The 137,278-nt window shown below is 55.2% G+C and overlaps 5 protein-coding genes and 1 non-coding gene across 15 annotated transcripts in view; 2 read left to right on the forward strand and 4 right to left on the reverse strand.

Annotated features, from left to right (window-relative positions):
• Positions 1-2,597: 2,597 nt before the first annotated feature.
• Positions 2,598-48,356, forward strand: ABCA7 (ATP binding cassette subfamily A member 7). Of its 6 annotated transcripts, none has more exons than XM_030540431.1 (51): positions 2,598-2,699; positions 9,008-9,133; positions 9,824-9,917; positions 10,424-10,565; positions 11,325-11,452; positions 12,683-12,804; positions 14,932-15,126; positions 15,588-15,677; positions 17,843-18,080; positions 18,748-18,887; positions 19,148-19,264; positions 19,561-19,743; positions 19,839-20,047; positions 20,174-20,350; positions 20,961-21,183; positions 21,874-22,095; positions 22,465-22,669; positions 23,353-23,469; positions 24,201-24,420; positions 25,380-25,511; positions 25,975-26,114; positions 26,908-27,045; positions 27,712-27,938; positions 28,268-28,340; positions 29,245-29,447; positions 31,151-31,199; positions 32,624-32,731; positions 33,211-33,228; positions 33,649-33,803; positions 34,329-34,453; positions 34,584-34,682; positions 35,141-35,336; positions 35,696-35,790; positions 36,213-36,245; positions 36,660-36,765; positions 37,031-37,105; positions 37,402-37,571; positions 37,662-37,839; positions 38,493-38,608; positions 39,073-39,217; positions 39,467-39,590; positions 39,863-39,992; positions 40,717-40,837; positions 41,746-41,808; positions 42,124-42,230; positions 42,805-42,946; positions 43,039-43,173; positions 43,649-43,752; positions 44,246-44,338; positions 45,071-45,314; positions 46,338-48,356. In XM_030540431.1, exons 2-51 carry the CDS (start codon positions 9,068-9,070, stop codon positions 46,479-46,481), a joined length of 6,876 nt encoding a protein of 2,291 aa, XP_030396291.1. In that variant the 5' UTR covers positions 2,598-2,699; positions 9,008-9,067; the 3' UTR covers positions 46,482-48,356. The 6 variants fall into 6 exon arrangements, with proteins under 6 accessions (XP_030396291.1, XP_030396297.1, XP_030396295.1 ...); XM_030540437.1 differs by having other exon boundaries at positions 37,662-37,758; XM_030540435.1 differs by having other exon boundaries at positions 24,249-24,420.
• Positions 48,357-49,019: 663 nt separating this feature from the next.
• On the reverse strand, positions 49,020-53,168 carry LOC115638615. 2 transcript variants are annotated; one of them, XM_030540439.1, is made up of 5 exons: positions 52,668-53,168; positions 51,506-52,188; positions 51,036-51,211; positions 50,125-50,262; positions 49,020-49,155 (listed from the first exon to the last, which is right to left on the reverse strand). In XM_030540439.1, exons 1-5 carry the CDS (start codon positions 52,771-52,773, stop codon positions 49,104-49,106), a joined length of 1,155 nt encoding a protein of 384 aa, XP_030396299.1. In that variant the 5' UTR covers positions 52,774-53,168; the 3' UTR covers positions 49,020-49,103. The 2 variants fall into 2 exon arrangements, with proteins under 2 accessions (XP_030396299.1, XP_030396298.1); XM_030540438.1 differs by lacking the exon at positions 49,020-49,155 and adding an exon at positions 49,781-50,018.
• Positions 53,169-59,191: 6,023 nt separating this feature from the next.
• LOC115638844 lies at positions 59,192-59,298 on the reverse strand. The gene has a single exon (XR_003997533.1). It is a non-coding gene; the product is annotated as a U6 spliceosomal RNA (small nuclear RNA).
• Positions 59,299-59,843: 545 nt separating this feature from the next.
• Positions 59,844-88,716, forward strand: TMEM259 (transmembrane protein 259). 2 transcript variants are annotated; one of them, XM_030540181.1, is made up of 11 exons: positions 59,844-60,617; positions 70,426-70,692; positions 72,931-73,108; positions 77,673-77,783; positions 79,243-79,365; positions 79,668-79,768; positions 81,714-81,771; positions 82,500-82,583; positions 83,248-83,380; positions 83,828-83,927; positions 85,022-88,716. In XM_030540181.1, the coding sequence occupies exons 1-11, from the start codon at positions 60,381-60,383 to the stop codon at positions 85,880-85,882; spliced, it is 2,253 nt and encodes a 750-aa protein (XP_030396041.1). In that variant the 5' UTR covers positions 59,844-60,380; the 3' UTR covers positions 85,883-88,716. The 2 variants fall into 2 exon arrangements, with proteins under 2 accessions (XP_030396041.1, XP_030396042.1); XM_030540182.1 differs by having other exon boundaries at positions 72,931-73,054.
• A 525-nt stretch (positions 88,717-89,241) lies between these two features.
• Positions 89,242-111,888, reverse strand: GRIN3B (glutamate ionotropic receptor NMDA type subunit 3B). 3 transcript variants are annotated; one of them, XM_030540178.1, is made up of 9 exons: positions 111,738-111,888; positions 100,012-100,610; positions 96,261-97,311; positions 95,374-95,519; positions 93,889-94,004; positions 91,735-91,886; positions 91,426-91,590; positions 90,806-90,873; positions 89,242-90,349 (listed from the first exon to the last, which is right to left on the reverse strand). In XM_030540178.1, the coding sequence occupies exons 2-9, from the start codon at positions 100,590-100,592 to the stop codon at positions 89,983-89,985; spliced, it is 2,646 nt and encodes an 881-aa protein (XP_030396038.1). In that variant the 5' UTR covers positions 100,593-100,610; positions 111,738-111,888; the 3' UTR covers positions 89,242-89,982. The 3 variants fall into 3 exon arrangements, with proteins under 3 accessions (XP_030396038.1, XP_030396037.1, XP_030396039.1); XM_030540177.1 differs by lacking the exon at positions 111,738-111,888 and adding an exon at positions 106,609-107,037; XM_030540179.1 differs by lacking the exon at positions 111,738-111,888 and adding an exon at positions 100,708-100,724.
• Positions 111,889-119,236: 7,348 nt separating this feature from the next.
• The window catches only part of WDR18 (WD repeat domain 18), a 21,750-nt gene continuing 3,708 nt past the window's right edge, over positions 119,237-137,278 (reverse strand). The window contains exons 3-10 of the mRNA XM_030540541.1: positions 134,876-135,009; positions 132,642-132,783; positions 131,487-131,630; positions 130,963-131,027; positions 129,145-129,269; positions 124,132-124,298; positions 120,849-120,917; positions 119,237-120,481 (exon numbers count right to left, since the gene is read on the reverse strand). Of these exons, the coding sequence (XP_030396401.1) occupies positions 120,350-120,481; positions 120,849-120,917; positions 124,132-124,298; positions 129,145-129,269; positions 130,963-131,027; positions 131,487-131,630; positions 132,642-132,783; positions 134,876-135,009 (978 nt within the window). The 3' untranslated portion in view covers positions 119,237-120,349. The remainder of the gene's footprint in view (positions 120,482-120,848; positions 120,918-124,131; positions 124,299-129,144; positions 129,270-130,962; positions 131,028-131,486; positions 131,631-132,641; positions 132,784-134,875; positions 135,010-137,278) is intronic.

Genomic DNA, 137,278 nt, shown 5'->3' on the forward strand with positions numbered 1-137,278 from the left:
AGAGGTTCTCCTCCCCCCCCCACCCCCCATTGGTCAGTTTGCATTCCATTTCTCATGGTCAACTAAACCTGATGCTGGAAGATAACTTACCCCAACACCTGAACTCATGGGAATTCCTTAACTCAACACAATCTTAGGTGGGGATCTAGTTTGAGCATTGGCCTGACAAACCCAGGGTTGTGAGCTCAATCCTTGAGGGGGCGATTTGAGGATTGGTCCTGCTTTGAGCAGGGGGTTGGACTCAATCTCTTGAGGTCCCTTCCAACCCTAATATTCTATGATCTTGCTAGGCTGGGCTGAATCACCTTCTCTCTCCCATCCAGTGCTTTCCCTGCTGTCGTCTCAGTAGGTGGTGCTGTTTCCTTGCTGCTGAAGATGTCTAGAAATAAAATGCTCTTCACCTAACCCGAAGCCAATTTCTTCAGCCCTGTGAAGCAAAGTGAAGACTCACTGTCCAAGCTGAAATGCCAAAAGCAATCAGCACAAACAGTGATCCGTAAACGCAGTAGTGCCAACTCCCAAGTACTCGAACTAGGAGTCTGGCCTCAACATCAGGTATTTTGCTGAATCTTGGGTTTATTTGCTTTTGTGGTTTGAGCTTGTAGGGAATTTTTTTTTTTTTAATGTTTAAATCTACAGCCATGAGATTAGAAACTCCTAAAAAGAAGTGATACTCTCGTATGTAACTGCCTGCCTCTGAGAGCTGGAGCTTCAAGAAACATTAAATCTTGCAAGTCTGGCAATAAAGTAATGTGCCCATGCAGGAATTGGGTTTTTTAAATTCCTTCTGGAAGATGATGTATAATAACGCCCTTCTTAAACAGTTGGGTTCCACACTTGAGGTGGTTCTGTAGCTCATGGGTTGAGGTTTGGTGAACCGATTCAGGGGGAGAGTTTGTCTAACAGGCATGGCTATGTGATTGGTTGGCATTACATGGAAAACCCTGGGGCCCATCATAGCCCTTGTATGTTGGCCTACAGCTATATTGTCCTTGTAATAAACAACTTATTCAAAGTAATCAACGGATCCTTTTCTACAGGAAATAGTGAAAGTCTGCTTGGTTTTGCTGTCCAAAGTAACAGAGGTGCATGTGAGCAGCAGCCTTCAGCCCTGCTTCTGCCCTGCATTTTGCACAGCCCCTGGCCAGAGCTGGTGTGAAATGCTACCCCATCAGAAAAGTGACATTAGTTATGTACATCAGAATCAATCTTTAGAGTAATAGAAGATTCGGCCCCTGAGAGGTGAGATTGGCACAGGTCTCTGAATAAAGCAGTATATCTTTTAAACAGGCTGTGTGTACATGTGGGGGACTCATCCCATGTTCCCATACATCACTTCTAGAACTAAAAGCGTAGATAAACTGTAGTTAGTTTTTTAATTTGAAATGTGTGTGTGTGTGTGAGAGAGAGATCCTTGCACTGACTTCTACCCTCATTGCTTCCTGTAGCAGTTGTGCCTCGGCTTGCAAGACAGCTTATATTTGCAGTAGAAAGTCCTGTGCTTTCAGTAACTGGCTTGCTGTAGTAGAGGAGGAGGGTTGTTTTGTGAGTAGAAGCCTCTACAACTGCCAAACTCCCCAGGCACTGGTGGGGTTTTGCTTATGTGAAATGAGAGTCTCTGAAAACTTGTAAAAGCAGCAAAGAGTCCTGTGACACCGCATAGACTAACAGACGTTTTGGAGCACGAGCTTTCATGGGTGAATACCCACTTCTTCAGATGCATGTAGTGGAAATTTCCAGGGGCAGGGGTGTGTGTGTGTGTGTGTGTGCGTGTATGCAAGCAAGAAGCAGGCTAGAGATAACGAGGTTAGTTCAATCACGGAGGATGAGGCCCTCTTCTAGCAGCTGAGATGTGAAAACTAAGGGAGGAGAAACTGGTTTTGTAGTTGGCAAGCCAGTCACAGTCTTTGTTTAATTCTGAGCTGACAGTGTCAAATTTGCAGATGACCTGCAGCCAGCAGTTTTTTGAAGTCTGGTCCTGAAGTTTTTTTTTACTGCAGGATGGCCACCGTAAGATCTGCTATTGTGTAGCCAAAGAGGTTAAAGTGTTGTCCTACAGGTTTTTGTATATTGCCATATTGAAAACTTGGCTTCAGCTGGGGAAGGGGGCTGCACACAAGCATGGGTGTAGTGAGAGGGTGTTGAGCTCTGCAGAGTCAGTGCTAGGCATAACTAAGCCCTTGCTTAGGGCCCTGAGCAGGGCCCCCCTATTAATTAGTAGTAGGTGTTGTGGGGGGAGGCCCCCTAAAATATTCCTGCTTAGCACCCCTAATGGGCTACCCTAGGCACTGGAGCTCTGCTTGGGGAAGGTGCCTCTGCATCACTCTGCAAAAGGCCAGAGCCCACGTCTGGATTTGAAGGGCCCCTGCGGTGGGAAGGGGCCGTTCAAACGCAGCTTATACTGTCCGCACCCAGTTCTGGCTGCTTCGCTCCATCATCCCTCTAAGAGGCAACGGGCCCTTTAAGGAACCGTGACGTCACCGACTGGCAATAACCCCTCCCCTCGGGCCGCACGCGGCGGCTGTGTAGCTGTAAGGCTGGGGCGTGGGCGGTGCCCGGCGTTCCAAGGCCGAACGCTGGCGGCCAGGAGGCGGGGCTAGTGGAACGCTGAGGCTGCCGCAGCAGCCGGCCGGCCGGCGCGGGGACAGGGAGACTGGGGGCTTCTCTTAAAGGGGCCGCGCTGGCTATGGAGTGAGCAGGTACCGGGGCGAGCAGCAGAGCTGGGTGGGTGGGTCCTAGAGACAGGGGGAGTCCTGGGGGTCCCAGTGGGGCAGGACCCATCTCAGCAGAGGTCACTGGAAGTTGCAGGTGGGCTGAGGGGTAGCAGCTGCTGGCTCGGTAGCTGCAACTTCTGCATCTGGGCCGGGCTTCTCCGACCCGCCTGCTGCCCCGTTTGCCCCTCTCTCCTTTAGGGTGTGATGGCTTCCTTCCTTCCTGGCCTCTGCAGTGCCAGGGCTCGGGCGCTAGCCAAGGGCATCCCGGCGTGTTTCAAGGCGTGGGCTTGCAATCCCTGCTCCTCGGGGGGCTCGGCTGCACTTGGTATGCGGCGGTGGTGGAACTGAAGCCCGTTCTCAGCAGACATCTCAGGGAATCAGCTCGCTGCATCGCAGTGTTTATAAAATCCCGGGAGTCACTTCCAGAGTATGCAGGGAAGGAGGTGACAGTGGATGGCTGGCTTTTATCTGGCATTAGTTTATCAGTGTAAAGCTGGAGGAGGGGTGAGGATGAAGATCGTGCTGGTACCAGCGTGCAAGAGAAACCTAATGAAAAGACACTGGAGAACCCAGGGAGAGGGGAATGCTAGTTTATTATTATTCCACAGAAAGCTGCTCCCCACAGGCTGAGGGCCTGGATCTCCATTGCCTGCAGTTCGTGCAGTTGTTTATACCAGTGCAAATGTGACTGAATGGGAATGGCTGTGGGTTTGCCCTGGGGTCAATGGCAGCATGAGGTGCAGGGTGACAGAGCCAGCCCTGTTGAGGGGTTCTGATTACATCAGGGTGGTAGCTGCACCAGTGAAACTCCAGTGCTTGGCTGTGTAATCAGCACTTCTGGGGAGTAGCGTGTACAGACCTGATCAGAGCTTTCTTGGCTAGGTTATTTCTTCCTGATGATAAAAACCCATTTGTATGAAAATCCTGCATGGAGCATCCTGGGCTTTTCTTTGTGAGATTGATTGTGAGAGAGAGTTTTTCCTCCGGTCTAAATATAAATAGTTGCAGGTTGATTTCCGGGTGGCTACAATCCCCTTGGTGGTTGGGGTGGAGGGATTTGTGCATCAGAGGAAGCCCATTCTAACACAGTTCCGGTTACTACTATTTTTACATTTCGGTAGGTTCAAAAGCTCTCACAGTTCTACGTGGCTCTTTCATTACACTTCAGCTTTTTCCCATGGCTTCAATTTTGATAACCTCCTACCTGACAAATGGCTGGATTTTTTAAAAATTTGTTTTTGGCAAGGTGTCAGCGTAGGTATTTGGCAGGGTAGGTTGATAGTAGCCTGATGCTCACGTGCAAATGCTTTATGGCCAACGAGCAAACCATCAGTATATCAAGGGCTTATGTCAGCTTAACTGGGAATTGCAGTGTTGCCAACTCTTGTGATAACTGGTGTTTTATTTAAAGTCCCAGACATGAAATCCTCTGATTATATGAAAAATCTCATCTTTTTCTTTCTTTTTTAAAGTAAGCTGCTACTCCTCATTGTTGCAGAGAAAAGCTTGAAAATGTGACCCAAGTACAGCTTACGGACTCAGAAAACAGAAGGCAAACAAAAAGAACTCAATGTTTATATTTATATCTACATCTATATCCTGATTTTTAAACCAATTCTGAGAGTTATTTGGGCCTGCCTCATGATTGTTGAACATTTGGGGCTGGCAGTGCTAGAAACTGGAGACTGGGCTGTGCTCCTAGCTGTGCCACTGATCTCCTGGGTGACCTTGGGCAAATCACGTTTCGCCTTCTACCCTTTGTCCATCTCATCTGTTTAGACTGTGAGCTCCTTGGGGTAGGCAGGGGACTGCTTCTTACTGTGTGTGCAGCACCTGACACTGTGGGGCCCTGACCTCGGTTGGGATTGCTGGGCATTATTGGACTATAAAGAATAATAAAGTAATGGATTGTGTTTAAAATGGCCTTGTATATTTTACTGATGGGTGATGTATAAAGTGGGCCTTAAAGCTTTTTCTCCCTTACAGTTCTGCTAGTTTTTAACCTTGGCAATATCAGGTGTTGAAATCAAGCAAACCAACACCCCATCATTTCCTTCCTTGCTACAGCATGAGTGATGCAGAACTGTCCTGCACGCGCTCTGCGCGATCAGGACGGGTCACTCAGAGCAGCTGTATTTGCTGGGCTTTTCAGCACTGACTGACAGTGGGCATTGATCTGGCCATTGTGAGTCACAAGGGCCCTAAACATCAAGGCCCCGGTGGATGGATCAGGCCATGAGCTGCCTGATTCTTAGTGCAGGTGGGGCATGCACGTCTGTATATCTGAGAGTTCTTTCCATCCAAGCCCCATCGCCTGAGGACTCACCTGTGTGCTGCATGTAGTGGACAGGGCATGTAGTCTCCCGGCCTCCATTGTCCGCTCTGCTGTTGCCTCGCTGTGCTCCTTGGCCAAATCAGTTCCCCTCTCTGGGCCTCAGTTTCCCCATCTGTAAAATGGGGGTTAGGGGAAGGTGGGAGCGCAAAGCCCGATTGGAATGTCCTGTGCCCCAGGTGGTGAAATCCTTCAGCCTGGCCCCTCCCTTAGTGCCACTGATGTCAGGCTCTGCAATGTGATTAGAAGGATTTCCTGGCAACATCATAATCCTGCCTTGCTGTGGGAGCTGCTTATCCCCATGGGCAAGGGGGAGAAGCAGACTAAGCCCCAGCAGCAGGGCACTACGGGTTGCCTGCCATGTTGCTCAGCATGGGGAGCATAGACTAGCGCTCACCCAGCCAGACCCCATCCCTGAAGCGGATTCTGAGCTAGGACTGGGGGAGCTGCTCAGAACCAAGAGGTGGGGGAGAAAACTTGACTGTGAAACCAGCAGTCACTTGGATACTGACCAAGCTCCAGGTTTGCCCATGTAGTGCTCCGAGTTGGATGGACATGTCGACATTTTTCCGGTAGGGGAGGAGAGGGGGAAGATAGGTGAGTTTGCAGCTGCTTGGGTTACAAAACCCTTCTGGTGTTGAAATTGACTGGCCCTCGTGTTGAAATGAACCAGATCCAATCACAGGGACTGCAATGGTCATCTCATCTATCCCCCGTTCCATTGTTTTAACCTGCAGATGAGAATCCTTCAAATATGCAGAAAAGAGCTGGTTTTCTTGTGTGGGTCTGTGTCTGTGTCCGTGTCCCCTGGTCCAATTCTGCCTGCCCCCCAGCCCTCTTAAGAAATCCCCCTTGCCGTTTTAATTGAATGCTGCACTTTACTTCCTGATATTAACTGTTGTGGTGGTGTGCTGACTTCCACCCCAGAAGTGACTGCATTTTAATGGTGGATGAAATCATCACTGTGCTCAAAGTGCCTTGGTTTCCTTTGCGAGGGGCCTGGAGGTAGCATTACGGAGCATAGTCTGAGAGAGATCTTTAGGGATGCAAGATGCTATAGATAATGTAGGACAGGGGCTATGTTTTTGTTCTGTTTGTTGCTGCAGCACCTATCTCAAGGGGATCCTGGTCCAGGTACTACAATAATATAAATAATAATCATGAAAATATTATGAAGGGTTTGCTCCCAATACCACTGACGTCAGTGGGCATCTTTTCATTGATTTCAGTGAGAAATGAAATGTTCAATAGTTTGTTTTTTAATAGACACGTCTGAGGAATGTCATCGGTGCATTTTATTCCCCCCAAAGCGCAGGGTAGAACAGAATTGGGCTGAGTTATTAACCGAATAAACTTTTCTGCTGACTCAGCTACAATAATATCTGAGAAAATCGGCTCAACAAACTAAGACTATTTGCACTGGCTCGGAGCTTTGTGTGTCTGAGGGCCGTGTCACAGGCAGGCGCGGCTGCAGTTGTCTCTTGTTGGGCCAGAGTTTTGAAAGCGCTCACCTGCTGGATGTCCAGGCGAGACGGAGCCCGGAACAGTCCAAGGAGCTTGCACATCCCTCTTACCCACTACTAGCTCTGGTTCCTCCAGGTCAGGGTTGAGATGAGGGGGCTGCATGTGTTGGCAGGATTTGGAAACTGTTCTGTGCCTACCCAGCATCTCCTCTGTCTAAAACTCTCAGCAATGAAGCCGAGCAGCATCGACTGTGAAAGCAGCATCAGCAGAGAGGAAATCAGCCTGGGTTTGTGCTGAGTGCCAGGGTGCCGCACTCCCCAAGATTTGCATTCGCTAGCCCTTGGACTTCCAGCTACATGCTGTCAGGGCAGGGTCTGTCCCTGTGATGTAATGCCACCGCCTGGCTAGGCCCACTCCACGCATGGTCCCTGGACAGTTGCCTCAAGACTGGGCCTGTGCAACTGGTTTAGCAGATGGATGATCCCGTTTTAAGACTTCCCAGCTGAGATCGGCTCTGTGGTGAGGATCCTTGAGCTGTGGGATGGGATTTGCTGATGTTCCAGGGCCGGGGAGGACTAGCTCTCTCTGTTCTCTCTGGTTTCCTGTCGAGTTACTGTGTTGCCTTGAAACAATTGCGGCTATTGTTAGCTGGGGTGTGCGTGGACGGGGCGGAGGGTGCCTGGGAAATGCCCTGACTGCTCATCCTTGTTGCTAAGATCAAGGCAGGTTCTAGAGACCTGTCCAGGGCACCTGGCTCTGTGACCCCGGGACAGCGCACTTGGCCTGGTTGGCAGGACCCAGCTGTGATTTTTGCTTGTTTGGTGTTGGGGCATCTATTCCTGGCTGCCACCCTTTGTCCCTGAGTCAGCCTGGGCCAGTCTGAAGATCATGCAGCAGCTTGCTAGGGTCCAGGCACTGAACCATCTTGCCTGTAGACGGTGACATCTGCAGACTTCAAATTCTCTCTTCAAGAAGCTCTGCCTTCGCCAGCTGTGTCAGCCCTGCAGGGGACGGAGACCTGCCGAGCCTGCTGCTTATTGTGTAAAACCATGCTGGGCTCCCTGTTATCTTCCCTCCCACTCCTGTTTGTCTGCTTCAGCGCCTGGTGCATCCCATCACAACCCTGGACAGCGAGCTCTGGGCAGGGCCCGTCTCTGGAGTCCCGTCTGTGCAGCGCCTAGCATAGCGGGGCTTGATTGGGGCTGTGGGCCCTGTTGGGAAATGGGCACTAATGTAACCCTGATAGGGGGGAAGATCAGCTGGAGCCATTTCCTCCATCTCTTTTCTGTTTAAATCCTGCTCCAGTCCAGGCTGGGCCAAGCTGCAAATCCCCAGGCTGCCAGGGCCGGCCAGGTGCATATGGAGTGTGGGAGGCTTGACCCCTGCAGAGCCTTGTGATTGGCCGGCAGTGATGTCTCCGCTTTGGGCTCCCTGCAGAGAGAGATCCTCCCTGTGTTACAACAATTCCTGCTCTGTGTTGGATGGTGGGGCCCTGTCACTGGGGAGCCTAGGATGCCTGATAGCCCTGAAACCTCCGCGCCCTCTCCCCCCCCACCGCCCCTACCCCGGTCTTGCTGCCGAGCTGATGCTTTGTTTGCTTCAGAGTCATTCTTTTAAAACTGGCTGGTTCTTTTCTCCCTTGGCTGAGCGTGCGGTCTCCCAGCTGCTCATGTCCCCAGCACAGCAGGGTGGCAATGGGAGGACCTGGTCTGGTGGCCAGCTGGGTGCTCCCTCACTGGGCATCGAGTTGCACGGGAGTTGTGCTGGGGGCTGTCTGTTCTGCTGGGCTGTGAACAGAGCCACTCCTGGGAGGGTGGGAGCCCGGCAGGTGGGCGGCATGCCAGGGCCCATGGGCAGGGTTCCCACGCCAGCGGGTCATGTTACCAACTAGCTTCCAGGCCGCTTTGTTACTTAATAGTGACTTGGAGTCGCTGAGCCGTCGCCACAGCAACCTCCTCCCCTCTGTAAAAGACGCCTTCTTTGTTCTCCAAAGCTCCCATACAAGTTCGGTGTGCCCTGGGGGTGGGGTGGGAGAGCAGGGGGGGGCAGAGATCTGGCTGTGGGTAGGCAGAGCTGGGTAATGGCAGCAGGGAGACATCAGGATGATGGAACTGGTTCAGGCAGGTTAGACCCAGGGGGCCTCTGAGCAACCCCTGCAGCCAGTGTTCCTGCACCATTCTCTGCAGCGCCCGCTGCTGGGGCTGAAACGGGCACCTGTTCTCCCCAACATGAGCGCCCCCTGCTGGGAGAGCTTGGGACTTGGTTACCCAGGAGTTCCCTCCTCTGCCAGCGCACCTGCCCCACACCCTACAGCGCCCCCTGCTGGGAGAGGCTGCCACTGTCCAGAGTTCTTACTGTTCCCCATAGCTCCTCCTGCAGGAAGAGGATGGGGCAGGTGTGGCTATAAACGCCTCAATGACTCTTGTTGTCCAGAAGCATCTTATGCAGCAGGGGGACTTGCATTTAAGTCGATTCTCCACTGATTTTTGTTCCCCAGCCTTCGTCAGAGAGCCGGCGGTGTTAGCATGGTGGGGGAAGCCCTGCCTCCATCTGCACCATGGGGTTTGGGACCCAGCTGGGGCTGCTGCTGTGGAAGAACTTCACCTGTCGGCGCAGGCAGAAGGTGGGTCGGCTCGGCAGGAATTTGCAGCCAGGAACCAGAGCCCTAAATCCCACTGGGCAGAAGCTGCAGCGGAAAGGGGGAAGCTCTTCCGCTCAAGAGCAGCCCCTGGTGGAGATGGGTGGGAATGAGCCACTGTTTATTGGGCCCAAGTGAGTTTAGATGGAAAAGAGCTGGGTTCCTCCCCTTCATTTCCATGGGGATCCCTCTTCTCCTCCCTCCTCTCATTGCCCGTCTGTCTGCACCAAACCCCCATCTCCTAAACTATCCTGGATCCAGAGGAGGGGGAAGCTGCCTTCTATCACAGCAGCTCCTGGACTTACCCACCTGAGCAGGGTGGCTGAGCCCCAGGGCCGCAGACCGGGAGTTTGACATGGGGTACTGGTGCCTGGGTGGGTCTAATGGCGGGGGTGAGAGATTGGGGGGTGGGGGGACGGGCTCCCATTCAGACTGTGGAGAAGTTAACAGCAAAGGTCTCCTAAAAAGCCATCCATCCGGGCGAGACCCCTGAGAGAAGAGATTGGAACTCGCTTCCCCTTGTGCTTAGGATGACCCCCAGGTTGTTCACTCCACATCCATGTGGCTCACAGCGGAGTGGGCTGACCAGCCTGGTCCCCTCTGCCCCCATTGCTGCCCCTGCGGGTTCCATGTGAATCATCCGACCACTCTGGGCCTGCCTCTGTCTCTCTCCAGATCCAACTCACCACTGAGCTCCTGTGGCCCCTCTTCCTCTTCTTTATCTTGATCTCGGTGCGCCAGTCACATCCCCCTTTCGAGCAGCATGAATGTAAGTGCCGCCCCCTGAGGTGGAGACCCAGCTAAACCAGTTGTCCCAAACCGGTTTCAAACCAGTTCTCGTAATCCCTTTCCCTGTCCTCGGCTGCCTGTGGCCCAGCTCCAGGGCGAGGGGAGGGGCTTCTCCGTGCACCAGGGGATGAAATTCACTCTGTGCCAGGGATTGGGTGGTCTGCCCCGCAGTGGGCATCTCGCAGAGTTTAGCACGATGGGCAGGGCCTGCTCTGAAGAGGACCTAGACTGAGAGGGGGATTCTGTGGCTGGGTCGAGGGGGTGGGTTTGCAGAGCAGCATGGAGGAGATGTATGCATCTGCGGCCTAGCAGTGTCCAGCGCTGTTGGTTTTTTGCTTGCATGGGGCCCCCAGAGGGACGGGGAGTGGAGACACCAGGGTCTCTGCCCAGCAACCCTTACGTAGACCCACGGCTGATGTTCAAGTTGCATTTGACCTTCCTCTGCGGCTTTCTAGCTCCTTCCGGGCTCTCTCCCTCCCTCTGCAGGTCACTTCCCCAACAAGGCCTTGCCCTCAGCTGGGACGCTGTCGTGGATTCAGGGCATCATCTGTAACGTGAACAATCCCTGCTTCCGCTACCCGACGGCCGGCGAGACACCCGGCATGGTGGGGAACTTCAACCAGTCCATGTGAGTCGCTGTCTCACCTGCTCCCCTCTCTGGCTTCTGACGTTGCACGAACAGCTGCCTTCGTTTGTTGCCAGGCAATCTCTGGCTACGTGCAGCGTGGGCTGATCCACCCCCATGTGATGGGAGCTGGCCCCTCGATTGCACCGTGATGGTTGGGTTGGGAACTGGGGGCCACCCACGCTTTGCTCAGCTGAGACATCCCCTCTCCCTCCTGCCCCCCCAGTTGACAACTTGTTGCCAGCCCGAGGGATACCGCCCATTCAGTGTAGACAATTCTAGCTGCCCTTCCCCGAAGGCCTGGAGAGATTGCAGCAACATAGTGCTCCACCTTGATCCAAGCGCAGGTGTATCCTGTGGAAACTACAACTCCCAGCATGCAATGCTCCTTACTGTTTCAAGCATGGGGAAGTGTGGCCCACAATTCCCAGCATGCAATGCTGCTGCTTATTTCAAGGGGGTGGAGGTGCAGCTAGAGGTGAGTATAACTCCCAGCATGCAGTGCTCCTGGAGGAGAGGAGTCTTTTGCCTGGAGGAGGCATGCTGGGGCATGTAGTCTTTTTGGACCACACAGTAGGCTGAAAAGGGAGCATGACGAGGGGTCTCCAGACTGCATTTGGGCAGGGGAACTAACTCCCGGCCCCAGTCACAGGCTGCCTCCCCTGTAGATTCCAGGGGTGTGAAGGGAGCAGGCAGTTCTCGGAGGGGAGCAGATGCTAAGTGATGACTTGGTCTCAGCTACTTGTCTCTCTGTCCCTGCAGCATCTCCCGCCTGTTTGCGGATGCCCAGAAGGTGCTGCTCCATGCCAACAGCAAGCAGACCCTGAGCAGCTTTGGCCAGCTCCTGCCTGCCCTGCGCCGGCTCTGGGGGAACGGAGCTCCCTGGATGGGTAAGGCCTCCAGCCACACAGCCATCGCTGCAAGGAGGGGTTGATCCGATTATCCTGCTGCGACACCATAGCATTTTAACTTTGAATCAGGCCCAAGGGGGGACTGTGCTGCAAAACTTGAAGTGAATCAGCAGTTGGGCTCCTGATTTATGATATTCCCCCACACCCAGGACCCCTAAAGGTCTGAATTGCCCCCCACCCCTTTTGGGTGTGCTCCAACAGGGCTCTTCTCACAGCACCCTGCAGGATCAGGCCCTATAGGTACAGTAACTCCTCACTTAAAGTCATCCCGGTTAACGTTGTTTTGTTGTTACATTGCTGATCAATTAGGGAACATGCTCGTTTAAAATTGTGCAGTGCTCTACTATTACATTGTTTGGCTGCCTGCTTTCTCCACAGCTGGCAGCCTCCCTACCCCCCCCCCCCGCCGCCCCGTACACACACAGCGTTTCCCACCTGCCAGCAGACCCCGTGGGCCAAGTCCTCGCTCCTCCCCCCTCCCTTCTGCCTCCTAAATGCCGCAAGCCATCTCCCCTCTCCCTCCCCTGCCTCCTGCCCCTGGCAATCAGCTGGCTTGCGTTCAGAAGGGAGGGTGGAGCGAGGACACAGCAAAGGGGGAGGAGGTTGGGGGGGAGAAGAGGATGGGTGGGGGCTTTGGGGAGGTGGTGGAGTGAATGGGCTGAGAATTGAGCCCCCCACCCCTGGTGCTTGCAGAGTAGGGGAAGCTGCCGCTGCTGGTGTGCAACATGCTTTTTCTAGCCTACAGCACCTTCAGCCTCCTTGCCTGCCTCATCTCCAATGCTAGTGGGCTGTGCTTGTTTAAAAGTGTTTAAAATGTGTATATAATGCCTTTTGTCTGGCAAAAATTTTTTCCCTGGAACCTAACCCCCCCCCATTTACATTAATTTTTATGGAGAAATTGGATTCGCTTAACATTGTTTCACGTAGTCGCATTTTTCAGGAACAGAACTACAATGTTAAGTGAAGAGTTACTGTACGTCTTCACTGCAGAGCTGATTCAGGTGATTGGCATGTGAGTGTTAGCAGCTACACTCAATTGCGTCCACACTGGGGCTGCACTAGGACTTCTGGGGGCATATCTCATGATACTTGGTGCTGCAGTTAGCTGAACTACTCTGGTTCTTTCCCAGTGACTTTCCCAACCTTGTTGCCGCTGTTTTCTCATTCTCGTCGCTCCTCACTGCCCCATTCTCTCCATGTGTCCCCCAGCCAGGCCGGTCAAGGACTACCTGAAAGAGGGCGAGACCTTTTCTCACTTCCTCCGGACCAACGTCTCCCTCCCACCTGCCCTGGCGGAGGAGTTGTTGGGAGCTCGGTTGGACCTGCGCATTGTGAGTAGGGCTGATCCCCGAGGTCCGTGATAGGGGCAGGGGGCTAAGAGCCCCGTTCTCCTGTTTGTGGTTGTATGGCAGGGCCAGATCCTCCATTACCCATGTGCCTTCTTGGGAGCCAGCCAGTGGCAGTTGGCACGGGGGTCCCAGCTGCCAGCGCTTAGCAGAGTCCAGTAACGTTGGGGCACAGGGGAAGGATTGAGAGGAGAAAGCAGGGAGAGACAGCTTCAGCAGAGAGGGGAGTGTGATGCAGACACACCAGGAGGCTGTTCTGGATGGAGGAGGATGCCAGGCAGAAGGTTCTTGCCCCAGGAGTGAGCAGGGACAGAGAGGAGGCTGGTGCTGACGGGCTGGGGTGTCAGATACATTGTGCAGTACCAGTATCCTGGCCCCACCTTTGAGCCCCCCAAAAAAGTATGTCCCAGCAGTGAGTTTTTAGGGGTGGGGAAGCTCAGTTGTTGTTTGTATTCACAGTGGGACTTAAATGCCCCAAATGAGATCAGGGCCCTTGCGCCAGGTGCTGTACGTGCACTTGGGGGCAGAAGTCCCATGAGTTCTGTGACGCTATGGGGTTCGACCCAGATCACAAGGGATTGTGGTGCCGTCTTCCCTGTAACCTGGGGGGCTTCTGTACTGTGCAGCTCTGGCTCCAGCAGCCTCCTTACAGCACAGTAACCTCACCCTGGCGTTTGCCAGCCTTCCTCCTTGTGGTACGACACCAACACCCATCCCCCCAACCGTCTGCCCCGCAGTGTCCAGCTCTCTCGCCAGGAGTGAATCCGTGCACTGCTCTCTTAAAGAGACCGTACCCCATTGTGGACTACCGTAACTGGTGCTAAGAAACCCTCTGTGGCAATCAAAGCACTGAATTGGCTTATAGTGGAAGGAAAACAAGTCTATTAAGCGAAAAGTCGTAGGTTTAAGTGTTCCCAAGGGTAAGAAGTAAATAGGGGAAGGGTGACGAGTACACACAAGTAACAACACGCTGCCAGGACTAAAACCTGACGTCACAAACGAGAGTCTCTTGTTCCAAGGGGTGTTTCTAAGCATGTCTCTTCTGCAGCCTGGCCAGCCAGGCTGCTTCACAGATCTCAACGTGCCTCTGTCTCCTCCGGTAAAGGAGGCCAGAAGGGCTTGTTCTCTCCGCTAATGGTGTCCCAAATTTCGTTGACACTGCTTCGAGTGGCAGGAAGGCAGCTTCCTGGGGGTGCTGCCTCCACCCCTAGCGAGCCTAAGTGGCCGTCTGCCCCCACTTGTGAAACGTGCTCATCTTTCTTTGGTCTCCCCTGGCTTAATTTACTTACATGGACAGAACCACATTCCTTTGTCTGGAGCAGGCATGGCCCGTTAAGCAGCGGGGAGGGATAGCTCAGTGGTTTGAGCATTGGCCTGCTAAACGCAGGGTTGTGAGTTCTAATTCTTGAGGAGGCCACTTAGGGAGCTGGGGGAAAAATCAGTACTTGGTCCTGCTAGTGAAGGCAGGGACTGGACTCAATGACCTTTCAAGGTCCCTTTCAGTTCTAGGAGATAGGTGTATCTCCAATTATAAAAAAGCACTCCTGTCCAGCATCGATCTATAAAGTCCTTTGTGGGTTTACTGTCCGTACATGACAGCAGAATGTTATATTGGGTTTCCAGTGATAGATCCCATCCGCCTTTGGGGTATGTATTGTGACAACAGGGGGTCGACTGGCACTGGGGCGCTCACACTGTAAACAGACAAAGGAGGTGTCCCCATTTTACAGAAGGGGAACAGGGAGGTTAGGTGACAAGCCCAAGGTCACCCTGGGAATCTGTGTCAGTACTGGAAGACAAACCCAACTCTCCCAGGCTGGTGTGTTGACCACAAGCCCAGCCTGCCTTCCCCAGCCTCTGCCCAACGGGCCGTGTGCACTGGGCTGCTGTTGCTTCTGGAGCTCCTGCTGTGCTGGAGGTTGGAGGTAGGGAAAGATCTGTTGCACTGGCCCGCAGGTTGCCCAGGTCAGGACAGAACATGGCGCGCTGGAGCCTGTGGTCTCCGCTGGCTGCGTGGCCAGACTGAAACTGAGGAAGGTTGCAGGGGTGTCTGAATGGGAGGGCTGTCCACTGCTTCTCTGGCTACCGGGGCGCTGTTGTCTCCCCCTGCAGCTCTCCCTTGCCGCCACTGGCATGCCGCTGAAGGACATCGTCTGCAACGCCTCCGTGCTGGCGGAGTTCCTGGTGGCAGCGGAGGCGAGCTCTGCGGAGCGCCTGCAGGGACAGCTCTGTGCTCTGCCAGGGCCCACCCTCCAGGCCATGGAGCGCGGCTTCTTCTCGCAAGCGGATTTCTCCCAAGTCTTGGTGGTAGGGCACAGGGTGGGGGGGCTTCCAGAGCTCCTTTGGGGGGGCCTCCTCGGGGCTCCTATCACCAGCGCGACCCACCCCCGTCCGCTCCATGCCTGCCCCTGGGAGCCAGTGGGAACTTCAGTGGGGGTGGGGCTAAGCGCTCTGGGTGCGTCTGGGGCTGGGTGCCGGGCGGCTGTGGAAGAAGGAGCTGGCTCTTGGCGCTGAAGTTCGCGCCTTGAGTCGGGGATCGGGGTGTGTGATGGGGGCTCCGTCCCATGCTGCCTGGCTGGTTCATCCTCTCCCCATTACGGAGCTAGATCTGCCCCTGGCTTAGGCTGGGAGTTGGGGGAGGGGGAAGTTCTGTGTCTGAGACGGGGCCACCCAGGCCCATAGCCCCCCACAACCCCAGTGAGCTGTCTCGCTGAGCTGCCAGGAGCCCCTTAGGGAGTCTGACTCTTCTGCCCTCTCCTCTCCCGCAGGAGCGGCTGAGCTCCGAATCGGATGACGTGGCACGTGCCGTGGAGACTCTGGTCACTTTCCTCCAGGGCGCCGAGACGCTAGCGAAGGAGGTAACGGAATCCCTGCTGTCCCCAGGTCTGCACTGCTCCCAGCAGCTCCCCTGCTCTACAGCCCCGCTGGGACTCAGGGCCTGAGGTTTGGGAAACGACGCGTTTCTATAGGCAGACTCCTCCCCTGGCGCCACCGGCAATGCCAATGCCAGGTCTCCTCTCCATGGGCAGGGTTCAAAGCATAGGAGCCTGTCATCCACTTATCACTCTGGTAGGTGTGCCCGCTAGGGTGGGAAGAGAGAGATGCTTCCCTAACATCTTACTACTCCAGGGATGTGCAGCTCAATGTACCGGCCGGGCTTCCACGTTCCCACCACTGGGCCCCCTGTCAGCTTCTTGTACGGGGCTGCGAGGCCAGCCAGACAAGGAGTCTCCCCCGAGCACAGATCCCAGGATTCTCCAAGGCCGGTGGAGCTGCTGGGAAAATCTCTTCTGCTCTTTTCCACCCCCTCATGTCTGCGAACGAAACGAAACCTGAATATTGTGGTGGTTTTTCCCCCACTTTTCTCTCACTTTTTCCCTCCCAATCCTCCTTTCCCACCCCCCACTCGAAAAGAGAGGTGGGGAAAGGAAGAGGGAACCCTTAAAAAAAACCAACCCCCACCCTTGGCAAATTACTCCCGTTCTGAGAACTGAACAATTGGGGGATTTTGTGTGTGTGTAGGGGCGGGGGGAGACATTTTGACTGAAATGAAAATGTTCTTTGTGGTAGACAAAAATACTTTAGCCTCTCCCCCCATGTTTAGGTGATTAGGCAGTGGGTGCCTGTGATCTGCCCCAAACCAGAGGGACCCGCCCCCGGGGCAGTTCTGTCTCCCTGTGCCAGTCAGACGGTGGCCTCCTAACAAAGGGACCCATTTGTGCCAGCTGTGTTGGTGTGGGCGCCCAGGAACTGCGCTGAGACCCACCAACTCATTTCATATAGTGCCATAGGGGCACATACCTCACAACCACCTCCCATCCCCACTCCACTCTCCCCCCAACCCCTGTCTCTGTGTGGCTGCTCCCAGGTGCCCCAGCACAGAGCACCCAGGGTCTCAGCTGTGTGTATGGTGGCCCTAGTTGTGAGTACACAGCGAGCAGGGAAGGAGGGGACCTGGACCCAGGCAGTGCTGGCATGACCCCTAACCCTCTCCGGTGGCGTCGATATCCCTGCTCAGCCGTGGGGCACCTCTCTTGTCCAGAGCTCTCCTAAAACAGCTACATTCTCCTGCTGTAAACCCTCAGAAGCCTCTGGGGCAAGAGCTTGGCTGGGATATTGGTGCTGAGGGTGGGGAAAGTGGCGTTGGGGCGGAGCTGGGCTTCAGATCTCTTTGCTTGGGTTCTGGATCCTGTCCCTGCTTTTACCCAGACCTCGCAAGAGCATTGTTACTAGGGAGACAGCATGGTGTAGTGGCTGGGACTTGGGAGACCTGGGTGCTGCCACTGACCTACCGGTGAAGCCAGGCAAGTCATTGCCCTGCTGTGTGCCTCAGTTTCCCCTCCTGCCCTTTGGTTGTTGACTCTCTGCAGCAGGGATTGTCTCTCATGAGGCCAAAGATATGGGGGCTGACGGGCGCAGGAGGGATCCCTGTGGAACACGATCCTTTCCCCTCCCTGTTATTGCCGGCTTCCCGTGCCCTGCTTTGCCCAGCCCTGCAGGGATGGCCTTAAGTGTCCTCCCTGCTCATGGCCTCTTCGGGCTGCGGGCACATCTCTGCCAATGGCGTTAATGTCCATTAGGCGCTAGCGGGAAGGGGGAGGGATGTTACCCCCGGTTCAGGCTGAGCTCCCCACCCCAATCCCTTGGTTAGCAGCTTACACCAGAGGCTCCTTTGCGGTTCAGGGGCTGTGACAGGGGAGCCCTCCAGCTGGACGGGCACAGTGGGGTGATTGAAGGCATCACGCTGGTCTCCATCCTCCTGCCTGCTCCTGCCCTGGCGGTGGGAAGGACCTGAGAGTGAGAGCGAAGGGCACTGCTGGCAGGTCTGGGCAGGGGTCCCACTCTCTACAGTGGGAGGGGCTTGGCTGGGACTGCAGAGAGGCCTTTCTTTGCCCCTCCTTCTGGCACATGAGTCTGGGGGGCCGCGTACCTGTCCCATGGTCTCAGCCCACTGTGCACAGCACCCAGCCCATGTTGGTTTGGAGGCCTGGTGCCCATGGGCGGCTGGTGTCTCCCACCCCAGGTTGGCACCATGACCAGCTTTGCAGAGTTCCAGCGGGAGCTGCAGGTGCTGTCAGGGTGGGATGCCGGCTCCTCCCTGAAGGGCGCCTTCGAGGCTGTTTCCCGCATCGCCTGCGGGCACCCGGAAGGGGGCGGCCTCAAGATCCCCTCCCTCAACTGGTACGAGGACAACGACATCAAGGCCTTTCTGAACCGCAACAGCTCAGAGCAGGGAGCTGTCCCGCTGGACAATGCCACCAGTGAGTGAGTGGGGAGCCGCCTTTCCCCGCCGGGGCAGGGGAGCTGGGGGATGCAGCAGCTGGATGCCATGCGGGTGGAACCGATCCAGCTTCGGGCGACAACGGAATTTGAACTCGGGCTGTGCTGAGCCGTGAGCACGAGGCTCTAGTGCCTGAGCTAAAGGAACAAGTGCCTAAAGCAACCCAGCCCCTCACTCCTACTGTGCGGGCAGCCACTGGCGTGGGGCAGAGATCCCCCTCCTAGGGTGGGTTAGGCTGGGCTCTGGCAGCCCCAGGTGGGAGGTTTCCTGGCAGGGCTGAAGTTCGGGGGCAAAGAGGAGAGCTGGGTTTGTCTGAGGGGTGTATCCTCTGCCCCAGGAGAAGTTGCAGCCCAGGGAGGTTAGAGGGGAAGGGGCCTTAGCCAACTCCAATGGGGGGTTGTGGGGGGCAGCAGGGAGCCAGGGCTGGGTCTGGAGGGGAGAGGGAGAATCCATGCCCAGCCAGCAGGTTTATTGGGGGTGGGAGGGGCAGCTCTCTAGAGGGGGTCCCCCTTTCCCCAGCCTGTAGGTTTATTGGGGGGTGGGAGGGGCAGATCTCTATAGGAGCTCCCCCCTCTTCCAGTATACAAGTTTATTGTGGAGGAGGAGGGGCAGCGCGACCACTTCTCTCGATCCTTCCCCCGCCGCAGGCCCCTACTGCAAGGAGCTGATCCAGAGCCTAGAGTCGAACCCACTGTCCCGGATCCTGTGGCGGGGGATCAAACCTCTCTTCATCGGAAAAATCCTCTACGCCCCATCCAGCCCCAGCACGCGAAGGATCATGGCTGAGGTGAAGCAGCTGGGAGGTAGGGAGGGGGCAGGGGATGAACCCCAACCATGCAGAGTCAGCCTGGAGCACCCAGGGGGCCCCCTTAGTGCCCGGGGATCTCCCCCCACCACCCCTAGCCTGTGGGCTCTGGCTGGAGTCCCATGGGCCTCCCATCCACTCTACCAGAGGGGCGGTGGGCCGGGGGCAGGCTGGGAGTGGGGCATGACCCCCAGCTGGGCCAGCAGCCTGTCTCGCCAACCCCCTCGCTCCTCTTGGCCCAGGTGAACCGGACGTTCCAGGAGCTGGCCGTGCTGCGGGAGGTGCGGGGCACCTGGCAGGAGCTGGGCCCTCGGGTCTACGCCTTCCTCAACAGCAGCCTGGAGATGCGGGTCCTTCAGGTCTGTGCCAGTCGGGGGCCGGGCAATGGGGGAGCCAGAGGAGTGGGTATAGGGGGAGGGTGTGATGGGACGGGGGGTAATGGGTGTGGGGGCCCAGAGGGAGGGGTGTGGGTGAATGGGTATAGGGCAGAAAGGGAATGAGGTGGGGGACTAGGGGAGAGGGTGCAGTGAAGGGAATGGGGTGGTGGGGCTGGGGAAGGGGCTCAGCCCCACGCTGGCCCCATAGCCGGGCCGTGTGCTGGCTGGGGGACGGTGCCACCCCCTGAGGCAGCCCTGTCCCCATCTCTTTGCCCCAGCAGAGCCTGCTGAGGGCACCTGCCTCCTCCCACCTGGTGGAGCAGCACCTGAACCACACCTCGTGGGACCTGTCGGCCGTGGGCGAGTTCCTGGCGGGGGTGCCAGGGGGTGAGGCCTACACCTGGCGTCAGGCCTACGCGGAGGTGGACCAGGTTGTGGGCACCCTGTCGCAGTTCATCGAGGTGCGGCACATGCGAGTAACACCCCCCGTCCCCCTGGCTACCCGCCTCCGGACCCCCCCGCGCTAAGGGCCCTGCTCTCCCGCTCCTGCCCGCAGTGCGTCTCCCTGGACAAGGTGGAGGCAGTGGCCTCCGAAGAGGAGCTGGTGTCGCGGGCCCTGCAGCTGCTGGAGGGGCGCCAGTTCTGGGCCGGCGTGGTCTTCCTGCCCCCCGACAATGCCACCCACGGGGAGCTGTCCCCCCACGTCCGCTACAAGATCCGCATGGACATTGACGATGTCACCCGCAGCAACAAGATCAAGGACAGGTGCGGGCGCCTGGGGGAGGGCCCTCTAGAAATGCTGCCCCCCCCCGATCTCCTCTCTGCGGGGTCCATGTCTGGGGTGGGGGGTGCTTTGCCCCGGCCTCGCTCACGTTCTCTCCGCTCACTCAGGTTCTGGGACCCGGGCCCGGCCGCTGACCCCTTCAATGACCTGCGCTACGTCTGGGGGGGCTTCGTCTACGTGCAGGACCTGGTGGAACGGGCCGTCACGCGGGTCCTGAGCGGCACGGCCAGACGCACCGGTATCTACCTGCAGCAGATGCCCTACCCCTGCTATGTGGATGACGTGTGAGTGGCCGCGTGCTCCCCGGACGGGATCCAGTCTGTCCACCCCGCAGGCCTGAGCAGGAACAACATAAAATCGGGCGCCGCTTCTAGTCACGAGCTCTGCAGGGCCCCCGCTGGGTAGGGCAGGAATGGGTCTATTTTCCTATGTATCTACCTCCAGGCCCTGCCCCTATTTCTGCAGTGCCCCTAGTGACTGGGGTAGGAATTAGTCTATATCCCTGTGTATTGCCCCACTGCTCCTCCAGCCTATTTCCTGCAGCACCCCCTGCTGACTGGGATAGGAATGGTCTATATCCCTGTGTATTCCTCCATCCCATTCCCTGCAGCACCCCCTGCTGGCCAAGGCTGAGCTCTGCTCCGTTTGCAAGATTCATTCCCCACCCTCTGCAGTCCCTTGCTGAGGTGTCCCTGGGCTTTGCCGTGGCTCTCTGGGACGCAGAGGCGTCCTGTGTGGTGTCTGGCTCATGGAGTGTAGTGGGGCATTGTCTCTCATGTTTGTGGGCACCCGGGAACTGCGCGGAGCCCCCCCAACTCATTTCACAAAGTGCCAGTGGGGCACGGTGTTCAAGGGTTAACCTGTCTGCTCCCCCCTCCACGCACCCTCCCCCAGTTTCCTGCGGGTCTTGAATCGCTCGCTGCCGCTCTTCATGACGCTGGCCTGGATCTACTCGGTGGCCATGATCATCAAAGGGGTGGTGCACGAGAAGGAAGCTCGGCTGAAAGAGACCATGAAGATTATGGGACTCAGCAGCAGCATCCTCTGGCTCAGCTGGTTCATCAGCAGCTTCATCCCCTTTCTCATCAGCTCCTCCTTCCTCGTCCTCATCCTCAAGGTACGTCTGCAGAGCGCTGGTGGGAGGGGGGCAGTTCTGGGGCTGCGGGGAGCCCAGAGCTGGGGTAGCAGGATGGGGCTGCAGGTTGGGTTTGAGGAACATTGTCCGATCTGGGCGTGGGGGAGCCCAGGGCTGGGGTAGCAGTGAGGGGCCTGTGGGTTGGGATTGAGGAGCATCATCTGATCCGGGCGTGGGGGAGCCCAGGGCTGGGGTAGCAGGATGGGGCTGCAGGTTGGGTTTTAGGAGCATCGTCCGATCCGGGCATGGGGGAGCCCAGAGCTGGGGTAGCAGTGAGGGTTCTGTGAGTTGAGATTGAGGAGCAAAATCCAGTCCGGGCATGGGGGAGCCCAGGGCTGGGGTAGCAGGATGGGGCTGCAGGTTGGGTTTTAGGAGCATCGTCCGATCCGGGCATGGGGGAGCCCAGGGCTGGGGTAGCAGTGAGGGGTCTGTGGGTCGGGATTGAGGAGCATCATCTGATCCGGGCGTGGGGGAGCCCAGAGCTGGGGTAGCAGGACGGGGCTGTAGATTAGGATTGACGGGCCACAGCAGAGCTGAGTGTAGTGGGGGGAGCCTGGCACTACAGTAGCAGAGCAGAGAGGGCTGGGACTGACAGGCAACGCGAGATCGCGGTGCCTCTGCCAGCCACAGCTCTAATCCGTCTCCCCCACCTCTCCCCACACACACACGCAGCTGGGAGACATCCTGCCCTACAGTGACCCCGCTGTGGTCTTCCTCTTCTTGGCTGCCTTCGCTGTGGCCACCATCGCCCAGTGCTTCCTCATCAGCACCTTCTTCTCCCGCGCCAACCTGGCCTCGGCCTGCGGCGGCATCATCTACTTCTCCTTCTACCTGCCCTACGTGCTGTGCGTGGCCTGGCGCGACCACATCACCTTCCCGCTGCGCCTCTGTGTGGTAAGATCGCCCCCGCTCCAGCCTGCCTGGAGGTCACACGCCCTGGGTGTTTTCCGGTCCCGCTCCAGGGTGGCCTTTTCAGCCTGGTTCTAATGGGGTCTCCCTATGTGACTGCCGATCAAAGGGGGCACAGGGGTCCCGGTGACCTGCTCAGAATTGTCCCATCCCCACAGTTGCTTACACCAACCACCCCCGGAGGAAGGCTGGACTCGAAATCTCTGCTCCTTAGCATTTCACAGGCTGCCCACTGAATCGGCAGCCCCCTGGCCATGGGGAGGTTGGTGGCTGGTACCAGGGGCTAGTCCCCAGGGAGCTGTGCTTGGTCTAAGGGTTTACTGGCTCTTGCTTCACCTGCCTCTCCCCCGCCAGAGCCTCCTGTCCCCAGTGGCGTTTGGGTTTGGCTGTGAGTACTTCTCCCTGTACGAGGAACAGGGTGTGGGGATCCAGTGGTACAACCTGAACGCCAGCCCCGTGCAGGATGACCCTTACAACTTCGCCACCTCCCTGGCACTGCTGCTCTTGGACGCGTGTCTGTACGGCCTGGCCACGTGGTACATCGAGGCTGTCTTTCCAGGTCAGCGGGTGGGGTTGGGAATGAACATGGGAGTCAGATGCTCCCCTGAGCTCTGCCCATTTATGAGCTGCCACTCTCAGTGAATTGTGCAGATCTTTATAATAAGTCCACACTTCTCCATTCTCACATAGGTAGATCATCAGTGACATAGCTTAGCCTTAATGCACCATCATTAGGTTGCAGAGTTAACAGTCCAATTGAAATGTATAAGAGCAGCGTGTATTTTTCAGAGCTCCTTGCTGCCTGCAGACTCAGGCAGATAGCTCTGGGTCAGCTGAACCCAGATTCTTTTGTACTTGTCAGGACAAGAGACCTAAGGTTGTTTTCCTTAACTGATAGCTGAGATCCTGGAGCGCAGTTTGCACCTGTGCTTTGGAACCCAGGGCGAGCCGAGCCAATGCCAGCTGCTGCCTGGAGGCTGATGCTGCTCGTCTTAGGCATTTGCGTGGCCTGTGGCTGGAATCAGGGCAAACTCCAGTGTGGAAAAGGCCCTAGGCCCATGGTCCCTGGGGGAATGAGAAAAGAAAGGCCCTAGGCCCCCAGGGTGAGAAAAGAAAGACCTGGGATTAAAGCCAGAGCCCCCTTCCCCACAGCTGGGCTGCACCAGACCCCCAATCAGGTGGGGTTGTTTTCCATGCCCCCCCTGCGCTCTCCGATCAGTTTCCTCCTCTATTTGCGTTCAGGCCAGTACGGGATTCCCAAGCCCTGGAATTTTCCCTTCCTGAAGAGCTACTGGTTTGGAGAGTCATCCTCCGATGGCTGCCACCCCTTCCCCACCGACTCCTTGAGCTCTGCGGAAGGTAAAGGGTTCCCCTCCTCTGTGCCCCGATCAGCCACAGAGGCAGTGTGGTCTAGTGGCTGGAGCAACGGAATTAGAGTCAGGAGTGTCATGCTCTGTCCCCAGCTCTGGGAAGGGAGTGGGGCCAGCAGTCAGAGTAAGTGGGCCGAAAATCGGGGCTCTTCCTAGGTTCAATTCCCTGCTCTGCAGGCTGGTTAGAGTGAGGGAGCCGGAATCAGGACTCCTGGGTTCTGTTGCTGGACTAACAAAGCAGCTCCAGCCATGTGCCAGCCAGGCCCAGCAGAGGGCCGGCCACCGGCTGATGGGGTGGGATACGGGAAAAGAAGTGAGACATTGGGTAGGTGGCAGCCCAGAGTCACTGACTAGCCCCAACCCATCCCTAACCCTAGGCTGAGTCTGCTGGTACCACCTAACCCTGGGCCAACAACCAGCCCTGTCCCCAGGCCAGGTCCCTGCCCCATCTGTAACCCTATGCTGAGTCTGCTAACTGGCCCCAAACCCTGGCCAGGGGGGGCGGGAGCCGCAGGGTCCTCCAGAGTGCCCCGACTCTGTGTGGTGACAGGATCCCTGCCGCCTGTGTCTCTGTCCCCATCATTTTGGGGCCCGCTGATTGTTGCAGGGTAATAACCTCCATGCAAGGGGCTGCAGGGGAGCTGGCTGGATTGCTGGCAGCTCAGGGGGCCCCAACCCTAACCTGGGACCCCAGCCCTGCGTTCTTGCTGCCTCTGCTAGGTGTCCGACACTGCGCCCGCCTGCTGACCCTGCCTCCTGGCTTTTCAGTGCTGGTGGAGGAGCCACCCGCGCACCTGCGCCCAGGGGTCTCCATCCGCAACCTGGTGAAGATTTACCGCAGCAGCAGCAAAGTGGCCGTCAACGGGCTGAGCCTCAGCTTCTACGAGGGCCAGATCACCTCCTTCCTGGGCCACAACGGGGCCGGCAAGACCACCACGATGTGAGCCCGAAGGGCATTCCAGGAGGGCGGGGGTGGGGTATCCCTGGGGGTTCTGCGGGCATGGTGGGGGTGTTTCTCATGGTGTTTGAGCCAACGTGGCTCGGCAGCCGTGGCACTGGCATGCTGTGGGGGGGGGATGCTGGGTGCCTCACTTTCCCCTCATCAGTCCAGTGGAGAGAATGGATGATTTTGAGCTGGCTTTGTAACACGCTTTGACCACTGTGGCGAGAGAGGGCTGGATGTTCTCACTTGTATGAAGTGCTGGGGTCCGTGCAGCCCAGATCTAGTCATGGGAAGCCCCCTCCCCCCCCCGGCACTGTTTGATGATGGAAGGTCACAATAGAGGGGATTGGGCCCGGTTAGGCCTGGGTGGGCCAGGCACCGAGCTGCTGTGGCAGGAGAGATCCGGAGTCAGACCAGTTGGAGCAGATGTCTCTCCAGAGCCGTTTGCTCCACCACCAGATAGTCTCTCAGGGTTCTTCAATCCAAGGGGGAGCTGGGCGCATGTCTCAGGCGGTCAGAGTGGCCTATATGCCCACGCCAGCGCCCGATACGTCTCCAGTGCTGGTGGGAGTAACCCCACTGTGGTCACCTGACACCTGCCAGGAGAGGAGATTCTGGGCCAGGGCCTTGGCAGACTAACTGGGTGGCTAGTGAATTTCAGCCATGGCTAGCAGAGCAAAGAAATAGCCTCCCTTCCCCTGGGTGGAGTCACTCGCTCTCTTCGCTGGGTAGGGGTGTGTGCAGCTGCTGGATGAGCCAGTGTCCACATGGTGTTGGGCGCTGGGGCCGTGTGGTCTGAATGCCCAGCAGGGCGGTGCCCCTGCCCGGCAGCCCTGCCGGCCCCTGGAACACCACCCTGCCCTGAGCTCTTAGGCATTGGAGGTGGGCGCTGGAAACACTCCTCTGACTCGTCTTGTTTTGGTTTTAACCCCTGTGTCCTGCTCCCCCGCTCCTAGGTCCATCCTGAGCGGTCTGCTGCCTCCCAGCTCCGGGACGGCCTACATCCTGGGCCAGGACATCCGCTCCGAGATGGACAGCATCCGGAAAACCATGGGGATGTGTCCCCAGCACAATGTCCTCTTTGACATGTAGGTGTGTGTGTGTGGGGGGGGTTTGAACCCCAAGAGTGGGAGGGCGGATGGAGCTGGGGGAGAATTCCCTGGGGCCCTGATGGTTGGAGCACCCAGCCTTCCTGCTGCTTCTAGCCTGGAGGGCCTGTGGCCGGACCTTGCTCCCCGCCAGAGCAGAGCTCAATTGGACCCAGTGGCGCTGGAGAAGCCACCAGCCCCACTGTAGCAGCCTCAGCTCGGGGATCAACCGTGGGGGCACTTGCCTATTGAGTCCTGTTCCCAGTTCTGGGAGGGGAGAGGGGCCTAGTGGTTAGAATCCAGGGGGAGGGGGGCTTGAAGTTGGGACTCCTGGGTTCTGTTCCCAGCTCTGAGAGGAGTGTTCTCTAGTGGTTAGAGCAGGGGGCTGGGCGTCTGTAGGGGCAGCAGTGGGATATTCTCCTTGCCCTGTTGGGAGTCACCTTCTCCCTGCCGCCCCCCACAGCCTGACGGTGGAGGAGCACATCTGGTTTTATGGACGCCTGAAGGGGCTGTCAGGGGAGCAGGTGAAGGAAGAGGTGAAGCAGATCATCCAGGACGTGGGGCTGCCCCACAAGCGCCGGGAGCAGACCAAGAACCTGTCAGGTGCATGCCCTGGGCCCAGCGAGCAGGCGGTATGGGGATACAGGGGGCAGGCTGGGCTAGGGTTGGGAGGTTGGGACCTGATCCTGGCATGTTGCAGGCAGTGCTGCCTTTTAAAGGGAAAAAGAAGCCCCCGTCGGTTTACAAGTGGGTAACATAAGGGGCCCACTCCCAATCTGCAGGCTTCAGGGCCCAAAAGGATGGGTCTGCAGGCTCCCTGCTCTCTCCCATGATCCTTTATTGCTTATATCACGGTAATTCCTAGGAGTCCCAGCCGTGGCCTGTTGCGCTAGGTGCTGTACAGACACGATCTCGGCCTCAGGACTCGCTTGATTAACCCGATGGGGCAGGTGTGTTTTTAGTGGTGTGGTCACGGGGGGGCATTCATGGACTCCTTGGCCCTGAATGGACCATTGTGATCCCTCCTGCGTAACATGGGCCAGAGAGCATCCCCCAAATAATCCCTAGAGCAGTTCTTTCAGAAAAACATCCCGCCCTGATTTAAAAAGCGCCTGTGATGGAGAATCCACCGTGACCTTCGGTAAACTGGTCCAGTGCACGTGGGGTATGGCTGGGGGGATGGGGCATGGGTGGGGGGCAGGGGGTATGCCGTGGGGGTGTGGCATGGAGGAATTTCCCAGGGATCCTGCAGTATTGATCCCTGCCAGAGCCCTGGCAGCCCCGGTGACCCGGGATGACTCGTTCCCTGGAGCAACCTCCTCCCCCACCCAGTGCTGTGTGGCTGGGGGCTGCCTCGGTGCCCCATAACGCTCGCCCCATTCCTCCCCTGGGGCAGGTGGGATGCAGCGGAAGCTCTCCGTGGCCATCGCCTTCGTGGGAGGCTCCCGCGTGGTCATTCTGGATGAGCCCACGGCTGGGATTGACCCCTACTCCCGGCGGGGCATCTGGGAGCTGCTGCTGAAGTATCGCAAAGGTCTGAGTGGGGTGGGGGGGATGGGAACAGCTGGGGGGGGTCTCAGAAATGGGCCAGGGCCTCTGGCTGATGGGCCTAGCCAAGCCACATTAGGCCCTGTGGGGATGAGCCCCCTTTACTGGGCTCCTTACTGGGTTTTCTGGGGAACTGAGGCAGGGATCTGGGCCCCACATTTCAGTGAGGGAGTCCATCAAGGTGTCTATTGGGAGCAGAGAGGGCTGGGGCTGAGTGAGAGAGCTCAAGCATTGTGGTGGAGGGAGGAACTCAACAATTCTGGCAGAGCTGGGCCCCAATGGGTCCTACCCCATGGGGGCAGGAGGGGGGTGGGTGCACACAGGGGAATGGAGCGGTTCAGGGGATCACTTGCCCTGAGGTGACCTGCAGCCATGTGAGGGTGTCTTTGGCTCAGATCCCCCCACATTATGGTCTACGAGCTGCTGTTGGTGCCAGCTTGGTCCCCCCCATGCTGGGGTACGGGCAGCTCCAGTGGGTGCCAGTCTGTGCTGTGGCCTTGCTCCAGGCGCCATTCTGGCTCTGCCCTGCAGGAGGAGCCCTTGGGTATAAGGGGCTATCAAGGCCCTGCCGCACCCTGTTTTCCCCTACCCCCTTCCCTGCTCTGCCCTCAGGCTGGCCCCCTGAACCCCCTCTTCTCTGCCCCCCTCCCAGGCCGCACGGTCATCCTCTCCACCCACTACATGGACGAGGCGGACCTGCTGGGCGACCGCGTGGCCATCATCTCCCAGGGCCGGCTCTGCTGCTGCGGCTCCCCGCTCTTCCTCAAGACCAGGCTGGGCACTGGCTATTACCTGACCCTGGTGAAGCGGGAGGCTGGCGCCCGGGAGCGAGCAGCCCTGGGGGGCAGCGCCAGCAGCGTCACCATCGCCAGCAGAAAGGTAATGCCGGGAGAGGGGGCTCCCCTGCCTGGGGCAGCCGGGCTCCTGCCCGAATGGCTGGGTGGGCACAGGCATAGAACGCCCCACGGGGTGAAAGGTCAGAGGGCAGGGGGAGCCCCTGGAGCTTGGTGAGTTGGGGGATCACTGGGGTCCTAGGGAATCCAGCTCCAGGGTTCCTGGAAGTTTGGCGCTAGGGGGATGGGCTCACCACGGGGATCTCCTCTTTTGTCCTGATCTCCTGACGTGGCATCGGTCATTAGAGGGGGGCCCGAGCCTCAGAGTTTGGGGCCAGCCCAGGGCTGGGATTCTTACCCTCCCCTTCCCCGCAGGACGACAGCGGTTCGGAGCGCAGCTGTGACACCGGCCTGGGCAGCGAGCAATGCAGCGAGTCCAGCACCGTGGGTGAGCGGCTCTGTCGGGGGAAGGGGCTGGCACTGGGAGCCGGTTGGGAAAGAGTTAAGATCCCTCTGCACACACTTGTGTACACACACACACACACATGCACACACACTGCCCCCAATGCACACACTGTGCGCCCCCTTGGAGAGGATCCATTGCACAGGCACATTGCGCCCCCTTGTGGTCAGCGTGGGGCACAGCGAGTCTGAGTTTCTCCCTGGTTCCCAGCCTGGGGCGGACCCCGAGTGGCTGAGTTCCCTGGATGGGGTCTCTGCCTGCATGTCAGGGGCGTGTTCAGAGCCTCGCTGCCTCCCTGACTGCTCCTCCAGTCTCCAAGGCGACATTTCCTCTCCCTGGGAAATCCTTCTCCAGTGACCTGTCCTTCCAGGGCCACCCCGGTACACACACAACCCAAGGGCCGGCTTTTGAAGGTCACTTCACACTGCATCTGTCCTGCATCCTACAATCCTTGACTTTCCCTACCCTGGTCTCGAACCCAACTGTGCACGGGGCAGTGGCAGTCTGAGCTCCTAGGGGCTGGGCTTTGTGAACAATAAAATAAAGTCCAGCTCAAGCATTCTCCCTAGGCTGGAATCCTCCTTCTGCCTGGCTCAGCCCACACCCTAGATCCTCCAGCCCCAGAGAGCCCCTCCCACTTCCCTTATCTCCCAGTGGAGGCTGAGCTCCCCGCCTCACAGCATCAGCAGAACCCTCTTAATCCTTGCCAGGCTGGATCAGCACCTGCAAAGTGGCTGGGACATTAGGGGGACGCAAGGCCAGCTTAACACTGATAGTCCCTTTGGAACGTCCATGTTGGATCAGTCACAGTACAGCTGCTGTGGGTCTTGTGCCCTGTACCAGGCCTTGGCTCCCCCCAGCCATCCCTGCCCCCTTTATGTTTCTGCAGACGTGCCGCAGCTGTCGGCCCTGATCCAGAAGCTGGTCCCTGGCTCCCGGCTGGTGGAGGATATTGGCCATGAGGTGCTGTACGTCTTGCCATACGGCGGCGCCAAGGATGGGGCCTTCGGGGAGCTCTTCCGGGAGCTGGACAGCCGCTTGGGCGAGCTGGGGGTCTCCAGCTATGGGATCTCGGACACCACCTTGGAGGAGGTACTTCAGCCCCCTCCCAAAATCCCATCCTCTGCCACCGACTGTGCACCTATCCACACCCCAGCATCCTACTCCCATGTCACACAGGGGCAGACCATACATGGATCCAGACTGTTATCCCGCCCCTCGTCTCACCAGACCAGACAAGAGGCCCATCAAGATCAGTCTCTCTCCTCCTGCTATATCAGCTGCACCGTTAGTCCATCACATCTGACACCTTGTCTTCTCCAGTGGCCTACACCTGTTGCTTCCGAGAGAGACAATCTGCCCTCCACAACTCACCTGCTTGAGGGCAGAGAGTGTGGACCGGGGAGAGGGACGTAGAGTGGAGGGTGTGATGGGTTTGGGGTGTCACCTGATGTGCTGGGGTGCCACTGAGTCAGCCTATTCTGCCAGCCTGGGTCCCCTTTACCTGGCCTTGCTGGGCTAGGCTCACAAGCATCTTCCAGTCAAGCGCACAGGCAGGGCCACCCACAGCTGCACGGAGAGCCAGAGATCCACTCTGGGAAGATTCAGCCTAGGGGCTCACTCCAATACTCTGGTGCCCGGTCCCTTTAAGGGGGACAAACCCAGAGGTTTTATGAAATTTGCCCCGTCCCTCAATGTGAAGACAGAGATGCACAACTTCTTGCCCCTCCCAGTTAGAAATTGTGTAAATCGGGTTATATTGTCAACAAGCAGTAAGTTTAACAACTACGAAAGGTGAATTTTAAGTGAATATAAGAGATAACAGACACAACCAAGCAGATTACTGATCAAATAAAGCAAAATACGCAAGCTAAGCTCAGTATCCTTAAGAAACAGATCACAAAATGTAAATTCTCACCCTGAATGTTATTTTAGGCAGGTTGCAAAGTTTCTGTAGTCGAAAGTTCTAGTTATATTTCAGACTGGACCCTGGTCTCGGTCTGGACTCCCCGCCCTGCCTTCCCTTCAGGTGGCTTTAGCAGTCTTTTTTCTTGGGCAGACAGGCCATCCAGAGGAGGAGCCCTGTTTGCCTTCCTCCCCACCCTTAAATAGGATTTCCATAAGGCGGGAATCCTTTGGTTCCCAAACTTGACCCCCCTTCCCTTCCAGTGGAAAGTGACAAGGAGTCCCAGGTAATGTTTAGTATCAGGTGACAAGACCACCTGACTCTGTAGCATCACAGCATCCATCAGTCAGTGGCAATATGTTCTGCAGGAAGGCCAGGCCTTTTCACAGTCCATTGTCCTCACTGATGGGTCGTCAGCCCTGCCTGGCTTTTCCATTGTTGTACCTGAAGCGTTAGCAGTGGGCAGCAATTTCAGATACAGAAATGATACAGCCATACAGGTCGGATAATGGCATTCTGTAAATTTTAACCTTTCCAGTGATATCTTACAAGCCCCGCTTGCATAAAGTACATCTCAGTTATGTCATATTCATATCAGGACCATATTTACATAAAAAATATGGAGTGAAATGTCACAGAGGGCTGCAGGGAAAGCCAGCTAGGAAATCAGCTGGATCTGGGTGGATTTTCCAGTGAGGACATGGGGAGAAGAGGGGGGTTAGGGAAATGCCACTGAGGCTTCTTTGCTGGCAGCAGGGCCTGTGGGACCCTCAGCCAGTCCCGTGGGCTCTGGGACGCTCTCTGCCTTTGTGGTGTTGGTTTGCTGAGGGTCCACTGTCATTTTTCCCCCCCCGTAAAACACCTCTCCGTTCCCGTTTACCCTTTGCAGATCTTTCTGAAGGTGGCTGAGGACACAGGAGTGGACGCTGACACCACAGGTAAATGCATTGGCACCCTCTCGGACAAGCTTTGAGCACCTGGGGGTCTAAGTTAATGGTCAGGCGAGTGGAAGGAATGATCATGTTTTCTAGTGCCTGGACTGCAGAGGGGATAAGAGACCTGCTACTGCTGCTAGCTAAGGGAGTTTTCCTTTAGCTCAGGAGGTAGAATCAGGCCATTTTAGAGTTCTAGACCCAGCTCCATAAGCACATGTACTGGAAACTCAGCTCTGTTCTCTGCAGCCCGTGGCTCTAGGGAGAAGAATCTTCATTCAAACTGCAATGAGGCTTAGCGCTGGGAGATGGACCCAGTTATTTTCCCCAAACTGTTCTCACCCCATCTTCCCTGGGGTGCTCGGGGGAGGCATGGGGTGAACCTGGGTAGCCCAGGAAGTTGCAGGGTCAACACGCACTCAGTCAGGCAGCTGGCACAGCACAGCCTCTGGGTGCTTGGCAGGGCCGTACAAAACAGGCCTCCTGGGACTCCAGGCTGCCTGAGCCTGGCTTGCAGGGACTATAAATCCCAACATGGCAGAAGGGCCAGGCTGCCTTGCGTGCTGGATCCTGTAGTCCCTGCAGGCTGCTCCTCTGGATGGACGCTGTGAACGGCTGCCGTTTGTTCCGCTCGCTATGACGAGCTGTCACCAGGGCCATCCGGAAGGGGGGACTAAAGGGGTAGTTTGACCTGGGCCCTTAGGCGCTGACTCCGTGGGTGCTCCGGGGCTGGAGCGCCCACAGGGAAAAATTAGTGGGTGCTCTGCACCCACCAGCAGCCAAGCTCACCGCCCCACCTCCGCCTCCTCCCCTGAGTGCGCCACATCCCAGCTCCTCTGCCTACCTCCCAGCACTTACCGCCGCCAAACAGCTGTAGCAAGCTCTGGGGGGGCGGGAGGGGAGAGGAGCAGGAACATGGCTTGCCCAGGGTAGGAGATGGGGCTGGGGTGGGGATTTGGGGAAGGAGTAGGAATGGGGCTGGGACTTTGGGGAAGGGGTTGGAATGGGGGCAGGGCCGGGGGCAGAGGAGGGTCGAGCACCCACTGGCACCAGTAGAAGTCAGCGTCTATGCCTGGGCCCCCCATTTGTGAGGTCCCCCAAACCTGAAATTTGGCCCATGGCCCCTCCATACGATGGAGAGGCTGTAGGGCAAATGTGAGTGGTGCTGCCAGCCTGCGTGCCAGGTGGCAAGACTCAGAGCGGAAAGCTGGACCCACCCCCATGGGATGAGAGCCATGGCTGTGGAGTGGTGGGGGGCTCACTCTCCATCCCCACCAGGCCTCCCCTCAGTGGTAAGTTTTTGGAAGGATGGGGGGGCACCTCAGTTTCAGATTTTGCCTCAGGAACCTCAAAACCTCTGCACAGTCCTGGGTGCCACATGCTTTTTCTCACCTGCCCGTGGTGTGATGCTCTGGCCCTGTGTCTGGCAGGCTCTGGGGGAGCTCCCCAGCGAGGGAGAACAGCTGCGCCAGCCTCCTCCTACACCCTCCGGACAGTGAGCGAGAACGGGGACGTGGAGGCAGCAGACACTGAGCCGCGTAAGGGAGCACAGCCAGGCTCTATCTCCTGCTGTAGGGGGACGGGGGTAGTGAGCTCTGCAGGGACCGCGAATGGTAGGAAATGGCTGGTTCTCTGCCATCACTGGCACTGGTGGCTTCTGGGTGCTTCTGAAGCACCTGCCTCGCAGTGCCCTATGCCAACGGGAGCCAGGGGCTTACGGGTAACTTCCAGGGCATTGTGTGATGGAATTGGGAGTGTGAAATTGTTGGAGTGTGAAAGGCCCCATCCCAGGAGCCAGTGCAGCTGGTATCAGCTGGCACGGGGGCCGGCGAGTGGCTGGGCGGACATTGCAAGCCCCAGGCGATGGTTCACAGCATGGGCAGAGCCTGCTTCACGCCTCTGCCCTGGGGAATCCAGCTCCACTCTAGTCAGTTCCCCTGCCCCGGCTCTGGTGCCGCGTGGAGGTTCCCTGCACAGCTATGTGAGATCTGTCCTCTTTCTCTTTCTTTGCATTGAGTCAAAGGATCCAAGAAAGGTAGGAGGCCGAGCGGCGGGAGGGAGGGGATCCAGGGCTGGCCTTCTCCCCATGCAGGGGGCAGAAGCTTGGACGGGGTTTGGCCCTGGGTCCCGAGGCATCCTTTTTGAGCCAGACGAGGGACATGTTCCCCTATGTAGAGAGCCCAGCACCCCATCACTGAGAGCAAGGCATGCCCCCCTTTCTCCCCTTTCTCCATGCATTGCCCCTGCCTTTCGCCGCACGTGACTCTGCTCCTAGCACTCTGCCCACAATTCACCCAGCTGCTCCACCGCCTCAGACACGGGTCCCTGGAGACACAAAGTGGCCTGGAGCCCCAGGCTGCCCATGGAGCAGGCCGGTGGCATGGAGGGGGGCTGCCCTGCGGGCATTGAAGCCGCAGGCAGAGCTGACAGGTATCTTTGGCTCTCCTTCTTGCAGCTGAGGAGCCAAAGGAGACCGATTTCCTGCACAGCCTGGATGGCAGGGGTTCCCAGCAGGTGCTGGGCTGGGCCCTGACCCGCCAGCAGCTCCGGGCCCTTTTCACCAAGAGACTCCTGTATGCCCGGCGCAGCACCAGGGGCTTCTTCGCACAAGTACCGCAGGGAGGGGGGGAGGCTCTGATGGGGAGCATGGGAGGGGAGGCCTCTGAGAGCACCGGGTGCCGAGCAGTGGAACATCAGGGGAGGGGTGTGGGGGTGTGTAAATGGAACATGGGGGGCACTATTCCTGTGCGAATGTTCTCCTCCTACCAGTGGGTCAGGCCTTCATCCTGGAGCTATGAACCAGCCCCGTAGAGTCCAGATTCTCTGGCTGTGGGATCCTTGGCTTGACCTAAGGTGTCCTAGCACCCTGGCTGCAGGATTCCCCTCTCCCCAGCCTCAGCTCTGTCCCAGCCCGAGGGGCCCAGCCTGGATCCCCCCTGCCCAGCTCTGACCCTGGGGCTCTGCCCTGGCTGTGGGATCCTCCTGCCCAGCTCTGACCCTGGGGCTCTGCCCTGGCCCGAGGGGCCCAGCCTGGATCCCCCCAGTCCAGCTCTGACCCTGGAGCTGTGTCCCAGCCCGAGGGGCCCTGGCTGTGGGATCCTCCCGCCCAGTTCTGACTCCAGCCCTTGCTCACAGATCGTCCTGCCGGCTGTCTTTGTGTGCATCGCCCTCCTTTTCAGCCTGATTGTGCCGCCCTTCGGGAAGTACCCCCCACTGCACCTGGAGCCCTGGATGTATGGACAGCAGTTCACCTTTTTCAGGTGCGTCGCATCCCAGCTGGAGGGGGTTGTGTGTATGTGGGGGGGGGCAGGGGTTGTCGCCTGGACTGTGTTGGGGCAACTCCGGCTGGGAGGATTCATGGCAGTGGCCCCTCTGCTCTGTCTGTTTCAGTGATGACTCCCCGGGGGACCCCGACTCTGTGCAGCTCCTGGGAGCCCTGCTGGCCGAGCCGGGCTTCGGTACCAAGTGCATGAGGGATGCCCTGGAGGGGTGAGTACCCCCAGTCTGTGCCCCTCCCTCAGGCAGAGGGCTGAGGGGGGCAGCTACTGTCGCTGGGAAGGGACCCTGTGGGGAGGTCGCACCTGCTTCCTTGCCAAGAGCCTCGGAGCGGAGCCCAAGGTGGCTGCAGTTCCCCCTGCTCGCCATAAGGAAGCATCCTCGCACCAGCCTGGCTGGTTCTGTTGGGCCAGACACTTCCCCTCTGCAGCTGCTGCTGTCTGGGCCGTGTTTGTCCCGGGGTCTAGGGTGGTGTCCAAGGGGTTAGCACACTGGGTCTGCCCAGGCCTGTACCCCCTCGCCTGCAGGGGTCTGTTCCCCCCCCGCTGCCCCAATAATACCCCACTCATGCCTGACGCTGGGGCAGGCTCAGAGCTCGCTCCTGCTCGGCTGTGCGGAGAGCAGTAGGCTGGGTGCTAACCAGCAGCCTTCTCCCTGCCTGGGGTGTTCAGGAGCGCACCTTGCCCACCGATGTCTCACGAACGAGGCTTCTGGACCCCTGAAGTGCCCAGGTCCCTGGCCGAGGTCTTCCAGAACACGAACTGGACGCCAGCCAACCCCTCCCCGGCCTGTGAGTGCAGCTCCCGGGGGGCACGGAAGATGCTGCCCGACTGCCCCGAAGCAGCGGGAGGACTTCCTCCTCCACAGGTAGCCGGCCACTCCCTCCTCCCCTGGGGTTGTCGGGGGGTGGGGGCAGCGAGGGAGGCTCATCCCAGAGGGCAGAAAATCGTCTGCGCAGAGTGGCTGGGAACTGTGTCAGGCTGGGCCAGGGAGTGCCCAGCGTGGAGACTGGCCTCTGCCGTCGCCCGGGTCTCACCTTCTTCTAGTCCCCCGAGAGTCACGGCCAGTAGAAGCTGGGTGGGTAGAGGGGGTGGCTCCTAGTGGACTCAGTCGGGGTTAGTACCAGCCCTTGACTCAGCACGGCCCTGGGGACCTACAAAGCCCTGCCTGGGACGACAATGATTCCAGTCCCGTCTCCTGTCTGTCCCCATCTGTCCTCCCGCCAGGTGCAAAGGGGCACCGGCGACATCCTCCAGAACCTCACAGGCAGGAACATCTCCGATTACCTGGTGAAAACCTACCCCAAGATCATCCGCCAGGGGTGAGCACCTGGGGGATCCTGGGATCTGGTCCAGTCTGGGGAGAGCTCCCGTCTCTGCCTCTGACTTGCGGGCGGGGGGTTGGGAGAAGCTGTAACAACCCTCCCACACACACACAGCCCCGATGCGCCTCCTGATGCAGAACTACAGTTATCCCTTCCTGCCCTCTCCAAGGCTTCTGGGACTGACCAGGGGCTGACTGGGCCACCGGAGCCTGAACTGCCCCTCCCCAAGACTGGGCGCAATGTCAGGGCTGGGCAGGGGCATCGCTTGCCCCAGCACTCCTCCGGCTGACCCTGACCTGGGGGTGAATCGAGACCTTGCTCTCTAGGGCTGTCCATCGAGCATTTGGTGGCTGTAACGCAGGGACAGACCCACGAGCAGTGCTAATGGCTCCCTGGGTGTTTCCCTTTTGTTCCTGCAGGTTGAGAACCAAGAAATGGGTCAACGAGCAGAGGTGAAAGGAGTGCGGCGGTGGGGGGGAGCGGGGGGCGCAGCTGGTGTGTGAATTATTTTAGTAAGACTGTTAAGGGCATGGGACTGGGATCCAGGACTCCTGGGTTCTGTTCCCAGCTCTGGGAGGGGACTGTGGGTGAGTGGCTCTGATTGAAGCTCGGGGATCTACTGCTGTGGAAGGGTGATGGCACCCCCAGCATCTCTGTCTATATGCCCATGCATTTAGTGTGCCCATCACCGCAGTATCTGGGCACCAGATTGTCTCCCTGTCATGTGCCGATGCACCTCCCACCGTCACAGCCTGGGGGTGTCTCCCTGCCCTGGTCCCAAGGTGCTGCCCTGAATCGCCCGGGGTGGGGAGAAGCACGAGGGGACACGCCTGGGTCCCTGATCCTCCCTGCACCCACCCTCCCAGGTATGGCGGCATCTCGCTGGGCGCCCATAGCTCTCAGGCCCTGCCCTCAGCAGAAGAGGTGGATGGTGCTGTGCAGGAGATCCGGGCCGTGCTGAACATCCCCAAGGTACAGCCCGATGGGTGGAGTGGGGTGAGGTGGAGTAGGGCAGGGGATGGGGGAAGAGTCAGTTTCCTGCCTCGGGGCTTTGCAGTGAGTCTGAGAGGGTGGCATCCGCCACATGGGACTTTTGGGGGTGGGGGTTGGTAGGTATGGGGCAGGGCTGGGGATGGATGGCATAGGGTGGGACGGAGGGGTGCCATGGGGCAGAGGAGGCACATGTGAACGTCTCATCGATGTGCATCCAGTTCTGATCTCCCTTTCCGGCCCCCAGGGGAGCCCCATAGACAGGCTGCTGGGAAACCTGAGCAACTTCATCGAAGGCCTGGACACCCGCAATAACGTCAAGGTCAGTTTGGGGATGGAACCTGGAGGGGGGGAGCTCAGGGGCCTGTCTCCCTCATGGGCAGCAATCCCCAGATGCCAGTCTGAGAAGGCCCAGAGAGCAGGGATGGGAACTGGGTGTCAGGACTCCTGGGTTCTATTCCTGGCCCTGGGAGGGAGTGTGGTTTGGCAGTTGGAGCCACAGGGCACTGGGCCTCAGGACTCCTGAGTTCTATTCCCAGCTGTGCCGCGAGTCACAAGGGGCCAGCCGGGGGCGAGCTCAGCCCTGAGTGTTGCCGTTGCACTGCCATGCGGCCACAGGTCTGGTTCAACAACAAGGGCTGGCATGCCATGGTGTCCTTCGTCAACGTGGTGAATAACGGGCTGCTGCGGGCCAGCCTGCCCCCGGGCGCGGAGCCCTGGCGCTACGGCATCACGGCCATCAACCACCCCCTGAACCTCACCAAGGAACAGCTCTCGGAGGCTGCTCTGTGAGTACAGGGGAATCTCAGGGTGGGCGGGGATTGGGTGGGGCTCTCGCTGGGTGGCTGGCTCATCTCCCTCTCCCCTCCCCGTGGCAGGATGGCCACCTCGGTGGACGTGCTGGTCTCCATCTGCGTGATGTTCGCCATGTCCTTCATCCCCGCCAGCTTCGTCCTCTTCCTCATCGAGGAGCGGGTCAGCAAGGCCAAGCACCTGCAGTTCGTCAGCGGCATGAAGCCCAGCGTCTACTGGCTGGGCAACTTCGCCTGGGACATGGTGCGGGGCAGGCCGTGGGGCCGGAGATCTGGGGAGTGGCAGATTTACAGAGGAGAGGAGGGATCCCATGGCTCTGGGGGCAGAGGGGTTAGGGGAGTGGGGGACATAGCTCTCCAGCACAGGGTCAGGCTGGCACCTGGTGGGGCTCACAGGCAGGACCCTCATGGAGGGAGGTAGTGTCAGGCCCAACACAGCTGCGCGCCTGGGTAGGTTGTCAGTGGCGGGGATTGAACCTGGGTCCTCTGGATTGAAAGGCCTGAGCCTCTGCTGCCTGAGCTAAAAGGGAAGGTCCTGTTTGCTGAGGCTGCAGCAGGCTCAGCCTGCAGGGGTGGCCCAGTCTGCACGAGCTGAGGACCGTGCACCACACAGAGTGGATGTGGGCTGTGCAGGGAAGCCTGTGCCCCTGAGTGGGACTCACTGCTGGGCCAGTGAGAGGCCCTGAGCTAGGATGGGGTGGGGATGCTGGGTGTGGGGTACATGACAAGCTCAACACGAATGGCCACTGCGTAGTCAGAGGGAGCTCACTCCCTGTCTGGAGGAGAGGGAGTTGGGGGGGCTGGCTTCAGGCCTGCCCTCATTAGAACCCCCCATCCAACCAGCCTCTCCAGGGTCGACTGGGTCACACCCACTGCCTCCTCTGCTTCTCCCCACAGTGTAACTACCTGGTCCCAGCAGGGCTGGTAGTCCTCATCTTCCTCTGCTTCCAGCAGAAGTCCTACGTGTCCTCGGCCAACCTGCCGTCCCTGATGCTGCTGCTGTTCCTTTATGGGTGAGGGCCCTGAGCCGGGGCAGGCGCGGCCCCCATCTGGCCCTGACAACATGGGGAGCAAATTCCCTGCGCAGTCGGGAGCTCGCTTTGTCTCTTGGGGGCAAGGGGGATTCTGTCATATCCTGGGGAGAGGGACCAATGGCTAGCCCAGAAAGCGAAGGGAGTTAGCTGGCCTGGCCCCAGAGGGGCCTGCAGCCTGGACCATTCCTGGGACCAGCCATCTGAGTGAGACTAAAATACACACTCCCTACATTGGACCTCAGGGTGTTTGCCTGGTAGGTCTCTCTCGGGGGTGGATTACAGCTGGCAGCCCTGCCCTGCAGGACCAAGCTGGGAGGAGGTGGGGTTTCGTGGGACATTGGCCCCTTGTCTCCCAGCCCTGGTTTGCCGCATGGGCTTGGGTCCTTGGAGCCAGGCCTGGTGTCTTTCGGGTTTGTTTCAGCTCTGTTCCTCTTTCACCCCAGCTGGTCCATCACGCCGCTGATGTACCCGGCCTCCTTCCTCTTCAGCATCCCTAGCACGGCCTACGTGGTGCTGACCTGTGTCAACCTCTTTATCGGCATCAACGGCAGCGTGGCCACCTTCGTACTGGAGCTCTTCACTGACCAGGTGAGTCCTGCACCCTGAGGGCTTCCCTGGCCCCCTCGGGACAGGCTGTGGGGCAGGGATTTTCCAACCCAAGATTAACTAGCAACCGCCCAGGCCCCCAACCTCAGCCTGGTGCCTGCAATGAGGTGAGTTCAGTTCCCAGGGGAAGGGGACCCCCGGGGCGATGGTGGGAGCCCCCCATGCTGGTGTCGCAGAGCTGGGGCCGTCACCTGAGCCGGACTCTTTTGCTTCCCCCCCCTCCCCGGGCAGAAGCTGAACCACGTCAACCGCATCCTGAAGAAGGTTTTCCTCGTCTTCCCACACTTCTGCCTGGGCCGGGGCCTCATCGACATGGTGAAGAACCAGGCCATGGCCGACGCTTTTGAGCGGTTTGGTGAGTCATCTGAGCCCACAGTGTCGAGGTGACACGTTTCCCCGCCCCCGCTCTGCTAGGACGGGCTAGACTCAGCATGAACGGGTAACGCCTGTGATCCATGCACCGCTCTCCTCAGGAGCATCTGTCTGTCTCTGCCTAGGTTCTTAGGCCACGACCATCACTGTGGTATCTGACCCTCTGCCGGGCATTGACTCTGTCCTGTCCCATGCCTCCCCTGTGCCACTCCTTTCTTCTTTTAAAGCCCTATTTCTCCCCCCCCCCCTCCCCAGGAGACAAGCGTTTCGTGTCTCCGCTGTGCTGGGACCTGGCCGGGAAGAACATGTTCGCCATGGCTGTCGAGGGTGTCGTCTTCTTCCTCTTCACCATCCTGCTGCAGTACAGGTTCTTCGTCAAGCTCCGGTGAGGGGCTGGCGGGGGGTGGCGGGATCGGCAGGTGGGCGTACAGCTGGGGTAGAATCCAGCTCTGGCCAACCCCCTCCCCGAATCGCTCTCCCCTCTCCCTGCCATAGCAGGGTGGGAAAAGCCCCTTGTTTAATCTATCCCTTCGCCCAGCTCCCCACCAGTCATTGGGGTGTGGGGCTGGGCTGGCAGAGTTAACATCTCAGTGACATGACCCGGGGAGGGCTGAGATGCCACCTCTGCTTGCTGCCTCCGTCTGTCCATCGAGGCCTCTGAGCCAAACTTGCATGATTTTACCTCCCCTCTCCCGGCTGCTGTATGGATGTACCCTAAGTGATTTAGGAGCCTAGTTCCCCTTGATTCTCACCCGTGTGCTTACATGGTCACTGTGATATCTGACCTCGCTCACACAGGCCTGTCTCCACAGTTGGGACCAGTCTAGACCAGCAGTTCTCAGCTCGTACCATGAAAATACCCTGTCTCGTCCTGCTGGGGTCTAGCTGGGACCCCTCCCATTTGGCAATCTGGGACCCTCGACACCTGATCGCAGCCCCCTGGGATTCCAGCATCATTTATGGGCTCTCCAAGTTCCCTAGAGCCCGTGCTAGGTCTGGGTGTCATGGCAACCGTGCTGCCCAACTTGCCGTTCCATGCCACTCGCCCTAGTGGGACATCACCCTCTGTTTGCATCCTGGTTTGAACCATTCCCCCTCCTTCCCTTCAGGCCCTTTGCCGTTAAACTTCCCCCTCTGGGCGGGGAGGACGAGGACGTGGCCAGGGAGCGGGAGAAGATCATAAGCGGAGCACGGCAGGGAGACATCCTGGTGCTGCATGACCTGACCAAGGTGCAGAGGGGGCGGGTGGAACTGGGCAGCGACTCCACTCTCGGGGCAGCCTGTTCCTCAGCTGGGGGTTGGGGGGGGGCATCATCATCCACCTTCCACCATCACCCCCAGAGGAGGACTTGGCTTTTCCTAGTGCCACTTTTTTCTGTTTTATAGAAAAATTTAATGAAAATGGAAAAAAAAATCAGTGGAAAATTTATTTTTAAAAATTTTTTTTGGCAGCTGTTCAAATATCAACAAATCTGTTTGGAAATGCTGCCACAGGACCCCATTCTCTGCTGTGGGCCAGGCCCCCCTGATTGGACTACATCTCCCATGAGCCACCACAATCCCCCCTCCCAGTGGAAAGGGCAGGCAGTGCACCTGGGGAGTCCCTGGCCGTGGTGCATCATGGGAGGTGCAGTCCAGCAGGGGCCCCCAACCCATAGAAGAGAGCTGAGAGATGAGGCAATTGAACTACACGTCCCATGAGGCTCTGTGGCGGCAGCGATAGCCAAAAGGGAATATTTCGGTTTGGGGGCATTCATTTTCTCTGATAACCTTCTGAGTTTCCCCATAAACGCAGACCCTTCCTGTGAATATGTTCGGTTCGTCACACACCCAGCATCCTTTAAAAACCAGTTTTGATGACCAAATTTTCAATCCACCCTCGCCTGCGATCCCCCGACTCTCTGGGGGATTCCAAGGGCCATGAACCCTTCCTGCCGGGAATTAGAACACCAGGAGGCGGTGGGGTTTCATTCGATGTTCACCGTGGGTCCACCAGCTCGCTGTGGCAGGTGCTTGGCCTGCATTCGCACGGAGGGGAAGGCTCCCGCACAAATACGTGACTCCACCCTCTCCCCACGTGCTGCAGGTCTCAGGCCTGGGATGCCGCTCTCAGGCTGTTTCCCTGCCCTCTCTCTCAGGTGTACCGGGCGAGGAAGAAGCCGGCTGTGGACCGCCTGTGTGTGGGAATCCCCCCAGGGGAGGTAAGGCCGCCGGTGGGCCAGGTTGGCTGTGGTTGGGATTCAAAGGGCAGGCAGCCCTCATCGGTGGAACGAGAGATTTGAAGCAGGTCAGTGGGGGGAAGCAGCTGGCTCAGGCCCATGTCACATCGGGGATGGAGCAGACAGTCCAGTGAGTGTGTCCTAGGGAGGAAGAGGTGACAGGCCCCCCCAAATCCTGGCCCTGAGCCCCAATCCAAGTGGTGTTCTCCCTTCCGTGCCTCTTGGAAGTGGGGAGCCAGGCAGGGTGGGTGGCTTAGGGGACAGTTTGCCTTTAACCTGTGTTCGATCCCGGCACAGTGTTTCGGTCTCCTGGGCGTGAACGGCGCTGGGAAGACGTCCACCTTCAAAATGCTGACGGGGGACACTGAGGTGACCCTAGGATATGCCTGTCTGAAAGGGCACAGGTGAGTGGGGAGGGGCAGGTGAGTACTGCTGAGGGGGGGTGAAGGCGGCGGGGATGACAGGTAAGTGCGGACGAGTTCTTGGGGGTGGGGCAGGTGCGGGCCCCAGTGAACAGGACAGGTGACTGTTACAGGGAGAAGTGAGGGGGGAGGACAGGGGAGCACCTGGCTGGGGGATGGGTGGGAAACCATATAGAGGGGAGCTCTGTGGGGAACAGGGTGGGATCAGGGCTGTGCAGATGGGAGAGGGGGTCTGTGTGTGTGTGGTGAAGCTACGGGGCGGGCGCGTGTCGCACTAGCACAAGAACTGAGTCACCAACACACACACTCACACACACCCCTTCCTCCTGCCCTCAGGCTGCTCTGCTGGGCTCTGGCAGCCCTGGGCATGCCCCATTCTCCCATCCCATCTCTGGAGCACGGTGGGCTCCGCTGTGGGACGCCCCCTCCTCTCCCTGCGGGTCGGTTTCCCCTGGGCTCTGCTGCGGGACGCCCCCTCCTCTCCCTGCGGGTCGGTTTCCCCTGGGCTCCGCTGCGGGACGCCCCCTCCAGCTGCGCAGTTTCTCTGCCCTTGCAGCGTGCTCAGCGACTTGCAGTTGGTCCATCAGAACATGGGCTACTGCCCCCAGTTCGATGCCATCAACGACCTGCTGACGGGACGGGAGCACCTGGAGTTCTACTGCCGCCTGCGCGGTGTCCCCGAGGAGGAGATGCCCAGGGTAAAAGCTCCCCCTCCTCTTTCTGCCCCCCCCCCCCCAAAGCAGGGGAAACGTCTCCTGGCTCCTCAGCCTCTGTGCTTGTCTCCCTGCAGGTGGCTCAGTGGGGGGTCTCCACGCTGGGCCTGGCTCAGTACGCCGACCTACCCGCCGGGGGATACAGCGGCGGAAACAAACGCAAGCTCTCCACGGCCATCGCCCTCCTCGGTGCCCCACCGGTCATCTTCCTGGTCAGTGCTGCCAGGCAGCAATGGGTGCCTGGGTGGTACTGCCCTGCACTCCAAGTCAGCCTCCTCCAGCCGCTGTCAGATGAGGGGGGAGAAGGCAGCTCATTTGCATGGTTGTCTGAATAGGCAAACCCCGGGCCTGTTGATTTGCCTGGTTATTTAATGTAAGACCATGGGGACGCAGCCTTGATGTAACTGACCTCCCCAGTCAGGCTGTGTTCCTGGGTCCAGGCTGGAGATGGAGCAGTAGAGCCCTCCAGGCTTTCACTCGGGGCTGCGCTGCATTACAGGCCCTGGCTCCAGTCCTCATTTACACCGTTCTGGCCCCGGGCCCTGGGTATTAACACCTGTCCCTTCCTGTGGCCACAGCGGTGCCCAGGGGCCTCGGTGCCAAGCCTGCCATGCTTCCCACCCCGACGCACCCTTGGTACGGACAGGGCCAGAGCTGACCCAAAGCTGCTTTCGGGGCTCGTTGCAGGACGAGCCGACCACGGGGATGGACCCGCGAGCCAGGCGGTTCCTGTGGAACTGTATCCTCGGCGTGATCAAAGAGGGCAGGTCCGTGGTGCTCACCTCCCACAGGTAAGAGAAAGGGCTGAGCTGCTCGTCCATCCCTCAGCCCCCCTGGGGATCAGGAACTAGCCCAGCCTACCCCCACGCAGGCGAGTAGCTGTCAATCTGCTCTTTTGCAGTGATTCACCTTGTGCCATGCACAGGGTTAGGGGGCAGGGAAGCCAGTGCTGCCCCTGATCTGTGTCTGAGCAGTTTGCAGCAGGGGGCGCTGCTGCTCTCCCACTCCCTGGCAGGGATAACGGCGACACCCCCCCACCGCCCCCAGCCAGTATGAGCTAACAGTAGCTGCCCCTCTGGGAGCCATCAGACCTATGACTTGCCCCAGCTGAAGGCCTGGTCCGGCACCCGGGTGGGAAGTATGTTTTCCACTAACCCACACTGCCCTCTCCCCTCGCCAGGGAAGGGCCCAGTGGAAGCAAACATGGGGGGCTGTTGGGCAGGGGAGAAGTGTGGGGGTGCTGAGTCGGGGGTGCTCACGCCATCACCTCTTCCTTCCGGGCAGCATGGAGGAGTGTGAAGCCCTGTGTACCCGCATGGCCATCATGGTGAACGGCCGGTTCCGGTGCCTGGGGAGCGTGCAGCACCTGAAGAACAGGTAACGCAGTGTCATCTCTCCAGGAAACCCGGCATGGAGCGGATGGCTTGCTAGGGACCACGCTGTGCTGGGAACGTCGCAGAGACCTTGACGGGGTGGAGAGGGAATGTACATGTCGGAGTCGCTTTCCATCGGTAGAGAGGCTGAGGCAGGAAAGAAAGGAGCTGAATCCACCCCCTGCTGCCCCTAATGAATCCTCCTCAGGGAGCTGGCAGTCCCAGCACCGGTGTGGGGGGGCTCGCCTCTAGGGCGCCGGTTCGAATCCAGCCCAGGGTGTTAGCATGCGCCAGTTACCACCATCTGGCAGTCCCTGAAAAGTGTCTGGTGGTCTCAGGCCAGTCCCCCAGTGGTCCTGATGGCAAGACACCACCATCGCTATTGGCACTGTTTGCCCCCAGCTCGGTGGCCTTCCGAGTGGAGTGGCCAGGGAACGAATGGGCCATGGGTCAGGGTTGAGGCATGCGCGTGGGGCGGGGAATTCCTTGCTGCTCCTGATCTGTGGCTGAACCAGAGGACTCCAACAGGAGGGCAGTGCAGCTGCCTCTCCTCTCCCAAAGCTCCTGCTCCCCTCCCTGGCTGGAGTAACTCCCCCGGTGGCTGGAGCTCAGATAAATCCCCGCCATGCTAACCCCTGGAGCTGCTCTCCAGAGCCGTCGGTCCCCCTCGTTCTGAGCAGTGGTCAATGTTCACCTGGCGTGTCCACGAACAAACCCGCCTGCCTGTTTGCCATAGGTTCGGTGACGGCTACACAATCACCCTGCGGGTGTCGGGCCCCAGCCCGGACCTGCGGGCTGTGGAGACGTTCATCCAGAACTCCTTCCCCGGCATCGTCCTCAAAGAGAGACACCACTGCATGCTGCAGTACCAGCTTCCCTCTCGGAGCTGCTCCCTGGCCAAGATCTTCAGCATCTTGTCTGCTCACAGGGGCACCTACCGCATCGAGGACTATTCTGTGTCCCAAACCACGCTGGACCAGGTGAGATCAGGGCCGGGTCTCGGCCCCTGTCCTCCAGCCTTGGAGATTGTAGCGCCCCCCTGTGGACCAGGATCAAATAAATGGACGTTTCCCATACCTTGAGTGTAAGGGACTGTCCTCTTAACCATGTAGGTGCCAGCTGGGACACCACCAGGGAGAGCGTCTTCCCAACAGCTGGGATGTTCCCCAGGGGTTCTCAGCGTCGTGAGGCGCCTCACCCCCACCTGCCCTTAGCATGAGGCGTCTTGTCTGTGCCTGCTGTAGGTCAGCACCCCGAAACCACCAACAAGTGGTCACGCCAGTCCTGCCCCCCAGGCTCCTGCCAGCCTCGCTCCCTCTGTATGGCTTAGGCACAGCCGAGCCCGCGGAGCGTTCCCTGCTGGGTCCAGCCCCTCATCCACCGAACCCTGTGGGAATTCCCACAGCTGCCACAAGTCAGCTCACTAGCTACGGCCTAGGATGCAGTTCTGCAAATGCTCCACACATCCATGTATTACAGTGAAAACCAGACCAGTGCATGACCAAAGCGCAGAGATTCGAGTGACGGCGAGTAAGAATATTGGAAACAAAAGTTACATAGAACACGAAATCCTACCCCTCTTTCTAGAGCCTCCGCTTAACTAGCTGGGTCTCCTCCCCTCTAAAGAAGCATCTCTCACCCAAATTTCTCTCCAGCATTTTCAGCCAAGCCTGCTTGAGATCCCTCTGTCATGTAGCAAACTCACTGTGCATTTACCTCCTCAGGGAAGAATACCAGGGTGTCCTCTTCATCCCCCAAATGCACCACAGCAACCTTCCGATGTGCACCTCCAGCTAGTCCCGTCCCGCACCCGACCTGCTGTTTACCTTTTTCTGTTACTTTTCTCTCTCTGAATTCTCACAGTTCTTCATTAGCATTCAGTTCATCCTGGAGAGCGGAGGTCCAGGGTGAACCAGACTCAATTCATGAGTCCCACGCTGTGACCACTAGGCAAGCCTGCCTGTCGTCCTGCCTGACTCTTGCTTTTGTCCCTTCCCCGCCAGGTATTTGTTCATTTCGCCAGGGACCAGAGTGACGATGAGCCCCTGCCGGACTTGGCGCCCCCGTCTAAGCCTGAGCCCCCTGGCCCATGGAAGAGGATCACCCACTTCCTGGAGGACGACAGCTACCAGGAGAGTGCCGTCTGAGACCCTCCCCCACCCAGGAGTGCAGCCAAAATATGTGGGGGGGGCTTCCCTCAGAGCACCAGGGCTCCTCTTGCTTGGAGCAAGGAGGGGTGGAGAGAAAAAGGCCCACCTACCCCTAAACCTGAATCAATAAAACACCCATTGCTCGTAGGGGGCAGAGGCCCCCAGCTGATGGTCCCTGCCCCACGTCCATGGCTGTCTCCCCAGGGGAGCAACGCAGAGCTCCTTAAACCTGAATCAACAGCACAGAGGGAGTAGGGCCTGACTCCATAGTGCCCTTTGGGAGCAGCTCCTGCCAAGCCCCCACCCTAAGGTGCAGGGAGCTTTCCTGTGAGTCACCACCCCCACCCACCCAGAGAGCGGGGGGTGGCGGGCCTGGGCCTCGTTACGCCTTAAGTGGCAACAAGGAGGTTGGATCTGGCTCCCAGGGCTCCAACACCCACCGCTGCCCGGAGTTTGAATCCCAGGCTGGGGCCATCGGACTCTCCTGCTCGGGTACCTGTGGCCTGCAGCTCTCGCTTGGTGTCTGTACTGGGCCCTGCCCCAGTTCTGAGTGGGCTGGGAGGGGATTTCACCCCTTGCCCTGCCCACCCCATGCACTTCCCCCCCAGGCCTAGGGGCCTTTCTCAGAGACCTACCCCCATTAAACCCAGCCGCTTGGACGCACAAAGGGAGGGCTTGGCTGGACCCTGTGGGGTCCTTGGTCACGCCCCCCACCCTTCACTACATTCTGCTATGAGCTGCTGTTTCAACAGGCTCTGGGGCTGCCCCCCATCTCCAGTGACTGCAAGGCCCTTGCCAGCAGTGTGATCTCAGGGATCCCCTCTCTTGTTGGGGAGGGTGCTCCATTTTCCCTCTGTTCCCCATGCTGCAGCTACCATCCCTCCTCCCACGGGGCCTTGGCTGGGAGCCCGTCAGTCACACTCCTTCATCTGCCTAGGCCATGAGCCCCTCCTTTCTGCCCTGCCCCTTAGCATGCTGCCTCTACTGGGGGCCTCCCTTGGGAACACCCCCATTCCCTTGTGTTAATCCTTCCTCGGACCAAGTCACTCTCCCAGCATGAGGCCCCTAGATGCTATGCCCCTGCCCGGACCCTGAGGTGTCCCTAGGCGGGGAGGTCTGTGAGCCCTGAGGCTCCCCAGCTCCCTCCCCTCTTGGCTGTTCTTGGCCTTGGCTTCTGGTGGCATCAGTGGTGAAGGTCTCAATAATCGGGACTTGGTCCCTGATTCCTGGCACCTTCCCTGGAGGGGCAGCTGCCTGCACTCTGCCAGTCTTCCCCTCCTCCCCCTTTGGCGGAGAGAAGAGCTCCTCTCCGAGGCCGCCTGCTTTTCTGTCCATCCGTCCCATCACTAAGGATGCACTGACCTCCCCTCCCCGAGGACGATGTAGCATGCTCCCCTCGCCCCGGGTGCTGTCCTAGCACAGACTCCGCCCACTCTCCATCAGCCCCGCCCACCATCTGAGTATTGTATTATCCCCTTTTAAAATGGCCCATGGACGGGACCATGTTGCCGTGGCAGTGGCCGGCTTCTTCTCCCAACGGTCCAAGAAGTGGGCAGTGGCTGCTGACTATGTACTGTGGCTTTGTACCCCGGGCATTAGGCTGGGCTGGGGCATCGCCGTGCCTCAGCCGACTGTTACAAACACCTGGGCCGATGCCTCTCCACGCCACTCTGGCCCCAAAGAGATGTGACCCTGCCCCTATGCCTGGGCCACTCTGCCCGTGCACTCCTGGGGGCACTGGGGCTGGGCTTTCTCACATAGCTGGTCTGTTTTCTGGTATTTATAGAGCAGAGTCTGGAGATTCGCGTGAAATACGAAGCAAATTAAATATACGCACACAGTAACCCCCAGCCTGTGGGCGGAATGATTCTAGCTGGGCGTTGGGGTTTGTTCTCCAGCTCGTCCTTCATTTCTCTCTTTCCTCCTCTGTTCTGTGGCTCTAGGGCCCTCAGCCAGCCCCATTTCCACCATCTCTGAGTAGCTGCAAAGCTTGAGTGCATTTATCTCCCTTGCGAGGCAGGGCAGGGCTGTAAATCCTGTGGCACAGATGGGGAACCAAGGGCCAGGGTTACAAATCGGGCCCTCGGCCGCTTGTCCAAGGTCACCGGGAGAGCTGGGACTTGCAGTCAAGTCTCCCAGGTGCTAGTCACCCACTAAGAGTTCCTAACCCACCCGCTGCCCTAGTACATAGGGGCCTAATGTAAGGTAGCATCTTCTAGCTGAAGGTTTTCAATACCCTGCAGATAATTAACCCCTCAGGCCCCGTGTTTAATATCCTTTATTGTGCAGAAGGGCAAATTGTGGCACAAGCAGAAGTGATTTGCCTGTGGTTGCTGGGATGGAACCCAGGAGTCCTGACTGCTCCCCACCAACCTCTAATCACTGGATTCTCTTCTCTATACCTGCTCACCTGGAGGGTCCTGTGCTGGGTGAGAAGTGTCCGTCTTGGGGCCAACTGATCCAGCAACCTCTGAATCCTCTTTATTCCCCTTCCCCCGGATCTTCTCTGGCTCTGCTCCTGACTTGCTGGGCTCGCTGTATTCTCTTCCAGCAGGGCGGTCCTGCTCTGACATGGGCCTGAGCAGGTTTGCATGGCTGAAGCTGCTCGGTGTGGGGCTCTCAGCGGTGGATTTGGGGGCAGGCTGCCTCCCTGGTGTTGCCGGCAATGGGGCTGGAAGAGAACAGAAGAGGGGAAGGGGAGGAGATGCCAGGAAGGAGGAAACGGAGCTGGAGGGTTTAATCCAGGTCCTAGTGAGCAAGTGTCTCTGGCACAAAACTCCTCCATCCCCTGGGGCAGTCTGGGGCCATGGGATGGCACCCCACTCCTTAGCCCCAGGGGAGATGCTTTCATGGCAGCACAGACGCAGAGGACAGTGCATGCTGATGGGGCTAGAGGCGCTTTTGGGCTCCATGGGTTTCACCAGCACTCGATTCCCAACTGGATCCGATCCTTAAGAAAAGGGCAGAAGGGCCAGAGGTGTCTGCGGGTACAGCTGGTGGTGTGCTAGCGCTGAGGAACCGCTCCCCTGGCTCGGGGAATGTGATCTGTCTTATTTTGGCCCTATCCTCTGGCTGGACTGGGCTCAGTAGGGGGCAGATCCTGTCACGGCAGGAATGTCCTGTGGTTGCTGGCTCTGCCCCATCTCATTCTCCTGCCCCCTCCATGTCTCCCTGCGACTACAGCCCTGCCTCCACTGCTAAAACCCAAGGCTGGATTGTCCGGTTCCTAGACACCATTATGTTGCCTTGAAAAGGACAATGATCTCGCTGCCAGGGTGGCAGTACGGCTACTGCCCTGGGCTGGCATGTCAGAGGCCTGAGTTCATTGTGCTCTGGATGCACCATGCCCTTGTGGGATTTGGGAAAGTTGGAGTGTGTTGGGACCTGCTGGCACGCACCTGATCTGCCAGCCAGGGTGGTATCCCTCTGCCTCGTCTTACTCTAGGACCTGCAGAAGGCACGTTCCCTGCCCTTATGTTCCTTCTCCAGCTCCCTGGCCCAGTCCAGGGATTCAAAGTCTCAGGCTGCCATGGTCTGCAGGGGTAGGAGGAGGGGTACATGGTGGTGGGGAGCTCTTGTGGATCCCCGCAGAGGGATATGGGGCTGGAAGACACCCCCCGCGGCTGTCCCAGTGGCTCACCTGCCTGTCCTCCAGGTGAGCTTCACCAGTCTCCTCTCTGCAGCCCCAGGATGCAGCCCCACGGCCTTCCTGTTCCTCCTCCTGGCATCATCCTTCCTGTTCAGTGCAGGCTCCCGGAGCAAACGCCACCTCTCCCCTCTGCAAGGAGACAGTGGGGTCACGCTAGCTGGGCTGGCCCCTTGGTGCTGGGATGGGAGCCTGATCCTTGCCTACCACCACCCCCCAGCTGTGTATTATGGGAGCACTTTGGAGCTAAGGCTGAGGGAGCCCCTCTCCATGTGCCCAGGCAGGAGCCCCCACTTAGGACTTGCATGCAGTTCTCTGGGCAATCACAGCGTGGGGACTGGTGACTAGCGCAGGGGAGTGGGAGCCAGGACTCCTGGGTTCTATTCCTGGTCTGGACCTGCTGAGTGAGCTCGGGCAAGTCTCGTCCCCCTCAGTAAACTGGGTCTGGCACTAGCTACCCCTGGGGTGAGGCCTCGCTGAGTGTCTGCAAAGTGATCCCTGGGTGGAAGCTGGGAGAGATGGGCAGGCGCCTGCTGGAGTTTTCCCTGATCCCCAGCCCCCTGCTCTCCGTTTCTCGTCCCCCTTCTGTTCCGCCTCCGAGCCGAGATGCAGGATCGGGGGCGCTGAGTATGTCAAGCTGCAGGGGATTGGCTGAGGGCAGGCGGGGCTGGGTTTGACATCGGCTGAGGCCTTAAAACTCAAGACTGTCATCTCTGCATGTCACCAAAGTCCGCCGGCCCTTCTAGCCGTGTCCCCAAGCGCCCTGCTGCATGTGCAGGGCTACTCCCGGAAGGTGCCCTCGGGGGTAGGGAGGGACCCGGCTTGTCTGTGCTAAAGCTGTTTAGGGGGTGAAGCTGCAAAAGGGTCTCCAAGCAGCCTGGGCGGGCTCTGTGGGGTTCACTTACTCGCTGGGTGAGGCAGGCGCTTCCCCCTGCAGCTCCTTGCGCAGAGCCTGCAGCGCCTGAGCGATCAGCTGGTGGTGCTGGCTGGTCGTGGTCTCCTGGAGGCGCTGCAGGAGCAGCCGGGTGGGGAGCTGGATGTCTGGGGAGCGCTCTGGCCTCAGGAGGCTGCCAGCTCCAGCCTGGTTGAGAGGGAGGAGCCAGACCTGTAAGATGTGCACCCCCACCCCCCTGCATGGACTCACTGCAACCTGAGGCCCCATGGTGGCCACGTTCCAACACCCCTAAGCAGATCCAGTGCGTTGGGGGGGGCACCCCCCACTGCTCCTTCTAAGGCCCCTTCCTTCATCCCATCCTTGTGGAAAATCACATGCCTGGGCTTGGTACAAATTGCTGCAGGGGTTCGTTTGCTGGGCCTGGTCTTCTGGGGCTGGTGGTGACCAGAGGAGAGTGGAAGCAGCAGCAGTGGCACTCACCGTCTCTGCCGAGCTGCTCCGCTCAGGGGGTGGCAGCTGCTCTGCTGGCTCTGGCTGGAGGCTTATCTTCGGGAAGGTCACTGGAGCCGTGGGCTCCTGCCTCGGAGCAGCCCGGCGGGCGAGCGCGCCGTCTCTCGGAGCCTGCGCCTGGCTAAGGGGTGGCTTACATGCCACGGCAGCCTGGCCACTGTCTCTGGGCTGGGCCGCTATGGGAGGCAGAGAGGTGACCCGGTGAGTCTGATCTTCAGCGGCGCTGGCTCCACCTCTGCTGTCGCGGCCTCCCCTGCTGGGCTGTCCACACTCCCGGGGAGAACACCCAGCGCTGCGGACGCTCCTCGTCTCTGAACACCCCTCCCAAGAGTCCCAGGGCTCCATGACGTTCTCCAGGACGGGGCGAAGGTCGACCAAGATCTTCCTGAGCTTGGGCTTCTCCCTGCTGGCTGCATCTCTGGGCGGCTGTGGAGCAGACAGGGCCTCTGCAGGGGTCTTTGAAGTGCTGCAGCTGGGTGGAGAAGACCCTGTTCCTCCTCTCCTGTGTTCAAGGAGGGGGGCCATGGCCCGAGGAGCTAGCTTCTTTCTCTCCTTCCGCCTGCCCGTCCTATGCCCCCTACCAGAGGAGTCTGCCACCTTCCCTGGGGGCCCAGCCGATCTCCAGGCTTCTCTTGCCTTCGCTAGTGGGAGGTCTGGAATTAAAGAGGAACGCTGAACATTGCCCATCTCTGCCCAGAAGCCAGGCTCTCTCTCAGCCATGCCTGCTGCCAGCTCCCCCAGAAGGAAGCAATTTGGGTGGGTTCTTTTTAAATCCCTCTTCTCAGAAGTGCCACGGCCCAGGGAAGGCGGTGCCTGCTCCCTGTTAATCTCAGATGTGTCTGTGCCCGGACATCACACCCAGATGGGAGCAGAGCCTGGCTTCAGCTGGCCCCTCCAGCAGCTTCCCAGGCCCCCCGTCCTCCCCCCTGAACTGCAAGCTTTGAGGTGGCTGCAATGCTTGTCTCTGCTGCCCTGTGCTATACAATAGCTGTGCAGCTGTTAAACAGCTACAGTGTCCCACCCCAGAGGAGGCTGCATTTCGCTATCTATACACACACCCACATGGTTTACCTGCAAGGTCCTTTGGAATCATTCAGGCTTGCCGGGGATGGGGGTTATACCTGAGCCGTACCTTCCAGCGGCGGCTGGCATGGGGGAAGGTGGAACACCAGGTCCGTCCACATGATGGGTGGTAACTTCTGCTGAGCTCTTCCCCTCTTCTGGTGGCCCAAGCCCATTTGTAGCGTGGCTTCGTTCTCCTGCCCCGGAGGAAGGCAGGACTTTCTTTGGCAGAGGTGCTACTGGTGGAGGGGGAACTAAACCAGAGGGAGAAGGAGTTTAGGCCAAAGGAGGGAAGATGCAGAGAGCCACTGCTGGAGGAGGAGGACGTGGCTGGCAGCTCATGGAGGCAGGTCAGAGGTTCCCAGCATGGGTCGTGCCCTGGTGCCTCTCCTCTGGGCAGATCCATCCACCTGCCCCCCGGAATCGGTCTGCACCCTGGAGCGCCCGCGACCCTGTCACCACTGACCTTCCTGCCCCAGCGGCTGGGTGCCAGCCATTGTTCCAGCCCAGCCTGCCCCCTGCTCTGTGCTGACTCAGAGAGTAACCAAGCAATGAACAGAGCCCGAGGACCCAGCCAGCTCATCCGCCAAAGAGCCAGCTTCAGCCCCAGTCCTGGCCTAGCCTGCCTGCTGCAGGGGGTGGGGCGCGGCCCAGGCGGGCACCTCTTAAGGTGGAATTGCTCACATGGGCCAGTGCCAAGGGTTTTACTAGAATGACTCAGTCACGAGGCTTCTACCTCTGGCTCCCTGCTCTCGTTCTGCCGTCTGTAACCACCCTCCCCAACACACCCTGCACCCTACTGAGCACCCCCTGCACCAGGTCCCCTTTCCCGGTTTGCCACTTGGGCTGCACCTGGTGCCCATTCTCTTAGCCCACCCAACCACCCAGCACGGTGCATGCCAGCCTGTCTGGTGAAGAGCTAGGCAGGTCAGTCACATTATCCCCGTTTTACAGATGAGAAAACTGAGGCACCAAGCAGGGGCTGGGACTTACCAGAGGCAGAACTGTGGGAGACTCAAGAACAGAGCCCAAGTCTCCCAACCCAGCGCTTTAACCACTAGGCAACACTGCCTCTCACTTAGAACAGCCTCCATCCCTCTCCCCATGACCCCAAACCTCCCACTCCCTAGCCCTCATTCCGCTATTCTCCCTGCCCCCAGGCTAATGATGTCCTCTTATGCTCCCTCACCTGGAGCATCTTCCCCCCCCCCCCATAGCTGCTGGTATTTATTAGCATTCGATTCTAGAGGCCAGGGCACTGGACTTATGGCCAGCAGGGAGCCGTGCCCCTCCCTGGAAAGCCTGCACTCTGTGTGTGAGCCAGCAGGTGGGTAACACAGATGGGGGGAACCGCTGGACACCAGGAGCTGCTGCTTGCTGGAATCAGCACTGGCTGCAGCAAACCAGCTGCCACAGCAAGGGTGAGGATATTGTTTTTGCAAAGGTCAGGGAGGTATTTGCTTTGCCCCAATACAGCCAATAGGCTTCTGGGCCTCCGGACGACATAATAGTTAAGAGGACTTTGGTGTCCAGGAGTAGCCAGGCTGCTGCTGGTCTGTATCGGTGACAGGCAGGGCAGGGTCTCACCGCCTCCTCAGAAAGGCTGGCCATAGACTTTGTGGCTGCAGCCAGTTTCTCTCTTGCTGGGTGGGGCATGTTCCCACACGGCCGATAGGTTCCTGTGCAGGGGGGCTCTTTGGGGCAGGGCGTGAGGGGTCCTGGAACACCAATCTGGCTTTTGTGGGGGGAGCTGGAGCGGCATCCGGGTGCATCAGCTAATGGTCAAGGCCTGGTGTAGTGTGTGAAGGTGCAGCTGGCCGGCACGTCCCCTTTTGAGGCCTCCAGCACTGCTTTGGGGGTGGGCTCCCCGTGTCTGCAGGCATCTAGATGAACAAACCTTCACCAGGACTTTCTCCCTGCCCTCCGTGGGCTGCTCTGCCCAGGCTCTGCGGGGCGCCACCTTAGCTGAGCACCCCCAGGCTTGACTGGAGCTCAAAGGCTGCAGCACCAGTAGCAACACAAACAGGCTGGATCAACAAAATGTTTTGGCGCGGGCCTCCTACCACGCCCCAGGACAGGGCGACGTGCAGCCACATGCCTTGGCTTCAGCCCGGCCTTGCTTTCAATATGGCAGCCCGCTTCCGCAGTACAGCCACACGGCTATCGCTCCCAGAACGCCCCGGGAGGGTGTCCTCAGTGTAGCCTCTTGAGGCCAACAGGGAGGCAGGGATGTCAGTCCTCGTACAGGGCTTGTGGTGTAATTCCAAAAAGGAATGGCCTAAATGGGCCATTTGGTAAAGACGCATCAGCTGGAATCTGTGTCCGGGCTGATTTCAAGGCAGTAACAGACATTTTACGGGCTCTGCTTTGTTGTAGGTTCAACATTTTAAAATAAGTAAACGATGCCATGATGGGTTTCTTGTGTATTGCAGCTTGATGGGCCTGTTTAATATGTTCTGCGTAAACTAATCCTTCGGTGTTTAAAATAAGGCCTGTATGTATAAAAAAATCCATGTGAAGGCCAGCGCTAAGCCAGATGTACAAGAAAAAACAACAGAAACAGACAAAGGACTCCAGGAGGCTGCAACATGCCCCTATTAAAATGTCAGAAAATGGCAAATGGACAACTCTAAAACTAAAACAGGCACCTAATGCTAGGAACAAAATAGCTGTAATAAAAAATAAAAACAATTTAAAACCCCCAAGCACTCATCAAACAACAATTAATCACAGCATAGCGGCGCAAAACTCATCGGGCCCAAAAATCGCTAGATAAACAGGGGCCTTGCCATGAAATGTTGGGTTTGTCCTGCCAAGACTTCCCCGGGTCGTGATCGATGGGACCTGGGTCCTCCCTACACGTGATCAACTTAGCTGGCCACCACATTGAGCCAGACTCCAGACTGGTAACTGTAAAATCAACGTGTGTGTGTGTGCGCGCGTGCGCGCGCTAATTGTTGTCTCTTCAATAAAAAGCGTATTGCCTTTTCCCCTGGAAAAAAATCCCTTGTGCTTCTTATAAGCATAACATCATGTCAGTGTTTGAACAGTCGCAAGTCAGCACTTAGGCACAGGTACAACCGGAGGAATTCTGGGTTCGTGTATGTCTCCAGGCACCTCTGCTGGGCAAGGTAACCTCACCCAAGGGCCCCCCTTCTTTAGTAAGTTGTGCATCCCAGCACAGGCGCAATAGACAGGCAGCTGCACAGGCTGGATATTGACACTGCAGGGGCCAGGGCTACTGCCCCCTTGCTCCGGACACCATTCAGGTGGCAGTGGGACCATGCTGTGGCCTAAAACTAAAGCTGAAGGGGTTGGGTGGCATTGCACGCAGCAGGAGGGCTGCACAAGTGGGGGCTGCTGTGGGCCAACGGTGCTGTCTGACAGGTGTTTTGGCTTGTGAGCCCAGCCAACCAGCCTCAGCCTTGAGCTCTAGCGCAGGGGGTTAGCGGTGGGTGGGCGTGGAAGCCTGTCAGAACTGGTGCTCCAGTCCTGCCCCGGCCCCTGCGCTAACCTGCAGCTGCATGGTGGCTATTCCTGCTCAGTGCCAGGCAGCCCAGCGCTGCTGCTGGTCAGCTGACAGCCCAGCATTCTTCTCACCTGGGCAAAGGGCAGTGTTCTGAAGAGTGAAATCATCAACTAGAGCCCAGCTAGCTGCTGGCAGGACGTGGCTTATTGCTGTTAAGTCGCCAGCCATCCCTCATTGTTCTCCCTCTGCAGTCCTGTAGTCCCATCCGAACTCTCTAGACCAGGGGGGCTCAACCTTGTTCTTTCTGAGCCCCCACCCCCACAACATGCTATAAAAACTCCAAGGCCCACCAGTGCCACAACAACTGTTTTCTGCATATAAAAGCCAGGGGCAGCATTAGGGGATAGCAAGCAGGGCAGGTGCCCGGTGCCCATGTCACAGGGGGCCCTGTGAAGCTAAGTTGCCCTGGGTGACAGGACTTGGAGCCTCAGGCTTCCACCCCAGGTGGTGGGGGCTTCGGCTTTCTGTTCTGGGCCCCAGCAGGTCTAATGCCAGCCCTGCTTGGTGCCCCCCCCGAAACCTGCTCGTGGCCCCGCAAAGGGGTTTGAGACAATGCCATTTGGGTTCCTGCTTCAGTTCAGTGGCTAGATTTTGCTTTGAAGTAACGAGGCCCAGAAGAGCACTCTGTGGGGTGAACCCGTCAAGCACGATCGCACAGATTGCTTCAAAAGCATGTAGGATTTATTCATGAAAGGGCTGAAACAAGTTACAATTATTTTGCTGAAGGGTTTGAAAGTTATTCCCAGGTCACCTCTCCAAGGACAGTTGGTTCTTCTGGGGCTTGGGACTGAAGGAAGCAGCAAGGCCAGACTTGCAGACTGCATCTTGGGCACAGCTCTCTGACAGGACCCGGTGGGATGTTGAGTTGCAGCAGAGAACCAGCTGGCCCTCACTGGAGCTCGGAAGCGCTCCGTAGTTGCAAGGTGCCAGTGCCGAGCCAAGAGCGCCACGGAGTTCTTTGTCACTTATGTCAAAGGACCAGAAAGAGGGCGTGAGAACCACTGTTTAGTGCACCTAGGTGGGCTGAGGACACGGTGAGAATCAGCTGTGGTGAAGCAGAGAGAGCCACCCGGCCAAGCATGGGAAGGGCCCATATACCAGTGATTTATTCGCAAGCAGAGTCTAATTAAGGGGAGCAAGAGCTTTGAGGTGTCAACAGAGGTGGTGTTTCCTGCTGCCCCACCCCACTCAGCAGGGCACCTCCTGTTTCACAGCTGGGTGGGGGTATTGGCCCTTGTCCAGTTTCCCTTTGCCAGGCCTCTCAGACAGCTGGGGTTAATCATCCCACAGACCACATCCAGCCCGAGGAGCTGCAGTGGCTGATTTAGGGATGGGGGGGGGCGCCCTGGGAACCTCAGGCGTAACGGAATGGTTAATGCACAGCACCCCCATCACATTTAGCTGCTGAAAGGGGGCAGCCTGCCTCCCGGGCAATGCTTGGCTGTAACCTGGTGCTTTGTGAATTGCATCTAGACAGAGCGCTGAAGACAGCTGTGATCCGAGATACAGCTCCCAGGATCAGGGAGTTTAACCAGACGGAGCGGGGAGGAGGGCAGTAGTTTGACCAGACACAGAACTGGGGGAAAGTTCAACAGATGTGGATCCTGGGGGGGGGGGTAGCCAGGTGCAGGGGGGCACGGTCCTAGGTTCTTTAAATGCCTCTGGGGCTACCAGGTATGGGACGATCATGGCAGGGACCCATCTCACTGGGGGTGGGGATTGTGACATTAATCCATTGCTGTGTGTGGTGTGCTGGGGCCCTGGGAAGCCAGTTTTAACAAGGGGCTGGAAGCAGTAGCTAGCCAGCCTGAGTGATTTTTAATTTGTGGGCTGGGCACCAGAGCCCTGCATGGGTTCCAAATACCAAATGAAAAAATAAATACAGGAGTTGCTGCAACTTAAAGCGATAACTCTGCCAGATACCAACAACCACAGCACAAGGGCAGCTGGGCGCTGGTGTGTTTGCCAGTGGGCGCCTCTGCTCCTTGTTGGCTGCTGCTCAGCTCGGGGTAAAGCATTGCTTCCTCCCCGGGCGCCTGTTTTTATACAACATCCTCTTCGCCGCTGCATATGGGCCCAGGGCTCTCCCAGTGCGTTTGTCAACAGTGCCACGTTTTCTGTGTTGGTTCCAGGGCCATGTGGCTGTGCAACTGGTGGGCACCAAGCGCCAGTCGTTTTAGCCACTGGGCCAGCTGAGCGTATGAACGGGCAATAAATACGCAGGCAGCATCTTGGCTAAATTTGGGCTTCCTGACGCCAGCATGAGCAGCCACTGGGGAATGTGTTTGGGAACATTCCCCAGCGTCGGTAAGGCCAGCTGTGGTGTAGGAGTGTGGCGCACCCAATCTGTCTGCAAGCCAACCCCTTGTTCTAACATCAGAGGGGTCGCCGTGTTAGTCTGGATCTGTAAAAGCAGCAAAGAGTCCTGTGGCACCTTATAGACTAACAGACGTTTTGGAGCTTTCAGGGGTGAATACCCACTTCATCACGAAAGCACATGCTCCAAAACGTCTGCTAGTCTATAAGGTGCCACAGGGTTCTTCACTTGTTCTAATACAATCCATGTGCCTCCTACAAGATCCATAAGGCAGAAACACCCACAGGCACAGGCAATCTGTGGAACTCGTTGGCAGGGGATGTTGTGAAGGCCAAAAGTAGAACTGGGGTCACGAATTAGGTGTGTTCCTGGAGGATAGGGCTGTTAGCCAGTCTGGTCAGGGGCACAACCCATGTGCTGGGTGTCCCTAAATCTCTGACTGCCAGAAGCTGGGGCCGGATGGTGTGGGACGGCTCACTTGAATATTGCCCTGTTCGGCTCATTCCCTCTGCAGCATCTGGCACTGACCTCTCAGAGACGGGATACTGGGGTGTCTGCCCCAGTATGGCCCTATAATGGTGGGGTGGCTGGGTGGCCTCTGAACGGTGCCCCTGGTCCGGCTTCCCCAGTGCAGCGCCTGGTCCTCTGTGCTGAGCTCTGGATGGTAAAAGGTTCCCAGAAGGCGGCTACCCACTGCCCCACATGGTGGGGAGTAATGTACCTGGTAGAGTCCAGCCAGAGGTTCACCAAAAATATGGAACGCTTCACGAATTTGCGTGTCATCCTTGCGCAGGGGCCATGCTAATCTTCTCTGTATCGTTCCAATTTTAGTATATGTGCTGCCGAAGCGAGCACAACGTTACCTTTGACCACATTGCTATTTAAACCTCCAGATACATAATTATTTCTATATTAGGGTGAATAGTGTTGTTGCGACAGAAAAATGTATTCATAATTAAAGAAGGCAAAAAACAGCGTCTGACACATTGGGTGGCGCTTTTTTGTGTTTATTCTTGTTAATCGTTTAAATTTTTGTAACAGTCTCATTTCGCGGTGCATGATGGGAACCAGAGCGGCTCTCCTGATGTGAATATTCAAAAGCGGGCGGAAAGGCCCGGCCTCTCTCACCCGCCACCGTCCCAGCGTTCCCTATTAAGCAGCCGCTCTTGGGCCTCGCGCGCTCGTTGTCGCTTTAGTAGCGTCCGGGCCGCGGCAGGAGGAGGAAGAAGATGGCGGCGGCGGCGGCGGCTCTGGCCCTGGGGCAGTGAGAAGCGGCGCGTGGCCGGGCGCGAGGAGGCGGAGCGGGGCCCCCATGGCCGCGGGGCCGGCCCAGGAGCCGCGTCGCCCCACGGGCCTGCCAAGGCCCCGCCGCGGCTGGTAGCGCCCCCCCCCCCCCGGCTGAGCCCCCCCCCCGCGGGCCCCATACCGGGCTGGGCCGCTCCCAACCCCCAGGGGACCGACTGCCCCCCCCGCATCCTGCAGGGCTCCTGCCCCAAGGGGGAGCCTAGTGACCCCCGTCCCGGCCCCCCCTTAGAGGGGGACCCCCGCGTGTCAGCCTCCTGGGGGTAGCCCTCGAGTCCCTCCCCCCCTTAGAGACACGGCAGCGATTCCCCTCTGTCTCATAGCCCCCAGGCCCCTCCCCCTGCAAAGCGGCACTGATCCACCCACCCCAGGGGAAACGGCGTCAGACGTGGGGAGGGTAGAAACTCCCCCTGAGGGGCCCAGCAGCCTCTTTCCTTCCCTGTGCTCCCACCCCTCCAAAAGGGCTAAACTCGGGCGGGCAGAGCCCCACCAAAGCTCTCTTCCCGAGTGCCTTCCTCGCGGGGAGAAAGTGGCCTCTCTCGTTGAAGCTGCTGCAGGGGAGTCAGGCCTTCAAGTTCTTGCCTTTGCAAGTGTGCACGCTAACCGCCTAGCTCCCCCACCCCCAGCGGATCAGGATGTCGGAGAACCAGCCCAATGCGAACAATCACCATCACCCCATGAACAACAACGGGGCTGGTGGGGCCGCCGGTGGAAACAATCGAGGGGTACGGAACCCCAACCTCAACCAGAACCCCCTGATTAATGTGCGCGATCGCCTCTTCCATGCCCTTTTCTTCAAGATGGCTGTAACCTATGCCCGCCTCTTCCCACCCTCCTTCCGCCGCATCTTCGAGTTCTTCGTCCTCCTCAAGGTGAGGGGCAGGGCTACGTATGTATAAAATGGAGCGACTTTCTCCATCCACTCTTCACCCCCGAGTGCAGTTCAATCAAGTTGCTGCCAAACAATTCTTACCCCCAGGAAAGATTTGCTGCTACCCTAGGATCAGCCACCTAACTCCATCTGTACTAGCCAGAGATACTTTCCCACTAGGCAGGTGTATTTTTCTATTCATTAGGAAGGGATGAACCCTTGGGATTGTTGTTATACACTGCAGCTGGGAGCATGCCTCTGAGTCTTGAGCTTGGCCTACACTGGAGGGGAGGGGAGGGGTTGGGTGTCAATGTAAGATACTTGACTTCAGCTACCCTATTCCCATAGCTGAAGTTGCAGATCTTATTTTGACTTACCTCCTGTCCTCATGGTGCGGGATCGATGGCCACGGCTCCCCTGTCAACTCCGCTTCCGCCGCTCGCCCTGGTGGAGTTCAGGAGTTGAGGGAAGCACGTTCGGGGATTGATATATCGCTTCTAGATGAGATGTGATATATCGATCCCCAATAGATTGATCACTACCTGCTCATCCGGCAGGTAGTCTGGATGTACTCTTGGTAGACAGATGCGTTAGCTCTGCTCAAGCTAGGCACAGTGGTGTCTGTTGCATCATAGGCCAGGGCATAGGCTAGCCACCCAAATACAAACCCGCCAAACCCTCTAGATCTGAACTCAGGTGGTTAGTCTCTGTGCAGCAGTATCCACACTATTTTTAGCATGCTAGCTAGAGTAGCGTTAGTGTGCGTCTGTCTACCTGGGCTCAGAGGCTCGCTTTGAGCTGCAATATAGGTGTACCCTTTAGGGTCCCTTTAATAAATTGAAAGGCTTGGTAGGGCATTTTCCTGTGTTCTGACATTCATAGAATCATGGCAGTTAGAAGTGGAGAAGTCCTGTAGATTCAGTCTGCTTCCCTGCTGATGCAGCATTGTCTCTTACAGTCTGTGCTTCTGTGCTTTGTTTTAATTTTTAATGACTTAACACAGTGGCTGCCAACATTCCCCAGGAGAGCTACTGGCTTAACTGTCACAGTCTAACCATGTATGAGGAAAAGGAATAACTCAACAAATCTCAGACTAAATAGTCTCTCTCCCAAAATGCCTCCATATTTCTCTCTCTGGGCAAAAGCTTGAGTGAATAGATTATAAAACCTTATATCAGTTTGGGAATCTTCCCTTGTGCTGCTGAAATTCTATTGTGTCCTCTTGTTAACACTTCCCAGATTTAAACTTTTGACTTATTCTAACAAAGTGGTTTACTGAAGCCAGAGGAATGGGAAACACTGTCTATCATTTTGTCAAAGTTAAATCTGGAAGGAATATTCCTGGATGTATACACATGATCTTTTTTCCCCCTCAGCATAACGCCCACTGGTAAAATTGGCTAGTGCATCTCATTGAGCTCCATGGTACAGGATACAGATTTTTGGGGAGGCCTTTGGTCTGTGAAGACCTCTTAGCAATGGTGCACTGGATAGCCTCTGTGCTTGGTAGTGGGGTAGTACATTCTTCATATCTAGGTCACTGGTTCTAGTCCATCCTAGATTGGTAGGCTATTTCAACCTGGTTTCTGGAAAGACAGTTGTGGATAGAAATAGGTGTTGTCCACATTAGGGAAAAGGTGAGGGGAGATGAGTTTATCATGTGTTAGAAAACACTGCTTACCTGAGCCTGCTGCGTGTGAAAACTACAAACTACTTTATCCTCTTGTCTGCATTTTTTGGTACCTTTACGGAACCACAGCTGGTATTGATTGGTCTCCCTTGTGGGCGGTCTCTGCAGGGAGGCCACAGTTTAAATAGGTCATAGAGGCTGAATTCCTTTCACTCTTTGAAGTTGCAGATCGGAAATGAGCACGTTAGTGAGATCTGGGTAAGGGTGTTCTGTTACTGTCTACGCTTGTGTGTTTCACCAGCACTAATTTTACATAATTTCACAAAAAGTGATTTGTTTCTAAGAGACAACAGTGTAATTACATTATAGTAGCATTAGTCACTTAAAAAGAAGGAAACAAATAGGACAGTGTTCTCAAGTATAAAACAATGTCTATTTCATCATGACAGAATGACCTTGATGTGCTAATAGTACACTTTCACTCAGCATCTTTAGTAGTTGTTCTTGGAAATGGCCAGGCTTTTTAACTCTTCCTTTTCTATAACTAACTGAATGCATGCTTAAAAACATGAAATGGGATGGGACTACCAGACTACGCTGAATGAGTTGTAGTCAAGCTAATAGTGTCTGTTGCAGAGCTCTGGGTAGCTGAATTAGCCATGCATACTTGTGCAGAACAGCCTACTTTTACCTTAGGAGTGAGTTTAAAAAGAAGTCTTAAATAGTCAGGTAGAAAACAGGGACTCTAGGGGAAGTGGCATGCATAAGAGTGTTTTAACTAATTGACCAGATTTCAAGAAGATGTTCTTTTGAAGTAGGGATGTAGTGTGATGCTGGCTGTCTCTATAGTGCTAAACAGTCTGGGTATAGATCTGAGGCATGATCCTGCCATTTATTGTGATGGGGTGAATTCTTGTACAGAGCCCTATTGCCTTAAGTGGGGCTCCTTCAATTGTCGAAATTTACATGCATGTATTGAGTTGCAGAACCAGTGTCTAGGTGAGCTTTGGTATGTATTAACTTCTGCCTTATCTATTGATCCCTCGTAGCTGAAGATGTCTTCATACAGCTTCTTAATCAAATCTGCTGTGTAGCTGCCTAGCTTTGCCAGTCTGTTTACTCCTGCAGAGGAGGTCAAGGATCATGAGTAGCTCAAACTAGTTGTGTTACGCAATGATCAAGCACTTTAAGGAAGTTGAAGAATGAACAGCCCCTAAAACTCAGCCCTGGTGCTGTGTTCTAGATGCTCACCGTTCTTGGTGGAGAGCTGCACTTCAAGCTATTGAATGTATTTGTTAACATCACCCTGGATTGTTCCCCAAAATAAGGTTGTAAAAATCCATTAGTCTGTAGTGGTATCACTTTCTTCTGCTAAGTATCGGGGTAGCCGTGTTAGTCTGGATCCACAAAAATGGTGAGGAGTCCCATGGCACCTTAAAGACAGATTTATTTGGGCATAAGATTTCATGGGTAAAACACCCACTTCTTCAGATGCACCTACAAAAGTGGGGATTTTACCCACAAAAGCTTATGCCCAAATAAATCTGTCAGTCTTTAAGGTGCCTAGTTGTTTCTCGTTGATTAATACTGAGATTAGTCCCCTTGAATGAAAAGTGAAACCCTCTGTAGTTTTCAATATAATGTAGATCACTGAAAAGTACCCTATTGAGAAAAGGTAGTTTAGTATTACTAATCTACAGTGAACATGAGGGGAATAAGAGGAATTTTAGACTGGAGAACTTCTTGCGTCTGTGCTGCATAATGAGGTGTTCAAAGTGCAGGGCATTCATATTAAGACCATGGATCATTTTAGGATCTAGCTATGGATACTATCTGTAAAATCAAGAGCTGAGATTTTCTGATGCTAGCTGTCTAAGGTGTTTGGGGGTGAAAAATTCTGCCTGGGAATCATGGAGGGCAGGAGCTGTGTTTTCTGTTAAGTTGAAAATCTGATTACTGAAGATTGTAGAATATCCAGGGAGATTGCTCAGTACGCTTGCTCACTTGCATGTCAGCCCCAAGAACGCTGCTTCGACTAATTTTCAATCATTTTATTGCCACGTTATGATGTCGAAGCTCATGCAGAATGTTTTGGTTCTGAATATAGGGCTGGTGACATGGTAGTAGCAGGGTTCAATGCTATTGCTCTCCTTTTCTGGTTTAGTGAGAGGTTGCGTGTCTTGAGGCTATTTGTGCCTCTTATGCCTCATAAAGTTATGCAGTCTTTCATGTGTTTTAATGGGAAGTATTTGTTATTCCTAATAGTTTGAGGAAGTATTTTGTATGGTGAAGAGAAAATTCTGTTTCAGTTTCTCCTCCATCAAAATGATGAGCTAGGCCTTTTTTGTGAAATAAAACATCCGTTTCAGCAAACAAGATACGCGAACTATTAAGTCATTCCAGTTATCATGATCCTACTTCAATCCATATGTGATTTTAACAGCTATCTAGAACAGACAGAAACCAAAGCATTATACCAGCGTATTTTGTTCTGTGCTTTCCAGCAGGACACCCATTGTGCTTCACACCAATGTTGGTGTCTGAGGTCTGAGCACAAACTGAAAGGTTTGAGCAGGTCTTGTGGCTGGGTGAAGTTGTGTGCGCTTTCTTTGATGTGTTTTTCCTCTCACTATTAGTTATCTTTACACCCAAAGGCCCCAGTTGGGATTGGGTCCCCATCATGCGGGGTGGAGACAACCTCTGTTCTGGAGACAACCTCTGTTCTGGAGAGTTCAGTCTTATTCTTGATTTAGTAATGTCTCTTTCCAGTCTGATGCTAGTACCTACCTGATTGAACAGAGACTGGGGCCTGGTCTGCACTTAAAATTTAGGTTGGCATACTACTTGTGTAAAATCCAGCCCCCTGTACAACATAGCTATGGTGATTTAACTTTCAGTATAAACATAGCTAAGTCAGTGAAAGATGCTTCTGTTTACCTATCTCCTGTCACTCGGGGAGGTGGTGTTTCTACACTTAATTGAGAAAACCCTGACATAGTGTAGATACAGCCTACACCGACGGGGTTATGCTAGCATAGTTAAGGCTTTGTGATTATGCTGGTATGGTCCCCGCAGCGCAGTCGTAGCTTGCATGTAGGCATCTCTTGACTCTTTCTGACATTTCCTACCTGAGCTCAAGTTGCCTTTCCTGTTTGGTCAGTTAACCTAGTAACAAATCAAAGGAATGCTTGTTTGAAGTGAACTTTGCCAGCCTAGATCTCGGGTTACTAAAGACAATATATTGGCTTTCTAAAATAGAGAGAATTCAGTGGAAAGAAAACTGCAAATGATCTGGAAATACTCTCTAAAGCTGAAGCTGTACCATTTGTCATCTCACTTAGCAGATCTTGTATAAATGAAACCAATAGGTTCATCCTCCTTTAAAGATCATTAAGGCCCTGTCTATGCTAAGATCTGCAACCATGCCCTAACTACTCTAGAAGCCCACTTGTTTTGAACATGACTCTCTAGTTTTGTTCACAGAGAGATTCTACCACACCCTCCAAACCTTTCTAAAGTGACCCCTACCTTTCCCCTTAATTTTGGTTTCCTTCCTACAGTGGACATGTAGGATTAGAGAGACGGTCTTTCATTATCCATGCAGTGAATTCTCCCAGTAGCTAGCAGCCTAGGTGAATGAAGTTCAGGAAGAATCTGGTTAAGCTAGAGAAGATGAGACCTGCCTTTTCATATAGGTCTTAGATGGGACTAAAAAACCTCTGCCTGAAAACCCAGCATGCAGTCCTCGTGACGCCATTGCTGTTGGCAAAGGCTGAAATGATGTCCCGTGACACATTTGCTAACACTGTCACTGATGTTATAGAACGGGGGTAGGCAACCTATGGCACGCATGCCGAAGGCGGCACACGAGCTGATTTTCAGTGTCACTCACACTGCCCAGGTCCTGGCCACCAGTCTGGGGGGGGGAGGGGGCTCTGCATTTTAATTTAATTTCAAATGAAGCTTCTTAAACATTTTTAAAAGCTTATTTACTTTACATACAACAATAGTTTAGTTATATATTATGGACTTATAGAAAGAGACCTTCGAAAAACGTTAAAATGTATTACTGGCATGCAGAACTTTAAATTAGAGTAAATAAATGAAAACTCGGCACACCACTTCTGAAAGGTTGCCTACCCCTGTTATAGAACATAAGGAATATGCAGCCAGCATTTTGGGCCAAATCTTGGTCCCATTGAAGTCCCTAGGAGCAGGATTTATGCCTTGATGCATATGGGTAGAGTCTGCTAACACATGGGAAATTTTAACAAGTTTCTGGTTATTTTTAAAATTAACATTTTACAATTTCAAGTTTTATATAAACCAGTGCACAGATACAGATATACTTGTTTTATCTGGCCAACAGTCAAAAAAATTGCTTATGAAACATGCTTTCCTACCTAATGCCAACCGTAAGGGCTTTATTTAAAAACAGAGATGGGCAAGAAACAATATTCAGGTTCAGAAACCTCAAGGCAATTGTAGAAAGATCAGAAATGACATTAATAATTCAGTTAAATATACATATTTTGTGTGTCTATATATACACACACACACACACACACACACACACACAAAACTTCATCATACAATCATTGCACTTAAATGGCAAAGAAAAAAAAAAAAAAAGAAACATTCTCTACTAGATATAATGTTCCATGATCCAATAACTAGCTGCTCATGAGTGAAATGTCTTCCTAACTCTGAGAGAGTCAGGGTGGGTGAGGTTAATATCTTCTATTGTACCAACTTAGGTTGGTGAAAGAGACATGCTTTCGAGTTCCACAGAGCTCTTCCTTAGGTCATATCCTCGGACCAGCACAGCTACAACTCTGCAAACAACAGTGAAGGATTCATAACTCTGGGGTGTTGGTGATTAGCTTATATCCTATAAAATACGGGTTGAGGTACCTTATATGTTTTCGCTCTAACTAGTGCCATATGTGAGAGAGCCTCTAACCAGTGTAACTGCAGATCTGTTTCTTATCCATATAAATATCTATTCTTTTGGCGGTCTCACTGTGCTTTTTGCCTCAATATCTTGAATTTTCGCAGAAAGTTGCTTAAATCCTCTATTTCCCCCCCCCCACCCCCACCCTTAGCCCTCTAATGATGATCTAGGGTCATAGGAAGGAGTCTTCTGGTCCCCCTTTTTAATGGCTTGTAAGAGTGTATCAGTACCTAGCCCCAAGACCACTCCTTGTTTCCTCCCAATGGTTTGAGTTGCAGTTAGAATAGTGGGAGAACTTTCCTGGATGGTGGGGGTGGGGGTGTATATTTAGTGCCTCTTCTGGATACCTCCTCTCCCTGTCTTTGCATCAGCTGTAGAAGCATAATCCAAGTGAATCTGTCAGTCTCTCCTCAGTTGGCCTGTGTTTTGGAGCTGTAGGGACCTTAAAAATGGAACAAACAACAAAAATATGACCATCAGATGATGTTTACAAAGAAATAGTAAAGGCTTCTAGCTGCAGGCTTCTTCTTCAGTCCTTGTTGGTTTGAAATGCCTGACTTCCCCACCTGGTCACTAATCCTTCCCACAGATCTTAGCGCTCTTTCTCAAATCCTGCTTCCTTCACCTCTGGTGATGTCAGGTGGCAGGGGCAGTGGTAGGAACTGCAGCAGCTGGGGCTGTGGGAAGCCAGATTAAAATAAAAAGCTCTTTAAGCTGGCACTTTTCCTGTAACGAATACAACACCACACATCTTTCGTGTTCAAGGAATGTCCCCAATTGGAGCATATTTTTTTTGGTGTAGTAGCTCTTTTGTGTTACCTGCTTTAATTTGGTACCAGCTCCCTGTTGATGGTCTCAGTGGCACCAAAATACAATCTAAAGGGGTTGGATGCCTTTTTTTTATTTTTTACTTTCACAGAGGAAGTGCCCAGGGAATAGACTCAGCATCGTTTGCCTCGTGCCCTCCCTGTAGAAGGTGATCCCATGATGCAGAATTGCTGTTTAATATTGGGAAGGAACAAGGAACAGCCTTGTGGCTGGGTATAGATGCGTTAATAGATATATTAAAGCTGGATCAGAAATTAGATCTCGTGGTTGCAGAGAAACGCTTGGAAATATATACTGATTTGCACCTTACAGGCTCAAAGCCCAGAAGGCAAATAAGAACCCAATGTATATTGTAACATCATGACTTTGGGGCAGGTCTGACTCATTATTTTTGAGTACCTTTTGCCTTGGCAATAATGGGTACTGTCTGATTTAGACATCAAATAATCCAGATACTTCTACTGTTGAGGCTTTTTTAGCTCCCTTACAATAAAAGCACACAGCTGAACAGCAAGCTAAGGAATAACACCACATTTAAACATCAGCCAAGCACCAAAGAGAGTGTATCCCAGGAAGCCTGAATACAAACTTTAAGCACATCCTGCATATGTAAGATACAGTAAGGGAGTTCTACCAAGCCAGAAATCAGGCAGGCTAGTTGTATCTGGGAAGGTTTGTGTAGTGTGATAGCAATAGTTGGTTCACAGTCATGTTCTTACAGGATTTGATTAATCCTGGGATACCATCCTCATTCCTTTCATTACGTTGTGTGGGGTAATGAAAATGTGCAGCGTTTAGCACTCATCAAAGATGGTTTCTTAGTGAAACATATACCCGTAACCCAATATGTTCCCCCTGGTAGATTCTGGGACTTTGCTGTTAATGGATCATTATTAGATTAAAAATTGTAATTTAAAAAAATGTCCTTGTCTGCTGTAGTCAAAGCCCTGGTTTATTAAGGTCAAAAGTGTCTTTTAAAAAATTTAGCTTATTTTTCACTGTTTGGTATTTTGTTTTGAGCTCCATTCGACATGGGGCATGAAAATGGGCTGGTCAATTTCACTATTTAGTTTTCTTTCACTAGCACAATTCTGCAGTGTTTTCTACAGGTAGAAAGGAAATGGTTTTACATTCAAACTCTGTCCTTGGAAACTTAAAAAAAAATAAAATCACAAGAGGTAACAGGAAAGTTTAAAGAAAGTCTTTGAAATAAGACCTAAAACTATCTGACTCTGTCCCTTTAAAACATTTCCAGTGACTGTCTCATGACTTGTGATATCTCCTGAGCAAAGGTTGCATGTTGGCACCAACCTGAGCAAGGACCTTGTCAATATTAAACTGAATTCTAGAGGCTTGGGAATAAATACATGAGAATTAATTACTAGAGTTACACTTCCTGGAACATTCTGGCCCAGTGGATTCATACAGTCTATTCTCTCCACTGGAAACCAGTTTCTGGGTCAGACTGGAAAGTCTAGTAAGGGATGGCTTGTTTGCCAACAAAGAAGCATTTGAAAATAACACACGAGAGTGGAGTGAGGAGAGCCAAAGGTAAATGGGTGGTGTGCATTTTTTGGAAGATAGGTTACTTTTGGGGAAAACCAGGAAGTTAAACTTTGTGCTTCCCAGAGGTATCCAGGGCAGTTTTTCTCTTCAATGGACCTCTGCTGCCATATTAGATGGCTATTACAACCCGCTATCTGGTAACTATTATTGCCAACTCAGTTGCTAGTAACTGGTATTGTGCCTCCTATTCAGAAAAGATGGGTGCCTGATTATCTACTGCCCTGCCCCTTTGTGCAAGCATTTACACCAGTGCAAAATGAATGTAAAATGCTACTATTTTGGGTCAGAATCTGGCCCTGGTTTTAACATTTTAGATCCCTGCAGCATGTGAACAAACCCAAACAATATACATACAAGGCTGCTGAAATACAGCTGCTTCTGGGGTGGCAACCACTCAGCATACATCACATTGTGCAACAAGTGTGTGAATGGGGAAACTTTGGTCAATGACACCAGGGCCAATCTCTACTCCTGTGAAAGGTATAATGAAGCCTCTTGAATATCCACCCACAGCAGACAGGCCTCAGCTTTACAAGGTGTGACAAGAGGCTGATGCAGGTTCATGGCAAAATACTCCCTGGATCTGCCTTGCTCAGCTGAAGAGGTGAACTGGTTCCAGGAACTTTAGCTGCTAATATTTTGATGCTTAGACTGTCAAGACTGGGATGTTTCAAAGATCTAGGCTATTTCTGTGTCTGATGGCCCAGACACATCCAGGTATCTTACTGGTTAGCAAGAAACCTCTATAAAGCATGTGAGTTTGTAAAAGAAGCAGATTTAGAAGGAGCCAGCCAGTACTCATGATCTCGTCCTTGTTTCCTGCTGTTTCAGGCTCTGTTTGTGCTGTTCATCCTGGCTTACATTCACATCGCCTTCTCCCGTTCACCCATTAACTGCCTGGAGCACGTGCGGGACAAGTGGCCGCGCGATGGAATCCTGCGGGTGGAAATACAACGCAACTCCAGCCGAGCCCCCATCTTCCTGCAGTTCTGTGAGGTGGAGAAATTCCCGGGAATGGTGATTGAGTCTATGCATGAGGAGGAGGAGGAGGAAGAGGAGGAAATGACTGTGGAGATGTTTGAAAACAGCTCTGTCAAGGTAAAGGTTTAGCCATTTGCTGCCTGTGCTCCCTTGTTTCCATGCTCCCTGCAAGAACTTTATTTCACCGGCACCAAGCCAATCTATATTCCTATGCCCCACCCTTAAATTTAAAAAGAACCTCTGACGTCTCCAAATGCCACCTCAAGCAGAAGCTTGTGTGACTAGAGTGGCCTTGGGACATACAGTGGAGGCCAGTAAATTCCATCTCCGTTGACCCAGTGGGAGATGGGATTTATAGAGCTGAAGGCCCATTGTGGAAAATGCCCCGCGCCAGCCAGCCCTTTCCCATTTGTTGCATCACTTCTTTTGCAAGCACTGAAAAGTGCATTTGAAAATGGTGGGCAGGAGCGAGTTTGTTCAGAAGCAGATGGTGCATGAAGTGCCATTAGGCATTCCTGGGGCTGTGCTATTGCATAGCTTGACTCAGATGCACAGGTGTTTGGAATTTTCCTGAGCAGCGGCAATAACATTTTCTGCTTCTCCTTGGATCCCCCCTCACCATGGAGTGATGTGCGCATCTGTTTGCGATAAGTGCTGTCCTCTTCCAGCACATCGTGTGTGTGTGAGGGTAATGTGATCTTCCCAAACTCAGACCAGTAAAGCCTTTATCCCATGTCATCATGTATTCCCCCATGTCATATATTACAGCAAAACTATTTTTAGGTATGTTTTAGAGGTTTTTAAATCACTGCATTGGGATTATTTCTTGTATCTCCCTCCTGTCTGTAAAGCCTGGTAATGTTAAATGCCATGAGTATAGGGTCCAGAAGGGAAAAGAAATGACAAACAAATGGAAAATATCACCTCCAATATAGCCTTTCTGTACCTAAAAATGTCTCTGCTTTAAAGTCTGAAACCATGGTCCCTGTCAGAGCTAGAGAGGAGTGCTTAGTCCCATGGGAAATCTTGTAACTGGGCGGTGGGTCTTTGGGCCCTTTAAACCAGAGAGCTGTATACAGGTCATATGCCCGTTTCTAGTCATGTGTCCAAGGGGAACTTGCATTCTCAGGCAGGGGACCAGAGAGGAGATACTCAGAGTCAGGGGAAGGGCTCTCTGCAGCTGTATGGCAGAAGTCCTGAGAGGAGGACACCTTCAGGAGCTGGTTGAGGGGAAATCTCAACAGGGAGGCTTGTGAAAGGCCTGGAAGAAAAGAGCTGTAGGGCAATGAGAGTGGTTTGGTTGGTGGCAACTTGCTCTGAATCTTTGTTAATAAAGAGAGCCCTGTGAAGAGAACTGGAGCTGTGCCTTTGTTTGCAACGTGACTTTCCCTCCCCCAGCTGATGGGTCAGCTTGCCAGCTTGCGCGTCCCCTTTCCAGTGGTAGAAAGCTCTGTTTTTTTAATCTGCTGGGCTACAACACACCAGACTGAAAAGCTGTGATATTTTTAGGCACAGAAAAGCTGCTGTTAGCCCTGGACTGAATCTTAGCCTTTCCAGGCTAGTGCTATCTTTAGAGGGGGAAATCAACACATAAAGGGATGAGAGAGAAATATTCCCTTTGGTGGGTTCAGATAAAAATATGGAAGCTGTTTGAAGCTCCAAAGGGATTTGGAGTGTTAGAATAAAACTTGAGGTGGTAGATTATGGTGACGCAGCCATAGATTTATAGATAAATTCAATGTACCTGTGCAGTTCATGGCATTTCTCCAATTTAGCAGTTGGCTATCACCTCCACATAGCTGGCTCACATATATGAATGCTAATAACTAAATTCAGGCTCTGTAACTTCACTCCCCTTGCCCTCCTGGCTTTTAAAATCTTTAATCTGTGGGGCCCTTCACTTTGGGATCTCCTAGTCTGCTGTTCTGGTTTACTGGTGCAGTCACCTCAGGTTCAAAAATGTGATAAGCAATGATTTTGTGCTACCCTATCAACAGTTTGTTTGTCTGTGATCAAGCAGGCTGTCAACATTATGCAGCTCGTTCTGTCCTTGAAGTCTACTGGGACTCTGTCAGGGTAATTACCCTGAACACACCAGGCTGGCGTAGTCCCACAAGAACCCTACGTCCAGCTCCAAACGGGACGCATTTCTCCACATGCTTCCACCATTTCTTGTCAGTCCAAAGCTCTGTTTGTTTTAAGGCGTGACTATAAACGCTTGCAAAGGTTGGGTTTTGTGTCTCTTTCCTCCTCATGTTTCAGTGTTTGACTTGTTAACTGGATGGGGTAGGGGCTTAGAAGCCCAGAATTGAAATAAGCACTAATGCTACTTTCATTCCAATGGTTTTTCAACAGTTTGAACTGGACATTGAGCCCAAGGTGTTTCTCAAGCCACCCCGGGCAAGCAGCACTGAGGCACTGACCCAGGTGACCCAGAACGAAAGCCAGGAGTTCTCGTTTAGCGAGGCGACCACTAAAGGTATGCAGCCTCTGAGTGAGACTGTGTCCGAGTTTGAGATGCTAGCCAGAGCAGGTAAAGACAACTTACACTGGTATCCGTGTTCCCTCCTCCCCTTTCACCTGTATATCCTCCCTTTCGCTCCTCTTGGCTTCTCGAGGCACTTGCATAACAACCTTCAGTGTTTTCCAGATGTCCCCCTTGCCTTCGAATGATGTGAAATTGACAAATACTGACTTTGGTTCTGCAGAACTTTGCTCTTTGGCTAGAGGGCTGGGGAGGGAGCAGGCTTGTGCTGTGAAGTCTGCTGAAATCTCTCTTGTTGCCAGTAATATCTGGATTGTTACGCTGATTCTCCAGCTGTGGCAGGCCACACTGATAAAGCATCACAAGAGGGTTATACTAGAACAAACTGTTTGGTCTGGCATCATGTCTTTGACAGTGGCCAATGCCAGATAGGCCAAAAGAAGATGAACCAAACTCCGCTTCATCTTTTCCCTCATAATTCACCTGAGCAACTGTTGTCTTTTTATCCTCTAGGGGAGTGCAAGAAAGTCCCAAGGGAGGAGGTGTAGTGGTGGAATCAGTAAATCTAATTTATAATTCATATTTTTAATAGTACTAGTAGGGATTTTCTGATCCTTTGTCCAGGAATAGCTAACTGCTGCTGAAAGCATTTGTACTGATTCACTGATCTTAACCCTGGCAGACTGCAAGAGATGGAGACGCTAGAATCACATCATTCAGAATACCATCTTGCTTCTATCTTCCCTACTTCAATTGCAACGTGATTTTATCAGCTAATATTGTACATCTTTTAGAAAGAAACCATGGGTGGTTATCCCTTAAACTGCGATTCAAGGCATATCCATGGTATAATGCTTTGGTTTCTGTCTGTACTAGATAGCTGTTAAAATCACATATGGGTTGAAGTAGGATCATGATAACTGGAATGACTTAATAGTTAGCGTATCTTGTTTGCTGAAACGGATGTTTTATTGCACTGGAAAACTGGGATTCTTTGCTTTCCAGCAGTCTAAACCTTTCCTTCTAGCTATGAAGGATTATGAGTGCTAACGTTAAAATGTTCACTGTTCCCTTGATCTTGCAGTATTTTATTTGGTGCTGGTCCAGGATTGATTTAGTCCTGAATTTGAGTTGGTGATTAGGGGTCATGACACTACTTAGACTTGGGAATGAAATATATATTGTATCTATCACAGAGGGTTTTTGTTTTATTTTTGTTTTTTTGGGTGCAATATCATCATTGAGGCCTGTGCAAAACTCCCCCAAATTATCTGTAGTGTACACTGAATAGGCTCTTCTGCTTTTGCTGAGTTCTCAATGGAAATGATCCGACAGGAGGGAGAGGAGAGAGAAATTAATAGGTGGTGCGGTCACACTTGGTTATTACACTGTAGAGAAGTGATCTTGTCAAAAAGGTTTGTGGGAATGGAAATAGGACTCATTTCCCTCATCTTCTTCTTGCCTTCTCCAATTAAAGGGACACGGTTTAGTTCCCAACTTTTAATCTTTGTGTGAGATGCATTAAAATAAATGGATATGGATGCTTTCATGATCTAAATGAAAGCAGTTCTTGTGATGAGATTTAAACCCTTTCTGTGTTTGCAAACTGGTAGCAATTGTGCTGCCAGTGAAAACGGAAAAGTAAAACTGACCAGTCTGCTTTCATTACCTACTGGGTAGGTAACAAGTGGGAAGCTGCAAATCTCTTCCATAATGTATTGCTGGTAACTCAGGAAAGGAAGTTGCATTTCTTTTTTAATTTATGTTCCTTAAAAATATTTTCATCATGGGAAGCCTGACTCTCTTTTGGCCTGCCTCCTTTAGGAAGGAAGGAAGGAATACTCTGACACTGTTTGGAAAAATCCTCTTTTAATGGATTGGCTGCTCCTTAGCGGGATTTTTCTGGTCTTGGGGCTGTCACAGCAGACAGTGTCTACTTCAAACTCCCATTAAAGCAGGCAGTCATAACAATCATCATAAAGTGATGTGAAAAGGCTTTTTTCTTTCTATTTTTTTTTTTTTTAAATCTGCTTATTGCTCCTGCCTCTGGTTTTGGCCTTTCTGGAAGCAGCAGCAGTTCCCGTCTCCTCAGACGTTCTAACTCTAGAGAAGTTCGTTGACTGTGGTTAGAACCAGCAGGCCCACTGCAGCTGTGAGACCTAGGGAAGCTTCAGAGCAGGAAAATGTACTTTTGAAGAAGACAGTTTTGAACAGCGCATTTAAGCTTCTTTTTGCCTCCGAAATATATGTTTATAATTAATGTAACGGAGGCACGTGGTGTTGATCTTAAAGCACCGAGTTGGCATACGCTGTTGAGTTGATTCAAGTTTGCATGAGTTAACCTTTGGGACAAGCAAATGTGACAGCTATATGTATACCTTGTCCTTCCAAGAAAGCAGAGTAGTTTTGTCCCATGTGGGGTGTCTTCTTTGGTGTCTACAAACCATTTGTTTGACCAGAAGATAAAAGTTCTTGTCCCAAATCAGGCTCCACAGAATTTACAAATTTTTGCCAAAAAACATCTTATATGGATTAATGTATTTTTGTTATCTGTTCTTTGGGATGAGTCATTTAGCTGTAGAACACAGGATACAGCCAGATCCACTTATATTAGCTGCCTCTGAATGCTTGAAACATTCAAGTGATCGATTTTTGACAAAAATATTCTGTTAATATAATAAGGCTGTAGCATCTAGCACAAAAAACTTCAACCTGGGCAGCACTTTGCAGGGCCAAACAAATCCATATTTTCTGGCGTGAAGCCCTGTTAGGCCTGTTGTAATCACAGGTTTATGTTCACAGTCTGCTGGGAAATCTTCAACAGCTGAAGGGGGCCTGCATCAAGAAGTCACTTGAGGACAGAGTAAGATTTGAGAGGCTTCCGTTCCTGCAGGCGCAGTGCCAGGAGCGCAGGCGTTCTGGAGCCAACCTGTATATCACAGCAGATGTCTGCCATTGCAAATTGTTCCGCTTCTCACGCTAAACACTGATTTGTCCTCTACCAGAAATCTGTTCTGTTCCAGGTCCCAGGCCTCCCCTGGGCCCAGCCTCACTCTTGATAGGAAACCTTCACAACTCTTAACGATCAGCTCTTGAAAACCTTGCTGTCTTATCTGTGGAAGGCAATTCTCTAAGTAGACTTGTTTCTAAATGGGATAGCTTTCAAAGCTTTTCCTTAAGGCACTAGTGACCCTGGAGAGGGTAATGCTCATCTGTCACTTATGAGAGAATGTGAATAAAAACAGGATCTTTGGTTTTTTGAAGAGTTTGCTCCTTGTCTGTAGCTGAAGTTATAAGCTGGTTGCTTTGGAAACTGAAGTCATAGAGTATATTGTGACTTTGTCTTTCTGTAGTATTTTCAATTCATTGCTTTTAAAGCCCTTGCCAGAAATAATCAGATCCAGCCTCACAGCCCCTCTGCGAGATGGGTGGTATTATCCTGCCTTCACAGATAGGGTAACAGAGGCCCAGAAGTGAAGGTCACAAAGCCAAGTCAGCAAAAAGAACAAGGAGTACTTGTGGCACCTTAACATGGCTACCACTCTGAAACCAAAGCCAAGTCAGTGGCAGAACTGGGATTACCATTTGAGAAATGATTCCTCTTGGATGGGGAATTGAATAAGGGGCAGAAGCATGTTTCAGCACAGGTCCAACAAGTGTCCTGTATCTGGGGGCCAGAGTGGGGAAGGAGAAAGACAGAACATGTTCTCATTAGGGCCTATAACATCCTCTCAAGTCCATTATTATATGTGGTGTATAGTTTCCTGATTCCCTTTGCTGTGCCTTCCTGTTTTATTGTGCTCTGCTTCAGAGGAGGATTCAAATCTGTGGTCTTCAGAGACAGTGAGCTGGAGTTCTTCCATCTGCTTTACCATCTGTGGCTGAAGCCTGATTACTGAAGGTTTTGTTAAATTGGCCCCTACTTTAGGGATTGAGAATGGGATTGGGAGAGTCTCATGAGCTGAATCGTAGTGACCTGCTGCTGTTACCATTTGATGACCTGTGTGAAATGAGTTGATGGGGAGATAGTCACTTTCAAAAGACTCATACTAGCCCAACTGATGGGGCAGTTTGCATAGAGACCACTAGGCATGAAGACGTCTACCTCCAGGTTGGAGTTGCTGATAGAATAACATGGGGAAACCTTGTGCTGTTGCTGATCTTGCTTAGTTATCAAGGTAGCGGATGGGCTCCTTTTAAAAACCCCAGGCCTTGTAGGTAGGATTCCAGTAACCCATGCCATAAACATGGCACCTTTCAATGCCCTAAGTCCAAAGTGAGTGACAGTTCTTTAGTGATCCTCCTGCTGAAGCGGTTGAAGGGATTCCCCCAAAGCCAACTGCTGATATCTACCCAGTGCATCTCCTGGGGTGAACGCGGTTGGGAAATGCATCAAAGGGCTCACTCCTATCCATGTTAATGGGGTGGGATTACTGTGGGGGGGGAGAAGAGTGATGTAAAAAGTGCAACCAAAGCTTTAACATGACGAAAGGCCGCTTGTGCTTGTGTCTTGGCAAACCTGCTTTTCAGGAGGGGATAGGGTAAAGAGGAGTGTATCCACGGTAGTTTGCAAACCCTGCTGTTGAGTCTCCTTTGCCTTCCTCTCTTGCAGTGTGGCCGCAGGAAGAGTACATTGTGGAGTATTCTTTGGAGTATGGGTTTTTACGCCTGTCTCAGAGCACTCGTCAGCGTCTCAGCATCCCAGTCATGGTGGTGACACTAGGTAAGTAAGGGACATGACCAGGGCTTATGCATTAGTTGACAAGACTCTTCTAAAATGCCTGCATGTTATTTGCCAACACCCCAATTTTAGCCATGCCCCCACATACCTACCTTTGCTTCAATCGCACAGAAACCTTTTATAACAGTGGAGGGGGCCCTCGTTCAGAGAAGGACAGTCTTTACAGGCAGTGTCTTTCCAATACAATACCCAGGCATCCATTACAGAGTCCGAATCTAAGCAATCGGTTTCAATATCTGAGGCCTAGTGTTATTTTCTAGAGCAGTTGTCCCTCCCAGGAAGGAATCTCAAGAGACCAAACCTAAACACTGCCCAATTCGTATTGTTTTGTTGCTTTTCCTCCTTTGCTTTAAACTTTCGAGGCTAGAAACAAAATAGCCTGCAGCCCTCAGAGACTTAACACTTGTGATGCACAACATTGATACTTATTGTCAGGAACGATTATCCCTATCAGAGCCAATGCTGAGCATGTCTCCTTAGCATTGGTGTTTATCTCTAATCATCTTGGCATCCTGCATAGCCACAGGGACCATTAGCCTGTGACAGGGTTCTATTCCACTGATATTCTCTTAATTAACAAGTTTCCAAGGAATAAGTATAGCCTTACACCTTCTAGTGCCAAAAATCCTAATTAATCAGATGCCAAAATATGTGCAGCAATCAGATTAGATTCATTAGACATAAGTAGTGCAAGCAGTGGTATGTTCTGCTGTATTAAACAGTGATTACGGGGCAGATAACAAATGGGTCTCTGTTAAAGGTAGGTGGTGTTTTTATTTGGTCTGATCTTTCAAATTCTTACATAAGCACCCTACCTGCCTTACTAAAAATTGCTTGCATTTATATTCCACCTTTCATCTAGATGGATCCCAGCCGCATTGTGAGCTATTACATGTGTATATAAAACTCATTTGAATGTATGTAGCACTTTCATGTCACTATATTGACCTAATCACTGCAGCCACCTCTGTGGTGGAATACTGAAACTTTTTTCCATCAGTGCCTGGAATTACCTGGAGATGCTGAGTCGCTTTGATTCAACATTTTAAGATCCTTTTGCTTTAATTCTGAATCTCATTGCAAATAACTGTAACCATCCATCTCCCTGTCCTTACACTTCCTGATTGTTTTTGCCATGTGAAGAACTTCTGTCCATATTGGCCGTTCTCATCCCACTGCAAAAGCCAATGTTTCTACAGTACGATGGCTACTGTCCTGCTAAAAGGCTCAGACAGGGGAGCGCCATGCTTCGCTGGGGCAAGTGCGCCACTTCTGCTGGCTTAAGGAGGGAGAGTCTAAGCCTGGAAATCAAATTCTGTTTGCTCACATAGCACCACAGAGCATCTGATGGGTCTTGAGGTAAATAGTAACAGGTAGAGTTTCCCGCTCTGCAGTTTCACCTCTGATTGAACAGAGTGAATCTTCTTTACCTTTCATGCAGATCCCACCAGGGACCAGTGCTTTGGGGACCGATTTAGTCGCCTGCTGCTGGACGAGTTCCTGGGTTACGATGACATTCTAATGTCCAGTGTGAAAGCTTTAGCTGAAAACGAAGAGAACAAAGGTAAAGGCACCAGGAAACAATGTTGTGGCGGAATATTTAGAGAGGTGCATGGAGTCTGTGGGTGCATGAATGGTGTGCCCTGCCTGTTGACCATACCCTAGTACTGAGAACGGTTACCCGGCTCCATGGGGAGATGATCACCAGGGAAGTTAAATGAAATAAGTGTGAGGAGAGAGAGGATAATGGCCACAAGGAAGATTTTTCTCCTGCCCTATGCTGAATAAGAATGAAGGATGCACCAGTACGGGAAGCTCAGCCTATTATTTATTGTTTAATCAGACCAGGCTCCTCTCTTTCTCCAGGTTTCCTCCGCAACGTGGTGTCTGGGGAGCACTATCGCTTTGTCAGCATGTGGATGGCTAGGACTTCGTATCTAGCAGCCTTTGTTATCATGGTCATATTTGTAAGTAAAACTGTTTCAGGGCTGCCTGGATTTCTGGACTAGGGCTTGCCAGGTGCTATTTAAGACTTGATTTTGGTAACATTCGTATGTGCCCTACATCTGTATTAACACAAGAGGCCACTGCTACTTTTACTAAATAGACTTAAAATCTTTTGCAAATGCAGAATTGACCCAGATGAAACCAATAAGCAAAGGAGGCTGAGATATCATAGATGCCAAACCACTATGCATAGAGTTCGGGCAGTGATCCTCCTTCCTTTGATGCAAGACCATGTAAAACAATAATCTAATGGCTGGTGAGAGGAGGTGTTTAAATATCTCTCGCATGAAGATTCATCAGTCTTCTGTGATCTTTCTCGGAGACAGATTGTAGCCTAGCTGGAGATGCACAGGACTGGGACAGAGCTGGAACTTTGGATTCTGGTCTCAACTCTGTTACAGATTTTTGCTTTGATTTTTGGGCATCACTTAACTTGTCAGAACTAGACTCCTCCTACAGCTAAACTACTTGCCTATCTCTTTCACAGGGACAGCATGTGGTTTAATTACCGTTTGTAACGTGCCAAAGAAACGCTACTTAAAACTAAGAGTGAAATGTGCTGTACAATCTTGGGCTTTGTTACGGTGCTAAGAAAAATCCCCACAAGCCGTCAAATTCTTAGTTAACATAGATTCTAAGGTCAGAAGGGTCTGTTATGATCATCTAATCCAGGGGTTGGCAACTTTTCAGAAGTGGTGTGCCAAGTCTTCATTTATTCACTCTAATTTAAGGTTTCACGTGCCAGTCATACATTGTAATGTTTTTAGAAGGTCTCTTTCTATAAGTCTGTAATATAGAACTAAACTATTGTTGTATGCAAAGTAAATAAGGTTTTAAAAATGTTTAAGAAGCTTCATTTAAAATTAAATTAAAATGCAGAGCCCCCAGACTGGTGGCCAGGCAGTGTGAGTGCCACTGAAAATCAGCTCGTGTGCCTCCTTCGGCATGTGTGCCATAGGTTGCCTACCCCGATCTAATCTGACCTCCTGCATAGCCCAGGCCAAAGAACCTCAAGTACATGTCACAGTTTGCAGGTTAACTGTGCACCTCTGACCCCTCTGCGGTCTGCTCAAGGGCACCCCTTTACATCTCAAACTCTAGCCATCACCTCTCTGTGATCAAAGTACTGTAACTCTCTTCCTCCAGACTGAAGATTTAGCCTTCAATTCCTTCTGCCCTTCAGCGTGCATAGCCCAGCAAATAAGATCGTAGCATAAATCAATAAAACGTGCTACACGCATGCTAGGTTTACTGTGTGTTTCCAGACCCTGGCATGTTTTCCAGTCCTTCGGATCCTTCCATCAGGGTTGTGCCCTCTTGGTTACAATCTCTTGTCAAGTGTCAGAGGGGTAGCCGTGTTAGTCTGGATCTGTAAAAGCGGCAAAGAGTTCTGTGGCACCTTATAGACTAACAGATATATTGGAGCATGAGCTTTCGGGGGTGAATACCCACTTTGTTGGATGCATGACTTGTCAGTTATTGGATCAAACTGAGAAATTCGGAGTAGTTCAGCTGAGCCTTTATACTAGAAGCCTTTTTTTTGTCTCCTGGCCTCTGGAACCCAGTCTGAACCAGTATATGCAAAAATCCACAGGAGGTGGTTCCTCTTCGGAGTTGGACCTGTCCCAGGGTTTGCTGTAATGGCCCCACACAGATGATCGTTCTTGGAGTCAGTTTGGCAACCCTCCCCCGTGGAGCCAGAATATAATTGCTGGCTCACAGAAATACAGATAACATTAAAAACTTGGTACACTAGACTCAAAGATTTCACATGTCTGTAATATCTGTCTCAGTGCATCCCACGATGATGCATCGGCACAAACTCTATCATATTACAACCCTCTATGGGAAAACAAACTTCCCAGGGCAGTCCAGTTCTAACCCTGATCTGTTTTGCCTTTTCAGACTCTGTCAGTCTCGATGCTGTTGCGCTACTCTCATCATCAAATCTTTGTCTTCATTGGTAAGTGCTTCTGAATCTCACTCCTACAGACTGTTTCTTTTGGGATAATGCCATGCCCTAGTGAACACCCACCCCCTTTGAGGGCAAGAAAAGAGCTTAGTGTCTTTTGTGGAGTTGAGCCTACTTGAGACAGTAGATTGTTTATCCCATCTGTCATCCTCAAGCTGGGAAAACATTTTCCAAAGGTTACTCAAAGCAGAAGCTGACATGGCAGGACTTGCCACCTGGAGTACGCTGCTTAGTGACCAAGGGATAGATTCTGTCCTAGTGTGAATGCAGCTCCATTGATTTCTAGACTCTTTTTTTTTTTTTCCTGCTTACATCAGATCTGAATTTAGCCTAAATTCTCCAGACAAATATGCTTTTTAAGTTGCCCTTTGTGACCACTTCCCCTCTTATCTGAGGTTGGCTGAATGCAAATCCCATGTTTCAGGACATGGCCTAATGCCTCAGGGGTCAAAAAACCACTGTCCCAAAAGTGCATCCCTGGTGCCTTCTGGGGGATTTCAGCTTCCGCTGAAGAAGTGGCTATAGGTCATTGCCAGGGCAGGATTTGTCAGAGCAGTTGCCTGCTCCGCTGTGGGCCTATGTGTTCTGTGAGCTGTAAGCAGTTAGCAGCCGTGCTGCCTCCTGTATGCACTCCTGCGTCTAGTTCTAAAGATGGTTTGTGGTGCGTTACTCTGCTCCATGTGCTGCTGAGAGCCCTACATGGTTTGCTTTCCTTGCAGTGGACCTCTTACAGATGCTGGAGATGAACATGACCATTGCATTCCCTGCTGCTCCATTACTCACGGTCATTTTGGCTCTAGTAGGTAAGAACGTGGATTTACTCCTTATGTAAAGGAAGAACACTGAGCAGGTCAGAAACAAACTTAGTGTAGCAAGTTGCCTCGGGGTGCGTTGAACACAGAATCCCTCTCTTGTACCTTGCATCACTGGAGGTTTATTGTTCTCACTCCCTGCAGAGATGTAATATGTCATGGAACTTGGCATGACCTTGTTGTCAGGTGTTTTTGTCCTAGTCTCCAGTAGAAATATACCCACACTTGGGTTAGGGCTGGTCAGGATTAGTGATTCTCAGAGCTGTGCGTTGGGGGTGGAGGTAATCTACATTTTGTGTGTGTACGTGTACATTATGTATAGCTCTGATCTACTTCTCCGTCTCTCACTTTCCTGGCCTATGTTCTACACCTACAAAACTTCATTTAAAAACAATAAATCCTGTGCTGTGGCTAACGCTATAGGTGAAGATTCCAGTCAGCAAGGAAATCTTTGTGCTTTACCTCATTCCCTTTAGAAACCAGCTCCATTGTGCCTGGTTGCATTTGTTCTGCAATCCAGCAAATACATCATAGCACCAGTTGCTACATAGTGTTTACCCTGGGTGCACCCTTGGTTCCGGAGAATGGCGAGCTGGAATTACCCATTGACCAGGCCCTACAGCTAGTTGACATGTCAGTGTTTTTTGTCCGGCAGGCATGGAGGCCATTATGTCAGAGTTCTTCAATGACACCACCACTGCGTTTTATATCATCCTCATTGTGTGGCTGGCGGACCAGTATGATGCCATCTGTTGCCACACCAATACTAGTAAGAGGCATTGGCTCAGGTAAGAGAGTTGCCCATTCTCCTTCTAGCATGTGCACTTCCATCACCTAGCCGTGTGCTTCAGACCTATATTGCATGCCGCTTTATTCCGCGATGCGAGGCTTCTTTAAAATTTTCATCCAGCGGTGCTACGTTGGCTTCCATATCGGATAGCCACTGTTTTCCCTTCCTGGCCCCCGACGTTCCTGCATCTGAAGCCCACATTCAGGAGGCAAGTTGGCTCTTTCCTGTGTAACTATTAGGAAGTCCTTCTTTTAAAACTGATTCAAACATTTGCCCACTTGTCCTGCTCTGTATTTAGATGAACACCAATGTCTGCTGAGAAAGTCAAGAGTACCCATTAGTCAAGGTCTCACAGCTGCTTAGTGGGAAATCCCCTCTCCAGGCTGGGGTGGGTGGGTTCTCTCTGTGTTTACGTCCTGTTCCTTATTGTCCCTTCTCTTTCCAGGTTCTTCTACTTGTACCACTTTGCCTTCTATGCATACCACTATCGATTTAATGGGCAGTACAGCAGCCTGGCTCTGGTCACCTCATGGCTTTTCATCCAGGTAAGCAGTGGCCTTCTTTTGCTGTTCATTGGGTAGAAGAGCAGATTATATGAGACAGATCTATGTCTTAGAGCTAATTCTCCCCGTGGTCACTTCATTAACCTTATGAGGGAGCTGGATAGAAATCTAAGGCTTAAAATATCAAGTCAGAAACTGATCAGGCCACTTGAATGGCTATGCATGGATGGACACAGACTAGAGTAAATTACCCGAGTCACTGACGCCACAATGTAAACTCTATAAAAGCTGTTACAAAGTTGGGTTTGAGCAGCAATTCTCACTTAACCAAGAGATCTGTGCACTCTCTGGGAACATGATGGTAGAGGGTGGGTGAAACTGCCAAATCCCTTAAGATACAGGGCCTTGGACTTCTAGGTCATGGGCTCAAATCCATCTGTGGCCATTAGTGACTTAAAATTGGACCCATAAAATGACTGAGGGTTAATGGCAAGCGAGTTTTGGGCAGGGTAGAGGGCCTCGGTCAAATTCCCACTGGATAGCTGTCCAGATTACATAAGGCACCTTCCTAAATGATCTCTTTGTGAGGGTTGTGACTCAGGGGCCAGGGACCAAATGGGCGTATGCAGAACTCCCCATGCAGATGATGCCTGTGGTGATGGTTGAATGGTATAGAGGATGCTTGCACTGCTGCTGCCTGATGTCCCTGCTCTGTGGCTAGAGGACTTGTCTCTGGCTGATGACTTGACACCTCACACCAGCTGTAAGCCTGCAGTCAGCTGTCCATAGAAACTCCAGATATTCCTGGCTGCTGCCTTTCTCCCCGTGCCTCCTTAAGAGACTTGGATTCTGTGGTCCCCTGGTTGGTTGCAGGGCTCTTGTGGCCCCACTAAGCTGCTGGAGAGGCCTCTAGGTACCACAGTGAAAGGCAGAAAATCCTTCCCAAAATGTTTTAGGTTTGACTCTAAATCCTGAACATTTCTGGTTCCAGTATGAGTCGAGCAGCCTAGCCACTCGCCTGCTCTTGTGATTATAACAGTTAAGGGAACCAAGCCACAGGCTTTCTACAGGGCTGCAGCACAAACCTCTGGCAGATCTTGGCCAACAAGTAACTCCTTTCCCTTTGTGTTCCCTAGCACTCCATGATCTATTTTTTCCATCATTATGAGCTGCCAGCCATCCTCCAGCAAATCAGAATCCAAGAGATGCTGCTGCAGAACCAGCAGGTGGGTCAAGGGACCCAAACAACGCTGCAGGACAACCTCAACAACAACACTACAGCCGCCCCCACCGACATGGGTGGCAGGCGGCCCCATCCGGCAGCTGGTCCTGCCACAGAAAGCAGCAGCCCCAGTTCTCTGGCTCCCAGCGAGGATCCCAGTGCTGTTGCCATTGCAGCTGCTACAGCCTCTTCTGTAGGGAGTGATCTGAACTGGGTAGCTGAAACTGCCGCCATCATTACGGAAGCCTCGTTTCTGTCTGACCTGAGCACTACCCTCTTGGAGCCAAACGTGGGGCACGAAGCCATGGCCAATGGGAGCCCACAGGATGCTGCTGTCGCTGCTGCTTCAAGCTTGGTAGCCCGAATTCGAGTCAGCAGCGACCACGTGGAGACTGCTATGGGCTCCATTACTATAGAGGTCTCTTCAACAGCAGTGGTTACTGCAACAGATGCGCCCCCTGGTGCAGAAGACATACCAGCTGCCCCCCTTGTCCCAGCACAGGGGGATGGCGCATCCATCCCTAGTCCTTCCTTTCCTGAGCAGACTGCGGCTGCAGGGGAGTCATTGAGCCAAGCAGAACCTAGTGGAAAGGACTGTGTTGCAAACAGTAACCTGGCAGAGACCCCTCAGCCCCTCACGCAAGATACTGATCTGGTCAAGCATTTGGATAGTGCTTTTGGGGACCATGGGAAGACTGCCCCCTGCTCAACAGCAGTGGACGGTACAGCCAGCTCCGAAGCTCACTTGGAACCAGAGTCCAGGAGCCTGTCCTGAGCTTGGTCTCTCCTTGACCTCTGGCAGTCCAGAAGGAATCTAGATTTCTTATTTCTCCCCATGCCTCCCCCATAATTCCCTTTAGTGGAGGCAGAGCAGCTGGAGCGCTGTAAAGAGGCAGTTCGTTTCTCCCCTGGACAGTAGATGTGTATGTGTTAAAAGGACAGACTAGCCAGGAGCCATTAATACCCAGCATCCCTCTGCAACTAGACCTGCAGAGAGAGGTTCTTCACCGCATGCAAAGTGCTGGGCCCCACGTTTTTCTTAAGCCATTGGCAGACAACAGGGCTGCAGGATTGCTGCACTTGGGCTAATCAGTGTCACACTTCTCTGGTTCCCCCTTCTTCCTCTCCCACCCCTCCTGCGTTGCTCTTACAAGGAAGGGCTTCAAGGTGTACCGGCTGGATCAGCTGCTGGGGACTGAGTCGTCAGCCCTACTTGCCTTTGCAAGTGTGACCCAAATTGTACTAAACAATTTTTTTGTTTTTAACCAAAAAAAAAAATTCTTAATTTGATGAGTTGCATCTAATGTGGTGTATTCCTGGAAAGACAGGCGGAAAAGTTCAGCAACTGAAATGGAAATGAACCTCGGGGGCTGTCAGAAACCACTTGCTGGAGCTAAGAGTCATTTCCTTTCATCAGGGGAGCTTCGGTGGATGCTGCTTGACATCTTCACTCTAACAGTTTGATAGTGTCTAGCTGATTTGTCTGCAGCTGAATCTCCCTGTTCTCAGCTCTTCTTCCTCACCAGCCATGTGGGCCTTGACTGTATAGGGGTTTTTGGCTACTTAGCAAAGGAGTAAAGTTGGCTGTTGCAAAGACAAATTCTATATATAGCTCTATCTATTTTTAGAAAGATGCAGAGGTTTTAAAGGGTGAGACACAAGTCTGTATTAATGGGGGGAGAAGATATGGGCAGCAGTTTCCTGGCGTTCCTGTCTTAGAACTGCAGTTTAACAGAATGTGTGTGGTGGGGGTGTTCAGGTCTCCTTTGGAGATCTCCAGAAGGCAGCAGAGGGCATCAGCGAGCTTGGCCTTCCGCTAGGGAAAGTGCATCTTAAGCCCTGTGCCCTTTTTCCAGACATCATTACAGTAGAGAAGCTGGGAAATAGGGCTTCGATTAGCTGTAGTTAAGCATCTTTCTGCTGCCCTCTCCCCCTGACCTCTTACCAGTGGCCACCCTGTCCTGGGAGAGGTGAAAAATGAGGCTGTTTTCCTGTGCTAACAGATCACTGAGAGCCAGCCAGCACTGTCTGAGCGATAGGTTCATACTGCTTCCCCGGCAGGTCGCAGGGGTTTGCTTGGAATCATCTAGGCTGATTCTGGGATGGATCCCCATGGCTATCCTCCCTTTTCCATTCCCACTGTACCCCCGAAAGAAGAGCAGCTTTTCTTGCTGCCACATGGCCTCCGGCAGAGGCTCTCTGAATCCAGCACCTTAAATGCATAGCACATAGACTGGGTAAGCTCAAGCCAGGGCCTGTGGCCTGGAAACATTTAGTTAGAAACTGAGCTATAGGTTCATAATTCATGGAAGAGCCTTCAGGGATGCATGTGTGTAGCCTGGTCACCACACAGCTCCACTCTTTGCTTTGGTGGCTTAACTTGTTTTTTCAGTGCCTTGTCCCATGTGTGGGACACCTTCACATCCTAAGACTGGGCCCTTCCATGAGTTGAGAAATCCCCTTGGCACAGCACTGGAAGGGGAGACTGCAAGTAGAAAACCGTTACTCGTGATGGTTCAGGAGAAAAGCAAAGGAGCCGAACACTGAAGCCAAGAAGAAATTCAGATAAACCCTCCCTCTCTTCCTTGGCAAAAAGGAAGCCTGGAGCACTGTTGTGCTGAGAGAAGAGCCAAAGCTAGCTGTGAGATTAGTGTGTCACCCTGGTAGACTCTAGTTTGCCTAAGGGCTATCTGGGTCTATACCTCTTTATTAACCAGTTGTAGTGGGAGACATATGGTACCCAAGTTAGAGAGGCTGCATTAGAAACCAGCCTGTTATCGGCAGCAGAGTTTTCTAGTTCATTCGGCCTGCTCTGGTATACCCATCCTGGGAGCTGCTTCCTTTGGAGAAGGGTTTGTGGTAGGTGATGTCCGGTTCCCCCAGCAAGGCTCTGAGAGGGGAGATAAACTCAGGAAAAGGTAGCATATGTGGTGGAAAAGGGAAGTGCCATGGGGGAGGGTGGGCTTAGCCCCCCTTGATTAGAGGGGCGCTGGGAGGCATATCTCCAGGGGGACAGAGACCAAGCTGTGGAATTGTTCTTGGGCTCCATTCTTGTCTACATGAGCTAAGCAGCCCTCAGCTGGGAGGGTAAGTGCAGCTGGTGTTTTCTTCCTGTCTGATCAGTCCCAGGAATGAGGTCCTCTGGCATTTCCACTGCTTAGCACATGGGGAAGGCGCTGTTGGGTCGGGAATTGGCGTGTGATCAAAGGCTTTGCCATGTCAGGGGCTGCCCAGCGCAAAGGGGTTTCCGACAGTATCTTCGCTTTCTGTTTCTCTGCCTTTCCTCCCCAGAAACCCTTTTTAGGGAGTACATGCTGCTGCTGGAGATGGAGAGCGCTGGCCAGGGCCCGATATGTTGGTGGCTCCCTCTCAATACACCCAACCTCCCCAGGAGCGAGATGGAGTCCAGCCAACATCTCTCCCCTCAATTATGTGATGCTGCTTCTAGGCCGGCTGTAAAGGTCACAGAGCACAAGGCAGCAGAAACAGCTGTAGGATTTGTGGGGTGGGGGAGGGAAATGAACCAAATCATTTGCTGAATGAAGGGTAGAGTTCATTCTATTTAATGTACAAATGTTTGTATATATAATAAATATTATCTCTAATGGCTTCAGGGGTGCTGCTTCGCTATTGGTCGTGCTGCGGTCCTGGGCAGGCTGGACCTGGTCTTCAGTCCGGGCAGTATCGTGTACACTTAGCGCCTAGGTCTAAGACTGTCATAGGATCTGAGCACCTCCCCACCCTGGAGGTGGGGCACTATTAGATTTCCCCCACCCCCAGCTTTACTCAAAAATACAGTTTTGTGATTAAATTCCCTGTAGCTCTGTCAACTTAAATTCTGCAATTTTGTGCCTTGGGAGAGGATCCTGGCTAACTCAAATCTTAATTCACTAAATAAAATCCTCAGCCCAGGCTGACCGTTGCATTCAAAAAACAGCTCAGAGTGAAAGAAAGATGGAAAGAGAAGCTCATGCTGGTGAGGGAGCTGGACAGAGCTGCTTTCCACAAGCTTGGGGGCTGGAGTAGCTAGTAAGCAGATTCCTGAGTCAATCTACATTTCACCCCCCCCCACCCACACATTTAACCCCCTGCAGAATCTGAAGGGGGTGGGTGGGTGGGAGGAGAAGTCTGCATTGCTTTTTATTCTATTTAAAATCTTCAACTTTGTACATTTTATTTACAATCAATGTTACAGCTGCTGCCAGCGAAAGGAAACACTTAGAATTTGCATCACCCAAACCCCTGCACAGTGTTTTCTGGACAACTGTCACCCTCAGATGTTGTAGGGAAATTTGAGTAGATGTCTATTCAGTGTCTATCGCCCACCCTGGGGAGAGAAGGGATCCTAAACTGGGCACAAACTTTCCTAGCCTGACACACTGGTTCTTAGTTCCTCATTGGATTCTATCTAGTTTCCCCAAACACCTGTTTTAAATAGGGAAGGATTCTTCGGTCTGAGGCAGCGGGGAAAGAACTAACCCTGAACCCTTGAGAAAAGCCAGTTCTGTCCTCCCACCTGCAGTAATAACTATATAACTGAAATCGTTCTGAAGTGAGATTCTCCTTTGTAGGAATCTGTTTGCTGTTACCAAAGGACAGCAGCTGAATGGGAATTGGGTCCCAGCTGTGATACGAAGGAATTAATTTAAAACAAAGCAGCGAGTGAGTTGGGCCCTGAACCACCTAGGGAGCGTTTCCCAGTTGCTGTGATCTGTGCTCAAGTAACAGCCCACTTCCTAGGCAGCTCCGCCACTTCCCCAACCACGAGCCTCTGCACGTGCCCTCCAGCCACTGGTTTGATTTAAGACGTGAAAGGAAACAGCAGCTGGTTTTCCAGGGTTGAGTTCAAAAGGAACCTGGACGGCCTGTATCCCATTACCTGTCCTCGCTCTTCTCCACAATAGGCTTAACAGGCACCATGCGGATGTTCTTAGTCGGCCCCAACGCCGCCACCAGCTCGCTCTTCTGCACCAAGGCTGCTCTCAGCTGATCCCTGATTGCCTGAATCCGTCCCTCCAGCTCCCTGAGCTCCTCGCTGGCATCCCACTCCTCCGGCTGGGGCACCCTGCCGTTTGTGCAGTGCCACACGGGCACCTCCCTCTCCTGCACTGGCTCAGAGGGCATCTGCTGCATGTTGAAATGCACCCGCTTGTCCTCTTTCCTAGTGGCCTTCCTGAGGTTGTTCCAGCTTGGCTGGCTGGCATTTGGAGCTGGTGTCTCTTCGCTCTTCTGAATGTTGCACCTTCAGAGCGAAACAGGCAGAGGGTGAGTCAAGCCTTCAGGGCTGAGTCTACCATCCCAGCTGGCTAGACATCTTCCCCCACCCCTCATTGTCTGTGCCCTTCCTGAGAGAGAGGATGGCAACAGCTGGTCAAAGCAGGGTCCTCCTCCTAGAAGGGTTGGGTGACTGAGACTGTGTTGGATCCTCCTCTCTCCAAGCTGGACACTCACACCCAAGACTATTTGCTGGTGGCCATCAAGGGTCCAGGGCGGGGCACCCTTCTCCCATCCAGCTACCCTAACACCCATAGGAAGGCAGAGTGTGTTGTACCATTAGACAGCTGTTTGCACAGCTGCTGGGGGTCAAGAGCCCTCTGCTCTAAGCTACTGCTGCAGCTGGACAGCAGGAGCTGCCAACCTGCAGTGAAGACTCAGGGCAGCAGCAGAGGTGGAACATGGTTTTGCCCCCTGTCAGTACCTTTTCTCAAGTCTCAGCTTTTGGTTTTTCTGCTCTTCGAAGCCCATGTTCAGGGCCCGGTGGATTTTCTGTGAAGTGCAAAGGAGGAGAGGAATCAGAGCTGCAGGGAAAGGGCTGGGGCAAAGTTAGGACAGGGCTCTGCCTTTTCAGGGTCACTTTAACTTTGGTGTAGTGTCTCAGAGAATGGCTTTCCGGGGCTCCTGCAGAAGGGAGGAATACCGTCTGGGGATGGGTGTGAGTCCCAACAGCTGCTGGGTGCAGGCAGGGGGGAAGAGGACAGCGTGAGACAAGGGGCAGGGGCAGAGAAGGGGAATCTTTAGGACAATATCAATGCCCGAAGACTCTTTGTAGGGGCTTTGCGTTACGGGTGGCAGGGCTGTGTCCCACCAGGGCAAGGCTGGAGAAAAGAAAACTGCACAGCGGCATTGTGGGCCATGACTTGGGCTCGTAGGTCCTAGCACTGGGGACTGTTCTCACCTCTGCTAGGGAAGGGGCACCTGGAACCAAGTGGGGACTATGAGGCCCTGGTGGAGGCTGTCCAGACAGCTTCAAAACCCAGCCCTAGAGGTGGGGGGAGGGCGTGTTTAAGGGAAGCAGGGCTAGGATCCAGTTGCTCTCACCTGGCTGGTGTGCAGCCAGTAGTTGAATTTCTTCTTCCTCTTGATGTGGGGCAGGATGAGGCGGTAGAAGACGTGCTCGCCCAGGGAGGTGAGCAAGGAGCCGCAGAGCCCAACACACAGCAGGACAAAGAGCCCGGAGAAGTGATAAATGCCCATCTGCAGCGTCTGGAAGGGAAAGGGGACAGGAGGAGGATTAGCCTAGGCTGAGGAGTGGGTCAGTGCCCCCTCCACCTGCCACACAAGGCTCCTGTGGCAACCTAGCCCCCACCATGTCTCCTCCCTGCAGAGCCTCCCCCGGGCTGCCCTCACCTCGGTGACGGCCCAGACCCGCTTGCCACAGGGCACCATCTTGTACCACTTGTCGTGCAGCAGGTCCATGAAGCCAGCTGACTTGTAGCGGCTGATGAACTCGGAGAGGTTGGAGGTCAGGGGCGAGTTCTGGGGGAGCCCGATTCCATAGCCTAGTGGGGGGAGAGAGCAACAGAGAGAGGCACCAGCCCAGGGGTGGAGCCTGGGCTCTGTTCCCAGGCACACTGACTGTGGGCACATCACCTCCCTTCTCATGGCCTTTGTGGCTCTTCCCAGCTTGGCTAGAGGATGCTCTTCAGGGCAGTGAGCGTACGGCACCAAGCTCAGCAGGGGTCTGATCTCAGCCGGGCCGCAAGGTGCTACCACAATACAAATAATGAATAAAAGCCCTGGGCTCCTGCCCCCTCTAGCCCTGTCATTGCAGCAGCCGAGCCTCAGGAGGGCTTGTCACCCTATTGAAAGCTGGAGGAACTTGGGGAAGGTCACAGAGCTGGCCTATGAACCTGGATTGCCCAGGCCCGGCTCAGCACCATAGGCTAACTGGGGGGGGTTTCCTCAGGGCCCCTTGGTCTGCCAAGTGCCTGCAGCTACACTGCCCAGTGTGGTTTAGTGCTGGGGGAGGGGGGAAGGGACTGCTCCCACCCCCACATGCCCTGCACACCTGAGGTAGGTTATTCTCATCATAAGACAGGCTGACCCCATTGCCATAAATCCGTCTGGTCTCCCCAGGAGAAAAACCCATGAGCTTCGCCTCCTAGTGGGATGGCAATTGAGAGCGGCCGTGGGCCTTGTGACATGCAGCAGCCTGCCTTGCAGGGCCCGCCGGCTCATTCCCCACAGACGGGGCTGCCTTCGCTTCCCTGTTTCCCTCTCTAGTCACGGCTTGGCAGGCGAGAGCGGGGGGGGGCTTCATTTAACTTCCCTCTCGGCTCCAGGGCGCCAGCCTGGTTAACGAGGAGAGATCAGCCAGCAGCCCTGCTGCACAGGGATGAGAGGAGGAGGCTGTGTGGGAGATTAGAGGAGGTGGAGGGGATCAGGAGTGGGGAGAGAAGAGGGTAAGTAGCACCTGGAGGCTTTGCTCACCCTTAGCCAAACCAGGATCATGGTAGGCTGAACTCTCATTCTTCAGGGCACAGGCTAACTGCCCATGGCAGGGTCAGGAAGGACAATGAACATCCTAGGAGACGAGGCCAGATGGGCTATTGGGGTCTCCAGCTGTTGTGTAGCTAGCACTCAGCTGGACCCAGGTGAGGGGCTGCAACACACCAGGGTTCCCCTGCTTCGCTAGCTGAAAAGACCCTTGCTCTGGATGAGCAACCCTCGGAAAGCCTGGTGAAGGGCAACACGGAAGCAATGCTGCTGTGAGCAGAGCCTGTCTGCGCTACGGGTCCCTGGGGCACATAGGCTGTGGACTCACCAGGGTGCGAAGCTCAGGCTGCAAGGGCGGGGTGTCTCTCTGAATGAGGCAATGGCGTTGTGCTGCTTATGCAGGGGAGCACTCGCTGCTGGCCGAAAGGCACTGCAAGCTACAGCCCCTCTGCCTGGGGCGCGGGGTCAGTGTCATTTTAGATCTGCTCTGGTTGGGGAGGTGGAGCCGGCCACTGGACTAAGGAGCCTTTCCCCTCTAGGGCCCCAGTCCAGCTCCAGCTGTGACCAAAGCTCAGGTGCTGTATGTGGTGGGGGGGCCCATAAGCAAAGTGAATCTAGCAGCTCACTCCCCGGGCAGCACCCACTGCACTAGGCAGCAGCCTGAGCAAAGACCCGCCCAGCTGAGTGGCTCATACGGCTGGATTTCTCTCGCCCCCCACCCAGGGAAGGGTGGTGCATGAAGGGAGCCTGCACTACCCCTGCGCAGGCTGTGCCCAGCATTGGGCTAAACAGAGACTAGCCCTGCTCCAGCGCTGTCGGGCCAGCTTGGGACTCGTACACCGAACGCAGCAACCTGCTGCTGCTATTAACAGCCTCTCGCCAAGATTATTTCCACTGAGCCATTGTAACACAGATCAACACTGCGCTAAAGCCGCCTGTCACCTACCGCTGCGGCCCAGTCCCATGCAGGCAATGCCCCTTTTCCCAGGGCAGGGCACCGGTGCATTCAGCAGCTCGGGCCATAGGCAGGGGGCCAAGGGGAATCGGCCCCAGGCAGCAGCTCACCTTCAATAGCAAACGGCTTCCCCACGGTGAGGAGCTTGCAGTCCGAGTCGATGGTCACCTCGTAATCCAGAAGGGACTTGTCCATGATGAACGCGTTGAGCGTGGGGGGCTCGGTCCTGGCAAAGGGAGCACAGGGGAGAGGCTGAGTGGCTGGATTCGCCCTCCCTGGCCCCAAGAAGTGGCTGGCGGTTAAGGGGTAAATAGCCACCGATTACAAAAGAGCATAGTGCAGGTGTGCTGGCTGTGGGGGGAGCTCCTGCATTCTCCCAGCAGGGGGGGCTGTGGGGGCACTGCCCGCCTACTCCAGCCCAGTTTCTCCCAGCAGGGGGCGCTGTGAGGAGCGGGGCGGAGATACTGGCTGTGGGGCACCGCCCGCCTACTCCACCCAGCCTCTCCCAGCAGGGGGCGCTGTGGGGAGCGGGGCGGAGATACTGGCTGTGGGGGCACTGCCCATCTACTCCTCCCAGCCTCTCCCAGAAGGGGGCGCTGTGAGGAGCGGGGTAGAGAGACTGGCTGTGGGGGCACTGCCCATCTACTCCTCCCAGCCTCTCCCAGAAGGGGGCGCTGTGAGGAGCGGGGCGGAGATACTGGCTGTGGGGGCACCACCCGCCTACTCCAGCCCAGCCTCTCCCAGCAGGGGGCGCTGTGAGGAGCGGGGCGGAGATACTGGCTGTGGGGGCACCACCCGCCTACTCCAGCCCAGCCTCTCCCAGCAGGGGGCGCTGTGGGGAGCGGGGCGGAGATACTGGCTGTGGGGCACTGCCCATCTACTCCACCCAGCCTCTCCCAGCAGGGGGCGCTGTGAGGAGCGGGGCGGAGATACTGGCTGTGGGGGCACCACCCGCCTACTCCAGCCCAGCCTCTCCCAGCAGGGGGTGCTGTGGGGAGCAGGGCAGAGATACTGGCTGTGGGGGCACCGCCCGCCTACTCCACCCAGCCTCTCCCAGCAGGGGGCGCTGTGTGGAGCGGGGCGGAGATACTGGCTGTGGGCACCGCCCGCCTACTCCATCCAGCCTCTCCCAGCAGGGGGCGCTGTGGGGAGCGGGGCAGAGATACTGGCTGTGGGGGCACCGCCCGCCTACTCCACCCAGCCTCTCCCAGCAGGGGGCGCTGTGTGGAGCTGGGCGGAGATACTGGCTGTGGGCACCGCCCGCCTACTCCATCCAGCCTCTCCCAGCAGGGGGCGCTGTGGGGAGCGGGGCAGAGATACTGGCTGTGGGGGCACCGCCCGCCTACTCCACCCAGCCTCTCCCAGCAGGGGGCGCTGTGTGGAGCAGGGCGGAGATACTGGCTGTGGGCACCGCCCGCCTACTCCAGCCTCTGCCATTAGGGGGCGCTGTGGGGACTGGTGCAACACACGTGGGGGGGTAGCCCAGACCCCTACACAGTTTCTTTACAGCGCTGGCCAGTTCATCGTAAATGAGCCAGGGGCACACGCCCGCCTTCCCCCACGTGTTGAGCCTGCCGCTGCTGCTGCCCCCTTACTTGAGCATGGTGACCCCGGCAGGGGTGGTGGGGACGCTGTGGCGCCTCATGTACTCGTGCATTTCAGGGAAGCTCTTCTTGATGTACTCCTCGGCGCTGCTCTCCCACACGGTGCCGAAGCGGAAGCCCTGCGAGGGGTGGTGCAGCTGCAAAGAGGACCAGGCGTGTGGCTTGCAAATACCAACAGCAAGGCAGGTGAGCAGGGGAGGCAACTGGAGGGGCTGGGGGTCAAAGCAGTGAACCCTGAGCCCATCAGCCTGTCCCTTCTAACCCAGAGTCGCTGGCTGTACATGCCAGGCTCCATTCCCCACCACACAGCGGCACCAAGTTAAGATATTTCTTGGGAGGGGGCACACACCAGTCCCTTCCCCACAGCCGGGGAGTATCTCCGCTCTTAGCTACACAGTGCAGGGGCCAGCGCCAGCACGAGTCGATTTATCGGGGGCCAGAGATGTCTCTGAGGGAAGAGCACCCCCTACTGAACCATCCACTGGATTTTACACCCCCTGTCACTCCCAGAACCAGCAGCAGCCGGGAGCCAGCTGGGAAAACGGGGTGCGGCGGGTGGCTTGACGGGCAAAGCTCCAGGTGACAGAATGACATAATGACGGGTTGGGAACGACGTGGATGAGATTCAAAAGGCTTGGCGCTAACACTCTTCGGCGGGAGTTGGCGAAGTGATTGGTAGGGGGCGCTCTCCCCTTGCAGGGGGGCCTGACCCCAAGGCCCGAGTATGATGCTAAGGGGCACTGGGTTGCTGAAGTGGTCACCACCCAAAGGAAACTGGGATGCAGAGCAGACCAGCGTGGGGAAGGGAGGGAAAACAGCACCTTCCCCCAATGCCTTGGATCCCTCCCGCCTCCAAGGCAGCACAACGGCCCTCCCACCTTGGGGTCGTGGATCCCCGAGAGCTCCTCGAAGGTCTTCTCCCCCACCATGACGGCGGCCAGGTTGGCCGTGTAGCTGGAGAGCACCAAGAGGCAGAAGATGGCCCAGAGGTTCATGAGGAAACGGCCGGTGTAGCACTTGGGCGTCTTGCTGGAGACGGTGCGCCCGAAGAGGATGGCATAGCAGAGGTTGAGGGCCGAGGAGTAGGAGAAGATCTTCACGCGGTTGCGCCCGTGCGGGGTCATGCCGTAGGGGCTCTTCCACTCGTAGAGGGTCAGGAAGAGTGCCATAAGGTGCAGGGCCACGAAGATCCCCACCCACATGGTCCAGTGCAGGGGCCACATGAAGGCTCCGATGGGCGAGGCCGTGTCCTTGGTCCTCACCAGGATGCCCAGGCTAGTGGAGAAGAAGGGGCTGGTGAAGTCGATGACTTTGCTTCTGGCCGAGTTGATGCTGAAGGAGGTGACGGCCATGTGGGCCATGCCGCTGAGCAGGTCCCCCACCAGCCCCGTCCACTGCCCATTCTTCCAGGCTCCGTACTTGCCATCCCCGACGATGTAGAGGTCGAAGTCGAAGGACAGGTCCTCGGCCAGCTTCTCCAGCAGGTCGATGCAGTAGCCATAGCAGCACTTCTTGTACTCTAGGGGCACCGAGCCGTTCGCGGCGTTGAGCGCCTTGAAGAGGCCCTCCAGCACGGCCGAGTCGTTGGTGTGGGAGTCCAGGCACAGCTGCCCGGCCGGGCAGCTCCCATCCTCGTCCACCTCCCGCGTGAAGACAAACGGATGCTCCACCAGTGTCACCACCCGCAGCTTTACCTGCGAGAAGCCGCCCCTGCCGCCCGGGATCTTGTGCTGCAGCTGGGTCTGCCAGAACCCCTCCTCCATCTCCAGCTTGCCGTCTTGCCAGCTGCCCACTGTCACCCAGGTGGGCTCCCCCAGGGAGCCGCGCAGCAGGCTCCAGATCCTGTAGTGGTGCTCAGTGTGCACCAGCGACGTGTTCCGCACGGACACCTGCCCCGTCTGCCCGTGGAACGACGTGTTGGCCAGGAACCTGGCGGAGGGGAAAGAGGAAGCATTGGGCACCTGATATCCCCAGGGTGGGGAGCTGAGCAGAGAGCGACAGCGAGGGAGCCGGGAGGGAGCCGGAGACAGGGTCTGGCCACCAGGAGCCCAGCGCACAAGGGGCCCCAGGCTTGGACGGTGGCAGGGGGAGCTGATCTACTGCACAGGCCATCAGGCGGGTCGGGGCGGGAGGGGATTTCTGGACGGAGGTGGAATTGACAAGTGTTTGGAGACCCGGGGGAACACAGCAGTGGAAATACCGGGATTCTCGCCCTTTTCTGCACTTCTCTCTCCCATGTAGCTGGGCTCCAGCCAGGATCTACCCCCCGCCCCGAATAACAAGGGAAGGGCAGGATGGTCACAACCCCCAGGCTGAGAACCCCCTGCTCTTCAGGACCCCAAAGAGGCTGCTCTAAGCCCCAAGGACCTTATCTGGGGGGCGACCCCAGCCTGGTGCCACTCACTAACTCAAGGAGTTTGCTTCAGTCGTTGGTTTTTGAGAGCAGAGGTTGCTCTGTGCTGGGCAGTCGCCCGGGGACTGGCTGAACTGAGGGTTTTAGAAGGGCAGGGGCACTGGCAGAGCTGGGGTGGGGGCGCCCTTGGGCTAGAGGGCTGGGAATCTTCAGCAGCAATGTCTTGTGCCCTGGAGAAAGGGGCCGATTATTACCAGACTGGACGGCCGGGCGGGGAAACTCAGGGCCTCCCGGGTGCATGTCAGCACGTGTGCAAGGAGCGGTGTTGATGTGTGTGCTAGTCCGTGTGTGCACATGCATAGCATCACGTGTTAGACTGGACATGCAACCACGCAGGGCAGTGTGTGTGTGTATGCACGCGCATATCTTTGCATGTCAGACTGGACACGTGACCACGTGTGTGTCGCCGTGCATGTCTGAGCGCCTGAGCCTCTGGGTGTGGCAGGGTGGGCATGGGCCCTTGTGTGACAGTGCTAACATGGGGGGGGCGTGTGCGGGCAGGGGGTGTGAATTCCATCTTCCATCCAAGGCTGCAAAAGCATCCCATAAAACCACCCTCTGCCCAACTGACCCTTCCTCTCCCTCTGGCATCAGCTCCATACTCCTCGGCTCTCCTTTTCCTTCCATCTCTCGCTCACCTTCCCTCTGCTCCCCTCCCACTCCCTCTCCTGGGCCTTGGAACAGGCTCATTAAGCCACTAGTAGCGGCTCCTGAATGAGCCCAAGTTGCCAGAGAGGCCCAGAGGCTGGGGCAGCACTTCACTGCATTTCTAAAGCAGCTGGACCATTAGTGAAGCTGGTAGCTGTAATTGACGGGAATCAAAAGCCATGCTCCAGGGCCTGGGCTGATTGCTCGGAGGGTCAGCAAGGGATCCAGCCCACGCTGCCCACACCCTGCCTTCTGCAGAGCTGTCGGGGCCTTAGCACAATTCATATTTCTATAACAACAGCTTTCTGGTGCCATTACTTAAAGAGACACAGTCCCTTTACCAAACAGCTTCTGCACAGAGACAGCCTCTTTCAGGAAATGGTTAGTGTCTGAGCAGACCGCTGATCTCCCAAGAGGCAGCATGACCTAGTGGTCAGAGCACTGGCTGGTGTCAGGAGACTAGTCTCAGGTCAGCCACCACTTTGCTGTATTGACCCTGGGCAAATGACTTTTGGTGCCTCAGTTTCCCCATATGTATAACAATAAATAATTCCCTTCACCCCTCCCCCTGACAAAGGGATTACAAGGGTTAATTAGTTAATTAGTGCAGTGCCAGAGGAGTGCAAGGTATTAACATAACAACTCCAACTGCTTCTTTCCCAAAGATCACAAAGCACTTTACAAAGGAGGGCAGTATTGTGAGCCCCATCATACAGATGGGGAAATTGAGGCATGTAGAGGGGAAGTGACTTGCCCAAGGTCACTCAGCTAGCAGGGGTGGCTCCAGGCACCAGCACGCCAAGCACATGCTTGGGGCGGCAAGCCACTGGGGGCGCTCTGCCGGTCGCCGTGAGGGTGGCAGGCAGGTTGCCTTTGGTGGCATGCCTGCGGAGGGTCTGCTGGTCCCATGGCTTCGGCGGACCTCCCGCAGGCGTGCCGCCGAATCCACAGGACCAGGGACCTCCCGCAGGAAAGCCGCCAAAGGCAGCTTGCCTGCCGTGCTTCAGGCGGCAAAATACCTAGAGCCGCCCCTGCCAGCTGATCAGCGGCAGAGTCAGGAAGTCTCCTGAATCCCAGTCCAGTGCTCTTTCCGCTGCCTCCCTATTATGACCCAACCCGACAAACCTTAGATTTTTAAGGCCAGAAGGGACCATTATGACCATCTAGGGCTGAGCTCCTGCCTAGGATAGGCCAGAAAATTTCACTCAAATGAGAAACTGAGGCACAGGGAGGGGGAGTGGCATGCCATGGAGATCACCCAGAAGACCTGAGACAGAACCCAGTTCTTGCAGTTCGGCACCCTGCAGAGAGACTCTGGTTCTTGCACTAAAAATCAAATGCAGAGGAAGGCTAACCAATAGGGGCATCGGAGGGCATGGGAGGATGGGCTGGGCATTGCCGCCGGCTTGCAGCCTCCCTCTGCACCCAGCCTGCAATGGCAGGAAAGCGTCTCTGGCTGGTCTGAATGCTCAGAGAGAAGCAGATGCCCCAGCAGGGTGCAGCGGCTGGGCAAGACAGACCCTGGCCCGTGTGCTAGGAGTCGCTGACGGGGCTGGCTCCAAGCTTACCTGGCAAGGAAGTGCCCAGAGGACTCCGAGCCTTCCACGTGCTTTTCGTTGCAGTTCACCATGCTCTGGATGAGGGTGAGGTCGGGCCGGACGTACAGGGCACTGGAGATAGCCCGGGCTACCAACTCCACCGCGTCCTGGGTGAATTGCTCCAACGTGGGGCTGTTGACCTCCCCATAAGCCAGGAGGCCTGGGGGCAGCCCCTCCGTCTGCAGCTCGTCTACATCTAATGGGTGCCCCAGCATCCAGTGAAAGTCCTGCAGCATCAGGCCGGACTCCGAGGCCGCCGTGAACACCAGCCGTGAGAGGCGAGCGTCACAGCCAAAGAGCAGCACCGGGCCGTCCAGCTCCTTGAGCTCCTCCAAATGCTGGCGGAGGTAGTGGGCGGCGCCCGGCTTGTCCAGGTAGCTCAGGTCCAGGATGGTCCTCAGGAAGAGGTCAGTGTTGCTGGTCCAGAAATTGAGGAAGCCAGAGACGTCCCAGGCGTGGCACAGCACCAGGGTGATCTCGTGCCAGTGATTGGTCTGCAGGATGCTGCTGAGCACATCCACCAGGGTCTCCATGGGGCTCTTCCGGTCCATATGCAGGTGGAAGGGATTCTGCAAGCCCAGAGATGATGAGTGAGATTTACTTACTGGTCTTTATATTAGCAGCAGCTGAAATCGGGAGCCCCACTGCGCTAGGCGCTGTACGTACCTATAAATATGGCTGTGCTGTAATCAGGGGGTGCGACACCGGCTCATGTGGCCACACCAGAAACTCAGTGTCCTCCTCTGCCCTTCTACTGAACTTTCCTCCCAAAGATCTCAGAGCTTCCCTCCTGGCCACTAGGTAAGGGAGACACGGGGATCATTTCCTCCCCCCACTAAAGTGCAGCCCCCTCAGGAGTGGAATGCAGCAGCTGTTTAACAGCTGCCCAGGAAGGCTGCCCTGCTGGTTAGGACAAGAAGGGCCAAATTGAGATGAAGTTACAAGAGGAACTTTGGGGTGGCAGCGTTTACTGACCAAGGGAACTGGGGTCACCATGCTAAGAAGGACCAGGGCATGCCCAGCGCCCCCTCATGCCGCATTAGGGTACAGCGTGCACTGCTGGCCCTGTTGAGTCATCCACACTGCTTCCTGCAGCACAGCGTCTAGTGCCTGTGGCCTTGGGGGCAACACAGCACTTAATAGGATCAGGTCATGCAGCCTCTGGACCTCTTGTCCCACCCGCTCGAGCCGGTGAAGTGACCTTACCACACAGGGTGCCTGTCTCCAGCGCGGTGGACAAGTTACACTTCTGCCCCGATATAACGTGACTCAGTAGAACACGGGTTTGCATACAATGCGGTAAAGCTCTGATGCTGCTCTGAGTAGCATGTTAACAGTGCTGGGCTGGGGCCAAGGGGTTCAATAAGGGTCAGAGGGTCTCGGGGGCAGTCAGGGGATCCACCACGCCAGGGTCTAGGAGGCAAGGAGCTTTGTGGGGGGGAATTTGGGGGGCCCTGCAGTCTCTGAATGGCCTGGGGGATTAGCGGGGGGGCCAGGAGCAGCCCACTCCACTTCCCTGGCCCCGGCCCCAGCCGTGTCGCTTGGGGGAGCGGGCTTGGGGGAAGGGATCCCCCCTCCACACTCACCAGCAGCTGCTCCACTCCACCAGCTCCCAGCCGGAGCACTCCGCTTCCCACCGCAGGGGAGTGTGGGACCTTTCCCCAACCCCCCCAGCGACATGGCTGGGGCCAGGGCAAGGAAAGCGGAGCCGCAGGTGAGTGCCTGTCAGGGGGTGGCGGGTGTGGACAGGGGTCGGAGCAGTCAGGGGACAGGGGGTTGGGTAGGGGTGGGGTGCTGGGGGTGATTAGGGACAGGGGTCTCTGGAGAGGGCAGTCAGGGAACAAAGTACGGGGGGTGGGTGTGCAAAGCAAGTCCAATATAATGCGGTCTCACCTATAACAGTGAGATTTTTTGTCTCCCGAGGACTGTGTTATATCGGGGTAGAGGTGTATTTGCAATTGATGGGGGAGGGAAGGGCTCTTGTGAATTCACAGTGTGGGAGGGGGCTGGTGTGTTGACTGGCTATTGTGGGACATGGAGGGCACTGGGCTCTGTTCCATTATCCTATGGCCTGTGATCCTGATGGCCTCTGGACTGGTGGCTTTGCATACATTTAAATCTAAAACGACACCCGGGAATAAAACCTGCCACAGTGCAGGGTCTGCTTCCTCTCGGAGACCCCATCCCAAGCTCCTGCCTGCACCTGGGACCCTGCCTGGGCTGATCATGAACAATGCTGCTGCAGCCTGCCCCGACTCACGCCAAAAATAAAACTCCAGACAATTCACAGAGGAAATGAACAAGGAGGTGAGTGGCCAGGAGAGGGCACCAAATCCAAGAGCACAGAGGGAAGGCTTCAAAGAGAGAAACAATTCCTCAGGGGTTCTGGTTCTGCTCCCAGTCACACTAAAAGGGTGTGCGTGGAGGGGGTGTCGCACACTTTGCTGGATATTTGGACACTGTCGTCAAAGTAGGAGCTGTGCACATGGGGTTGCCTTGGCTAATAGTCATTGATGGATCTATCCTCCATGATTGTTCAAACAGGCCCAGAAGAGCTTAGAATCTAAATCACCAAGATAAAGGAAAGATCACCCCTACTTTACAGCTGGAGAAACTGAGGCACAGAGCAGTCAAGTGACTTGTCCAAGGCCAGACAGGGAGTCGATGGTAGAGGAAGGACTCAATCCCACAGCCATGAAGGCCCAGCCCAGCAATCAATCTACAAGACGTGCTTTCCTCCTCTTGCTCCTTATGCACTCATGTTCACACTCCTTAGAGGGGCATGACTGGAATGCAACAGACCGTGGTCATTCAAAGACTCAAATCTGCAAGGCGCTAAGTGCCCCTACTTCCAGTGAAGCTCCAAGTGATTCTGAGATGCTGTTTGGTAAAACCCAGGCATAGCTCATACCCACAATATAAGGAAGGGGAGGGGGAAAAACCTCTCTCTTGTGGCATACTGAAAATTATATTAAAATTACAAGCTATCTCTTTAGGGGTTGGGGATTTCCTGGTTCTGCTTGCAGGCTAGGGGGCTCTGTAGGAAAGCATGCCAGCTTGGTTTCAGCAATTAGTTTGCAGCGCGCCAACCTAGAGTAAGGTGGGGTGAGTTGTGCTGCTCTGTTTTTAGGGAGCAGCCTGCTTTGTCTCTCTCTGTTTTTAGGTTATTTTGTGTTATTGTTCTGAAGTTTAAGAAATAAAGTAGTGCGATGTTGCAGCCTTCCAGCAAGAGGATTGTATGGTTTTATGGAACTTCTCTGTGTCTGTGCTGGGAACATAACAGCACTGAGCTATACCTCCATTTACACTTTTAGATACAAGGCAGAAGGGAGCCAGCTGCTGAGACCACTCTCCTTCAGAAGCTAGTAGTCTGGTCTCAGTCTCTGAACATGAACTAGCACCGATGTCAAGCCTGCTGCACGGGAGGAAGAGATTAGTAAAGAAACAGTAAGAAAGAAAGCAGCCAGGGCTAATAATTAGGGATTATTCCCACTGGCAGTGAAGTAACCAGGCTTGGTGTGGTTGGTACATTTCACTCCAGCTCATACCCATTCTCTCTATAGATCCCCACATCAGGCAGTGGAGAGATTATGTGGCTAGAGCAGGAGATTGGCACCAGGACTCCTGGGTTCCATTCCCAACTCTAGGAGGAGAGGAATCTAGTGGTTAGAGAAAGGGGAGTAGGCACCCAAACTTCTTGATTCTGTTCTCAGTTCCAGGAGGAGAGTAAAGCCTAGTGGTTAGAGGGGGTGGGAGGCCCAGGCATCAGGACTTCTGGGTTCTGTTCCCAGCTCTGCCCACAGCTTGTGGTGTGACCTTGAGAAAGCATTCCAACCTCTCTTTGATCCTCAGTTTGTAGGGATAATACTACACCAGCAAGAGGTCAGCTGTGGGAGCTTGGTTTTCAGTTACAAGGTACCCCCAGTGCTCTCTGTACTGCACAGACACACAAGAATACGGTGCTGCCCCAGCTAGCCTGGGTCTGAGTGATTAGAGCAGGGGGCTGGGTCCAGCACTGGCTGGGCCATGCCCCAGAGAATTTCCAATCTAAATTAAGTACAATATGGACAGGAAGATACATACAGGGGGGTCTAGGATTTTGTTCATAACTATCACTATGGAAAAGCAGTGTGGTTTACAGGCCCAGGACTCAAGATCCCTGGGTTCTAGCCGCAGCTCTATCTGCTGTGTGACCTGAGAGAAGTTTCTTAGTCTTTCATGCCTCAGTTTCCCCTCACCCTTTGTCCGTCGCATCTATTTAGACTGTAAGCTCTTCTGGAGCACAGACTGTCTCTCACTGCACATCCGTGTCTCCAACAGCCCGCGATGGGACGCTAGGTGAGGAGACTGAGTTACTACAGAGAATTCTTTCCCAGGTGTCTGGCTGCTGGGTCTCACGGACATGCTTAGGGTCGAACTGATCCCCATATTTGGGGTTGGGAGGGAATTTCCCCCTGGATCAGATTGGCAAAGACCAGGGGGGAGGTTTCACCCTCCACTGCAGCATGGGACACGGGTCGCTTGCAGGTTTAAACGAGTGCAAGTGGTGGATTCTCTGTAACTTGAAGGCTTTAAACCGTGATTTGGACGTCAGGGACTCAGCCAGAGGTTAGGGGTCTATTTCAGGAGTGGGTGGGGGAGGTTCTGTGATGTGCCGGAGGTCAGACTAGAGAATCATAAAGGTCCCTTCTGGCCTGCAAGTCTATACAGCATGTAGCAGCACCTCTGGGCTGGAGTGTAATACAAATAAACATATATCCCAACAGTTCCCAGAGCTCAGCTGCCCTATATGCATAAATAGTAACATCATCTCCATGCAAAGAAAAATTAGACCCTGTCCAAATGGACATGCATCAGTTGGCTTCATCTTGTGTCCTAGGTCACTTTTTACCCTCCCTCTGCGTTGCATTCCAGTCAGGCTGCAGGAAAAGGCTTCCGAATCAAGGGAATGCCAGGGCATTAATAAAGCAGTGATGCTTAAAGCAGTGATGCTTAAAGCAGCCAGCAGAGTCATTCCTGTAGCATCAATAAAAGTCACACGCACACACTCCCCTCCTCTGCTTTACAAAGCCTTGTATGCAATGGAAATCATTCACCATAATAAAAGCAAGAGAACTCTGGGCATGGAAGGCAGGCAAAGATGAGGGCTGAAATAGGGGAGAGTTGAGAGGTGGGTCTGTTTCTTGTTGTGATGTGTTATTGCAGGGTAAGGTCTGGCTATGGCTCCCCTCTAAAATAGACTCCTCCTGAGACCACAAACTCTGCTGTTTGCAGGGTAACTGACCAACTTTACGTACAGCGCTTGTGGAGATGCAGCCACTTCTGGGGTGGGAAGCAGCAGCCAGCACACAACACTGGGGCCATTTAGACCAAGGGCATAATCTTACAAAGAGCGCCTGGGGATTGGTGGTTAAGGTCTCATCTGAAAGGCCCTTGGATTGTCAGTATAGATACCTACAGCCCTGCTGGGATCTGGCCGAGGCCTTAGATTTTATACTACAAACATCGCATGATATCTAACCACCTTCCTCACTGGACCCAGCAGGGAACCTGCCTCCTTGCAAGAAGCCTGGAACACGGTGCTTTTTTGTGTTACATAAACTCACACCCAGCACTAAAGCCATGAGAATCAGGAACGCATGTGCCCTGGAGTGAACATCTCATTCGCCCGGGGGGCCTTTCCCTCCAGAACCCCGCTCCCTGCCCCCTCCAGCTACTGCAGTTAATATTGCTCTCCCACAGGTGCCTGGGGGTGGTGGGAAGGGACTGGGAAAGAGGCTGGCCTGGCATGCAGATAAAGTGACCCCAAACTATAAATATTCCCCCTGATCGATGGGTCTGAACTTGCCTGTGATTAAAACTCAAAACGGCTGGGACCTTCTAGGTGGCTAAAGTATTGACCAGCCCTTCTGAGTGATGGAGCCGGGGCAAGGCTCCAGGAGGGAAGGAAGAGCAAGGTAACCAGGAGAGCAGAAAGCAGAACCTCCTTAGAAACAGGGCCTCCCCCACCCAGACCCTCCCCAGCCTCCCTGCCCACCCAGACACGCTCCCTCCAGGGTGGCAGGCCCAGGGGAAGAGGCTGCCAGTTGCAAGCGCGGATTTGCAGCCAGGAGTCTCTTCTGCTCCTTTACATACAGAGCAGATTCTGCCCCCCAAAAAAACAGTCCCTACAACAAACCCTCCCCCAGCTGCAGTGCTGCTGCTGGACACCCCCAACTGCCCCCCCCCCCAAGGCTTACAGGCAACCAGGACTCCTGCAGGGGAGGAGAAAAGGGTCCAGCTGCAGATTCTCCAGCTTGCACTGGGAGTTGGAGGGGCTGGATTCATTGGGCAAGGAGCTCCCCCAAATCCTCTTCCTGCCAGCAGGGGAATTGCTACAGGGGAGGTGGGGTGTCCCCCTCCAGCTGGCCTAGCCCTGGGGTGGCCAAGGAGCTCCAGCAGCTGCAGCTGCCCAGGGATCGGAGCAGCCCTGAGCCAAGGGACCAGGCTGGGCTGGACAAGCCGGACCCCCCCCCACCCCCCACTCCCACTCGTTGCCCAGCCGCAGCTGCTCCGACTCCCCCTTACCTGGGTGCTGAAGGGCAGCCGCTGCTCCAGCTCCACGACGCTGAGGAAGGGGATCTCCAGGAAGGCGGAGAGGAACTCCAGCTGGAGCAGCTCCCCCCGGGACTGGGGGAAGGCCAGCACCGCCGCCACCTTCTGCACCACCAGCGCCTGGCACAGCCAGCGAGCCAGCGACGCCGGGTCCCGCTCCCGGGGAGCCCCCGGCACGATCTCCAAGCTCAGGTTATACGGGAACCAGCTGGCCCGGCTCGCCCTGGCCAGGGCGCTGCGCACCCGGCTCTGCGCTCCTCCCCGGGGCAGCAGCGCGCCCAGGCGCACCGTGTGCCCGACCCTGGCGAGGATGTGGCAGGGCTGGGGGTGCCCCTGGCAGGGGGCCGGCAGGAGGCTGCCCGCCACCGCCACGCACAGCCAGAGCGCCCGCAGAAACTCCATCGGAAAGTTTGGGCGCCCCCCGATCCCCCCCGGCCCTGGGTGGGTGGCCGGCGGGGGAGCGAGGGTGGGGGAGAGGAGGCGGCGGGCGCTGGGGAGGAAGGAGTCCTGGGCGCCGGAGCAGGAGGAGGAGGAGGAGAGGGGGCATGAGGAAGGCTGGGAGAGCGGAGGAGCTGCTGGGATCTCCAGGCAGGGCTGCCATGGAGCGTCTCCGGCAGCAGAGGCAGCAGAGGCACCAGGAGACAGGCGTGTGTGTGTGGGGGGGGGGCAGAGATTAGGGCAGGGAAGGAGGGAGGGGGGCAGTCACAGCAAGGCAGGGGGGCTGAAGCTGCCAGGGGAACTGGCTGCCAGAGGCAGGAGAGGCACCAGGAGACGCGGGGGGGGGGACAGAGATTAGGGCAGGGAGGGATGGAAGGAGGGGGGCAATCACAGCAAGGCAGGGGAAGGGGGCTGAAGATGCCCGGGGAGCAGGCTGTGAGAGGCAGGAGAGGTCGAAGGGAATCTGGTGGCGAGGGGAGGCTGGCAGAAAAATGCCCCCTGCCCTCGTCCGGCCCAAGTGCCCTCCTGGAGAATGCAGTGGAGATGCCTCTGTTACATACCCAGGGTGGAGTCTGGCTTTGCCAAGGGGCGGTGGGCAAAGGCCAACGATCCTTAGCACCCTTTGCCGGGCACCGCTGACCACTAGCAGATGTCTCCAGGAAGTTCAGAGGCCAAGCTGGCAAAGAGTGAGGGGACTGGGGGTCGGGGGGAGTTATTTAGTCTCTGGCCCCTGGTGGGATTTGTCTGGAGAAACCTTCAATAATGATAATAATTAATAACCCATCCACTTCTTCCTCTAGGCTTATAATTTGTTAACAGGAGAAAGAGGCTCCAACGAAAACGAAGGGCCGGACGTGGGCCCAGGCTCTGAAAGGAGAGACAGTCTTCCTGAGTGCTTAGAGCCATGGCTGGGCACTAGAAAACGTGGGTCCTAGTCCCGACTCTACCACTGTGGCGCTAGCCCCCGTGCCTCAGTTTCCCCATTTGGAAAAGGAAGCCGGTGACGCAGCCTCACCTTCCCAATGGGCTTTGAGAACGATGGGTCTCAGGGTTATGGAGCTGGGCCCCATTGCTGCCCTCTGGGTTCCCATGTGTTACGCAGAAGGGCTGAGACCCCCCTCAGGCAACGGTGAGGCAAAGTCCACTAGCCTTTAAGTAAAATCTCCCACAGCTGGTCTAGCTTCCCCGGTGGTAGCAATGGCAGGGGAACAAGCATAGACAGGCCACAGGCGTTTTCACCCGCGTGTCCTCTTGCCCTGCTCAGAGTAGCCTGCAGGTAAGATTGTGTCCAATTAACTCTTACGTCTTACAAATGCTAACAAATCCGTAGGCACCTAGGACATCACAGCTTTCCCTGTGCTGCTGACCAGAGCCACTTGGAGCCACCAGCAGCAGCTGGGAAGGAACTCACAGCCTTCTGGGCACAGGACCTAGCATTTGAGCCAAAGGAGAATCTCTGTTAGCAGGGAGGTGTCTATGACACACAGGTGAACAATTCAGATTCCATCCACTAGTGGGCACTATCGCACACAACAACACTAGCTAGCCCCTTGCAGCATTTATCACTGAGAGAGCCCTTCTGGCCACAAAGATGGGATTCCTGGTGCTTACCAGCTTTCTGCCTTCATGAACCGGAGTATTTATCTATCAGGAAAAACCAACCCACCCTGCCCTTCTTTGAGTCCTGCTGGCCCCCAGAGCCTTTGGTCTGATTTCCTTGGGACCTGTGGAGGCCTGGCTCCTTCCTCTTCGCTTTGTTTGGAAATTGTTCGGTGAGTGGTGCAGTTACCTCCAAGTACGCGCTGCCCCGTCATTGTACTCACATCACTTTGCGTAATACACGGGGCTCACCATGCAGCCCCTCAGCTCCAGCCCAGTGTGAAGACATGCTCCTCCAGCCCACGCCGAGCTATGCAACTCACAGACCACACACATGTGCACCCAACACAGCTCAAACCACACGTGTGCACCTACACAACCCCTATACAGCCCAACCTGCAAACACACACCCACTCCGAGCTACACAACTCACAAACCACATGTGTACCCACACAGCTACACAACTCACAAACCACGTGTACCCACACAGCCCCTATACATCCCAACCTGCAAACATGCACTCCCTCTGAGCTACACAACTCATAAACCACATGTGTGCACCCACACAACCCCTGTACAGCCCAACCAGCAAACATGCACCCACTCCGAGCTACACGCTCACAAACCACATGTGTGCACCCACACAGCCCCTATACAGCCCAACCTGCAAACACGCACCCACTCCGAGCTACACGCTCACAAACCACACATGTGCACCCATACAGCCCCTATACATCCCAACCTGCAAACATGCACCCACTCCGAGCTACATGCTCACAAACCACACATGTGCACCCACACAAGCCCTGTACAACCCAACCTGCAAACACGCATCCACACCGAGCTACACAACTCAAACTACGCATGTGTGCACCCTCACAACCCCTATACAACCCAACCTGCAAACACATGGCCACACTGAGCTACACAACTCACAAACCACGTACGCATGCACTGCACGACTCACATCACCCAAACCCCGCATAACCCGAAGCGCACGCGCACACTTTAACACAACCCAGCGCACCTGCTCCTTCCCCGGGCGTCCGCCCACTCATCTCTCACAACCCGATCCGCCTCCTGCCACGCAACACAAACCTTCCACGACTGCACACGCCTCACACGCTGGCCCACCCTCGACACACTCCACTGCCCACCCTTGACACACTCCACTGTCCACGACTCTCACCCCCCCCCAGGCAATCCATCCGGCAACATACACCAAACCCTGCACAAGCACCGTGCATGAGTGGCCTTAACCCAGCCCCACAGCAAACCTGCCCAGCTCGCACGCACAGGTACCACCAGCACAGCTCCCTTTGTCTCTACAGGCCCAGAGGTGCTGCTGTAGCGATGACTCTTTCACACTTCATTATGCATTCCCTTGGCCTTCCCCGTGATAATACCCAGCCTGGGGAAGGCCTTTGGGAGGGGCCGAAGGAGATTCAGACCATAAATCCAGAGGAATTCCAGGAGAATTGTCATTGGCTTTTAATAAGCAGAGCCCCCCCCCCCCCCACTCGTCCCCTTGGCCTGCCCGTCATCTCCTCCACTGCCTTTCCCAGCCGTGCCGGGCAGCGCGTGTGACCTGCATGGCAACCCGGGGCCTTTTCGATAGTCACATACTTGGCGAACATCTTGGGAAGGAGTTCGCTGGAGTGAGGTATGAGGCCGGAACCGTGTCCCTTTCAGTGAACAACTATTTAAGAAAAAGCAACACACCCAGCCTGACCCCGTGTTCACAGGCCGGGCCTGCGGGTGGACCGAAAGCGTTGATAGCTTGGCATTTTGATACCTTTTACAAATGGAAGCTTAACGCCCCCCTCCCCACTGCGAGGGAGCTTAAGATTCCTGATGATCTGTAGGTACCTAACCCCCATTTCAGTGAGGTCCTGCCCCAAAGAGCTCAAGGCTACAAAGACCAAACAGACAAAGGTGGGAGGGGAAACTGAGGCACAGAGCAGGGGAATGATTTGTCCAAGGTCACACAGCAGAGCCAGGCCTGGAACTCAAGTCTCCCAGATGCCAGTTCAGTGCCCTAGCCACTGGACAGCCCTGCTGCCCCAGTGATGGATGAGCCCATGACTATGAAGCTCTGGATTTAATGGAGGAGAAAAGGGAGGAATAAACTTGTGCAGGTGACCCCCTCCCCCTCCCACCCAGGATACAGCCCAGTGTTTTACCGCTGCCAGCAACTCACATTTCTGGTGCATCATCCCACACTCGCCTGTGACTATATACAGTTGTCATTTCAGCCATGGCTGCAGTGCAGCCACCTCTGGGGTGAAACCCTGCAGCTGCTTAACAGCACATAGTGCTACTACATAGCTGTTTAAGCCAGAAAGGGAACATCTTCTCCTGCTGCGATTGCCAGGCAAGGGGGTGGGGGGGATCTTTAGGACACGCAAGCGAAGCCCCCTGCTCTTGAGAGAGGTGCTATGGGATCACTTCTATAGCCCAGCTGAATGACAACACCCTCAGCCCTACACGGGGGTTAGCATTCAGAGGGGAGGGCAGAGCCCGCACACACCTCCCCAGCACCTTGTGATCTCCCCTCCCATGGGGCAAGAGGAGGCCAGATGCTGCTTATCTCGGGGAAATCGAAGAGGATTCTCAGTAGCTGCGGCATGATAATACTGAGTTAATAAAAGGCTAATACAATTAAAACAACCCAGGCATTAGCCAGCCAGACTGCTGTGGCACCGGGTCCTTCAGATGGAGAACAGGGCACAGGCAGGAGGCCAGGGCCACCCTACCCAGTTCAGTTTGGCTCACAGCTTTCTCTGGGCACGGACCCTGCTGAGCCTGCGCTCACCCCTTTGTCCCTTGTAGTACAAGCCACTAATTCTCGCTGCGTGCCAGGACCTCCCTGTTATTAACCTCAAAGCGCCAAGGTCAAGCGTGCCTGCAGCTCAGACTTATTTCACTGGAATCTGCTCCTCTGCTATAGCCCTGGCTCCTTCCTACGAAGGCTGCTCATGCTGCCTTTAGCAGGCCACTCTTAAAAGCTAGCACCATATCCTGAGAGAATGGACAGGAGACAATGGAATCAGCTGATCACCTACCCAGCTGGCTGCACCCTGTTCATAGGGAGAGACCAGGCAGTGGCCATGTGTGTCCTAGGGAGAAGAGCGACATGTGGCCAAGGGGGAATGGATTTCGTGGTTCACCAGTCTGCATTTCTGATGAGGTCCCCTCACTCCCGAAGGCAAACACCTGCCAGTAGAAAGGGAAGAAAATCGATTAAATTAATAACCAAACCTCCCCTCCCCCAAGACCAGCCAAGTAGCAGCTGGTGAAAAATATTGATCATCAGACAAATGTAATGAGTGAACGCGACTGAATTCCTCCCGAGCGTGATAGTGGGGGAGATCAAAGGGGAGAGCAGGAGAAGGAAACCTGAAGGCCTAAGGAGACCATCCCATGCAGTGTCACACTGGACCAGTCAACCAGATGGGAGATGGTCCCTCCCCCGCAGATGGATATAAAGCAGCTGATAGTGAGATTAACAATCCAAAGAGCAGTGTGGCCAGTTCTCCCTTCTTGGTGCATGATTTTTTGAGTGAAGGATGGAGCGGCTTGGCAGGGGGACCTGGCAGGAGCACCGGGGCTGAGTTTAAGGTGTGGGCAGCCACTCAGAATGCAGCTCTGGCTCCTCTCAATCTGCTGCTCAAGGCTAGGATGAGATGGCTGGGCAGGCTAAGCTAAGTCTGCAATGGCTACACGCCCACAGGTCCAGCTCCCAGCCACGGCTAATGCAGCAATCGATGGGTGCACGATACCATCACTTCCATTCACACGAGACCCTTAATAGCTATGGGCTGGCTCTGGGGCCCCATGGCTCTGCTGGACTGTAGCGGGAGCTGTGAGTGCTCAAATCCTTGGACAAATCAAGCCCACAACTGCTGCCTCTTCTGCAGAGTCTCAGGGGCAGAGCAAAGCTCGACGCCAGAGCTTTCCTGTACCAAAAGCACAGCCCTCCCCCCAACACTTTACCTAAACGAGAATCCCCATTTGTTGTTAGCAGTATAGGGCTTATGACACACAGTCAAGCCGTTCTGATTCCATCCAGCAGAGGATCCATCTTCCAGCCTAGACTCTACATTTTTGAGCCTTACTGTGTCCAAGGAGGGGACCAAGACAAAACATTCCATCCCTTTAAACTTTGTAATTTTGGGGGGGTTAGTATTTTTTCCCTGATTTCCCCTCCCACTTTATTAAAAAACAATTGACTTATCTGTAAGCCCAGGGGCTTCTTTGTTTGTTCTTTGGCAAAGCCAGGCAGCTGGAAATGACCCTGGCTCTGTGCTCTGCCCTTGTTCATTTCACCTGCCAGAGCGTCTTTTACTGTCACGTTGCTTCATGCTGTTCCACTGTAATTCCTGGAGACAGATGTGGAAGGGGGGAGAAGGAGGGGGTGACCACTGAGCTGGCATGGTACCGATATTAATGTATTGCCACTGGGAAGCCCGGCTCTGCTGAAGCAGCTTGTACGGTAGGTGCCAGATGAGGCCACAATTAAAGCTGCTGGGATTCAACACCTGCCGTCACAGTGGAGGACACATAGGATTCCAGCCAAATTCTCCTAAAACAGAAGTTTTGGCTTCAGCAGACTGGGAGCGTTAGCCCCCTGGCCCCCTCCGCCCTTTAAATCATCCAGCTCCAGCACTGTTCTGACCCAGGCCTGCTTGTATCAGGGGGAGATTCGGTTCCTGTCCTCAAGCCGACCTGTTTTGGGTGGGTGGAAAGGGAGCTAGTTATTGGGCAGGAAGTGGAAATGCCAGAGAGCGCATAGCGTTAGCGATGGCCGCGTTTGTCTGTGTCCCTTTTCTGTCCCTTAAGCAAGGGGCAGTAACTTTTCCTTTCCCCACACCAGCCCCACAGCAACGCCCTTACAGCCCTGTTAACGGACTGACTCTCTCTCTCTGCCCAACTGGCCCTTATGTTGCCACCCCAGCCCGATAGAGCAGAGTGCCATGCTCGTCTTTAAGGCCTTCCAGCTGAAGGGCTTGTTTTCACCAGCATTAGTCAGTCATAAAACACCAACTCACCCTGGTTGGTAAGGCTTAGCCCTGCTTCCCAGGTGGGGGAAACTGAGGCTCAGAGAAAGGAAGCTACTTGTCCAAGGTCACTCAATGGGTCAGCAGCAGAGCCAAGAATTCAGACTTCTGCTCCAGCCACCAGGCCACACTCCCCTCCCAGATCTGGGAATGGAACCCAGAGGTCCTGGTGCACCATTCCCATCTCTAACCACCAGGCCACACTCCCCTCCCAGATCTGGGAATGGAACCCAGGCATCCTGGTGCACCATCCCCGTCTCTAACCACCATGCCACACTCCCTCCCCTATGGAGTCTCTCTGGCCTGGCTGTACACAGACACTGCACACACTATATGAAGGCAGGAGATGAGTGGAATTCAGCAGGGGGATGGGGGGGAGGCACAGAAGGGGGCGGCTTCTTCACACTAGTAGCAATGGCCCCTGAGCAGAGATTGGGAACTTACCCCTAAAAGCCAAGCTCCTTATCAGAGGGCGTCTCGCTCAGGCTCCGCTGAGATCCTGACCATTTCTTCCAGCTCTGACCGTGAAAGGTTTCTAGTCACCGGGATTAGGAGCAACTCCACACAGTCTGCAGTGCAGCTGCATCCCCTCTGAGGGGAAGGCGCAGCCCAGGACACCACTGCCCAGGTCATTCGAAACAGGGTTGAACCAGTTCTCTGGCCTGTGTTATGCAGGAGCTCAGACTGGATGATCCCAGTGGTCCCTTCTGGACATAGAGCCCGAGTAGCAGGGACGAACGGGCCGTGCTGGGTGACTGAGGCTACTGAGAATGGCAGCTATGCCCTGCGCCTGGATGCAGGCGAGTAGGAAGAGATGTCAAGTATCAGAGGGGTAGCCGTGTTAGTCTGGATCTGTAAAAGCAGCAAAGAATCCTGTGGCACCTTATAGACTAACAGACGTTTTGGAGCATGAGCTTTCGTGGGTGAATACCCACTTCCTCAGATGCATGTGGTGGAAATATCCAGGGGCAGGTATATATATGCTATATATATATATATAGGCTTGCCAACTACAGAACCAGTTTCTCCTCTCTTGGTTTTCACACCTCAACTGCTAGAACAGGGCCTCATCCTCCCTGATTGAACTGACCTCGTTATCTCTAGCTTGCTTGCTAGCATATATATACCTGCCCCTGGATATTTCCACCACATGCATCTGAAGAAGTGGGTATTCACCCACAAAAGCTCATGCTCCAAAACATCTGTTAGTCTATAAGGTGCCACAGGATTCTTTGCTGCTCTTAGGAAGAGATGGGAGATCCCTCTAGGAACACAGGGAGGACCTGCAGGAGAAGACAGCTCCGTGGCTCTCTGCTGCCTCAGCAACGTTGCTGGCATATCTGGGACAACTGGAGCTGAAGGTGCAGCGCGGTGGGACAACTGGAGCTCGGTCATAAGCAGGTGCTGCTCAAGAAGCAACAGGGCCCAGTGGACTGGGACTTGGGAGACCCGGGCTCTGCTACTGAAATGCTAGGTGACCTTGGGCACCTCCCTTTCCCTTCCCATCTGATCTATTTAAATGGCAAACCCTTAGGACCAGGGCTCTCTCTTACTGTGTATGTGCAGCGTCTAACACAATGGGGCCCGATCTCAGCAGAAGCAGCTGTACTACAGGTAACTCTGCTATCTTTAGGCATTGCACCGGTATTCAGGTTGCAGAAGCCCCTTGTCTTAAATCCTTCTAGCAAGACATCATCCTCCCCAACTGATTGCTTTCCTGTGGCCACAAAATTGATCCAGAGAGAAATGGATTTCCCCATAGTCCCCGCCATGGCTGAATGGTGCCGCTCTGGCTTTTTACAGGCGAGCTTCAAAATGGAAGTAGATTGTGCTGCTCTTAGCTACATAAAATTTAACTTCCTCTTGGGTCAGCGGCTGATCGATGAGCTGAATTATACCAGACCGGACAGAATAATGCAGCTGGGTTTCCTCGTCATCGGCTTTGAGCCAGCGACGGACAGCATTAGTGCCAGTTGCTGTCTGTCAGTTGAAGCCTCTGATGCATACAGCCAAGACTCAGAGCTCTTCCTCCGCCTTCCTCCAGCCCCACTTCCCCCCTGCACAGGGCTGGCATCTCCATTCCCCCCTGCACCGCACCCCACTTCTTCACAAGAGCAAACGGGACAAATGCCCAATTTATCCAGCAAGTCAGGACGGCTGGGACAGGGCTTAGAAAAGGGACGATCTGGGCCAAAATGGGATGTACGGTCTCCCTGCCCCCCTGGGCAGGTAGCCAGGTGGGAACCTGTGACGAACAGCTGCTGGCTCTGTTCTGTTCTCAAACTGCACCACTGCATGAAGAGAGATTCCGGGGGGCATTATCCGTTCAGCCACCTGAAATCAGAGGTGGCGGCTATGGGGAGCGTAGGGTGGGGGGACTTGTTTTCCCATTGCACGGAGAGCAGCAGGGCAGAGAACAGACCCTGGGAGCCTGAACTCTGCAGTTCTATTCTCAGCGCAGTGCCCAATAGCGTGCAAGGTTTGACAAGTCACTTTGTTGCTCTTTTGTGCCTCAGTTTCCCCCCTGTGCACAATGGGGACAGCACTGCCCTCATGCATGGGGCCTTGGAGGGTTTAAATGATGCACCTACTGGGCTGCTGGCTGAGTGACGTCTACTCAGTTAAAAGAAGGGGCCCCTGAAAGGCCCCATGGACTATACCCTGGCCTCCCAAACCCCACAGCCAGGGCACAGCAGCTAAGAAAAGCCTGTGCCTTAGCCCTACCAAGTCATCTAGGCCTCGACTTGCCAAGGCCGCGTGCTTGAAAAGGATCATGCCATGGGCTCCAATAGACAGCAGGAGAAAATGAATTCCAGCCAGCCCTTACTGAGGGTGTTGTCACGAGCACCTACAAACTCTCCTCTTAGGGGAAGACACCACCTGGCAGTGGTATTGTCACACCTGAAATACCACCCACTCTGCTGGCAGGGTGGAGAGGGGACAGAAGAGATTATTCCCAAGGCCCACAGCTGAGCTCTTGCCTTTGGAGCCTGGACTATGTTTGCAGAGCCGGCTGGGAAAGATTCAAAGTGTGCGTGGAGACCAGGAGACGACCCTGCTTCACCCAGGTCCTTACAGGTGCCCATTACTGTGATATCGGAGAGCCTGAGGTACTGTCTCAAAGCAGCTGGCTGGCTAAGGCTGATGCTGCTCTGACACAGCCTATTAGCATTGATCCGAAATTTCTGAAGGAAAAAAAGAAAACCAGATGGGGTGAAAAAAACAAGAAAAATGTCCCTTATTAAACTAAAAGCATCATCTAAGTGGGCTGGCAGGAGAGGGGAGCTTGGCCCGGACACTCGGGTTATTAAACCGCACTCCAAATCAAATGCTCGTGCTTTTGGTTTATGAAACAGGTCCACCACTGCAGGGTGTGCGGATGGGTCGAGGCTCACCTGTGCCCCCAGATTTGGGCACATCTGCACCCCCCCCAAAGGGGGCAGGGCAGCCACCTCCCTCCCATCCACTGCGCGTGCAGACACATTCAGTGCAAGGGGGGGGGGACAAGGGGAGCATCCTCCCCACCCCTGACATGCTCCCTTTCCTTCCCTGCTGGAGGTCAGTTTGGTGCCCCTCACCGTGGCGGTGAGTGTCGCCTGACATCACAGAGGGCGCTGAGCATGCCCCGAAGGGCACAGCTGGGCCCAACACGCAGGAACCAGCCCGCTCCTAGCAGTGCAGAGCCTCTGCAGCAAAGCAAGGAGCCCCCACCCCCCTTGACCAAGCCTAGGGGGAAGGCCAGGGTCTTATCTGCCCCTGCCCTGGTGAGTGGTTCATGCAGGTGCCAGGCCCCCATCACTCGGGCAGCAGAAAGCAAGGCAGGGAGCAGCTCTGAACCTCAGCTTTTCGATTCCTTACGAGGTCACGACTGAATAGGGTGACCAGATGTTCCAGTTTTATAGGGACAGTCCTGATATTTAAGAATTTTTCTTATATAGGCCCCTATTAGCCTCCACCCCCACTCCTGATTTTTCACCCTTTCTAGCTGGTCACCCCACAGCTGAAGCAGCCCCAGCAAGAGGGAAGGAGCAGCAGAGATTTCCCAGCTCTGGGCTCCAGTGGGGCAGGCTACCAGCAGTTTACACCCACAGATGGTGCCGAGATCCCAGGAGGGGGGGAGCTCTAGAAACAGAGAGAGATGGAAACCTTGGATGCCCCCAACTCCCATCTCAGCCCCCACCGAGCACGGATTTCATTCCCTGGGAATGTGGGAGAACTTGTCTCTCCTTCGTGCGGGGGGGGGGGGGGGGTCATGGGAAGGCCAGGGAGGAAGATAAGCACTGGAGTTGTTTAGCCTCCTCTGCACTGCACAGCAGGTGGGTTCCCAGCTCCCAGGAAAGCCCCTGATCTCTTAACCCCACCCCACTGGGCCAGGCCAGGCTACCCAGGTTAAAAGGACATCACTCAGGGTGGAGGGTTGGGGGGGGGCGAGGAAGAGGGTTACACGGCAAGTTAAGAGCCTGGACTCACTGAAAAAAAATTAGACTTGGTCCTGGTATTTCATTGCAGCAGCTGTCTCCTAGTCACTCACCTCGGAGGTGCTGTGTGGTGCTTGGAGTCGGCAGGGAAGAAAAAAGCTGCAGGAAGGTGGGGGCAGATAGAGGTCCACTGGAGACAAGCTGCCATTGAATTAGTAAAAGAGGAGAGTGGTGGGGGTCCTCACTCCAGAGTGCCCTGGTGTCACATCAGTGATCGTCCCTGCCTCAGTTTCCCCTAGTGGGCTCCCATAAGGCTTACGTATCTTGAGCAGTGCCCCTTCCAGGCTCTACATCATTCTACTCCCAGTTGGAACGTCACACAAAGAGGCCTCCATCCCAGTCCCTCTAGCTGGAGCGGGGCAGAGGCTGTGTTTCTCTGCATCTTGCCCTTCAGTGCCTTCTGTCTGGAAACCGTCCCGCCCACAAGTGCTCTTCCTAGGTGTCCTTTTGAGTCCCCCTCATCAGCTTCCTCCTGAGAAGCTGGCTCTGGGGGAGTTCTCTCTTTCACTGCTCTGGGGTCTGCTTCTCTCCCCTGGGACCTCATTTTTCCTCCTCACACTGGGAGTTGCTGCCTTGTACCAAGCCCAGGTGCTTCCCTGCCTAACTAGCTGCCTGTCCGTTTCTCAGTGAGTTAACTAGGCCCAAGTGAAGCTGGTTTGCCTCAGAGGGGAGCTGAGCCCCTGAGCTGGTCAGAGGACTGGCTGCAAATGCGACAAGCCATCGCTCTGTCATTAAGGGAGCGTGGTCTACTGGGTAATGCAGGGGACTGGAGTCAGGGCTTCTGGGTTCTAGACCAAGCTCTGGGAGGGAGCGGACAAGGAATCCAAGACACACACTTCTTGAGTGATCGTGGGCAAGTCACTTCCCTACTTCTGTGCCTCAGTTTCCCCCATCTGAGGAACAGGGATACTACCACACACCTATTCCACTGGGGAGTGGGTTGTTATGACGCTTAACCAATTCCCAGGGTGCTTTGAGATCCCTGGCTAGACAACACTACAGAAAGACGTGAAGAACCCAAGCACGTATCACTATAAAAACAATTTTTATGTAACTCCCCCCTCCCAATTAAACCAAAACGCCACAACATGATACAAAAGGAGACAGAATCCAAAGGCAAATTCCCAAGAAAACGGTCTGAGAATAAAGGAACTGGATCCAGAATGATGATGAAAAAGAGCAACCTCCCAGGCTGGGGCCTAGTCTGACTCAGCGGCTCCAACGTAGGAGACTGTATGTGTAATCCATGTAGCACCCAATGCACCTCCCACCAAGGGTTAATCTCATGCCCTGAAATACCCCACCAACATGGGAGCAGGGCTGTAACCCCCGCACCCCGCCCCATAAACCCCCCGCACTTGGACAGAAAGCTACTTCCCTCCCTCCTGCGCACTAAATGAGCCAGCTGAACAGGCGGGGGCGGAGAGAGAGGACTAGGGCTTCCAGCAGGCGTCAGTGTGCCGCTGGCTCAGGCCCAGTGACTGTCAGGCCCAGATTTGGCATCGATGGGAAATTCCAAGCCTGCCCCCCAGCCAGTTGGTTTAGTGCAGAGGATTCAGGGCCAAGCAGCAGCATCTCCACTCGGGGAGGAGGAGAGACACAAAATCGCCTCCCCCACTCCAGGGTGTTAGGAGATAAAAGCAGCACCTGTTGCTCTGTCCGTGCACCATGGCAGAGTAAGGAAAAGGGGAGGCCGGGGAAGAGGAGCGGGGTGTCCCCCTGTATCTGCCACCCCTCTGCCCCCAACCTGGTAACAGTTCCCTTGAGCATCTCCATTCGCACCAGTCTGGTCTCCCGCGCGCCCGGTGCCCTCAGTCCAGAATGCTGTGGAGATCCCACCGCACTTCCCCTGCGTGCACCGATGCGTGTGAAAACGGTCATGGAGGACTGCGTGTACAAAGCGTGTCTGACGGCACATGCAGTGTCCTGCCTACATGTGCCTGGCTGTTGGGTGGCTGAGTCTGCGTGTGGATGCCTGGTTGCTTGGCGTGTGCTGCGGATTTCCACGGGAGGTCGCGTGGCCATGTGGACTGCCGGGCTCACGCGTCCATGGGCACTGGCGCCGGGGGGGGGTAGCCGCCTCCTCGCCGAGAGCTCTGCAGGGCTGGGCGGGGGCGCGCGAGGGCTCGGGATGAGCGCTCATTTGGCTGACTTAGTGATGATACGGGCAGAGAAGTCAAAGAGGTTCTTATTGATCTTCCTGAGCGTGCTGATTTCATCCTCCAGCTCTGTCACTTGGATCTTCAGCTGCTCCTGGTCTCCCATCAGGTTCTGCAGGGAGAGGGTAGCAGAGGGGGCTTGGAGGAGGGGGCTCGACTCCCCTGGCCCGAAGGGGACAAAGTAACCAGGGTCTCCCCAAGATGACAGTAACCCCCCAAACCTCTTCTTTTCTACCCCCTCATTCCAGGTTCCCTGCCCTGAAGCCTCTCAGCTTGAGTCACCCCCTAACTCTGGGCTGGGAGGGTTCCCAAATTTTGGGGAGCGCGTTTAACAGACCTTCCTGGAAGCCTTAGGGAGCACCCTGCTTCCAGGGGGACCCTGTGTGCCCGGAAGGAAGTGCCCCCACTTTCAGACCACCCTCCACTGCCAACCCTTGCTGAGCCCTGCTGAGGCCCCCAGGGGTGTGTGTGGGACTCACCTTTTCCCTGGTCAAGCACATCTGCGAGTACAACCGGTCAGCCTTTTCCAAGTAGCTCTCCCCAACCACCTGCACGGAAACACATTGGAGGGGTCAGTGAGGCCATGAGCCCATTGTCTTACCATCCCCAAAACCCACTGCGGGACCCTGCAGTGCCCAGAGACTGTCCCAGCGCCGCAGGCACCTGGCTGAGCCGGATGGGCTCATGTGGGACCTTGTGCACACAGGCTGCAGCCACGATTCTCATTTCCAAAAGGAGACGCTGGTGCTACAGACGAGATCTCTCCTCCTCACTCCGCCGTCGGCTGAACAATGCCCACTCCCCCTTCCCCCCACCCACCGCCCCTGCCCTGGCGCATTCCCCTTGGTACATCCCCGAGATGAGAGCAGGAGCTCCAGTTCCCAGTCCCCCCTTCTATTCCCTGAGGACCTGTGGCTCCCAACCCCTTCCAGATTGTGCTCTGAACCTGGCTATGCTGCTGCTCGCAGGTCAGGGAGAGGCCAGAGGTCAGGTTTTACACACCACTTTCCTGTCCAGCACGAGAACTGCTCTTCCCCTGCAGAACGACCAGGGAGGTGGTTAAAGGTCAGAGAGCTGAGCTGGAGTTTGCGACCACAAACCCCAGTGATGCAGTGGAGCTGGGAGACATTGGGGGGGGGGGGGGAGGAGGGGTATGCAATGGCCTAATGGTTAGAGCAAGGGATTTCCCAGCTCTGCCACTGACTTGCTGTGTAACTTTGGGCTAGTCACGAGCAGCCTGGTTTGCAAAGGTGCTCAGCTGACTTCCCTGGGCGCCAGGCCTCCCCAGGCTCTGAAAGGCAGGCTGCATGCCTCAGCTCCCCGGTCTCCACGCGGGCACAGGGCCGTGGTGCAGCTGCAGGCTGGGAGAGGAGCGAGGGAAGGACTGCGGAGGGCAATTACAACCGGGCGCAAGTTGCCTTTGCCGAGCAGAGCTGCAGGGGACGCGGCACTGCCAGCACCTGGCCTTGAGCTCTGCGGGTGTGCAGGGCTGCAGAAGGGACAGAGAAGAGCTGCCGGCGAGACGGAGGTCTCCAGCCCAGCAGGGCTCGCGTTGCTCCCCTCTGCCCAAACGAACACACACAGGGGCTGGGGTACGCTGCTGGGGAGAGAGGAACGAGCAGAGGCGGGACAGGGGAGTGAAGGGGGCACATAATGAGCCTGACTGTTACTAATACACATCCCTGCAGCACTGTGTGTGGCCCCCAGCCAGGCACCAATCCCCCGTTGCTGAAGCATGACCAGGCGCAGCGTGACAGCGCAAGGCAGGAAGGAAAGATTATTGTCCCAGCGGGCACTGCAAGGGGAGTCGTAGGGAGGCGGCATTAATTTAGCTGCACGTAGGCATGGCCAGGGCGGAGAGGAGGGCGCTCAGACTCTTGTAGAAAGTGACCATGGGAATGTAGGGCCTGCTGCGTCCTCTGGATGTTTCACCGAATCAGTTCCTTGCCAGGACAGGAGCCGCGGGCCACCTTGGTCTCACCTACTCCCTGCCCCTGGACGTTACCGTTTAGGGCTCCTGGGAACGCAGGTGCTTTAGTTTAACTGAAGTCCCCACACTCGGCGTAGGAGCGTTTGGGTGAAACTGACAGGTCTGTGCTATGCAGGAGCTCTGACTAGAGGAGCAGATGGTCCCTTGCGGCCTTAAACTGTGTGCAGACTGGCCCTCAGGGCCTCGGTTTACATCAGTCGCTGCAGACAGCACCGTGCTGGGGCATAGGGCTGGCAGTGACCAGTGGTAAGAGCGCCCCCTACTGAGCCCCCTGCATCACAGCACCTCCTTGCACTCTGCTAGGGCAGAGGGGCAGCGCTGATTTCAAAGGGAGAGCACCTCTGACCGGGTCACCCACACAGCTCCCAGCAGCACGGCGCCCCCCAGTGCTAGGCTGAGGCACTGAGGTCAGCACAGACTCCAAGGGACGCCACCCCCACCCTGCTCCCAGCAGCCCCGTGCCCCCTAATGTGCTGGGGCACCGAGGCCAGTGCTGACAGAGGGAAGCCAACCCATCACCACCCCATCCTGCAGCACTTGGCATCGCTCATACAGTTACCGAGCTGGCATGACTCTGCTTGAGGTGACCAGATGTCCCAATTTTATAGAACAGCCCCAAGATTTGGGGCTTTATCTTATACAGGCGCCTATTACTCCCCACCCCGTCTCGATTTTTCACCCTTGCTAGCTGCTCACCCTCCCTTGCACGATGAGCTTTGGGGAACAGACGAAATCACTGTGGTGGCAGATTCCACACAGCACTGTGGCTCCAGCGGCAACTGTAACAAAGTGGGGAGCAAGGATCTCGACCGCCTTTGGTGACATGACTGTGCAGAGGTGTGACCGGGGGAAGGGGACCGACACTGGCACTGCAGAAGTCGGGCACCTTTTCTTCTCTTCCCTCCTGTAAACCTGCTATTGCCCGGTGCAATCACAGCATGTGCTGCTAAGCCCCGACGGCCCATGGTTTCACAGAACCTGACCCGTTATAGCAGAAGGACAAAGCATCACAGGGAGCAGGCGACAAACTGTCCAGCCTGAGTGGGGGATGGAGGCTCCCTAACCCTCTGCAGGACAGCGCAGCCCTGGCTCGTTCCTGGATCCCTTTTCCACTCGCACTGTCTAATGCCCCTCGAGGGGAGGAGCTCCAGCTTCTCAGTCACAATCAGTTAGTTAGAAACCCCTTCAAAGCCAGCAATTCGTCAGGACACCTGGGGACAGTAAAGAACCTTCAGCCAAGATCTGCAGAGGAGGAGGGGTGGGGCGGAGCTGCTGGGCTCCTTCATTCTACATGAGAAAAGGGGCATCTCGCAGGGCAGGCGGATGGGAGCTCCGGGGCTTGTTCCGGAGACAGGCTGCCAGAGCAAGGTCCTCAGCAGAGACGTCCCTACACCTCTGGGGATAGAACCCAAGAGTCCTGTCCCCCTGCCACTGCTCTAACCACTAGAAACTCACTCCCCTCCCAGAGCCAGGAATACAAGCCTGGAGGCCTAACTCCCTGTCTCCCTTGCTCTAACCTCTAGATCAGCCCGATTTACGGACTGGCCAGTCGCAGGGGTGCTGGCTGTGAGGCTGGGGTTTCAAGCCGTTCCCATACACTACACAGGAGTATGGTATTCTGTAAATTGGGTGTCCATCAGGTCTCTCTGCCCACCTTCTCAGCATCAGATCAGCAGGGACCAGCCCCCTGCTTCTGCTCTGGCTGGTACGATCAATATCCATCACCCGCGCCCCCCAGGCCCAGCTCAGACGCCGGCATTGTTTGCTCCTACCTGCTGGTGGAGGCCAAGGCGCAGTGTCACCCCCTCGGCTCCTTGATCCTCGCTGCTCTCGGTCCCGTGCAGGTGTTTGCTGAATTTGGGCAGAGGCACGCTGGGCTTGCTGTCTGGGTTAAACATGTTGGCTGGGGCCAGCGTGATGAAGGCGTTTGTGACCGGGCCTGGGGATGAAGAAAAAGGACGAGCCGGTCAGGTTTACACAGTGCAGACGCTCAGGGGTCGCTGGGGCAGCCCAGGACACGAAAGGAAGGGCCGTGTGGCAGCCAGGACTCCTGGGATCCCTTCCTGGCTCTGGCAGGGAGTGTAGCTTTGTGCTGAGAGTCGGGACTCCTGGGTTCCAAGCCGTAAAAACAACCCCCAACTACAAGCTGATCAAGCCTGGGGAGCGACCTTAGTGACTCAAAGGCGCCAGACGCAGGACTGGGGGGGGGGGGGGCTGATTGAGGCAACGCGTTGGGCAGAGTCTGAGGCTGGGCTGCTTTGGGAAATAGATAGTGTGTGTGTGGGGGGGGGAGGTGCTGGACGGCCCCACAGGGGGACAGAGCAGCCCCAGCCTTTCACAAAGCCCAGGGAAGCACTCCAGCTGCTGAGGGGTTTAGCTCACTGAAAGGAGGCTGGAAGTGCTTGGGGACTCTCCTGCTTTGGGGAGAGAGCTGATGGTGTGACAGGGATGGGGGGCTTGTGCCTCCCAAAACTGGAGAAGAAAGCAGGGGGTGGCCTCTGTCTGGAACTGGAGCGTGTGCCAGGGAGAGGCGCCCAGGCCTCAGCAGCTGGAGGTTATGGGGTTACAGAAGTTGCAATGCTGACACTTGAGGGGAGAAGAGAACAGGCTGGGGGAGGGGGAAGGTTGGCTAGCAATCCTGCCCCCCTCGTGCACCTTCCATCCCTCCCCCCGCCATGCAGGACCCCTGAACCTCCACGGTAGTTTCACAAACGAACTAGATGAGCTTCCAAAACCCCCCAGGACGTGGAGGGAAGTCCCATCCCTCCCCACAAGCAGACCCCTGATTTGCTTCCCTCAGCTGCTGCAGACAGCTCAGCTCTGCCAGCCTCTTCCCTGGGAAATTGGGGTCTCACCCCAGAAGTGACCAGCGCCCACCCCGCCCTAATCCACGTAGGGCCGCAGGAGCCAAGGCTCAGGGTGCACTTTCCTTCCACCCATCCCAAGCCTTCCTGCCAGCGGTGCCGGATCTAGGGTCCCCTTCCAGGGGAGGGGGTGCAGAGTGTGTCTTTTGGGGCCCCTAGTGGTCGCTATTTAAAAACCAAGCAACCTGCCAGGAGTCAGGGCCTCGCTAGGCCCCTGGAAAAGCTTGGATCGGAGAAGTTAAAGAAGTAACGCCCAGACTAGCGTCAGTACTTTGCTGTGATGTACAATGTAGACAAAGAACAAAGCCTGGACACACTTTAGCCTGTCTGCAAGTAACCTGGGGACCCCAAAAATCGGGGAGGGGAGAATATCCTTCCCCCCTCCCCCCGCATTCCTCCCCCCAGAGTGCCAGGCTTTGCAGGTGCGAGATCCCTTGCAGACGGGGAGTGGCTCCCCCTGGAAAGAACAGCCCATCGCCTCTCCCCCCAGGGCGCTGGAGCAGGGTGTGCAGCGGGGAGGAGGCTGCCTGGGCGCAGCAGAGCGCAGCGGGCTGGCTGTCCTCTGCAGAGCGAGCTATCAATCACCGGCCTGCGCCTCGCAGGCACAATCTGTCACCCGCCCATCTGGCGTGGTTAACGAGCACTTTAATTACTGCTTTTACCCACACGGGCAACTGGTTTCCATTAGTCCTCCTGCCCCAACACTCCCCACCCCAGCCCAACAAACGCAAATTCTGCCTCCCCAGCTCAGAGGGCTCCATATGTTCTGGAGTAGCAGGTGTGAGCAGCTGCAGCATCCAAACGTGGCTCATCCAGAGGGGTGGGGAGAGGGGGGTCGGGGGTGTGGCCAGAACAGCACAGCGGTAGCCAATTAAAAACAAGCTTGGTGTGCGCCCCCGGGCAGGACTGGCCCTAGGCACCCCACGCGGGGAAGCGGGGGAGACAGCGTACCCAGCAGCGCTGTGGTAGACACAGCAGGACAGGTAAACGCCTTGCCTCTCCAGCTCAGAAACAGGCCTCCCCCAGCCACAGGCTGCTCTCCAAAACCACCCACTGCCACCATGATCCTTTTTTCAAAATGTTGCTCCCCTAGCCCCAAGCTGACAAACTTTGAGAGCATCCATTAGATTAGCCCCAGGGTCCCCAACAGGTCAGGCACCTTCTCAGGAAGGCAATTAGCAAGGAGTGCAGAGAGACCACAAGTCTCCAGAGCCGCCATAAATGATCCCGAAGCTCCGGCGCTGAGCCCAGTTCCTGTTCCCTGCCAGTGTGCCAGACTGCTGCAGGGCCTGGCAGCCGCATGGAAGGAGTAGGTGACTCCTTCCCAGAAGCGTTTTGTAATGGACGTATCAGCTATTGGCCAGCGAGCGGCTGCCTGCCAACGCGGCCACAGGGACTCAGTCGAGTAACCACAAACGAGATGACTTACCAGAACACTCCCTCCGACGTGCTAATACCCAGAGGCCCTAACCCAGGTCAGAGTCTCCAGAGCCCCAGCTCGGTGCTTTAGCCCCACGGCTGTCCCCTCGTCAGATCTCAAAGTGCTTCACAAAGATGGAGCAGCACCATTCGCTCCATTTTACAGATGGGGAAACTGAGGCACTGGGCGGGGACGTGACTTGTCCAAGGTTGCAAAGGGAATCAGTGGCCACACTGGGAACAGAACTCAGGAGACCTGGCTCCTAGTCTGCCACCCTCCCCACTCCATCATGCTGCCTGCTTTCTCCATTGGAAACTCCTCTGCTCTCGTCCTGGGCGGAGCCCAAATTCCCCCCCTCCTGGGCCTGTCAGGACGAAGGTCACTCAGGGATGTTTCTCCAGATTCGACGCTGCTCCCCCACCCGCATGTGTGTTGAGCGAATGCTAAGGCAGAGGGCTCAGTGACCGGGGAGCCCTGCTGGGTATCCCCGCCTAGAATCACAGCTCATCACTCAACAGCAGCTAGCACCAGCTCCTCAGAGTCCATCCGTCCACCCGCGCTGACAGGCTCCACTCCCAGCCTGCCACAGACGAGCAAACCTTGCAGGAAAGGCCCCTTTGCCCCATGCAAGCTATTGGCATAACACCCTTGGTCATCTCCAGCTGGGAGCCGCAGCATCACACCGCCCTCTGACTCCTTGGATCTATATCCGGCCTCCTCTGGCATTTGTCTCTTGTACTTCACTCTCCATCCGGGCCTGGGGGCAGCTCTCTCCTGCCCTCTGCACGGAGATCATCATTCTCCTGGCTGCTCTAGCCTGTAGGTCACCAGAACGTCAGCCAGGCCCATGCTCGTCTCTACCCCTCACGGGCGGGCTGCGGGACCACAGGGGCAGAGCACCGGTTTATGGGATGGAGCTGGCTCCTGGCGCCCTCCAGGCTGAGGGATGGCAGTGATCAGGGAAGGGGAGGGAGAGACCACTGGAAAGTCCCACAGCTCCAGGACGCGCAGCAGTGAATCCTGGCCTTTCCGTGGCACGGCAAGCTTGCTCGGGCCGTCTCCTGGGAAGATATACGAGGAGAGCGCCCAGGTGGGGCGGCAGCGCTCCCTGCATTAAATGCTCATCAGCTGGGTCTCCCCTTTATCCAGGCTGAAGCCTCTTCGACCAGGTGGGTGCATGGGAACACTGGAAAGGGGAGCCACTGGGGGTCGGGCTAGGAATAGCAGAGGCCAGCCTGGTTCCTGCCAGCCTCAGCCCATCATTCCCGGTGCCCTCAGGGGTGGGAGCTGCAACAGGGGAGAGCAGGCTACACCTGGTATCTCCGAGCCCCTCTCGCTAGGCCCAGCTGCCCCAAGCACGGGAGACGCTGCTTAAAAGGAGCAGCAGCAGCTGCCCCTTCAAGCCGTGGGACCGTAGCAGGCTGCACTTCCACAGTGTCCAAGGCACATGACAACTAACCCTCTTGCACACAGTCTACCCACAGTCTAGCTGGGACCAGGGGAACAATCTGACTTCGCGCCCTGCATGGGATCCGGATGAAGCAGGAAATCAAAGCCCTGCTGTCATTCACCATCAATGGTGCTTCAGCGGCCCGCATGTTTTCAACGACTGACCTGGGGCTGTATTATCAAGCAGGGCTACAGGTGATGGGGGCCGGCTAGCTAGGAGGGGAATCTTTATGTGCATAGGTGTGAATGGTGATTTCCCCCCGCCACCTCCCACCAGCCTGCTAGCAACAAGCCCATCTAAACAGCCTGGGCTGGCAGAGGCTCTGGTGTGTCATGCTGTGCTGAGGTTGCTAAGTGAAGTGAATCTGTTGGGCCTGGGTCACCCTCCTGCCCATCCCCTCACGCCGCTGCCTCCCCTGAGAGCATGGAGACAAGCAGTAAGAGACGATGGCAATGTGGAGCAAGGCCTCGGGACTCAGACACCCACACTCCCACAAGAAGGCAGAGGGAGTGGAGATGCCGCCTTCTCTAGCCATGTCCCAGTACAAAACCCCTGGGAATTAGCATCCTCCCAGGCACTTGGCTGACGCTGGAGCAGACAGACAGAAAGAACCCGGCCAAAGCCTTGCCATGCAGCAACCCACCTGCTGCTCCAGTAGGGCATGAAAGCCTCATCACGGAGCCCCCGGGTGCATCCGCAGCCCGGCCCAAGGAGCTCGCGAATCTGCATGTTCTCAACATCTGCAAAAGCAGCTGCGAGTGGCATCCCTTGTGGGCGGAGCTTATTTTGTGGGTGGAGCTTGGAAAACATTACCCCTTCCCTCCCCTATCTGATTCCTGCAGCGCAGCCGTGGGTGCCTCTCTCCAGCTGTAAACTCGCCAGGGGAGCAAGGGGGTTAAGCCACCCCCAGCCCTACAGCAGCAGGCTGAGGGCTCAGCTCAGACTGTCTCACACAGGGAAAACCGGCGCAAATCATTTGCTCCTGACTCGCTTCGCTATGCTCTGCAGGGTCGCATGGTGGAGAGGGAGGGGTGCGCAGAGTCCTGCTCACCTTTGTGATTCACTGTCCGCAGGCACTGCTTGCTCTGGATATCCCACAGCCGGACTGTTTCGTCGTGCGAGCCGGAGAGCAGCAGGCTGCCGTCCGTGGAGACGGACAGACACGTCACCTGGTTCCTGTGGACAGAGGGCCAGCGGTGAGAGACTACGAGGGCCTGAGTGGCTGCGCTGCCCCGTGCTCGTGGCTGTGGCCAGTGGGTTACGGAGACACAGTGGGGATGCGCGGACTGGCCTGGAGGTTAGGAGGGAGACACACAGGGCACCCCACTGGCTGGCCACCTCCACTCCCCGTAGGTGGGCTGGCCTTACAGCCAACAGCTGCACAGCAGGATTCAAGCTCCTCTGTCTTGGGGTTGGAAGCACGTCAAGATGCCTCCTAGTTCTGCGCTCTGGCTAATGCAAGGAGCGGGCTAGACAGACCAGCATCCTGCTTTCCTCCCTGGGGTCACCGCAGGGCACGCATGGGAGGGGAGGGTGGTCTCTGAGACTCCAAGGCCTTGCTGGGACACAGGCATGGAAAGAAAGGGGATGTCACTAGTCATCTGCTGACTCAGGAGGGGAGGAACACTGATGGGCGTCCCTCTGCCGTACACCCCAATGCACACCCATCATTCACTGCAGACCCTGGGGTTGCTGAGGCTCCACTTTCATTCCCTGACATGCCCTGCCCAGTCCCTCCGTGCTCCACCTCCTCTTCTCCCCCAGCTGCTCCTGGTCTCTTCTCCCCATCGGAGGGGTTCAGTGGTGGTGCCAGTCCCAACAGGCCAGGTACCTTGGACCTGCCTGGCTCTTCAGATCACAACTGTGCAGGGACTTGGTTTAACAACAAAAATCATGGAGCTGGCACCATAGGCAGTGACTCCGTGGGTGCTTCGGGGCTGGAGCACCCATGGGGAAAAGTTAGTGGGTGCTCTGCACCCACCAGCAGCCAAGCTCCCCACTCCCTCCTCCCCTGAGTGCACTGCGTCCCTGCTCCTCCACCTACCTCCCAGCGCTTCCCACTCAGCTGCCACCGAACAGCTGTTTGGCAGCATTAGCACGCTCTGGGAGGAGCGGGTACGTGGCATGTTCGGGGAGGAGGTGGGGAAGAGGCAGGGCTGGAGTTGGGATTTGGGGAAGCAGTTGGAATATTGGCAGGGAGGGGACGGAGTTGGGGTGGGGACTTTGAGGGAAAGGATTGGAATGGAGGTGGGGCCTCAGGGAAGGGGTGGAATGGGAGAGGGTCCAGGGGCAGAGAGGGGGTCAAACACTCACGGGAAAGAGGGGAAGTTGGTGCTTATGGCTGGCACGACACGTGCCGTACCTCTCTGCTTGTGGGAACAGAACCCACACGGCCCAACTCCTCCCCGAGCCCCGCTCTAACCACTGAGAAACACTCCCCTCCCAGCCCAGGAGTCCAGAATGCCTGTTCCCCTCTGCAGTCTAAACACTAGGCCACATGCCTCCCAGAACTGGGAATAAAATCCAGGAGGCCCTCGCTCCAGGTCCTCTGTGCTAGCCACTGAATCACACTCCCTTGCAGAACTGGGCACAGAACCCGGTGCCCTGACTCGCAGTCCTCTCTCTCTGCACGACTAGACTCTCCTGCTCCCATGAGCAGTGGGGGCGAATGGCTGCAGTACAACTGCCCTTCCCTGGGTTATTGCTCATCTGGAATTCAGCTTGGTGTGTGGAGCTTGCAGAGCTGCTGCTTCCGGCTCCTACGAGCCATTGAGGGAAGAGGAGGTGGCAGCATAACATCACTGGAGTGACCTGGTGCTGGGAGCGGGGTGCTATTAGAGACAGAGCAGCTGGTAGAGCCATGCCTCACCTGTGTCCCTTGAAGATCTTCCCGTTCTCCCGCTCCGAGTGGAAGGCTCGGTCTCTTTGAACAGGCTGCAAGAGCCAAGGAAGGAGAGAAAATTAAGAGGAGAATCAACTTGGCTCCGTTTCCTCTGCAGAACTGCAAGCATCTCCCTGGAGCTCTGCTCAAGGGGAGAGCAGGACAGAGACAGAGCTGGCTGTGAGCCCCTCCCAGGCCTGACACCAAAGCGGCCCCGCGTTGTTGCAATCCCGTGTCGGGACGGCAACCACCCCAACACGGCACAGCATCGCCTGGGGTTACTGCCCGGGACAGGCAGCCGAGCAGGGGAGATGGAGCAGCCTTCACTCCATTGTCCCCTGAATCAGAGTTCGCCCCCTCACAGGGCTGGCAGAGTCCAAGCCCGGGAAGCGGAGGTGAAGGGGCGTGCTCTCTTCTGCAGCAGGGAGGGGGTCCAGCAGATGGACACCCGCACTGGGACACATACCCGGCAGGACACCCGCCGGCCAGTGGGCTCCTCCCAGATCACTCACCCAGGCACAGAGGTCGACCTGAAAGATGGAGCCGTCCATGCCGCCACAGAACATGTGATACTCGGAGAGGTCAAGGGTCACCGCCATGATGCCCACATCAAAGAGGACAGAGAGCAGGAGCTCTCCAGAGGAGATTTCCCAGAGCTGGGGGGGAGGGGGGGCAGGGAGAAAGGGGGACAAAAGGATGAATTAATTGTTTAGGGATAGCATTATTAGAACATGTCGCCCTTCCTTAGCACCTTCCAGCAGGGAGGCTTGCAGCACTTCACCAGCATTCACTAACCTGCCTGGGAAGGAGCAGCATCACCCAGGCTACAGATGGGGAAATTGAGGCACAGACTCACCAGCCTAAGGTCAAAGCAAGGAGTCCTGACCAGCCCTGTCCTCCTCACTAGATGACACTGCCTCCAGGATACAGATGGGAACCAACGCTGCTCAACACAGGAGGGTTACCCAGCCTCCTGCATTCCCTCCATCCCCCTCCCTTCATCCACTTCCAATAAAGCCGCCTGATCAGTTCAGGCTCCCGCCTTTTAATCTATGCTCTACAGCTGTCTCCTCATTCCTGGATGCTTTTCATTCTCCCCGGAGCTCACAGTCCAAGAGGGGGAGCATTGCTTAGTGGTCAGATCACAAGGCTGGGTGTCCCAGCTGCCTCATGGCCTCACTGCATGGCTGGACAAGCCCCTTAATCTCTCTCTGCCTCCCCGCCTGTAAAACGGGGATCATATCCCCTGGCAGTTTCCCCTCCTAGGGACCCCCCGGAATATTTTAATGTCCCCATACTGCAGCCTGTATGGCTCGGTGCTCCTATCAGATGGAGGGATTTCCAGCTGGGTACGACTCAGAGGACTCTAACGAGGCACCTCCCTGGAGAGTGGGGAAGCTGCCAAGCACATGGTGACATCGGTTTGAGGTGACAGAATAGCTGCTAATGTTTGGAGGAGAAACCCCATTAGGACTGGCAGATCTGAGTCACCGGAGAGTGCGCCAAGGACCTGAACTGACTGCAAACTGCACCCGGCAGCTCAGCCGGAGAGAGGCTAGAGCTTAACCCTTTGGGAGCCGCGCATGCCCTCCATGACACCTGTTCATCCGGCCAGCAGCACAGAAACCACAGGCTGGGACTCCGGAGCTGCCAGATCCAGCCCTTACCTTCACCGTCTGGTCGAGGGAGGAGGTGGCCGCTCGTGCCAGGGGGCCTCCGAAGCCGCAGCACAGGTCTGTAATGGGCAGGCTGTGTCGAGACCACACGTGGCGGGGCTCCGGGATCTGGGAGTGCTCCACCTGCAGGGTGCTGCCATGGGGAAGAATAGAGTGCGTGTGTGTGGGGGTTAATGCAGCAGGGACAGCGCAGCTGCCATGTGAGGGAGCAAGGGCTGCGGTGGGGATGCAAGCTCCAGGGAGCAGCAGTGCAGCTGGGGGGAGAGCGAAGGCCCATCTGCCAACACCTGGGAAGCCAGGCTGCAGAGGGGTCTGGGATGAGGGTTCACTTTGCAGTGGGGTGAAGGAGTAGCGCCCTCTCCAGCAGATTAAGCCAATGACAGTTTCCAAAAGGAGCCAGGCCAGTTCCCCCTTGGCCGAGAGGCCCTACGGGGATGCTCGTGGGAGCCGGGGAAGGGAACGACTCTCTGCAAGAGCGAGCTCAGCATCGTGGAGATGCTGTTCGACCCCAGCAAGGAGACCAGGATCAGAGCTTACAACTGTCCTCGGCTCTGAAATGTCTCAGCCGTGTCTCATCCCGCTTGTGCCACTTCGTGGAGCCACCAACGGGCAAAAGCCCCCACCCCCGAGACAACGGCAGGGCTGGCACCTGCTGGTGCAGCCTGGCATAGCTCCTTCCTGTCCCCCTGGATGGACTTAGGTGCCCAGGGTGTTCTAGGCTCGTCTGCCTCCCAAAAGCAGCCGCAGCAGGAGCCAGGCTCATTTTGCCACATGCCCCAGGATGGGGTCGGTTAGGACGCTCAGGGATGACAGCCTGGTCTCGGCGCAGCAGAAGCCGTCCTGCGACCAGCGACTGCTACTCCCCCCATCCAATCCTACCCCTCCCCTCCTCGGCGTCTGCACCAAGGTAAAGGCGATTCGGGCACAGGTGCTGCATGTCCAGCAGCCGCACAGGGTCAGACTGGTGCACACGGTTACAACTTAGTTACTGACATCCCTGCCCAGGGAGACTCACAGCTGCCCGGCGCTAGCTCAGACCGCATGCCACACCCCTTCGCCTCTGTGATGGGGCAGGTGGGACCCAGCCCACAGTAGGAGGGGACGTGCCAGCCAGCAGCAAAGCAGGCATCCCTGACACAGAGCAGAGAGAGGTCTATACGCTCTGGTGGACTTCACCCACTTTCTAGCCAGGGTAGGATGGCTCCCTGCCATACATGAACCATTTTGTCCATTAACCATAAGAATCCTTTGCGCTTCTCTATTGCCTTCATCAGAGGATCTCAAAGCACTTTACAAACATGGACTTAACATCAGCCCTCCCTTGGGCGGACCTGGCATGTGGCTCCACTCAGCAGACTGGGACAAGCACGACACCAGAGGGGTGAAGGGACTTACCCAAGGTTCCTGGCAGGTCAGTGGCACAGCGGAGAATAGACGACTACAACCCTGTCACCCCAGCCCCCCTGCTGTTACCGCTAGACCACACTCCTCTCCTGGAGCTCGGAACAAAACCCAGGTGCCCCCACTTCCCTCCTGGAGCTGGAAAGCGAACCAAGGAACCCTGGCCCCCACTCTCCTGCTGTAGCTAACTAGAACATGCTTCCCTCGGAGAACTGGGGCTATAACCAGGACTCCTGTGTCCATAGACCCCTGATCTAGCCATTAGGAAATGCTCTCCTCAGAACTAGGAATAGAACCCAGGCATCCTGCCTCCCAGTCCTCCCTCCCCCTCGTTACTAGACAGCATTCCCCACTCAGAGCTAGGGAGAGAACTCTGGAGGTCTGACTCCTAGTCCACGTGACACCAACTCAAACACACACGGGGTTCCCGCATGTGTCTGGTTACATGGAGTGTGCTCCTTGGGAAGGAGCCTTTGACACAAGCAGTTTCCTCGTGTGCAGGAAATACACTTTGCCAGGGAGGTGGATCCAACCCGTTTATCTGCGTGGGCGTTTTCCTGCCTGCTTCTCCTGGGTTTCTATAGGTTGGCTTTAAAGGACAGAACATCCCTGGTGGAACAATTGAGTGCAACCCCTCACCGGGGAGAGAGTGAACAGCACCTGGCCCCGCTCCTGCTTCGCAGCCAGACAACAGCAGGAGGCTCCCCACAGCCACCGCTCCTGCACTGGGCTAGACAGCACCCCCGGGTGGGAGAAACCCAAATGTCCACTGCTCCCCAGCACCAGTGGATGGAGCCCCAGCCCCCACTGCAATGTGACGCTACCTGTAAAGGTTCCACACCAGGACCAGGCAGTCCTTGCCCCCCGAGAGAAAGTGACTGCTGTCGTCGGTAAAGCAGAGGCACGTGAGGTCTTGGTAGTGTCGATTCAGGATGGCGAGGAGGTTCCCACTGGAGACCTGGAAAACAAAAGAAAATGAACACGGGAAAGCCCCGTGTCTTCCCAGCCCCGGAAGCCCGGCTTCCAGCTCTCATTCCTTACTGGCCTTGGAGCAGCATCTAAAAACTCCCATCAAGACCCCGTTGAAAGCAGCAAAGAGGCCAGTCCCTGCCCCAGGGAGCACACAGGCAGGATGCAACAGGTAAATGAAAGAACTAAACAGCATGTGCGTGTGGCTGACCTTGCTTCGTTCATCTGCGGGCTTGAACAGGACCATGGCAGCTCGATGAGCTGGTACATCACATCGGGAGGCCTGCCCGCACTCCCCAAACTAACCTGTCACTTCAAAAGAGCTGTTCGCCCCCAGGGCCACGAAGAGACCCTTCGAAACGTGCCTGAGCATACACTGACGCAGCAACGTCTGCTTGTGTCTGCAGACGGCTTGAAACAAGTTTAGAGAACTGTCCCCTGTTAAACTCAGCTGGACTAGACTCTGGAACCTAATGTCAGTTAGTAGATCAACATGGATGCCTCTTTTGCTGCAGATCAAAAAACAAAGACAGAGAAACTAACAAAGGATTCTCCCAAGCTCCACCACTACTAGCTTTTCTCCCTGGTTTCTTGCCAATGAAGTTGGAGATTTGAGGTCCTAGGATGTTCCCACCAAGAACAGCTATGCCTCTAAAAAGACACACGTTCATTTTCCTGAGATCTAAATACCAGTGCTACTGAAAGAGGTGTTTTCTGATCAAGATTATTAGACTATTGCACATAAGACAGTAGGTGATGGGGGCAAGGGTGCATCTCAGAGTTACCATTATTGTCCCTCTGGGTTAGGTTCCCCAAAGAATAAGTTGCACCCCGACTCTGGTTCCCTGTCCTGTGGGGTAGCAGGGGATATCGGGAAGGAATTTTCCCTGCTCAGATTCTCTCTGAACTCATCTGGGCACAGCTAAATACCTGTAAGGCTGGAGGAGCCGCGAGCCCACCCAAGGATGCTGGACAAACACCTTTCCGGGGACATAAAGAGGACAGTTGCTGGGCTGAAATATTCGCTTCACTCCCTCGCTCTCATTAAGTCCAGGTGAAAGGCCCCGGCTGGGGCTCGGAGGAAACAGGACTCCAAAGAAACTGGGCCTCAGAGGTTTTGTTCAGCTTCAGGGCTGAATTGTTCAGCTTTCGCTGGTTGGCACGAGGCGAGGAACTGGCCCTGCTCTGGATGACAGAGGGCTCAAGATGAGAGGGCTGGGAAGGATCCATCTATCTAGGTACTTACCTGCCTCACAATCTTTCATGTGCTGAGAGTGCAGCAGGGCAGTGCTGCTGTTACCCCGTTTTACAGATGGGAAACCGAGGCACAGAAAAGAGAAGGGACTTGCCCAAGATCATGCAGGAAGCCTGTGGTGGAACTGAAGTTGGATCTCCCAAGACCCAGACCAGAGCCCTAATCCCTGGGCTAGCCTCTCTCTCTCTGGGATGGCGTAGATAGCCCAGCATCAGGGGTGAAACGCTATACTGCCTGGGACGGGAAGGTCCCCGCCCTGCTCAGCCCTTCAAGGCAGGTGAACTGAGCACCACGCAGCCCATTCTGTTTTGGTCTCTCTGACGCATCCTTACAAACCAAGATCCGTTTGTTTCGCCCGCACATTAGAGAGCCCACTTGTCATGGCAGCTTGCCCCCCTGGCATCCTTGGCAGATGTTTCGCTCCCCTACACTGCTGTCTGCTGTGCTGGACTTGGTTCCACCCAAGAGGTGGCCGCATTTCAGCCAAGCTGGGTGCACATCAAGTCAAGTTCTTTGGGACACTCTGGGAGAAAAGGTTGCTAATGGTGTTCCCCGAGGGCCTGGCAGGGAGGGAGCCACACAGAAGAGACAGATCCAGTTTCCAATTTGCTTTCAGATTTGTGCATAAAAAGAAGCCAAGCCTTGATGAAGTGGAGACTAGATGGACTCGCTGTTACGGCACGAGACTCCTGGGTTCCAGTCCCAGCTCTGGTTCTGTGCGGCCTCAGTAAAATCCCTTCCCTGTGCCTCGGTTTCTCCATCTACACAACGGGACAAAACACTTTCCTATCTACTGGGGGTGGGGAGTAGTTTGTGAGGCAGAGTTAGTCTGTGCAAAGTGTTTTGAGAGCACTGGCTGGAAAGGGCAGTATTGAGTAGATACAGCCAGAGAGAGAGCAGCTCACAGCATCTTTCACGGAGTTCCTGTGCGCCCAGCAGTCCCGACTCAGCACTTGGATTGAATTACTATTTTTACTGTACCATGAGCACATTTTAAAAGCAA

Source organism: Gopherus evgoodei, chromosome 22 (assembly GCF_007399415.2).
Source record: "Gopherus evgoodei ecotype Sinaloan lineage chromosome 22, rGopEvg1_v1.p, whole genome shotgun sequence".
Lineage (NCBI taxonomy): Eukaryota > Metazoa > Chordata > Testudines > Testudinidae > Gopherus > Gopherus evgoodei.

Coding starts and splice junctions, on each gene's coding strand:
- ABCA7 (XM_030540431.1), top strand. CDS start 9,068: ATGGGGTTTGGGACCCAGCTGGGGCTGCTGCTGTGGAAGAACTTCACC. Junction 19,744..19,838: donor CCCTGTCGCAGTTCATCGAG/GTGCGGCACATG, acceptor TCCTGCCCGCAG/TGCGTCTCCCTGGACAAGGT. Junction 28,341..29,244: donor CAGCGAGTCCAGCACCGTGG/GTGAGCGGCTCT, acceptor ATGTTTCTGCAG/ACGTGCCGCAGCTGTCGGCC.
- LOC115638615 (XM_030540438.1), bottom strand. CDS start 52,773: ATGGGCTTGGGCCACCAGAAGAGGGGAAGAGCTCAGCAGAAGTTACCA. Junction 50,263..51,035: donor GCGCCTGCCTCACCCAGCGA/GTAAGTGAACCC, acceptor GTCTCCTTGCAG/AGGGGAGAGGTGGCGTTTGC. Junction 50,019..50,124: donor CTCACCTGGAGGACAGGCAG/GTGAGCCACTGG, acceptor CTACCCCTGCAG/ACCATGGCAGCCTGAGACTT.
- TMEM259 (XM_030540181.1), top strand. CDS start 60,381: ATGTCGGAGAACCAGCCCAATGCGAACAATCACCATCACCCCATGAAC. Junction 79,366..79,667: donor TGAAAACGAAGAGAACAAAG/GTAAAGGCACCA, acceptor CTCTTTCTCCAG/GTTTCCTCCGCAACGTGGTG. Junction 81,772..82,499: donor TCAAATCTTTGTCTTCATTG/GTAAGTGCTTCT, acceptor CTTTCCTTGCAG/TGGACCTCTTACAGATGCTG.
- GRIN3B (XM_030540177.1), bottom strand. CDS start 107,037: ATGGAGTTTCTGCGGGCGCTCTGGCTGTGCGTGGCGGTGGCGGGCAGC. Junction 91,591..91,734: donor GGGTCTGGGCCGTCACCGAG/GTGAGGGCAGCC, acceptor TTTCCCTTCCAG/ACGCTGCAGATGGGCATTTA. Junction 90,350..90,805: donor AAGCTGAGACTTGAGAAAAG/GTACTGACAGGG, acceptor TTCGCTCTGAAG/GTGCAACATTCAGAAGAGCG.